Raw genomic sequence first — 139,578 nt, forward strand, 5'->3', positions numbered from 1 at the left:
GAAGGCGATGCATGGAGTCACTTTGGAAAAAAAGAGAAAAGCCAACCAGTTTGTTCAAAGCTATAGAGGACATCAACTCATTGAGTTTTCTTTGGATAAGAAATCGATCTTCCGTCATAAATCTTAGAGAAAATTACTGTTTTAGTCCCCGTGGTTTTTAAGTGAAGTCACTTTTAGTCCCTAAACAAAAACTTGAACTGTTTTACTCCATGTGGTTTTTAAGCGGGGGTCAGTTTTAGTCCCTCAATCAATTTCAAGTTATTTTTTTCATTCAAATATGCATGCATTTACAATTTTGCCTCTGTTCAATAAAGTATACCATGTTTAAGGAACATTACTGTGCTAATGATATATTGCATGTTTTTTGTATTTAGGCGGTAAAAGAAGTAAATTTTTTTGCAATTTTATTTTGTTCATGCATGTCCTAAAAGACGTAAAAAATTAATATTTTAATAAAATGTCATTTTTATCAATATAACTTTTATGTCCCCCACCAATCCATCACCATTTATGTCTTTTTTAAACTCATAAATAAGTATCCTGCCATTTTCTATGGATTCTATCATGGTACCACATGATCAGATAATGCCCTGGATGATTATGAAGATGATGAACAGTAGAAGACTATTGACGTTGACCATGTGTATAGTGATGAAGATATTCCACTGTCTTGTAAAAAATAACTTGAAGTTGACGGAGGGACTAAAAGTGACCCCGTCTAAAAACCACAGGGAGTAAAACAGTTCAAGTTTTTGTTCAGGGAATAAAAGTGACCCCACTTAAAAACCACAGGGAGTAAAACAATTCAAAGTTTTTGTTCAGGGACTAAAAGTGACTCTGCTTAAAAACCTCGGGGACTAAAACAGTAATTTTCTCTAAATCTTCCGTGGAAAGTTTGTAATTCGATTATCTAGTTGTTTTGTTTAGTTTCTAGCGCCTTGGTGTTGATCTAATGAATTTTTTTTCATAAAAATTAATTGCAATTCTTAACACTTTACATTATTTATTTTAGTATAACTTATTTGCATGACCTATATTTCTACTATATATAAAGGAGGAGTCAAGAACCTCTTAATTTTTAAGAAGTCCAATAAATAATGCATAAGGTACAACACTTAATTCATTAAAATTTAAGATTCTATGGATAATTTTGTCTTTACACAATTAACTAACCCATAACTTCTAATTTGTGAATTTATAATTACAATATATACCCCTAAAACTTACAATATATATCCCTTGAAACTTACAATATATATCTTTATACTTTAGTTTACTTTTGTAATATTTAAAAATATTTACATATTTTACCCCTCATCTTTATCAACAAATTTGACAAAAATACTTTTTTTTACTTTCGCCTATATTTTTAAATATATAATGTTCTTAAAAAGAACCGAACCAACCATTACGGCGTGCTAAATTTTGTCGACGTTTCGATATAAAAAAAATTCAAAACAGATTTGTAGATTAAAATGTACAAGTCAATAAAGCATTAAAGTACAAGTTAGATATGCAAATAAAAACCTACAAAATGTTTATAAACACCCCTTGTACTATTTTACATTATGAATTATAAAATTAAAAAATCCGCCCAACCAAAATACACATAATACTAATTCAGTTGTGGTATATGTTAAAATTAAAAAAAAAAACTTTGTATAAAATCAACTCAATGATCATATAAACTTAGACAACTATAAATTTATGATTCAGGAGAAACATTTTAGTTTTCTTTTGTTTACTTTTTTAATTTTTATTTTAATTTTGAGTTATCAATTTTTATAATTTTTTGAGGGGTTTGTTTTATGGCCATAAATCTTTTACATTTTTCTCATTCTTATCTCTATTTATAGAATAACCTGACAATGTATGGATAAGTATTATACACTATATTACGAGATGATTGATAAACTAAAATAAACAAGTATCGCATTGCAAATTGTTGATGCCGCAGCATCGCGCGGGTTTCATGCTAGTGTGTATTTTAAAGACCGGACATAATCAATTAACACTCTTAAAATTCATGTTGGGTAAACCACATGAATCTTTCCCTCAGTGGTATAACTTTATGATCTCAAACAAGCTCATTGATTGTGGTTTGGTCATTCTTGGTTTTTTTCGACTACAAGACCGACACCTCTTTGTTATCAATTACTATGCTAAAAATGATGAAATCTTTTAAGAAATATTGTTAGAATTTTAAAGTTTTACGAATTTCATGATAGAATAACGTAAAGCCTTTAAAACATCTGAGTTGGGACGGGAGGTGCTAAGGTCAAGTCTCTCAGATGATAAAATTAAAAAAGAAATTCGTCATAAAAAAAGAAAATAAAAAAACTAGAATTTTTATTTTTAATGTGTCACACCCCGCTTTAGGGCCTAGGCGTGTGACCAATATTTGGTACCTGTTTTGTAATTACATCAGAGTTGTGGGCTTTATTTCAACGAAAACCTTTAATAAAATATTATTACTTTGAAAACTTATTAAACTCTCGGGTTATTGTGACACCCGTCAAAATTCGGTTCTTAAAAATATCAAATTGTATTTTATTTTTGATCGAAATGGATCATTGGACATAGATACACAATGTAAACGTACGATTTGTCCGTCTACTCTATATAAATTAAATGTTTCAGTTTATATTTGAAAAATTGTAGCTCGAACGTTTAGCAGAAGATGCGATCGTTAAAGTTGTTAGATATACGGAGATCTAAACAATAAAATATCATATAAAGATTAAATAAACAATGATGATTGTTATAAGGCTGAGGGGTGTGGAGCGCTAGAAAGGGCGCAAGAGGCCAGACGATCGCGCCCCAGGGCGCGAGCACCACACCACCGAGGCGCGAGAGGGGCGCGAGAGCGGAAAAAAGAGGCAGGCGCCAGGGGGTTCGCGGGACAGGTTGAGCGCTAGGGTGCTTGGGGTTTTGTGAATATAGCCGTTTGAAAGATAAATGAGCCGTTGGCTCTTAATATTTAAAAAAAAAAAAATTTTCTACTACTATATATTACTCATTTTATACAACACTTTAACACAACTTCAAAAAACACCAAACTTACCCATTTCTTTATACAACACTTCCTATATATTACCCATTTCTTTCTAACTTTTTTAAAAAAAACCTTTACAAAATCCTATATAATACCCCTAAATCAACCCATTTTTACCATATCAAACACAACTTCAATCTCCAAACAACCCATCGTCCCATTTTTCTTTTTTAAAAATAATGTCGTCGTACTCGTCTGATTCCGACTCCTCCGAAGAGGATGATTTGCTTCTTCATGTAGGGGGAGTTTTGACCGCAGCCGTGGTAAATCTCTTGCAAAATCAAGCCCATCAACCCCGACTCCCGAGGGTTAGAGCACCACCTCGTGATCGTGATCGATCGGGTGCTAACGATACTTTGATGAGGCATTATTTTAGCCCTCAACCGGTATACGCGGAGTCGGATTTTCGAACTCGTTTTCGAATGAGCAGGCAATTGTTCACGCGTATAGCGAGTGATTTAGAGGCACGGTATCCCTTTTTCCAACAAAGGGAGGATGCTAGGGGTCTTCCCGGTTTTACCCCTCTTCAAAAATGCACGGCTGCTATCCGTCAACTAGCGTACGGCATCTCGTCGGACGCTTTGGATGAGTATTTACAGATGTCGAAAATGGTTGCACGTGAATCCCTTCATTTTTTCTGCCAAGGTAAAAAACATTAATTTTACTTTTTATTAAATATTTATTACATTTTTTAATATATATTGTACGTAGGAGTCATATCGACTTACGCTCGGAGATATCTGCGTAAACCTACAACGTATGACATCCAACGCATATATGAGGTGCACGCAGAAAAACATGGTTTTCCTGGGATGCTAGGTAGCATCGATTGTACGCATGTTGGATGGGCTATGTGTCCAACGGCCTGGCGAGGTCAGTTCCACCGTGGTGATCATGAAGGGCCGACCCTCATACTTGAGGCGGCGGTGTCACAGGATCTTTGGTTTTGGCATGCTTTTTTTGGTGTTGCTGGGTCAAATAACGACCTTAATGTTATCGATCAGTCACATTTGATCAACGACCTTATCGACGGGGTTGAACCACCTCAATCTTTTGTTGCAAATGAAGAACTCTTCAAGTACGGGTACTATCTGGTCGATGGTATTTACAACGAATGGGCTGTGTTAGTTCAAGCTTTTACAGATCCAGTCGCCGACAAACGGAAGTATTTTACGAAGAAGCAAGAGTCTGCTAGAAAAGATATTGAAAGAGCTTTTGGAGCTATAAAAAAACAATATTATGTTCTGGCGAACCCGATACGTTATTGGACTCGGGAGAGGATAATGGACGTCGTCTACACGTGTCTTATCCTACACAACATGACGTTAGAAGACGAGGGCAAAGCTATATGCCAAAACTACCAAGGTGACATTCCGCCACAACCGTCCACAATCAGTGATCAACAAAAACTTCATAACATAGCAAATATCAAGAGCCGTGAGATACACGGGGATCTTCGACATGAGTTGGTTGAACATTTGTGGGCGAGGCGACCAGAGGATCTTGTATTAGATTAGTTTTATTATTAAATATTATTGTTTGTTTAATTTTTAGTATGTTTTTTTTATTATATGAATTTTCAAAAAAATTTGTGTTTTTTTAAATAATTTCTTGTTTTTTTAATAATACGTTTTTTTAATACATTTATAAAAAAATAAAAAAATAAACCGCTCGCGCCCCCTCTCGCGCCCCTCCACACCATAGCCCGGGGCGCTATCACCACTACCAACACCCATCTTATCAAGTTTCTCTCTCTGCCACAAGTCACAATATTATTGGCTGGCGCCCCCACTCGCGCCCCCTCTCGCGCCCCCCACACCCCTCAGCCTAATGGAAGGTTGACATTATAATATGTATATCGAAATCAATTTTAATTAATAAAATTATGTATTGTGTCGTTTCTTAAAATTATTAAAAAATTAATTTGAAGGAATAATGTAAAACAATTAAAATGGATAACCCTCCTATTTGAATGCCACGTTTCATTTCTTTATAAAAAAAATGATTACTGATCTAAAAATGATGAAATTACAAATATAATAGAATTTTAATGGTGAAGGCACCAAAGTTGAATGACACACGTATTATACACCAAAAGTAATCAATTTGACTCACCCATTATAACACAACACCCTTACATATACTTAGAAAATCGTTAGAACTAGAAGAAATGTATCTAACAAAGTAACTTGGGAACAGTGAGAGAAAGAGTGCTGAAGAAACACCGATCCGTTCTTCGGGTATGGGTCCTGGATCCAATGAGTCCACTGGATACAATATGATAATTACAGCTAAGATATGAGTATAACTTCCCAAAGTCCAATAACCGGAATCTGCAAAACGGACACCGTGAGTCTCGTTACAGGAAGGGCAAGAGGGGGGGGGGGGGTCTTCCTGTAACCAACCTCCGGCGTTAGAAGTAACGTTCGTTATGAAGAAAGTACTGAAGTAAATAGACTAGAGTATCGTGGGAGTGAATAAATACCTCATACCATTTGACAAGGTATTTATAGTCGAAGGATGATGGAAGATGATTGTGACAGCTGTCCTCTTCTAGAAGATCTCTGATAACCGTCTGGACACGTGTCCTCTTGTGATAGGTTGAACTATATGTCTCATGTGCATGAGTATAACAACCTGGACACGTGTCACCAAATGATAGGACGGATCGCACCCTGGCCATGTGCACGGTTATAACAACCTGGCCAGGTGTTGTAAGGCCTCGTTCCCGGTAGCCCTACTTTAGCGTCGGATTTACTCATAAACACAGTTCTACAAATCAGAGTTCATTAAAACTTTCGCGGAAACGTTAACTAAAATCATTTGTTACAAAACATAAAATCTTTTCTTTAAAACCAACTTAAAACATCAAATTTTAAACACCATTTCTTCCGTCTTCAGATGTCAGCCGTTCAACCCATGTCATGTGTCATCCTCATGCCATCTCGATAAACATGTATACCTGCGTGCATACTAAAAGTCAGCTACGCTGAGTGAGTTGTAGTTAATCAGGCGACATACAATACATACACATATCATACATACATACATACATATCCGAAGATACATATCCATACTTAACCAATTACCCTACTACCATACATACATACATAACTACAATCACTAACCCTGGTCTACCGAGAGTACGATTATAGTCCGCTGTCTATACCTATACTCAAGGTTGTGAACACGTAAAAGGTTCGCAGTCCTTACCTATGTTCATCAGTTATGGTATGTGCAAGGTCCGCAGTCCTTCTCTATACCATCCTATATTGACAACATGTACAAGGTCCTCAGTCCTTCCCTATGTTGCAACCTAAACCATAGCACGTACGAAGTCCGCAGTCCTCCCTTATGCTACCACAACACAAATATAGCACGTATAAGGTCAGCAGTCCTTTCCTGTGCTGACGCCTATCTACATTACGTATAAGGTCCGCAGTCCTTATCTACGTTGGCGTCTATCTCCTATAACACGTATAAGGCCCACCGTCCCTATCTACGTTTACATCTATCATCTACATCACGTATAAGGCCTGCAGTCCTTAACTACGCCATCACCTGCCAAGTCTACGTCCAACAGAAGTTAGAGGGATTCACCATCCTAACTTACTATGTCGAACGTAGGACTCACATACCATTAGTGTACTTGTATACACATACTTCACATATACAATAATTACATTATAACATAAGAACACTCTAGGCATTCTTTACATCATTCATTTAACAACCATACCCCTTGTCGATACGTGCAATATCCGAAGATCGTTCACGCCCCGACAAGTGTTCATTTGTAATGTTCATACATCTTCCATATATAATATTCGTACCTTTATTTATAACCTAACAGTACGCGCAATATCCGAAGATCGTTCGTGTACCGACAAGCAATCATTCATATCTATCACATATATCACATATGACATACACTTATCACTTAGAATAAATGTATTAACAACACATCGAGTATGCACACAGCCCCGAAAACATCACAAGGAATGGGGCTAGAAACTCATCTGAACTCGGTTACTTCTTTTGCTAACGGTTACTCCTTCTTGAGTTGTGCGCGTCTAACTGTTTAATAATTACAGTATTAAGTACCGCTCTAGTCATCTCATTGCTACTTAATTAGTCTTACACGTCTAAGCTGTTTTACTTCATTATATCATTACCTGGTTAGTTAATCGTTACTCATTAACCTTTAAAGGTATCTTTCATAAATTGCCAAACTCCAAGGGTTGTTATGTAATTATATAATTCTTTTCTAAGTCCGGGGACCATTCTGTCTTTATATTAAACTCCTAGTTCGTTACTTTGCCCTTAACGAATTGGGTAAAGAATCATCCTCTGATTTGCTAAGCTCCCATAACGAACTAGCTAACGAATCACCATCTGATTCGCTAAGCTCCCATAACGAACTAGCTAACGAATCACCCTCTGATTCGCTAAGCTCCCATAACGAACTAGCTAACGAATCACCCTTTGATTCGCTAAGCTCCCATAACGAACTAGCTAAAGAATCACCCATAGTTCTTATCCAGACTTTGACACAAGGGTCAAAGTCAAAATCGTCAAGAACAGCAAATAGTCAACAGATCTTAGATCTGCAATTAAAACTTCGTTTCTTAACCAAATATCACGATTTTGGTATCAACGGAATCGTCTGACCAGCGCCTACAAACCCCAACCATCAAATCGGCCTAACATCGATGTTTAAGGGGTGCAATTTAGGCATATAGGTTACGGGTTCTTTTAGGTTAACAATTAACCTATCAAATGCTAATCAATTCCAGTAATATTTGTTGTTTTGGGTTCGTTTATAACAAACTAACACAGATCTATGATTTCCCAAATCAAACCGAACCTATACGAACGATTTCTAACTATAAACGTACATTGAACGAGTCTAACTACGAACACGGTTAAGCCTTGATGTTGTTTTGGTCCGTCACGACGTTCCAGCACCAACAAGCTCGGGTTTTCGCCTTCGGATCTTGGTTCGGGTTATAAGATGGTGTTGTGTGTGTTTTCTAAGGTATAGGCTAGTGTGTAGATTAGGATAAAAATGGAAAGGATTAGGATTTAAGGGGTATTTATACTCCCTTAAGCCCATGGACCTAAGGCCCATCTTTCCCTTTTGGTCTATAATTAAGTCCATCTAAAAGCCTACTTATCCTATCATATTTTATTTTTATTATTACTATCCGAACGAAAAATTGGGATGTTACAGGTGTCCTTTATTCACTGGTTAGTATGTCACGTATTCCCCAAGTTAGAATCGTAAACCTTCTTCTAGAGAGTACTTGAGTGATGACAGCTGTCCCGCTGGCACTGTCTTCCGGATGTTTAAGCGGACAAATGTCCTGTCCTGCGGATGACTTTTGAGGATGCCAGGATGTTTCCGCGTGTGTTATGGGGATGTTCCTCCTCAATCGTGATATGCGGGTGATCCATGTGTCCCGCGGGTGTCCTACAAGAGGATTCTCTATGACCCGCGGGGTGGTATTTAAGGGTATTTGGGTCTTTTTGGTACCCTACCTCTACAAGTGCCCCAGTCCAGTGTTTCTTCCGTGTGAAGTCTTTGTGCGGGTGAAATTCTGGACTTAATGTATGTTGGGGATTTTTGTTGTTCGGAAGTTAGGTAGAAAATATCCTCTGTTGGTATGGATAATCATGAAAAATGACAAGTTGACCACTCGCAGGCGCGTGAACAGATGATGGAACATTTTTTACGGCTGTCACTGTACTCGACTGTACAGCTTTTTCTCTTTTTCGAATTTCCCGCGTGACATGGCAAGTACTGGTTGGGTGGTGTTTTTCTCTCTCTACTGTTCATATCCCATCGCATTAATTGCGATGAGTATAAATAAGGAGAGACTCCTTCTTTTTGAAGTTTTATCACTTTTTTCTTCTGATTATCCTCATAGTTTCTCTGAATTTTTCATACGTCTTTTCTTCTCTCTATTATAATGTCGAACGTACAAACGGAAGTCGACAAAATAGAAATCTCGTGGGATTATGCAGAATACGAAAAACTGTTGGAAACTTATGGTATTCCACCTGAATGGGGACCGGAGTTCCCTTTTCCAGGTTCCATAGCCAGTTTCCCATTGCCTGGGAAAATGGCTGTGTATGCTGACTATTTCGTTCATGGAAATTTCCGTTTACCCATAACGAAATTTTTTGAGAGGTTTTTAACCGCCTATGGGATCCATTTATCTCAACTGCATCTGCGTGCTATGATGCGAATTCGTCATTATGAATTTGTATGTATAGCGCGAGACATGGTGCCTCATATTGATCGATTTCCTGTTTTTTACCGTCTTGCCAACCGGAACGGTTGGTATACGTGTCAAGGATTTTCCGACCAGAGCCTTGGGTATGAAGTTGAAAAGTTTTCCACTGACTGGCGTAATAAATTCTTTTGGGTATATGAGGATGTGGTGCCTCTTTCAATGGTTCGTCGCCCCGTGAATTCCTCCCTTCCGGAGGTTATCACAGCTGCTCATGAGGGTCAAGAGTGGTATCGTGTTCTTACTATGGAACCCTCACCTATGCGTGCGTTGCCGGAGGAAGCTTTAGTGTAGGCGGGCATGAGTCGTTTGTGGCCAACGGAATTCATGGAACCCATTTTTGTAGATTTGAATGAGCGTAGGTTGTCTTGTTTTGTCTCTTCTCTTTCTTGAACATTTTGATGATCCGGGTTCTATATTTTTCAGGCCGGAGCTCTATGTTCAATGCTCTTTTTGAAAACAGGGGTTGTGTCCGCAAGAGTATCCGCGAGGCGGGAGACCAACCTATTCTTGAGAAAACCAAGTCTCAATTTTTATTTTCAAAGAAAGTTCGCGCTGAACCTGTAACTTCGGATGCCACCTTTGAAACAGGTGCGTATGTTCTAAACCCTCTTCCCCTTACCGCCGTTTCTTCCGACGGAACGATTGCCATCTTATCATCAAGTGATGATGATGAAGATGTTTCTCAGTTTTCTGCTTCGGAAGAAGAGGGAGACTCTGATGAGGGTGCTTCTGAATTTTCCTCTGTCTCATCTTTATTAGCAGAACTGGAGAAAAAAAGAGCTTTCATAGCTTCTCAAACAGGTCCTTCGAACGTGAAGGCTGCGGATAATGAGGCGGGACCATCAAAGAAAAAACGAAAAGTGCACCGTCCTAAGAAGCCGCAATATAGCCTTGCTGACCGCATTGACATTATTGAAGGTATTCGTCAACCTTCAAATATTGTATTCTTTTTTATGAGTATTTGGCTAAGTATAACTTTGTTATGTAGATCCGTTGATCTTCAGTGAGGATATATCTAAGAAGCTGTCTACTCCAACTCCTCATTCTGAAAAACCAACATCTCCTTCTCTAAGGGAAGATGTTGAGACTAAGTTGTCTACTCCACCAAGTGACCTTAATATAGAAGGTCAGTCGAACCTTTTCCAACTGAGACTATTGTGGAAGATAGGGTGTCGACCCCGCCAGCTGATACTTCAACGGAGGGAGCTAATATCCAGCCTGAAACTGATACTCGTTTTGACTATCTTTTTCAGGCTGGAGGTGGTACTGGTGATCAGCAGGACAATCTACTATAAATGAAGAAAATGTTAGGAATGTGGAGTCTCCTCCTCCACAACAACCTTTTTCTACCCCAACTCGCTTCAAACCTTCGGGTTCTCGTTACTACGGGGATACGGGCCTGGGCGACAATCATGAACTGTTTGTTCCTCCATGGAATATTACCAATGGGTCCCGATTTTCTCATCCTAGGACCTGTATGGACTTTGTTGAGCATTGTACGCCTCCTGCCGAGATAACGTATCAACGTGACCTTTCCCGCCATGACCTTCATACGAATGTTGCTTATCATCTGGCTAATGCCTTAGCCGGTAACCAGGAGGTCTTAAGTGAGTGGCGTACTCTAGGAGGGAAGGTGGGGGGAAGCTCTTCGGGCAGCCGAAGTTGCCAAGAAAGAAGCTGAGAAGCATCGTATTGCTGCCCAAACCGCTAAATGGAAACAATCCGACGCGGAAATTGCTCTTAAGAGTGAGTAAGATTGCAACGCTGAGGCTGCTCGCCGATGGAAGGAAGCTTGTGAAAAGCAAAATTCTGTTCTTGAAGCTGCTCGAGCTGAAGCTCAGTGGGAAAGTGACGAGTTGACTCGTGCTCAAGAAGCTAACTCTTCATTAGAGAATCAAGTGGCCCTTCAAGGTGCACAGATCCACGATCTTGAGGCGGAGCTAAAGTTACAGAAGGAGCGGGTCGAACTTAAGGACCACAGTGCTGCTGAAATCCAGACTGTCTATGACTCTCTCCTTCAAGCTCATGAGGAAGCTACTGTGGAGTCCAAAGAGTTCCGAGCGCGATCAGAACGTGTGGAGCAGGACCGTTAGTGGTTCCTCACTCGGGGAGTTGACGCTGTAAGTTATCTTTTATCACTTGTTGTTTCATTCTCACTTTTGATAATGGGTACTTATGTTTTTGTCTCAACAGGTTGTCCGCCATATCAGGGGAAGTAAGGAGCTTACTGACATTTTCGCTAATGTGATGGCTGCTTCTTCTTCGGTTGGGCGTGTTATGGGCTTTCACGAAGGAGTAAACTATGCTCGAAGCAACCGCACATTTAAAGATCATCCGCTCTATGGTGTAAACGTCAAACAAGATCGTGCTAACCGGTTAAGGAGCATGACGCTCTAGTTTTTCCTTTGCAAGATATGCTTCCGGAGTTTGCCTCCATATACAACGGCGTACAACTTTTGAAGAGTTATCTTGGGGAGGAATCTGAGGATGACTCCTCGGGAGATACATCATTGAAGGCTCCGGAAGACCCATCAGCCCCGAACCCTTAGGATAGGCTTTAATGTTTTTGTATCTTGTAACTTTTCTTTTCCTTTTTGTAATTACTTTTTTGGATAATTAATGAGGAAGGTCTTTTTTGTCCTTTTGTGAATATTCTACTTGTTTGACGAAAATTTCTATAGAAGATGCTTATGATATTTTATAGTATTTGAAAGTTTTGGATAATTATGTTGACGTGGCGGAAAGAGAAATTTCTTGAGGGCAACTGACAAGACGTGTATGACGTTGTTGACAGTCTGTTTGCACTATCTTGAATTTCCCACCTGACGTGTCAGCCATCTGGCGGTTCGCGGTTTCTCTCTCTTTTGGCACTTTATGGATCGCATTAATTGCGATGTGTATAAATATAACTCTTGTGGTTTCCAGTTAACCTTTATCACTTTCAGATTTCTTTCAAACACTCGAGACTTTTCAACATTCTCTGAGATTTCTTCCCCTTTCTGATATTTCTTCATCTCTATGTTATTTAAATGGCTAAGGAAAAGAAGGGTACCCCTACCATCAATGAAGTTGTCGTAGCCCTCAAGGAAGAAGAATTTAATGATATTGTTCACGTATACGGATTGACGACCGAGTGGGAACCAGAACGTCCTGATGTGGTTCTATGGCCACTAAGCCTCCTCCGAAGAAAATGGTTGTCTACGTAGACCATTTTACAACGGGGAACTTCCGGATTCCGGTTACCAAGCTTGCCCAATAAGTCTTGACAACTTATGGGATTCATCTCTCACAGATCCATCCCTTCGGTATGCTGAGAATTCGCCATTTCGAATTTTGTTGTCAAACTCACAATTTTGATCCTTCCGTTGGCATGTTTGCCGTTTTCTATAGAATGACCTTTCGCAACGGGTGGTATAGTTTTGCATCTATTGAGAAAAGGACCATAGGCACGGAGTGGATCCGTAGCCTTCATGGCTGGAAGCCAAAGTTTTTTTGGATCCGACAGGATGTCATTCCCTTCTCAATGACCAAACGCAAGGCGGAGACTCCCATGCCTGTGGTGCCTGCCTCCGCTCATGAAGGCCTTGCATGGTTTAAAGTACTGACTTCTATCCCAACTCCCATGCGTCCCATTCACGAGGGAGCGATGGTGAGTGCGAAGATGAGCCGATTGTGGCCCTTTCCTGATTTGGAACCATACTATGAGAAGACTGACAAAAGTAAGTTTGTTCTTGACTTCTGTCTCTTTCTTAAAATGAACCGTTTCTGACTTTATTTATTTGTGTAGGTGAAGGTTCCGCCTTCAGCACTTTGTTGGAAAAAGGAGGGGGAATGATGGTATGTCGTCCGATTGATCCTAAAGATGGACCCTTTTTGGATCGCAATCGCACCAATTTTTTGTTCCCTACTGCCGTCCGTCCGGAACCAGTGGTCTCCGAACCAATGTATGCCAAATGTGAGAAGTATGTTGAAGAAGCTATACTCAAAGGTGAGGGTATTCTACAACCCCGGCCTGTAACTGCCATTACTTCTAGCGGAGTGATCGTACTCTTTCGTCTAGCGAGGAGTCATCACTTTGTGGAGAAGCTAGTTCAACTGATGCTAATAAAGCTATGGACTCAACTGCAGGTCTCACCCGTCAATGAGCCACTGCTAACCAAGAGGTGGGTTAATATGACGTTGAAACTGCAGCAGATGGGAAGGGTCCAGAAGGTGGTGATGTTGCCGCTGAGGGCAAACATCCGGTTGTTGACGCGGTCGCCTCCAAGGTGGCGGGTAAGCGCAAGGTTAATCCGGTAAAGATTGTTTCGAAGAATAAAAAATCCAAGAAAACCAATCCTTCCGCCTTGGAGGCCCGATTGGAACAACTCGATGCGGAAGACCCGTCTTAGGTCTGCAAAGTTTATCTAACTTTTTATCTGTTTTGAATTGGAATATTTCTAACCCACTGTTAATGTATTTTCAGTGAATCTGGATAGCCTTTCCGAAGGTATATCTGGTTTAAGGGATTCACCTCCTCGTCCGCCACCGCCGCCTCCCAATACTGTTACGGATCCGGTTGTTGTGGCGGATGATTCCCCTTTGAAAAATAAGGAGGCCGACACAACTGATCATGCCAAGAAGTTGCCTTCTTATTATGTTCATCACTTCAAGGATCAAGGGGGTGTGAGCATGTTTCCTCATGCTCCTCGAACTTCCTCAGATTTTCAGGAGGATGATCCCACTCCACATCAACCGGATTGGCTTTACGTCGGGATTTTACATTCCGTGACGTGGACCTTTGTTCAGAATTTCCGCGGGAATGTCTTCCACGTGGTGAGAAGGAAAGGCGTCGCCAGAGTATTCGCCAAGAGTTGCTGAACTCCCATTCTTACTATTTGGCGAATACCATTTCTACGAATCATGAAATAACCAGAGACTGGTTGGCGATGAACGATCAATGGGATGAACTGGAAGCCGCTGCCTCTAATGCCAAAGATGAAGCTCTTAAAGCTGTAAACGAAGCTAAAGAAACCAGCCAGGCCCTAGAGGCGGAAAAGGCTGCTCGGTCCGCTGCTGAGGAAGCCAAGGTTGTTCTTCAGAAGCAATTGGATGAACAATCCAAATTGATGGAGGACCTTCGAGCTGAATCGGCGGCCAAGGACAAGCGCTTGACTGATCTTAACACCAAAAACCGTGGTCAAGCCTTGGAATGCGCCAAACACAAAATGGAGCTTGTCCGGACCCAGGCGGACCAAAAATGGCTATTGGCGGAAGCTATTCCCAAGGTATGTACCATTTACTTGCTACGAATAATCTAAGTGTTTAGAGTTATGTATGCGTGATTGTTTCAACAAGACATCGCTGATGTGCGAGCTAGTGATGAGCTTGGGAATTGTGTTGCCATCCTCTTGAAAGCTTCTAAACAAGCTGGCCGTCAACTGGGTTTCCAAGAAGGCTACCAGTTTGGCTCAACTTCCAGGCTTCCTGAAGAATATGTCTTGGCTGGCCAGGATACTGCTGCCATCCTTATACAAAAATCAAAGGATTTTGATTCTTTGGAATTTTCCTTATCGGAGCAGATATCTGGTCTTGCTGACAAGGATGATAGCATTCAGCAATTAAAATCTCTTCTTGAACTTGACGAGGAAGAAGAATTAGATGAAGAACATGCTGAAGATGCGGGAGACAAAGGTGCGAAGCATCATGATGTTGCAACATAAATTTTTCTGTTCTTGTAACTGATCTTTTTTTATTGTAATCCCATTTGTGTAAATAAAGAAGGTTGAATTTTGTATCCGGTACACTTTTTTTATTTGTCATAATATAAGTGTTTGTAGGATCTTCTTTGTATGCCAATAAAGGATTATATAATAATACAAGTCTCAAATGACTGAAATAAAAATTTTCATAACTGAGGCATAAGCTGAATTACAAGAAACGAAATTACAAAAGGTTCTTAGCATCTAGTTAGGCGCGCATGCTAAAAGACAAACCCACTAAATGTAGCATTTCCTCAGTTGGGCCCCATTCCAAGTTCTAGTGATCTCCGTCCCGTCCAACCTTTCTAGTTTATAGGCACCTTTAGATAAAACTTTCTGGATTTTATAAGGTCCTTCCCAGGTAGAGGCCAGCTTGCCCAAGGGCTCTTGCCCTGAGGCTTCGTTGCTGCGGAAGACGAAGTCTCCTACGTCGAATTCACATTTTTGGATCCACGAGTTGTAACATTTTTGCAGCTGGCGTTTATAATTATGCTCGCGGATCGACGCCAATTCCCTTCTCTCCTCGAGGAGGTTAAGGTTCATCCGGAGTTCATGATCATTATCCTCGATCATGAGGACTCTGGCGGATGGGATTCCGATTTCGGCCGGAATCATGGCCTCTGTGCCATAAGTTAAACTAAAGGGGGTTTCGGAATTACGGGAATTCTTTTGAGTGCGGAAAGCCCAAAACACATGGGGTAATTTATCGACCCAACCCGTCCTTTTAGTTCCTAGTCTGGCCTTAATTCCTTCTTTGATGGTCCGATTGGTTCGTTCAACCTGACCATTCGCCTGCGAATGGGCTACCGAGGTGAAGATTTGAGAAATGTGTAATTCTTTTAACCATTCTTATAGCCCACTGTCCGCGAAATGAGTTCAGTTATCACTAATGAGTTCCAGATGAAGGCCAAACCAGCATATTATGAATTCCCATAGGAATTTCTTAACACTTGCTGCTGTTATGGAAGCCACCGGTTTAGCCTCTACCCACTTTATAAAGTAGTCGATGGCTACTATCAAGAATTTGACACGTCCGGGGGCTTTAGGGAAAGGTCCCATTATGTCCACTGCCCATTTCTGGAACGGCCAAGCTGAAGTGACTGGAACTAACTCGTTCTTTGGTCGTAGCGTGTTAGGAGCGTGACGTTGGCAGGAATCGCATTTTCTGATTTCGTTTACAGCGTCCAAGTGCATCCTTGGCCAATAGTATCCGGCATTCATTAATTTCGCCACAACCATGCACGGGCCAGCGTGAAGACCACAAATGCCTTCGTGAATCTCTCTGATTAAATAGTTCGCGTCCTCGGCATCCACACATCGAAGTAGTGGTCCGAGGAAGGAACGTCGGTACAAAACACCATCAAGAATCTGATAATTCAAGGTTTTGTGCTTTATCTTCCGGGCCACTGTTTTACCCTCAGGAAGTGTTCCTGATGACAAGTATCCCATAATGGGTGTCATCCAGGATTCCACTCCCGTTTGGATCAAACTTGATGTTGCGGAACAGACGGGCGATCTAAAATTTCGATGCGGATGTCCTTAGTAAAGTGTTCAAAGTTTGTTGAAGCCAACTTACTGAGAGCATCCGCTGATTTGTTCTCGCTTCTCTTTATATGAATGACCTTGCAAGAAGAGAACTGGAGCATCAAATCTTTTGCCTGTGGTACATATGAAGCCATGACATCGTTCTTAGCCTCATATGTACCGTTGATTTGTCCCGCAATCAACATGGAATCCACCCGAGATTCTAAATGTTTAACCCCAAGCTTTTTGGCTATCCGTAAGCCTGCCAAGAAAGCTTCGTATTCCGCCTCGTTGTTGGTACTTTTAAAATCCAACTTTATGGCATATGTAAACTCATGGCCTTCGGGATTAACTAGCCTGAGGCCTGCGCCACATCCCTCACTGCTTGAAGCTCCGTCCCTGAATAAAGACCAAATCTTTCTTGATTCCGGAGGTGCTTAGGTTGTTGCTCGGTCAAACATTCTCTTTGTTTGTGATGCGAGACTTCTGTGACGAAGTCCGTCAACACTTTCCCTTTGATTGCTGGCCTAGGTTTGTATTCTATGGCGTGCTCACCTAGTTCGATGGCCCATTTGGCCAAGCGCCCAAACAATTCTGGTTTACTGAGAACGTTTTTGAGCTTGTATCCGGTTAAGACATTGATGGGATGTCCTTGAAAGTACCTGCGGAGGCGTCGGGCAACATAGACCAGTGCCAACATAAGTTTTTCAAGCATGAAGTATCTTGTTTCCGGGTCCGATAATGTTCGGCTGACATAGTAAATCGGTGTTTGAACGCTCTTTCGATTTGTCAGAAGGACAACCCCGATAGCAATGTCTGAAGCCGATAGATACAACGTTAAAGGTTCTCCCGCGTGAGGTGCTGTTAACGTGGGGAGTTCCATCAAACACTTTTTAACCTCCAAGAAAGCTTGTTCCGCCTCCGCGGTCCATTTAAACTGTGCTTTCTTGAGGCAATTCCTCAGAGTTGAGATGAAAGGATGAGATTTGGCTGCATGATTTGCAAAAAATTATTCAAAGCAACCAGTCGGCCATTGAGTGTCTGAACTTCCTTGAGGGAAGATGGGGAAGGCATGCGGGCTATAGCTTGCACTTTATCTGGATTAGCTTTGAAGCCCGCATCCGTGACAATCACTCAGAAACTTTCCCTCTTTCATTCCGAATGAACACTTGGCTGGGTTCAACTTCATGTTAATACCTTTCAATGTTTCGAAGGTCTCTTCAATATCTCTCAACATCTGGTCCTCCTAAACACTTTTGATTACGAGATCGTCCATATACACCTCTAAGTTTCGACCAATTGGGTCTTTGAACGCTATATCCATTAATCGTTGATATGTGGCTCCCGCATTCTTTAGTCCGAAAGGCATCATTTTATAACAAAAAGTGCCCTGTTCTGTGCGAAATGCTGTCTTATCTTCATCACCTGCTACCATGCGGATTTGGTGATAACCCTTGGAGGCGTCCAGGAAACACTTGAATTTGAATGGTGCCAGAGCATCAACCTTGAGGTCAATCTCTGGTAAAGGATAACAATCCTTAGAACATGCTTTGTTTAGATCTTTGAAATCAATGCACATCCGCCACGCCCGTTGCTCTTGGGGACTATGACTGGGTTAGCAATCCATGTCTGATAGCGGATTGGACGGATGATCCCGGCCTGTAAGAGGTCCTGGACTTGCTCGTTCATTGCTTTTGTCTGTTCCGGACCCATCTTACGTTGTTTCTGAACAATCGGCGTAAACAACGGGTTTACACTTAATTTGTGTTCCGCAATGTTCCGCGGGACACCAGTCATGTCCGCGGGCTGCCATGCGAACACATCAACATTTTTTGATAGTAACTGTTTCAAGAAAGTCCGTACTATCTCAGAAATAGCAGGTCCAATTGTTACAGTTTGATCGGGGAAATCTTTGTTCAAGACCCATTTTTCTGGTTCGGCTCTCAAAGTTTTTTTTGGGATCTTGCTGGGTTTTGAGTTCTCGGTTGCAAAGCAATGTCAATTGACGTGAATTATTGCTATACCAGTGCAGGTCGGAACTCCTACTGCACCGTGTGCTGTGGACGGATGGGCATTTAAATCACCAATTGCTTCTCGTCCGAGAATAATGTCATGTTTCGATATTGCTGGCAAAACCAGAAACTCGACCTCCTCGGTCTTCAAATGAATTCCGTCACTCAAGGTAACTGGGAATGAAATTACCCCTCGCGGATGCATTATTTCCCCTCCAAATCCCGATACTGGAGCGTGGATGGGTTTCAATATTTCTTTATCTTCTTCGTCAAGCCGTTCAAAGCATTGTTCATACATGATGTCCGATGTGCTGCCAGTGTCGAAGAAGACGTAATGAGAACGATAATGCCCGAAAAGGGCAGTGATGATCAGGGGATTATTATTGTTCGGGCCCCCTTTAATTCGAGGGAAGATCACTGGCTCATTCTTCCACTTTTCATTATCAGATTCTTTCCTCTTATTCCCTATATGGGATTCGCCTTGTATCATATGAACGTTCAAATCTTTAATTTGCTTCTTACTCGTGCCTTGGATGTCCCGAACGGGCGCTTTACCATTATCAGGTTTCCCATTTTTCACCAGGTGCCCGAGTTTTCCAGATTTAACAGCCGCCTCAATTTCATTTCTCAATGATCTACATTCATTCGTATTATGACCGATGTCATCGTGATACGAACAATGCTTCTTAGCATCTAAGAATGACCTTCTTGTCAATGGTTGTGGTTTTCTAAAACTTATATTTTCTGTTGTGAAAATTTTGACGGGAGTCTTTGAAAGAGGAGTCCAACTGTTGGGACCTCGATTCGAGGGTCCCGCTTTGTTTTTGTTGCCTATGAGGGACCTTGCATCAAATGGTTTTGATATGTCCGAGCTTGGTTGAAGTCTCGACCAAATAGGGCCTTTCGCCTGCTTATTAGGTCTCGGAGTTTGAAATCCGACTTTAAATTTTTGCCTCAAATTACCATTCCTCAAAGTTTTTTCTGTGTTGGCATATACTTTCACCGCAGTCATAAGATCGTCCCATTCTTTTGGCATTCCATCTCTGCCAGTGAGTGTGCGGACTAGGTCATCACATTTAACATTTTTGCGGAAGGCACCACGAAGCATGTTCGTACTTATCCCGCCGATGTTCAGACTTTCATCGTTGAATCTGGTGATAAAATCTTCTATGGACTCGTTATCAGGTAGCTTTTCAAACCATTCTCTCGCTGCCCTTGTTAATGTCAATGCGAACATATGACACCAATAAGGGAGCGTCCAACCACTAACACCCCCTACTGCCACAAAGTTCTGGAGATGATCACTTGGATCAATCATATCATTGTATTTGCCTACTGATGTAGGTATTTTGGCATTAACAGGGAAGGGTGCAGTAGCAATACTTGCTATGAATTTCGATTTTTCGGCAAAGGCTGCCGGACGATATGGCTTGGTGAAGTCCCGTTCAGCATTGCTGTGATATTCAGTGTGACGTATGTCCTGCGGACAACTACTTCTTGCCTGTGAGCTCATCCTACTATCACCAGCGTACATACTGTATTCTCCCGGTTGGTAAGTTGAGTCGTAACTTAATTCTTCCAAGTAAGATGGTATCCGCATATTTATGCGAGGACGAGGACGTAACCTCGGTAATTCACCAAACTTTGGTTCCGTCGATTGACTGTAACGGAGCTGACTTCCTCTTACTGTTGGTGGAGGAGAAGGAGATCTCCTAGGAGATTCCTCATAATTAAAAGTGCGGGCATGAAATCGTTCATCACGTTTTCTGCGTTCATATTTAGCCACCAAACTTTGTTGTTGCATATGAAGCCACTCCTCGGGAGTTAGCTTTTCTCTTGATTGATGGGATCTCGTCATGTCAGATTTGCCTGAATCATTTTCCAGATCAAATTCTGACTGGTTTCGGCGAGTCTCATCCGTAATCCGTCTGAGATTACCCAAATTTGAATCTTCCGGTGCCGAGCCACGTCCCGCGTCTGTGGGAGTGGGACCGGTTGGTGTTGTAACATTTTCTAGGGTAAAACCCCCATGTGTTACATTGGTGATTCGTGACCCTGGAGTTGTGACACGTTCAAGAGTACGGCCACCTGGAGTCGTAATATGCGCAAAAACACTAAGACCCGGAGGTGCTTCTGTGTTAGTCACACGTGAATCGGATGCAGGGGTTCCCGTCGGCCATTCAGGAAGTTTACTCATATCAAACGAACTAAAAAACCAACGAAAACTATTGATGTTCTAACACAAAACACGGATGGCGCTAATGAAGAAACACGGATCCGTTCCCCGGGTATGGGTCCTGGATCCAATGAGTCCACAGGGTACAATATGATAATTACAGCCAATATATGAGTATAACTTCCCAAAGTTATACTCATGTGCATGAGTATAACAACCTGGATCCATAGCCGAAGGATGATGGAAGATGATTGGGACAGCTGTCCTCTTATAGAAGATCTCTGATAACCGTCTGGACACGTGTCCTCTTGTGATAGGTTGAACTATACGTCTCATGTGCATGAGTATAACAACCTGGACACGTGTCACCAAATGATAGGACGGATCGCACCCTGGCCATATGCACGGTTATAACCTGGCCAGGTATCCTTTATTCACTGGTTAGTATGTCACATATTCCCCAAGTTAGAATCGTAAACCTTCTTCTAGAGAGTACTTGAGTGATGACAGCTGTCCCGCTGGCACTGTCTTCCGGATGTTTAAGCGGACAGATGTCCTGTCCTGCGAATGACTTTTGAGGATGCCAGGATGTTTCCGCTTGTGTTATGGGGATGTTTCTCCTCAATCGTGATATGCGGGTGATCCATGTGTCCCGGGGGTGTCCTACAAGAGGATTCTCTATGACCAGCGGGTGGTATTTAAGGGTATTTGGGTCTTTTTGGTACCCTACCTCTACAAGTGCCGAGAGAAACAAAAAGAAAGAAGGGTGGTCTTGTGTGGTGCAATAAAGGGTCTTCAAAGCGGTTCACAGTGTAAATAACGAACCATAGCTTGAGAACATTCATAATCCTAACTCTCTCACACCTCACATCACACACGTTTAACCTCGAAGTACGCGCCACTACTCCGACGTTCGTGTCTTGAAATACGTACAAGGGGTAGAAGTGTTGTTCGTTCTTTCCCTCAATACCGACGATAAATAGAAGTATTGTCCGCGTCTAGCCTAGACATTTCTATAAATCAAGCCATACAAGGTAGGGGTTCTGCCAGAATATTTTATTATTATAAATGGCTTAGACCATAGTCGGAAGTATAGCCCAAGCCTTGAATACAAATTAAGTATTATATAACTTTTCTTAAGCAAAGGTTGTAGTCAAAATATAGTTTCTTCTTGATTAAGAAACATAAGCATTTATATACAAAGGGTATAGTCAAAATAATATTTCTTTATTATTAAGAAATATAAAAAGAATATAGTTTAATGTTTCTTCTTGAAGAAGAAACTCATTATATACGTTTCCTCCTGAAGAATAAACGTAGCATATAATTGGTAAATAAACAAGAGGACTAAAGGTCCAAATTTTTTATATAAACAAATGATTTAATCAAGGTTAAAGCTATACAAACAGACTAAAGGTCTGAAGCTAGATCGATGATCTAGTTATTTATACAAAATATTATTCTCGTACTATAGGTCCGAGGTAACAAAACAAGAAGCAGGAAACAGAAAACAGGAATCAGTAACAGAAACTGATTATAAACAGAATAACGTGAATACGCCCTAAACCTTTTATACTGAGTCAGAATGTTTGCATAGGATTTACGAATCCTTAAAACTTTGTGTTACAATAATAAGAAACGGACACTCTGATTAAGAGTATACATGTGTCTGGATCCAAACATAGATGGTGACTTGGAGTTCCCCGAGGCCATGCATATCATCAACATGCCTCTGAAGGTCTACGGGACTGTTTAGAGAAATGATATTGTGTATATAATTAATTGTACATGGTACTTAGGGTAATTTGATCCCAATTTAGTTGGGTGCCTAATGAGTAGTCACAAAGGTATTATTGTTGGTTTTACAAAGGTATTGAAAAGATATTTTTAGAGTCAGCGTTATTCACCAGCTTTGTGCTGACATATTTTTCCACCCATGTTACAGGGAAACAAGAAAGGTTAGAACAGACAAGCAAGAAGGAATAGAAGATTATTGTTATAGTCATTATATGCTATCTGGTGGCTCAGATATTTTATTTGAAAATATTATAAAAGAGTTATGTTTTATAAAGAAATGTATGTGAAATGGGCACCTTTTTCAACACCGTCGCGTACCGCGACGGTATCATTCTGACACGTGTCGCCACGTGGTCTGGCAGGTTCTGCCACGTGTCCTGGTGTGTTGCCACGTGTCGCCGAAGTGTGACATGTGTCTCTGAGTCATCATGGTCCATCGCGTACCGCGATGGCCATCTTCTTGGACTCATCGCGTACCGCGATGAGTTCTTAGATATTATTTTTCGTTTTTAGTCCTTTATCTTTTGTAGCTTGTCACTTCTAGTCTTGACAGCCCGTCTTTGTCTCAGTAGAGTCTTTCAGTGGCATGTTTCGGTCCTCTTCCCCATTACTTAGAAAAAGTGAGCCACCGGTAGTTCTCGTTGTCCAAAAATACTAAGTGCAAAGTGCGCCATCAAAGCGCCACATTGCGCCAACGCCCTTCGACGTCGCCATCGTCCTCGCCCGAGCGCGTGCGCGTGCGCGTCGGGCCCGTTAAGACCACTTGGTGCATGATATTCATAAAAGAATATCATGTGGGATGGATTCCATTTTCCTTATTTATACCTTAGTGGAATGCTTCCACTTTCTTACATCTTCCAATGTGGGATGGATTTTTCTTTCATATAAGTAAACTTTACTTCGGAAATATTTTTATTTCTTATTTTTCTTATATTTCCTTATTTAATATTTTTCCATGACTTGTCTTTAATATTATTTTTGATCCCTCAACTTTATTAAGTTGTCAAATTTGGATCAAAATTTTGAGGATGTTACAAAATGTAACACGGAAATAAGTATTCGCGCGTGGAGAACGAAATGTTGTGTCGAGCTTGTACCAAAACTTCATCAAAGACTCATCAAGTATACATTTTGGTGGGGATGCGCCCATAGAATCAAATGATAGTTTGTTTGCACGAATGGAAAATTCTCGCGGAATGAATTCATTCTTTGCTGGAAGATGCAGTGACACGTCTATTTATGGAGGATCTCTCCATAACTCTAAATGGGATGGAGAAATATTTTCTTCCGTCTACTGTGTTCCAAACCACGGCTCATGTTTGACATCTGGAATAACAAATGAAATTTAAAAGGTAGTAAAAAATGGAAGAAAATCAAAACATGTCAATACCAAGTACTTATTAGTTATACCGCCATCATTGTCTGATAACTAAGCCTGTAAACGAACCAAACAGTTCGTAAACCGTCTTTGTTCATTTAACAAGCAAACGAACATGACCACACTTTTTTGTTATCTGATTACACAAACAAACATGAACCCATGTCCCGTTTGTTAATGCCCATTCATTAAGAATGTTTGTTCATTTATATTCGCCCGTTTACTTCGTTTACTCAAATCTAACATTAATTTAAAACCAATTGTAGTAGAGTAGTTTAAACAATTTCCTTTCCTATATTAATATACTAGGTTATAAAACCGTGTGATACACGGGATTGCGTATAATAAATTATGAAATTAAGAAAAAAAAATATAATAATACATATACATTCATAAGTTTCTTACATATAAGTCTCGATCCAAATGAAAACTATATCATATTTAATGGCCCAAAGAAAATCAAATTACTTTTATAGCCATAACTCATCTCATTTATCCAGCCCATAATTGTTAATTATGCCTAACATATAATAATTGAACCATACCAGCAGTCTTTCAACATGGTCCATATCCATGCGATCAGTATATACCAGCCCAGCAATAATAGCATCCAAAGGTACAAAAATCGATTAGTGCTCTATATATGAATAAATGAACAAACAAATGAAACTTATCTGGTGAATGAACATTAATTTTGCATCATATTCAATCAGCCATATACACAAGTGTTATCCTTTCACGCTAAAAAAATGTATCAGATTGCGAGTGAAAACTCATCATTACAATCTGCTGTACAGTATCCATATTATAGTCTGAATATTGTTAGTCATATAATAATAGGCTTGCGAGCTTGTTTAAGTTTGAACTTGAGCTAGCATGAGCTTATATATCGACTTGAGCTAAGCTTGAGTTAGAACTAACATAGTATGCTAATTACATTCATTATTCATCCACGAACTGTCCCACCTCTGCAACACACATGCAGTGGCGGGCATGTTCAAACAACTTATATTCATCTATATAATTGAAATCTATACATATGTACATCATTAACTCATAAAATGCATATGTGGTTGGTAAAGCTTACAGGTTATTCAAAAAGCTTATATGGTAGTATAACAAATATTATTATCTACCTAATTATAGATTGAGATCGACAAACCAAGATACCATATATTAATCAAAATGTGACAACTTTAACTAATTTACTCAATCCTAGTAAAAGGATTTCTGTACATAATCTAAACAAATTATACTAAATGGAAATAACACCTTTTGATAAAGGATAACTATTAGGATTCGATGAAAGAAACCTGCAACAACAGGTATAACACAGCCGAGCGATTATGTAAGAGTGTGCGATCTTTTGTATCAAGTTTTGACATGATCTCCATTTATTCTTCCAGTACCAAGAAGGACCTACGTTGTTGACATACACTGTTAGGTTGCATAATGAGTAACAAAAAGGCAATAATGTGCAACCATAAATCAGAAATGCACCAATTATGTGTAAACATAAGAGTTTCAACCAAAACATTAGAAACTCCAAAAAATACACCAAACGAATAAAGAAAGAAAGAAAACATAAACATAACAATTTCAACCTAAACATTCCGAACTTCAAAAAAAACTCCAAACCCAAAAAGAAACATAAACATAACAGTTTCCGTATGCTGCATTATTAATTTATTACCGCAGCGATGCAAGGAAATGAAACAAAGTAAATGACATTATTACCCCGGTAAGCCTTAGCTTTAACGACACCAAAATTAAGCAAGTTAGATGGAAGAACCATCATTATTCTATCCAAGACATGTTTCAGTTGACCACAAACTATTAAACTATTGAAAATTTAAGAAAAGGCTAAACTTAATGCTACCTTACTAAAACACCAGACAATATCTTTCCATCTTACCCAACTGGAATTTGTTCAATTTGTTGGTAATTGTTAATTTCCAGAACCAAATACTAAATCTTTGATAAATACGTGATATAAAACAAACAAATCCAATCAAATGATCTCCATCACAAGTTTGAGATAACCGTAGACATTTTAAAAATGAAATTTAAGAAATAAAACCTTATCATCTCCTATGCCGGAAGGCGGAAGCATTTGGGGGTTGTGCATACTGAAGCCGCCTACCATGCTTCAAACTTTAATTGAGGAAGAAATTGATTGCCTCTGTATATTAATAGCAAAGTCGCTTTCATGAAGTCATCTCCATGGGTGAATGAGAGTAGAAATTTACTAATTTAGGGTTCTTGATTTACCATAAAGAGTCCAGCGATATCAATAAGGAGACAGTTTCTATCTAAACCATAGTTCATGTAATTCCAATCGGTTTCTTACAGTTTATTTGTGTCCATTTATGTTGAAAGTGTATTTTGATGTCAACCACAAAAAGCTGTTACCTCGTCTTAATCCGTGCCCCACTCACCCACGACCACCATCATCTTCCTCCTCACCGTTACATGTACATATACAACAAGAAGAAACTCTTATCACTCTATATATAGAAGTGTAGCAATAAATAAATAATATCATTATAATTTTCATATAGTCTTTTATATATGTATGCTTCACAACCTATGAAATACAAAAAATTATCTGGTATATAATTCGGTAAACGGGTATGTGTTTTCGGGTAATCGGGCCGGGTATCATCTAATCCCATATGAATCACAAACACCAAATCAATAATTACAATCACCAAACTATTGTTCTTGGACTCAAAATTCGCCTCTAGGTTGTTCTAAAATGTTGGATAGGTGAAAAGACACCAAAAAAACAGAATAAACACAAGGATTTTCGGCAGTTACAGCTTCGCACAGTGCCCCACGGTGCCCACCGTGGGCCATGGTGGCCTCCACGATGGCCAGGACTCACGGTACGGTGAGTTCTGGTCATTTTTGATCAATTGAACCGTGGCCCACGGTGGTCTTCAGCCACCATCTTCATTTTTCTCGTTTTCTTCATATCTTTCTCGTCTCAACTCCGTTTTCTTCGTCGTTTTCGCCCACTTTCTCGTGATTTCATCATCTATCTCCTTATACATGCAATTATACAAGTAACCATAGTCAACTAATTCCATGAAATTAATTGGTTAAGCATATGCATTTATATCTTTTAGCTCGCTTAACGGTTTTTCTACGGTTCACCCGTCATATACCCTTCCCATTTGTTTCGGGTTTCGATTATACCTGTCGGGCTCGTGCTTTTTTTTTCATCCCTAGTTACTTCGTCCTAATCCGTGCCCCCATTCATCTTCGTCCTCCTCACCGTTACATGTACAGATACAAAAAGAAACTCATATCAGTCTTCACCCATGGCGGACCAATCACTCCACACCACCATTATCACTCACCCATCACCACCTTCTTATCCTTCCAATCACCTCCACCCCACCACACACTCACCCAACACCACGCCCACATCATAACCACCGGCAACCACTCCACCAACCTCTTCATCTCCTCCAAACTCATCTCTCTCTACGCCACTCTCCACGACCCCACGTCCTCCCAACACGTCTTCCACCACCCCCACAAAGACCTCTTCCTCTGGAACTCCATCATCCAAGCCTTTTTCTCCAACCACATGTACTCTCACTCACTCCATTACTACCACTCCATGCGCCTTCAAACCCATCTCATACCCAACCAATTCACCATCCCCATGGTCGTTTCTGCTTGTTCCGAGGTTAAGGAGTTGGGTTATGGGATGACTGTACATGGGTTGGTCTTTAAAATTATGGGTTTTCGACAGAATCTGGCAATCGGGTTGTCTTTTGTTTGTATGTACTCTAAATGTGGCTGTGTTGAGAGTGCCCGCCAGGTGTTCGATGAAATGCCTGTGAGAGATGTCGTTGCCTGGACCGCGCTTGTCGTCAGTTATGTGCGGAACAGTGAGAGTGAGAAAGGATTGGAGTGTGTTTGCGAGATGGTGAGAGCGGACCAGAGGCCAAATTTTAGAACTTTAGAAGGCGGGTTTCAGGTAGGGGTGTTCTTCGGGTTCGTTTTTCGGGTTTCGGGTTCTTTGGGTTTCAAAGTTTTAAATCTTGACCCGAAACCAACCCAAATCTCTCACGAGTTTTTCGGGTTAATCGAGTTTCGAGTATCCTGGAAATAAAACACAAAACCAATTTTTTTTTAAACTACAATGCTAAAATTAAAACAACATATTCTTCTTTGCTTATAACACAAATAATCAAATAATATACGAACCTAACTCAATAAAACAATTCAAAAGAAGAGTAAAACTAACTCAAACCATAATCGTATACAATCGGGCGTGATTTGGTTGTTCGATTACGGTTGCTAGTAGTAATAAACGGAAAACATAAATTAATAAGTAATCGATCCATAATAGTTAGAATGACGACAGTCGATTAGAGCCGGATTCTGATAACTTTAGCGGCTAAGATTAAGCCTATAATACATAAAAATATATTTAATTTCAAAACTAAAAGTTTATTCGGGTTGACCCAAATTTTATAATCAAACCCGAGACCCAACCCGAATTACTTCAGTTCGGGTTCGGGTTACGAGTCGGGTTAGTTCGGGTTTGGGTACAGGTTTTTTCGGGTTTCGGTTAAAAGTGACAGCCCTACTTTCAGGGGTGTGGTGATTTGGGGGTCGCGTATGCTGGCAGATGCTTGCATGGAATGGCTGCAAAATCAGGACTTGAATGTTCGGTGCTTGTTAAATCTTCGATATTGAATATGTACTCGAAATGCGGGACTGTTGAGGAAGCAGATTCGTCGTTTTGTGAAGTTCGTGTTAAAGATTTGAAATCATGGACGGTGATAATCGACGTGTATGGAAAACGGGGTTGTGTTAGACAATGCGTAAGTGGATTTATGGAAATGATTGGTTCGGGGATTATTCCCGACCCAATGGCGGTTAGTTGTGTGGTGTCTGGTTTGGCTAACTCGACGTTCGTATATGCTGGAAAGACGTTTCACGCGTTTATGATTAGACGAAACTATGATCAGGATCAAATGGTTCACAATGCGTTGATTTCAATGTACTGTAAATTTGGACGGTTAACTTATGGGGAGAAATGTATAAACTTGTTTGCGAAAATGCTACGTTTAGGTCTCGATCCGGATCATTACAGTTTGGTATCGGTTATTTCTTCGTGTTCACATATGGGAAAACTGAATCTAGGAAAATGTGTTCATGGTTATGCTGTGAAGCGATTGATGAACGAGCATGTATCGGTTTCAAATTCACTTATAGACATGTATGGTAATTATATTGGGGACTTGAAAACCGGAAGAAAGTTGTTTAGTAAAACACGTAAAGATGTTATCACTTGGAACACGATGATTTCCGCTTACACGCGCCACGGTTGTTACACCGAGGCGTTTTCGTTATTTAATAATATGATTTCGGAAGGCGTGGAACCAACTCCTGTAACACTAATCAGCGTGCTTTCTGCGTGTGCTAATATGGCATCGGTTGAGAAAGGTGTTCAAATACACGAGTATATAGAACGGCATGATCAACAAGGAAGTTTTTTATCGAACGTACCCGTTACGACTGCGTTAATCGACATGTATGCGAAATGTGGACACCTTGAAAAGGCTAAAAACATATTCAACAAGATGGCCAAACGGGATATTATTTCATGGAACGTGATGATTTCTGGTTATGGAATGCATGGGGATGCCACGTCAGCGATAAGTATGTTTCAAGAGATGGAGTTGTCGAATGTTAAACCGAACAAGCGTAGTTTTCTTGCGGTTCTTTCGGCGTGTAATCATTCGGGGCTTGTTGAAGAAGGGAAATATTTGTATGGGAGAATGGTGGATTATTATTGTTTGAAACCTAGTCTTAAACATTATACATGTATGGTTGACCTTCTTGGTAGGTCGGGTTATCTGAGTGAGGCTGAGAATTTGGTTTTGTCTATGCCGGTTGGAATGGTTCCGGATGGAGGCTTGTGGGGTGCTTTGTTAAGTGCTTGTAAAACTCATAATAATCCTGAAATGGGTATCCGGATTGCAAAACAGGCTATGGAACGTGACCCGAGTAATGATGGATATTATGTAATTATTTCGAATTTGTATGATTCGAGAGGGATGTGGGAGGAGGCTGAAAGGGTGAGATCTTATATGAAGGAAAAGGGAGTTGAAAAGGCGGTCGGTTGGAGTGCAGTGTGAGCAGTTGGTTGTTTGTAATTCCTGTTATAGAAAAATAAAAACATTGTCAATTGCAGTGCAGTCGGTTGGGTTTACGCAGTCTGAACCGATCATTAAACATTGATAATCAACATTGTGCTAGTTAAATACCTGTTGGGGACAAAACTACAGAATACATAAGATGAAGAATGAAAAATATGCAGACAAATGCAAAATTTTAAAATTATTATTATATATATTAATTAGTAAAGTAGTGATGTGAGTAAGGATCATTGTTCAATTCTGTTGGGTGCTTTGATGCACAACTTACAACCTCTCGGTGCTTGCTTTATCATCTTTACCGTCTTCGTGCTTCTTAAGTCGAGAGAAAGAGGGAGAACGAAGAGGATCAGCGGCGACAACGACGATGATGATGGAGAGCCGGTAGTTGTGCATCAGGGCCGGCTATAAGGGAGGCTGGGTGGTCGATTGACATTGATTAACTTTTTTGTAGTTTATTTAGTTAGCCTCTTTTAAGATCGATTGTAAGAAAACTATGACGTGTTGAGACAGAAAACGTGCATAGTGTGTACCAACCGATGGAGGGTGTGTATCTGCTGTTTGTGACTAATAAGCAAAGCAATATCCTTGACGATCATTAATACGAATTTCGTGATAGAATAAAGTAAAGCCTTTAAAACACCTGAGTTGGGAGGGGAGGTGTTAAGTTCAAGTCTCTCAGATGACAAATGTTAAAAAAGAAATTCGTCATACGAAAAAGGAAAAATAAAAAACTAGATTCTTGGTTGCGCTAATTGGGCCTCAGCCAAATTAAAAATTCCATGTTTTTAATAGATATATATGGGTCAGTGCGTAATGACCCAATGCTTTAGCCCAAAATCCTAAAAGCCCATTATCCATACAATTTTGACTTGGCAAGCTGGCAGCAACATAAACATTTAATATTTTGGGGCAAGTTGGTTTATATAAATTTAAAAATTGGTGAAAGTTCAAAATACAATTACATTAGGTAAACTTAAAAACAAATTAAAAAACTCAACAATGCTGTTAAAAAAAATAAAAAAATATATTAAAAAAACTCCACAATATATAGAAGTGGCTTTTGTAATTGAAAAAGAAAGATTTAAATGACTTTAATATAACTCTAAAAAATTTGGTTACAAGTTAATAATATATTTGATGAAATGCAATTTTATGAAGTGAATGAAATGAGAGAAGAGAGAAATATAAATATACATGGTTGAAATGATTGTCTTTATTTCCAATTAAAGAAAAAAACGTCTACAACTTACTTTTGAGATAATTATACATCCTTAGTTATACCAAATAAATCTTGAATATGTTTCTTTAGTTTGGTATGGATCTTGGTGAGTAATTCATATTTCTTTTACATTTTTTAACATCTTCTAGCATTATAACAATGCATTAAAAAAAACAAAGTTATAGGGGTTGGGCCCACTTGTGCATCAAGAGGCAACACTTCTTGTGAGGTCAAAGAGTTGTAATGCATAGACATGTAAGTGATGTAACAATGTGCCCAAGCCTTAAGAAAAGTGTATCAAATATTACAAAGTTTATAGCAGTGTTGTAGTTGCTTTTCACGTACAAAAGTATATTGGGCGTCAACATTTATAATTGTGCATACAAACCCTTAGTACAATCAATCAAACATATACACTGGTTTTTTAGTTAAGCTATACGGGGTAACGACAAAAGAGCGTCAAAAAGATATCATGAGATTCATAGTAGACTAGCTGGCGATTATTGTTAATGAAAACAGTGTATCTGTCTTGTGAGCTTATAAACTATGTCATTGTATCGGTTCTATACTTATATGTCTAATGTGTTTTAAGTCTATAAAAGTGCCTTGTGCCCTTGTTCATCGACTCAAACGTCAACTACTATCAGAAACAGTTAGGGATGGCAATGGGTCGGGTTTGGGACGGGTTAAGGTATTCCCAAACCCATACCCGGTTATTAAACCCCATCCCAAACCCGTCGGGTTTTAATCGGGTAATTACCCGTCGGGTTTCGGGTTTTCCCATCGGGTTTCGGGTTTTCTATCGGGTTTTGATAAAATTTGACAAAATATAACTAATCCATTATAAAGATAGTTACCACAAAGATAAAATATCTCAAATAATTGACATAAACAAGTTTCGACAAATAATATATTTGGAATACAGTATATATATATCATATAAGGGGGTGTTTGGTAGAGGGAATTGAGTGGTGAGAAATGGAATTGGAAAGAATTCTCTTGTTTGTTTATGAAAGAAAGAGGTGAGAAATGAAAATAAACCATTTCCATTTCTCTGATTTTGTTTCTCTAAAAAAAGCGGAGAATTGGATTTCTAGGGTTTCATTTCTCAGCCTCACTCTCTCACGCCTCTCCCTGCTGTTCGATCTACAGCAGCAAACTCACGCCTCTCCCTGCTGTTCGATCGACTTGCAGCCTCTAATCACCCACAAATCATCTCCAATCCAAGAACCGAGTTCGTACTCGCGATCCTTGCTTCGATTCCAACGATCCTAGGTATGAAACTTTCATTTTTTCGACTTTCTTATGCTCGACCAGACCTAAACCTCGATCCAAACTCAGCTGCTGATGCCGATTGTTATCGTGGGATGTTTGTATGTTGTTGGTAATCGATTTAGATATGTTAGATTTTAATGGTTTATGTTTAATTCGACTCTTGATGAAATCTTTGATGTCTAGGTTGGGAATTGAACATTATATGGTATGAAATTTATGAGTTTGAATCATGAATTTTATGTTAGAATGATATTTAGATGCTAGGTTGAATGTTGGAACCGATAAATTGAATGTTTACATGAGTTGCTTGAATGTTGTTGCTGATGAAATCTGTAATGCTGTTTTGTTCAAACAATATTTTGATCATAACAGATGCAAATTGATCGTTTCTTGAGTCTAACATTAAGTTCAAAGAGTCTAGTTTCAAACCCCACTGGTTTCGTAATTTTTAGAGAAGTTTTGATTACCCAAACGTGAAAAATAAAACCGAAGGTCAAATCTGTTTTTGACTGACAGATTTTAGGTCCACTTCTAAAGAGCATAACTCTCTTGTTTTTGAAGTTTTAGACTTCATTCCTCTTTCTAATGAACATTTTAAGTGTCTAGAATATTTTCCAATTGGCCTTGTATGCAAATCCTGAGTAGTCAATTTTTGAGAAATTTTGACATTTACAAACTCTGAACAGTAAGTTTTAGATACCTTTGATAATTAGCATTTTAGTTGAAAACCTTATGCATACTTTAAAAATTTGAGAAAAATATATAAACACCTAGAGATGTTGAAGTTTCTGTGAAAATATTTTCATAATTTATTTCAATTGTTTTGTTGATAAATAAATCTATATTTACAAACTCAAATCTGACCAAAAAACTCAGATTTCTACATATCAACAAATCATCACTTTTTACACCATTTTTATCTAGAAATTGACTTGTAACTCACATGGAAACCTTAGGGATCTTGTATAACATTGACTTGTAACTCACATGGAAACTTGGATGTTTAATTTCATCCAAAATAACATATATATTGATGTAAACATTGGCAATTAAACAACATTCAGCAAGTCAGTGAATAAAGTAGCCTGTAATCATTTTTCTTGCTTTCATGATCACTTTGTTGCTACTATTTGGATTATATTTTGGAGTTATTTGCTTTTTCTTGAATTTTCTTATATTTTTATGTGTAGATGGCAAGATCACCTTCCAGACAAAGAATAGTTGCCATAGGTGCATTTTATGTCATTTATGTTACGATTCGTTGGTGGATGTTGTGTACTTATCATTTGCGTTGGTCGATTGAGTCAATGACTTTACGTACAAAATATTTAATGAGTTACCATAATAGGCGTGAAAACATGGTGAGGATGGTTTATGAAAGTGATGTTACGAGTGTTGTTAACATAAGAATGAATATACATGCGTTTACAACACTTTGTGATATGCTAGAAACTAGAGGGGGACTAAAGAATAGTAAAAACATGCTAGTCGATGAGCAAGTTGCTATGTTTTTACATACCCTTGCTCATAATGCAAAGAATAGGATACTAGTCAACAGATTTCATCGGTCCGGGGAAACTGTAAGTCGGTATTTCAAGTTAGTCTTAAATGCTATATGTCGATTACACAAAGAACTCTACAAGTCACCCGTGCCAGTGCCAGATAATGAAACTGATGAAAGATGGAAATGGTTTAAGGTTAGTCAAACACATTTTTTATTAAAGATATTTTTTGCTAACATAAATTAGTAAGTAATGTTTTCTTTTAACTCAGGGTTGCTTAGGAGCATTAGATGGAACATACGTTAAAGTTAAAGTCCCTGCTATTGATAGAAAACCTTATAGGAAAAGAAAAGGGCAGATTTGTACTAACGTACTCGTAGTATGTACGAGAGACCTTTTATTTACGTATGTCTTAGCGGGATGGGAGGGTTCTGCAGCTGATAGTAGAGTTTTGCGTGATGCAATCAGTAGACCCAATGGTCTTAAAATAACTCCGGGTATGTGATAGACAATTTTCAAAGAATATACATAGATTTAAGTATGATAATTAACATAGAGTTTATGGTTAATTGTAGGAACATACTACCTTTGTGATGCCAGTTATACAAATGGTGAAGGATTTTTAACTCCATATCGAGGTCAACGTTATCATCTTAACGATTGGTCTCGTCCTCCTACGAATGCTAAGGAGTTCTTTAATATGAGACATTCATCGGCCAGGAATGTTATAGAAAGATGTTTCGGAATGATTAAAGATAGATGGGCTATTTTGCGTGATAACTCATATCATCCCATAGAGTCCATGCCACGTATCATCATTGCTTGTTGTTTATTGCACAATTTCATACGAACAACAATGAGTGAAGACCCTCTTGATAACGAAATCCCAGTAAATCACACACAACCTGCAAATGACCATGATAATGTTATTTCTATGATCGAGCCCTCACAAGAATGGACCGATCGTAGAGACCTTCTTGCTAATGAAATGTTTAATAGTTGGACTGCGATGCGTGCGCAGCGTGCCAACAATGTTTCTTAATTATGTTTGACAATTATGTATTTTTTATTTGTAGAACCAAGGATGTTTCTTATTAATGTTTATTTATGCACTTTATTTGTTTCTTATTAATGTTTCTTGTTATATTTGTATTTGTAGTTACATGAATTATGATTTTTAATTGTATAATTATGCATTTGTACGTAGACATGGCAGATTCAAATATAGTGAGAGGAGTTACTCGGAGCAAGCATACCTGGACAAATGATGAAGATGCAAAGCTAATTGATGCATTAATGGAGATACATGCATCCGGAAAGTATGCTGGTGCTGACAATTGATTCAAACCAGGTTATTTAAATGGTGTTCAACAATTGCTAGATGTAAGTCTTCCTAACTCTGGCCTCAAAGCAGAACCACATATAAAGTCTAGGATGAAGACATGGAAGACACACTTTAGCATTGTATATGATATGGTGCATACAAGTGGGTTTGGTTGGGATGAACAAAAATGTTGTATTATTGCCGATGATAGTGTTTGGAATGAATACGTGAAGGTAAATTCTAAAAAATATATTTTTTAGATTTTAAAATTTTAGTCTAATTTATTTGTAATTGTCTTGTAGTCTCACAAAGGTGCTGTGAATTTTCGTGACAAGTCATTTCCTTTCTATGACAAATTGTGTACCATATTCGGTAAGGATAGAGCTACTGGTAGTAAAGCAGTTGACCTTGGAGAAGAAGATGTTGTTCTAGAGACGCAAAAAAGCTCACATGTTGATATTGAAGACTTTGATTTTGTTGATGAAGCCGTTCCAAATGTTGATAGATCTGAAGGACAAACAGGAAGTGTAACAAGCAAGCGCAAAAGAGGTAGAAGCACGGATGCAGATGAGATATATCGAGAGTCTTGCAAAGATATAAGGAAGTTTTGCTTCGATTTGGGGAGATGGTGGGTGAACAACTTAGCAAAGAAGGTATGGAGGCTCGTGAAATCTATGAAAAGGTTAGTGATGAGTTGAAAGCTTTACCAGGTATCACTACGAAAAAACGGTTCAAAGCAGCTCATTTGATTGGTAAAGATGTGGATCTAGGACGTTCTTTTCTTGCGTTGACAATAGAAGAGAAAATTGAGATGGTCGAGTTGTATACCGATGGTTCAATGGGATAGTTGTGTATGGTTGAAGTATGTTTTGTATGTGAATTGGTTTTAACTATGGTTGATGTCTTTTGCTTAAAAACTATGTTTTGTATGTGAATTGGTTTGATCAATGCATATTTTGGTTGGAATTTATACATCTTTTTATATGTTTTTTATTTTTTAATAAATATTTGTTATGAAAAAAATACTTGTGCTAATGATAAAGTTGATATAATTCTCTGTTTATTTCCTATGTACCAAACAAGAGAAATGATTCTCAACTATATTTCTCTACTGAAATCTCTGTACTACCAAACAGAACAGTCAATTCTCATTCTCTAGACCAATTCCCTTTCTCTGCAATTCCATTTCTCTACAATTCCATTCTCTGTACCAAACACCCCCTAATAAGCTATATTAGGTACATCGGGTATATGATCGGGTAAATGGGTTTATGTTAACTGGTAATCGGGTATATTATAAATCCCAAACCCGTCCCAAACCCACGAAAAATTTTAAAATTAATCCCAAACCCGTCCCAAACCCTAATGGGTCGGGTATTACCCATCCCATTTAAGTCGGGTTTCGGGTTTTCCCATCGGGTTCGGGTTTTATTGCCATTCCTAGAAACAGTGGTGAATACATAATTTACTACGGGTCAAATATAAACCAATTTAAAAGAACATGATCATATAGGATTAAATCGTTTAATATAACACCAATGATATAGCACACTAAATATAACGAAACAAATTAAATATTACAATTGTCCTCTACCATCTATCTATCTAACTATCTATATAATTGTCTACCATAAAATCCTAAGTGTCGCTCTCAGGTTGTCTCCCTCATTCTCTAAAGCCACCAGATTGCTTGAATTCTAAATGGAGGTTTCTCATGCATTTGACCCGAAATCATAGGTATGGGTCTTACCAAACCCATATAGTCTTTTAATGTGTTATAGCATCTCATTTATTTGTGAAACTAATCATAATCAAACAATAATTTCGCGGGTCATGGGTCTCACCAAACCCGGATAACCCTTAAACGGGTTATAGCATCTCATTTATTTATGCAATAACCCCTTAATCATCAAAGACTAATTTCCACGGGTTATGGGTCTTATCAAACCCTAATAGCTCTCAAATGAGTTATAAGATCTTATTTATTGGTAAATACTTTCATCTTCAAACCCTAATTTAATTTATCTTCTTTACATGTTCTCAATTGTTGGTCTATCATCCGTCGCCGGTTAAATTCCGATACTACCCGCTATCGTCAACTACATCAACGTCGCCGTTTTCATTAACAAATATTTGTGTTAATGTTTGTTCATTTAAAACAAAATCAACATGTTCGTGTTCGTGTATTTTTGTTCGTTAAAAATCTAAAAAACCTACACATCTCAATTGAAAATACCCAAAAGCCAAAAATTATAATAACAAACTAATATATATGTATTAAATTATAACATACTACGTTAAAAAATAAAATAAATTATCATAAAATAGCAAAACGATTAAAAACAAAAACTTAAATAAACTCTCGTAACACGGGAGGATCAAACTAGTAATATATATAAACGAAGACATAAAAATCATATGTGTCGCGATGTGGTCGCTTCCCATTTCTTTGGAGTTATCATATTTGCTTGATTTTTAAATGGAGGTTTGTCATGCATTTGAACCGAATTCATGGGTATGGGTCTTATCAAACCCAGATATTTTAAACGGGTTATAACATCTCAATAAATTAAAAACTAATCTCACCAAATATTTGATATAAAAATCCTATAAAGTAGGGATATACTAAAAATTATTATATGTTTTTTTAAATATATTATTTATAATTAAGAAACAACTTTATAGTAAAAAAAAATAAGCGGGTCTTGAATCTTACCGAACTCATATAATTTTTACACCGGGTTATAACATCTTATTTATTTGTGAAACCCTTTTATCATCAAACTCTAAGTATATTATTAATTTTCTTACAATAAATAAAGTTAAACTTCAAAAAAGTATATAAATATTATAAACGAATAATGAAAAACAGCCACCGTAATACGGGGGATAAAAAAAATATATCTTCATTCACTTGAAAATTACACTTTATTGTCTAAACACTTTTACATTAGAAAGTTAACAAAAAGTGATATACAAACAAAAAGTTAAAATAAACGCACAAACTAACATAAATAAACAAAATTAACATTATCAAACATTAAGAAAAAAAGTTATATGTCATTTTTATGCCACCTTTTCTTTAGGTCATGAGAACACAAACAAATGACACATATTAATTTGTAACTCGTTACGCCTGGAGATATTGAATTTAATTAGATATACACATTATAATGATGATATGTATCAGATTTAATATTTTTTTAGTAGAATATATAAATTAAAAAGACGATTTAATTTATTTTTCATTAAAAAAAATATAAATAAATACATGCTTTTAGCATAAGGAGCTTGGGGGTAGAGAAGGTTGTCATTGAGGAGCGTGTTTGATATTGTCCAAACCTTTCTTGGGTGTAACATTCTTTTGTCAAGTTATCTATGAAATTGTGTCCCGTAAATATAAAAAATTATCATAAATTATATGGTATGTGGGGAAATTTGTTTTATCATATTTTTGTCAACACACTTTTGTTATTTTTCTTTTATTTGTGACACCATGTTCTTTTGTTTTGTGTATTTTGTTCTCCTTTAGTTTAGTTTATTAGTGTTTTTTAAACACTTATCTTTTAACCTCTCAACTTTATTAATTAAACATTTAAACTTTTGATTTTTTAATTTTTGCCTCAATATTTTTACTCTATAAAACTTTTGTTACAAAACTTCAGCCTTTCAACTTATGCCATATTAATTTTACATTTTACAATAAAGCTTTTAGACTTTCAACATTAACCACAAAACTTTTACCTAAACTAATTTAACCGATGCTGACCAGTTCCCGCCGCGTCCCTGTCCCAAGGTGCAGTAGCTTTCGAACATTTAACACATTTAACGCACTATGTCACAATATGCGGGTAGAAATACTTGTTACAACTTAATATTTAAATATAGGAATATCACTATAATTAATTTTTTTGAAATATAATGATAAAGCAGAACAATTTTTTTTCCATTAAAAAAACAAAATAAAAATTAGATGTTCAAATTTTCCCTTTATATTTGAGTGATTTAGAATTCGAACATTATTTTGCTAATTTCATTTAAGTCTTAAAAACATTACAGTTAATTAAGTCTTTATTATTTAGAAAGTTGGTTTCTTATTCAAGTTGTATCTTATTGTTTATTGCATATATATTTTTGAAATTTCATATATAAACAATATTAGTATAGAGCAAGGCTATAATAAGAAGTAAATTTTTCATAAGAAGTGTCAAAAGTGTGTTCTCACCATTAAATCTAATGAAACACACCGCACAATAAACGCACCGCAACTAAAATAAAACACACCACACAATAAACACATTTTCCATATCCATCATCAGATCAACATGTTTAATGCACCAGATTACTTCTTACACTTTATAAATACATTCTACTTCTTATTATAACCCCACCCTATTAGTATAAACTCTTTTATACAAAGTAAAAAAAAATATAGGACAATGAGTAAATTAAAATGAGGGTGAGTTGGAAACGAGGCATGTGGTATACGATAAATATATGGTTAAAGCCAGGTTGTTATATTTAGGGGGGTAGCGTGGTCATGTCTACTTTCATTTTCTTTAATTCCATTTTGCTAATATTTATTCAGTTTATGCTGCTTTGCCCAACACCCTAAAGTTGTCCTGTTTTGAAATGTATTTTTTAAAATGAATACAATCATATTTAGAAGTTATTGAAGTATACATATTTATTATTCTCGCATAAATGTTAATTAAAAGTTAAAACACTCTTTTAATCATTAGTCGGTAGGATTTATGATTATAGAACAGGACAGACCATACCTTTATTGGACCAAATTTAGTAAACTGAAAATCACTAATCAGAATGCATCCAGTCACACACACGAACCACATCTTATTTAATAAACAAATTTTTTTCACATATGTAAATTACATCAATGAAAATAATTAAAAAAAATACGCGCATTGACAATTTACATAGTTGGAACAAATATGTAAGTGTTCATTACATCTATGCAAATTACACTCTCGTATATATGTAACATTCGTTACACTTATTTTTATAGTCGATTAACGTACTTTTTTTATGGATGTAACTTGAATATAATACATATTAAAACAATAATATTATTAAATGAAGTTCTTTTGATATCTAACAACTTAAGTGATTGTTCTGGAGTTGATGGCCGGGTGACATAGACAAAATCCTTCAAATATTCAAAGATCTTGGGTTCGAGACTTTAAAAAATATAAACTCAAGTTAATTTATATACACAAATAGATTAGGGGAAATCAGCATGCCATAGTGCTCGTTCACTTTAAGTGATGTGAAAGATAATGTCAGAAACGTTTGAACCTACAAACAATGGGCATGATCTTGTCACCCTTTCACATATATATGAGGTTTTGTTTGTGGGTAAAAGATTCCTCAATCTTTTCGTATACACATGTACGTTGTACAAAATATGTGCTAAACACTAAAGAATATTACATACTAAACCAAAAAGGAAATTAATTAAAGAAAACATAAGGAAACAGGTGGAGATAAAGAGCAGAAGTAAACCATAGCAAATAGTAGAAAAACATATTGTGGTTCGTGTTTGATATGATTCCTTTAAAACAAATTTTCTATACTCAAGTACAATGGTTGGAGCAGGTTTATAAGGTCGGATATCACCGAGCTTGTGTGAAAACAATTCTTGACTATGCTTGTGTTTAACGAATGAAGTAGGCATGTGTACAAATTAGTAGCGTGAAATCCAATTATGTATCGTTCATGAAAATGGAAAGCTCATAACTAGGCATATATAATTATGAAACATGCTTATTTTACTAGTTGTCAATGTGACGTCCTTGAAATAATATGTTTGTGTAGATGAGCATATACTTCACACGACTTTTCCATACCTTGTCAGATAACCGTTATGATCATGAATGTTGTCGTAATTCTATGAGAGCTCTTACGAACTGTGTCCACATAATTGACTTTTAAAACACCGATACTTTTTTCTCACATAGGAACGTTTTTAAGACTTACTAAAATTCATATGCTTAGCCTTCTTTCATTGTCACGGGTTATTACATGAACAAACCAAGCAAGTCTTTTTAACTCATCGTCTCGTTGTATAACAACCCCCCTTAAGTTTGCATGAGGCTGTACTTTTAAACCTCGAACTTGGGATCACTACTCATCTAAGTGAGGTTGCTTTGTACAATTTGTTTATTCAAGGGTATTAGTCCCAGTCTTCTTGTTTACTTCTTAACTAACGACTAGCAATGTTATCCTTGGGTTTCACATAGCCAATAGTGATAACTCATGTAAAAAAATGGTTCTCATACAATATTATGTCTATGTGACGTATCTAGACCTTTTGATATATATGTACCTTGTGTTATGAATCTTCCCGATTCCTGCTTGGCTACGAGGATGTATATATATCTAATATATGGCCAACATATAGTCATTTTGGTATGTCCTTTACAAATTGACATAACCACTTCGCCCTCTCCACGTTTATCTAAGGCGAGAAACTGATATTTCACAATAGACCTAACGATTTAGTAGAAGATTTATTAGAAACCATGCCTTGGTTTTTCTCAAAACCCATATATATATACTAAAATTTATGTAACACCTGACACGGTTAGGGACGATGTGTTACACTATAAAGTAGTTCACAATGATTGATAACGATTTCATTTCAGTCTTAAAACCCTCAAATGTATTAAGCCTTGCAACGATTTAGAATGTCCCGGATTCAAACGTATTTTACTTCATGTTTTCCATATTCTACACTTTGATTATAGGAATATGAATGCTTACATGTATATATCTACCTCACTCAGATTGTTAGTTAAATAGAATAACTTCTTCAATTTCTCAACATGATTAGCAACCGTTTTACACTTACATGCCGAACAATTATCACAACATGCAACTCACTTTAAAACAAAATTTGGAATATTGTATTTTTTCATCATTAGTAATTAGGGGTGAGGTTACCGCACAATAATTGTTGTACGATAGGTACGCGACACGCTCAAAGACAAAAACAAAAACGCTCAAAGGCAAAAATAATAAAACACTCAGCCAAAAACTAAAACGCTCATCCAAAAACTAAAACGCTCAAAAACGGTTTTCATTAAGAAAAGTAAAAAATTGATTAATTAACGATCCAAAACTGTTTATTTCAATAAACCAATGAGTAATTGGATATGTATTGACGATTTCGAGATCTTGTGATGTGATTTCATGAATCGATTTCATGAAATATAAGTATTCTTGTACCTAATGTACGTTAAATAATTATTGAATTATATCTTTTCTTTTGCACACCGGTGTATGGTTTATAATTTGAAATTCTGTTCATGGAAACATGATCTGATTATATCAAGTCAGTTTGCATTTACTTTTTAGTCCAACTAAGAATAATCTCCTCCAAATTCAATCCACTTGGAGGGCATAAACGGATTGACACTATTTTTATTGTATACTTGATTTGATTGATTGTTATATCGATTTGAATATGCACATGGTTACTTTCACCTAAGACTCATAATTGTTGTTCACGAATTATTGGATGACATTAATTGGATATACTATGCATAACTTATCAAAAACTTGTATGGTTATGTTCAGGATCGGAATCATTACATAGCTTTAGATAAAGTACTTTCTTTACTTGTATATAATTGACTAACTCATATGATCAACTATGATCAACTTGGATGATATTATAACATGTCGTACGTCCTTGTATTAGTCATTTAAGAAACAAAAGACTAGATATATCATAAATGTAAGACACATAAAGTATAGGAAAATTGGATTTAAAAAATCCCACATTTAATGGGTTGGCCAATAATAATTCCATCTCCAGTATTTCCCGCTGGCAGTCCCACCTTTTCAAGGTTTTTTGTTTTATGATCCCCACGTTAAAAATAATTAACGGGGTTAAGTTTTTGCTGATTTGGCTGGTGAGTTGGCAATGTCATTATCCTACATGGCTGGCATTGGAGCCAAGTATTCAACTGGTCAAATGAGTTGGTAGCCCATCCTAAATAGAAAAACTTAATCCATAAGCAATAATTTGATTTTATGTACTGTTGGTAGCCCATCTTCTTTCTCTCTCTCCTCCTCACCACCACCACCGCCACACCACCACCACCACCCCCCTTGACGTCACCTCCTCCGTCCAGAAAACCATCGACATCTTTAACCCCGCCTTCATCCACACACAATCCGACCAACAACAACAACAAACGTTAACACAAACTCAAACACAAACAACCTCGTCATCATTCACCGTACACCCTAGATCTTCAATCCGACACACCCAGCACGACAACCACGAGTCCTTAACCCGTGACCGACTCACTCGCGACACCCATCGAGTCAACTCACTCGTCACCAGCCTCAATTTCGCTCTCGCCGGAACCAACCTCTCAGATATGAAACCCTTAGTGGCCCCACAAGTTCGACGTACACAGTACAGGATTTATCAACCCCGGTGACGTCAGTCATCTCACAAGGCAACGGCCAAAGTCGGGTTAGGCACGCCGGCCAAGTCTTATTACATGGTCATCGACAGCGGAAGTGACATCAAGTGGCTCCAATGCAGCGGCTTCAAGTAGCTACAGGGTTTAGATGGACAACAATTTGCTAATCGTTTTCTTCGAATTGGGGATTTTGAACGAATTTGTTCTTCGAATTAGGGTTCAGTTAGGAAATGAATTGGGTTGATTGATTAAGTATCGTGGGTTCAATATTGATTAAGTATTAACAGTTTTTAAAAATAAGAGAAATGTTTTTAGTGTTCCACGTAATTAATCATAGAGGGGAAAAAAGGTTAAAGCCATGTAGGGTAATGACACTGCCAACTCACCAGCCACATCAGCAAAAACTTAACCCCGTTAATTATTTTTAATGGGGTATCATAAAACAAAAAAACCTTGAAAAGGTGGGACTGCAAGCCGGAAATACCGGAGGTGAGATTATTATTGGCCAACTCATTAAAGGTGAGATTATTTAAATCCGACTAAATAATCTAACTAATCAATTAGAGTAACACAATTTTGTTACATCTAACTAATCAATTAAAGTAACACAATTTTGTCGATATGACATTTAACTAGACACTTCATATAGGATACCAAGTATATTTCATGTCATTATTTTCTATTATATTATGATTCATGACCCGTTTTTCTATTATAACACATTACTCATAAGGCTTTTAAGAGCATTCCCAATGAGTTCTCTATACACATCTTCATTTATAAAATTTAGAAAAAAACATCTAAATAATCCTCCAACCCATTCTCTATCTTCAAACTATATCTCTATATTTTAGCGAAATGATATAAGAAGCCTCCAAATTTAGAGTGTTGTCACAATACTTCATTTTCAACTACCCTTCTATAAATATATATTACAAATCAATTTATATTGTAAATGATAATAACAAAAAATAGTTTGGAGTTAAGATTATTAATGAAAGAAAGAGAAAAAAAATATAGAGATGATAATGAAGAATGGGTTGAGGGAGGTTATTAGAAAATGATGTATAAATTAAAGAAATTATGTTTTTTAGTTAAATTTTAAAGATGAAGATAGAAACCCATTGGGAATGCTCTAAAATAAATTATTGTGTGATACGTGTTTCAAACCTAAGAGCTTATGTTTCAAACCAAAGTTGCTTATCAACTCAACTAAAGAGATAATTGTGTTTGATTTCTTGACTGAACATATATAAATGTGATTCCTCTTCAACTATAAAACCAAAATTATATTTAATTATTAGCATTTCTATAGTTCACAATATCACATTGTCTTCTCATATTTTTTTAACGCAACCATTTAAGATTGTTCGTTGTTTCTCTTTTTATTATAAAATATAATATATTTTTATTTATTTTTCTTTTATAACAAAACCTTAGTCTTTATAAATTAAGCTTATAAATCCATGACAACATTTGTTATAAATAGCATTTTTATATACATAATATTTAATATAACAATATTGGTATGAATATTTTATTTTAAAAAATAAAATACCAAAATTTGGTTTTCAACTTAAAATTAGAGTGCCTAATATATCAAAAACTTAATTAGAAAAAGTTATAAATAAAAATTATTATATGAAATAATTGAATTTACGTATTACATATAATAATTTTTTATTTTTATTATGTTTTCTACATGTGTGGAGCACGAGTTCTAACCTAGTACAATAATATTGTGTGTGTCAGGTTCGTTAAATTTTAGTACAATTAAACCTAGTTATAAAACTTCTGTTTTTATCACTTTCTTGCCAACGAAACAGATTTTATATATGTAGAGAATGCTGATAACAAGTAAACTAGTAAAGTATGGGTGTTTAACGAATTGAACTTAAAGTTGTCGTCCGAGTTAATTAGATACGGTTAATTATTTATATTTTATAAATCCGAGCTAATTTTAAACTACATTTAGGAAAACCGATTTGAATTTGAACTGGATTCCAAATTCGGTTCGAAATCGATAAGTTTGAATTTAGTTTGATTTGATTTTAAAAATTATACATATTAAATGTTAAATATATACAAAATAGAAATAAAAGTCACAAATAAAATTCCAAATCTAAAGTTGAATTGATTGCTAATTAGATTCGAAAATCCGAAATCCAAATTTAAATCGAATTTTGAGTTTTCCAATATATTTAGACACACAAAAAACATAAGAAACTGTTCCTAGTGAAATCTTGAGATAATGGAAGAAGAGTCTTGTAGTTAAAACAAGATATGCATTTGTGTCTTGATTATGAACTAACCCAATGCTCAAATATAAAATTTAGAAGTAAAAAAATATTTATAATTTATAATTACAACTTGGAACATGATATTACATGAACTCACTCACTCGGGGCATATTTCCTCTTGTTTCTTCATGTGACTTTCTCGGGGGCAAATTAGACATTTACCTCGTTTACATTAAAACCATAAACTCAGGCCATCAACTTTTAAAAAAATGTCTAATCTATCCACAAGAAACTTAAACAAGAAAAAAATAAATACACCCCACCAAAAAAAAACTTATATTTTTTTTTATATCTTATATAATAATATTATTATTCCTCAAATATGCTTTCAAGATGAGGCTTCCACTCTCCGGCCATCACCGTCCGGCGAGCTCTCCGGTGACCCACCTTCTTCTCCGCCACCACCACCACATCCGAGCACAGGTTATTTGACCCCGCCATGTCATCAACTGCCACGTCATCGACCGCCACGTCAGCAACTTTTTTAATATTATTTTTTTTCCTTTGCTTTAAATCCGGGTTTCGTTTATTTTCCGGCACGGAAGACGCCGGAATCAAGAAGTAAATACTCCCACGCTTTAACTCCGAGCCGTTTGATAATATTAATATCTTCCGTACAACGCCTTGAGAGCATGGTTTGCTTAGTACATGGTTAGGATAGTTCTTTAACACCTCACCGGCTGTGACTGGACGTGTGATCTCTTCCACGTGGCCGTTTAAATGCACGATTCTGATCAGATCGAGTGCTCCACAGGGAAGAACACAAGCTAAACAACACCTTAAGCTGTTGCCCATGATGAATGAATGATTGATTATTATTATTATTATTATTATTGTTGTTGTGAGAAGGTGATGAGGAGGTGATGGTATATATATAGATGGGAGACCGTACAGGATATTATTATGGTGGAATTGACGAAAATGCCCTTGGATTGGTGGTTTAGTGATTCTAGGATCTTACATTATTGATGCCCTTGAAATGGAATTTTGATATTTTTTTAATGTTTTAATGTTTTTATAAGTGTGGTTTGTGTGATTAGTCGTGGGTATGATTGGGTTGAATTATGTTAGGGACTTAGATTATACATATTTATGGTAAATTTTGTGGTGTTTATTGGGAATAATTCGTGTTTGTTTTTAAGTATTTAATACAATGGTTGGTGTCTTATTTTGTTTTTATTGAGCATGTTTGGAATTGAGTATGAAAAATGCTTATTATTGTTTTCAAAGGCCAATAAGTTAAAATGCGTTTGTCAATCATAAAAACCTTTTGTGTTTTAGTTTTTTGAGAAAGTTAAAAAACAGTTTTTCAAAAGCTTTAATTTCTAGCTTTTTAAAATGACTTTTGAAAAAGCCAATAAGAATTTTTAAACTCAATCCCAAACATGTCCTAAGTCGTCAAAATTTCAAATAAAAGTTTTACATGCAATTTTTTTAATGAACAACGAATTTTTTGTCATTTGGAAGGTTTTGTTTTTTGTTAATGAACAACCAGTTCATTAGTAATAGTTTTATATTGTTAGTTGATTCATGTAGTAGACTAGTATCTTGATTTTTATCACTTTTATGAAAAAAAGATTAACAAATTTGTTGTCATATTTTTTAAAAATCATATATGGAATAAATCAATGATTTATAAGAACTAATAACTTATTGTAGTTATATAAATATCAGTATAGTGATCAGATTTTGAAAGGTAGAAGATAATTCAGAATAACATAGTTCATGACCCCCCTGTTGGTTAAGTGGTTACTCAAGAATCCAAAAGTTTTGGAATATTCATAACTTTTACGTTGTTCCTATTATAATGTATTGTGATTATTCGATTGATAATCACATATTTTTAAAAAATATGTTACACTCAACTATTGTCTCTAAAAGTGTGTTTCAAAAGAGAAATATATCATGTGTTATGCCTAACTTTGGGCCATGAACAACTCATTGTATATTTCAAATTATCACATAGGGGAAATAATCATAGTTCAGATTAATATTATGACATTCATTTATGAATATAAAACGAAGTGTTAGATTTAAGCCAAAGGAACTCTTTTCATTTAATTGTATTCTTCACGATTGAGCATGTGCTCATTGTTTTTGGATACATGGACCAAGACAAGCTGTATAAGTGTTTATAAACCTCTATAACTAATAGTTATGGGAGATATTTGAACTTTTATAATGTTGTTAAATATTAGAAATATTTGTGTTACATCTTACCCTCGTATTAATCGAATTTACAAACCACTCTATCGAAGACATATCATCGAGTACAGTCACCTTTCAGATCTTTCAATGTGTCACCTCGTTCATGTATCTCCAAATCATCCACCATGTTCTTAAAGAAAATACCTCAAGCTGATTCTTTGCCTTTTAACCAAACGGCGTCAACCTTAGGGAATTGATCCAAACCAAGACCACATTAGGATAGATTAAGCTCCACGGTTACAACTCCAACCACCCTTAAACAACAGCTAAAATCCTATTAGTAATACCACAATCGCAATGATTTCGGTTTCTATGAAGACAAAGGACAAGGACTACAAGAGACATAAATACCTTTTTTATACTAAGAGAACTTTGCTTAAAAATCTGTTTTTTTTAATCAAAATATAGCATAAATTTATGGTAAGACTTGTAATTACATCTTATATGTTTTCTACCAAAAAATGATCAAATTAGGGCCCCAATATCAAACTAGACAAGACTTCTTCCAAAATTTGTGGCGTCAACCCGTTTCTTGTATTGACAAAGACAAACTCATGATATAAATTGGGTTCTACACTTCTTTATTTGGACTCGTCACATTTTCAAAACTCAGCTTGCACAATCAACTACTTGTTCTATATATGCTTCACCTTCTACAACAAAATCAATAAGTATTTTATGTTAACTTATATTTCTATAAGATAGGTTTACAAGAAAATTGTTTAAAATGATTAGAAGTAGAAGATTAACCGAGTTCTAAACTTTTTGAGAATTCTTTAGATAATGCTAAACATTTGTTTCAACAGGAGGCGTAGTGTAGTTGAATCACTAGGCGCTAGTGCGGTAGGGACCATCGATTAAACATGATTAACATGGATTAATTGAGATTGGTCGAATCAAAATTTATACATCATTTTTCAAATATACATATATACCAAAATTTAGGTATAAATTTCACAATTTTAATTGATTTTGACAAAATAACGATTAACCGATAGCTAATTGATGAAGTACCAACTAACGATTAATCAGGGATTAATTAACTTCTAGGCATGATCTTTACAACGATGACAAATTGACAAGGGGGTATTACAAGTACGCACTTGATTCAACACCACAAATTTAAACTTATAATATTTTATTATAAATGAATGATAACGGGAGTAAAGTAATATTAAATTCAAACTCATTAAATTAAATACATCATAGTATTTAAAAAAAATAAATAAAACTCTACAAATTTGATTTATGTACGGACTTGGTGTAAGTACCACTTGGTTGTCCTTGGAAAGTAATTACCAAGTAACGTTGGCTTCTACGTTTCTTTTTTCCATTTTGAAGCTAGAAACACGTGAAAGGTTCTTATATATTTGTGGCATTTTATTAAATTTCAAAAGGTACAATGCCAAAATGATTCGCCAAATGTACTTGTAGTTGCATGTCAATTTAAAAACATAAAAGACATTTAAAACCGTGTTCAATAGTTATATTCGATTTCTATTCATTTTCCAAAATCACTTAGAACATGTTTTGTTCATAAATCATTTAAAACCTTTTTCAGTAGTCGTATCCGATTTCTGTTCATTCTACAAACTCACTTAAAACATGTTTAGTTCATAAATTTATTTTGAAGGAATTGAAATTTATCAAAAGAACTTAGAATTTAAATGAATTGAAGTTTGCCCAAATTATTTGAATATAGAATAATTGAAATCCATCAAACTAATTTCACAATACTATTCGTTCTTTATTAAATACTTAGAATATTAGATCACTTCAGCGTCACATCATTCTCATCTCTTCATTATACAACCATGAAAAATCATCATCACTCAAACTATTGTATCCGTGACCATAATATTTTTGTGGTAATAAACCATAGCGTTAAATGACTCATGCTGAAAAGATTACTATTTTTTCAATAATAAACACGATATACTAACTATGGAAATCCAGTATTAGGAAATCTTTAGACGGTTTGAGAAACCAAAATCCAAATTAGCATAAAGAAAATCGAGAAATCAAACTGCATTGATATCAATCGCATGTTTCCTGACTTCCTCACCTTGGCAAGAATCGAGCTTTTCAGTTTGATTTGTAGTTTTGACAAAACCTAGTAAATCAATTCGAGCATAGTGCTACTTTACAAGATGTATATGTATAACCCATAACTCATTAACTCATGATAAAAATTAAGGTTGTTTGACTGTAATTTTATAAAAAAAATAAATACAATTGAATGGTTATTGTGGATAATTGTATGCTAAATGTCCAAATGTTGAAAAAAAAAGAGAATAATTTCCACATAATTATTTCACCTACACGCATGTAATTATTCTTATTCCATACTTTTTGATGTGCGCTCATAATTATTCATGTAGTTGTCTACAAGAGGATTGAAGAAAATATTGTGAACATAACAAAATATTGTTTATCAGGAGGATGTATTCTATACCCAAGGCTATGGTCTATGCGACCATACAACCCTACATAAACTTTATTTATATTAATAAAATAAAGAAAATATTACATAGTTAGTAATTACAGATTATTTAACAGTATTGAAGATGATGTATGAGTTGAAATTGTGGAAAAAACTTACTAACTTAAGTTTGATATATATTGGGTTCAAAATTGTGACACGCGACGCAACAATTATTTATTAGGTGCTATATTGCATAGGGTAAAGGTTTTATGCGCGCATAAGACAACTTTTTACGAGAATAAGAAAGATAAGATCTTAACCGTACCTTATATATAATCAGCGGTATTAATTGATAGTGGGTATTTTGTAAATATTTTAATTCGTTTCATTTTGCTTTTAATATGCATATGATGGTATAGTACGTTTTGGAACATTTGTTGTGTAGGAGACTTAAGTAAATAGAATACGTTACTAAATAAATGGTAAATACACCATATCACCATCACAAAGACGTAAACATCTGAGACATTGTGGAGGTGACAATGGCCGATTTACAATAGATTAACATATAGGTATTACAAACCGCATTGTGTCACAACCAAGATTTAAACATTTGATTATAAATAGCAATTTTTGCAAACCGTGAAAGGAAATTGGAGTTAACTCTAAAATAAAGTAGAAGACTAGAAGTGGTAGTTGTAATCTTTATTATTATTATTATTATTATTATTATTATTATTATTATTATTATTATTATTAATACATAGATTTAGTAACAACTAACAACTTTGAATAGCGTTTGACCTACGTATAAAACGATATTATTAAGTAAAAATATATATATATAATCTTCGGAACAATCATTTTTCTCTTGATATTTGTGTTGAATCTTTCAAAATATTCAATTGACCGTAATATAAAAGTAAATAAACAGCTGGCCAAGAAATTGTAAATTTATAATTGGACTACTACATTCATTCATTCATCCATCCATCCATCCATCCATCCATCTAGTACACTGAAATTAAGTTTAAAATAGAACCGGGTTCTCGGCACCCCGAATCCCTGGTCTGCCTCATTATATATGCTTTAACCAACTCAGTTAACTGTTTATTTTTATTTTGTATTCATTTTTATATCACAACTCGCCATTTGTCATATTATTGCACGTTTCTACTATAGCCATTAAGCTTTAGTTCTACTTTATTAGAGGGAAATGTATATTTGGGATAGAGGTCGTGAGGTCTAAAGTTTAAATCCGATCTCAACTTGGTTTTACTGGAACGAGCCTTCGGGCAGCGGGTTTCTCGGAATAGGAGATGGTGGGTTTGGGCTGTCCAGTGTTTTCCATGATCGCTGACATACGAGATTGTCTTTTGTCATTGAGTTAACACAGATAGACGAGCTTTATTCCTTGATCCTTGAAAAAAATATATAAAAATGCACGTTTGTATAGCTTATTCCTCTATTAAAGATATTTTCATTTAAAACATAACTAGATCAAAATCAAAATTCGCAAAAAGGATTATTTTATGGTTGTTACTTTGAGACTAACCTTACAATATATTGATGAAAACGTTTGTATTGTTTTATATTCTATTACTAGTTTAGAATCTCGTGTTTTATAACTGGTTAATCTCTAGACTCAAATCAAACTGATACTTTTCTAAAACATTATGTTTAGACTTTAATCAAATAGTACATTGTTTATATTTCCGCTTAATCACGAATAAAAATGACACAGCTTTTGTTCTATATGGTGTTTGGTAGTGTAAATGATAACATTTATAATTTAGTGTGACCAATGCAACGTAATGTTTATATATACGACTTGTCATTAATCACTTTAGGTGAATGATGTGTTATGTACATACATGACATTATTATTCGATTCTTTTTACTATAAAAACCATCGTATATGATTCCTTGTCGGATATTAGCGAATATCTTATCCAAGTCTAAAAAACCAAGATATCTTTTCATGTTTCCAACACATGATCTTAATTAAAGTGGCATCTTTCTATCTCTTTCTATTAGGTCACGGAAGCCTACTGACAAGCACTACCAAATGCTCTACTTACAATGAAACAACAATTCTTTTCCACTCAAAACCTTCATCACCACATGATAGTGAAACATTATATATATATATATATATATATATATATATATATATATATATATACACACACGTTATTATGATGAAAGTCCTGATAGCTACATGTCATTAGTAGCAATTCTTGTTTCAAATTACATAAGCAATATATTACTGGCATAAGAGATTTTTTTCGTTTTCCGTTCTTTTCATCCCAAAACTATGAAAATGAATATCCTTTTCATCTAATATTAGCAATCCAATTTTTTTAATAATTGATTAAAATAAATAAAAATGAAATTAGTTTTAAATTGTAGAAACTTATATTTAAATTAGTCCATTGATTAAAAAAATACAAGATCAAAACATAAAAAAATTAAACAACAACTGGTTATTTAGATATATTGGTGTTTGAAATATGTTCCACGTGGTGCGATTGAAGGGCGTGGTGTGTTTTTTGACAATGGTATGCCGTAAAGTCATATTGGTTGGAGAATCGATTTCATGTTATTTGTATATCATTGCATCATATCTTTTAATATTATAGTGTGTAATATGACGTAAGCGTACATCATATTTATAATTTTAGAAAAACTTTTGTTGGTGTGGGAGTCGAACTATAGCCCGCTGAGTTTTAAGAACCCCAAAAGCCCATTCCACATAACTATAGCCCGCTGAGTTTTAAGAACCCCAAAAGCCCATTCCACATCCTTTCTTGGCACTTCTTGTGCTACCTTGAAGCTTGTTTATTATTGTAGTCGTTTTGTGTAACATGTTTAGGTTAGTTTTCACCACATTTAAGGGTGTAATAAAATTATGTTCATTTTCATTGAAGTAATGTGAAAAAATGTATGTTACCATCATAGCTAATTTGGTACACATGCAGGGCTAGCCATAAGGTGTGGTCGGGTGGTTGATGGCCATAGGTCCGACACCCCGTAGGCCCGAATTTTTTTTATTTTTATTTTTGTAAATTATATATATTTTTATTAAAAATATATGTATATTTAATGTTTAAACTCAATTACATAACCATTAGTTTGGTCTAGTGACAAATGGGTAATTTGGGTATTACTCTCAACCCAAATGTTGGAGGTTCTACTCTCTTTTTATAACAAAATTTTTTACACAACCAAATTATAACCAAGTAAACCCATATAAATATTAAATTGTTTAAATCCAACAAAATACTTTTTTACTTAACACCCAAAAAAATTTTCGCATTCGGCTCAATTTTTTTTTTTTACTTTCTCCGAGCCGGCCCTGTACACGTGTAATATATTATTTAAGATTAATAGATCGCTGTCTAAATCATCATTGGTGATCCTGGGTGAAACTTAATAGAGACCCAAGCCGAAACATGATCCATACTTCGTTGCTGTTGATACTGTTAATAATTCGTGAAACTATATAACAGATGATTAAAGGAACCTAGCTTGAGTTTATATTGATTAAAAAGAGTACATTGTTTCTTGTTTGGCGTGTCTGTTTTTATTGATAACGGGAATATTACGTATAAAAGTTTTTAAGATATAAAAAATACGGTATATCCGTGTTGCTATTTTTTTTAATGTAAAAGACTGTTATCTAGAAAATTCTGAAACTCGTTAATATTATAAGCCATGAATATTAATAAAATTATAACTGGTAACTTGATTTAATTTTTTGTTCGATAGGTGTATCTACGATGATTATGCACATGGGAAGTACTTCATTAATTATACCATACAGTTTGTACATGTGTTTCAATTGTGTATTTAGGTTACGAGGAAGCTTCGTTGAGGGTACATTTTCTTTTCCCGCCACCGACCACATCGTGATATAAACCTATGCCTTTCTTCATCTTAGTTTAACTTTATTATTATTATTATTATTATTATTATTATTAATTCAATCTGATAAAAATATTATAATCCAATTAAAGTGGAACACTAAAGTTTGTTATATTAATCCAAATTTTGGATACATCAATATTTCTCTATTGAGATGGATCCGACACATGTTTTTATTTATCATCCATTGATCATTTAAATGCCAATATAATAAATTTTGTTTCTTTCTCGTCTTAAAATAATTTAATTGGACAGGGGCTTGCTACTGTTTCTTCTAAAAACTACTTCTAAAATTGAGGCTTGGAGCTAAGGGCGTCTCCAAAAATTTAAATACCTAGGCCGAACCGAAATAAAAAGGCCCGTAGGCGTTAACGAATAACGAAATACATAAGCTAATTTTTATAAACGACGATTAGATGATAGAATATGACAATTAATTATGTTTTAATGTTTTTAAACTAGTTAAGTTAGTAAAAAACTATATCTGAATCAACATCGTCTCTTAATTTATGAAGACACAATAATTATTTCCTTATAGCGTGGATTTATATGTATATACAGATCATAAATCTATATGAAAGTTGCCGTTCAAAAAAAAAATATGTTATTAGTTCCTATAAATCAAGTATAAGGGTTAGTTAGTATAGTTATAAAACTTAAAGGTTAAAAGTGTTTTTTGCTTAAACTAATATTGAAATAAGTCGGGGACCATTCTTGCCATATGTCAAAATTGATTTGAATTTCAGCACATGCGTGAGCTTCGTCTCCTTCCGTATCCGACTTTATTCCTTCCGAGTTCCGGCGGATGAACTTATGTTTCCGGCGAGTTAAACACCAAAATTAAAGACCAATTGACGGTGGCATTTGACTCGAGATCTTTTACCGATAAATATATACACATAAATAAGTTTTGGCCCTCGAAAATTACGTGCCCTGGCCGAAGGTGCGGCTCGCACACCCCTGGGGCCGGCCCTAGTTGGAGCGATTTTATACTAAAAATCACTTCTAAGTATTGTATGTTCAATTTTAGAAGAGGTTTCATTACTAATATTTATTAGGAGCATTAGGAGTGCGGGTTTTTTTTTGTCGGTGAAGCTAACTGATATTCACTTGGAATCACTTCGTACATATTTTGTATTGTACACAACAGTTCTTTGTAACATAGTGTGTAGTATTAACTTGCATTCTTACAACTATGGCATGAGCCATTCAAGCTAACTACAATAATAAAAAAATATATATACAGTAAAATATTTTAAATTTGTTATAACTGTTTATTATTTATTTAAGTTGTATTTCAAAGACACTAAGACACCACCGACGTACTAAATCACTAAAAATTTAGCAATGCAAATATGACTTTTATGTAATTGTTTTTCAACAAATCAACAACTGTAGATCGATAGACAGTTAATAATAAATGGTTTACTAGATCTTTAATTCTGTACAGATATTTATTTATCTACCAACTTTTCATGATAGTTTGTGCTACAAATAATAAAATTTTGTAATATAAAAAGACAAAAATAATAATCATCGAATTACGTGTGAAACTCTGTCTTGACTCTCATTCCAAGGTACGAATTTCTTTTATTTATTTATTTCCACCTAATTTGTAATAATTGTATTTTTGGAAGATTGTATATTTTATCATTTAATTTTTAATAAAATAGTAAGTCGTATGTGTAATAGATCGAGCACCCGTGAGCCTTATAGAACCGTACCTGTCATCCAGTACTTGCACGTTGGTGGTGTCGAATACAATCACTTTGAAGTGGCAATTAATGATAGATTTTTATTATATTATTTACGAGCTTACACATTACAATTAGGTTAAAGTTAAGAAAAGTTAATTAATAAAGAAATAATTAAGGGAAAATTTTCAAAATAGTCCAAACTAAGAGAGAGATTTTCAAAATAGTCTCAAACTGTTAAAAATTCTCAAAATAGTCCATCATCCACAGCCATCATACACCCCTTCTTGACACAAGCTGGCAACCAAAAATCTTTCATCACCCATATCAACCACCACCACCCACCGCCATCATCCACCACATTCTTAACACTTGCCATTTAACCCTGACATCGGATTTTTAAAACTTTTATGAAAATAATCTGAGGAGATTAAATTCATTGGGAAATAATCGTTTTTGTTTAAACTTTTTTGAAAATCATCGGACAAGACTAACTTCACTGAAAAGGTATCGTTTTTTCGCAATTTTTTTGAAATTTCATGTAGGAGACGAAATTCACCTGAAATGCGTCCGAGGAGATGAATTTAAAAAAAACGTGAATTTCATCTTTTTTTGAAAACTCATGGGCCCGATAAATTTCATTCGAAAACCATGGTTTCTGAGAAGATGATTTTAGCTTGAAAACTATCGGCGAAAACAGATTTTGTTGTAACTTTCACGTTACCTTTACACATGTCAAATTGTGACTGGATAATCAAATCTCACGTCACAAATACCAATGTGTCGCTGCAGATGAGTTTCCATGGACTATTTTGAGAATTTTCAAAAGTTTGGGACTATTGTAGGAATATCTATCCTAATTTGGACTATTTTAAGAATTTTCCCAATAATTAATATATAAAATTTATTCAAGTTATATTAATTTTTTTAAGTGTTCAGTTTCGCATATAACAAGTATCATAATCTTACATGAATAAAAGGAGAACACCACATTATATTATTAGTATTGCTCCCTCACACAATTTTATTGTTCAACATATACAAATAGGTTAAGCACAATGTGATACGTGCCACTAATCTCATACCCATGTTAATTTACCTACCTTGCTTTGCTAAGTTCATGTTGTTTTGCATGTTTACATTATTTCCTGTTTTCATGTTTGTGGTAGTTTGTTTATTTGTTACTTTAAATACCGTATACTTGCATTGAGAATGATTAAGAAGAAAATTATTTCTTTGGAGTTTAACCAGTTTAAAGGGTAACTATTTTGGGAGATTAGCCATCTCGAATCGGCTTCTATCACAATGTATAAGGCATCTACGTATGATTTTTAACTTGTAACCCCGGATAAATTTACAATATCACCCTCTCAAATTTAGCCTGTCTTGTCATTTGAACCTACATTTTTTTCATAATTTTTGGCTCAACTACATTATGAGTCACTAGTAATTTTTTACTTGTAACATTTAAAATGTGATGTTTTATATACCTCTGACTATATCATTGATGCATGTATATTTTTTTTTTACCTGTTACTTAAAAAAAAGAGCTATGTGTGATAATGTACAAGCCATCAAACCATATACGAAAAAGCCATCAAAATTTTTTTATAGTTATTTTTTTTCCTATTGAGACACCCGGATTCAACCCAATAGCACTAGAAAAATATACGATTTTCAAGAGCCCCAAGTGTATGATTAGATACAAACACTAAACAACTTGAATAATAACTAAAACCTTTAATAATTAGAAACATGTTGATTGAATTCATTCTTGTTTGAATTAATCAAACAAAGTAATGTAGTGGAAATTACAATTAACTAAACAAACTAAGAGTTCATGTGAAGAAGCATTTTCATTAATCATAACTGAATGATTACAACCATTTTAGATTTACTTCCTCTCACCCTTAACTCATCAAATTCTTCTGTTCTTAGCACAACAAACTTTTTATAGAGAATTTGGTGTGTCAAGTTTTAGTGGACATGAGCTCTCTTGTTCGTTATATACATGTGTAAAATGTTGATGAACTAAGGGATGAAAGCAACGGGCAACAAATGAGTTACAAACTATTGATAAAACGTAAAAACTCTAAACAAGTGATAAAATACAAAGAAACTAAACTGCTAATATTGTCTATGGTACTTTGGTCTTCATTGTTCTTCTTTAGAGTCTTCAGTTTGTTGATTCGTTGTTGGCATATCCGTACGTTGGGATTAGATGTGCTATTTCTTTATTGCTTTGAGTGGATAACAACTGATTTTATTTTAGATCGGTTGTTTGGTCTTTTGACTCGTCAGTTCTTTACAAGTTCAACACCAAGAAATCAAATCTAAACAAGACACTACGCTTCTTAATGCAAGACAAAAATTTGCATACCATAATTAAATTAATTGCATAAATAAACATATGATCCAAAGAGAAAGAGACCTAAAAAACAAGGGAGATGAAATGCATGAGCTTTTGAGTAAGTTGATGCCATAACTTTGCTACAAATGAGCAAAGCACATTCTTTCAAAATCGGAGTGTGGTTGAAGATGGGAAATCACGACATGAGAATATGCGTCTTTGTTATTAATAGTGTAGTTGAAGATGAGAAATCATTAGTTTCCCCCAAAAAAGTTATTACAATTTGCAATCCTTTGTTTCTCAAAAATCTTTCCAAAAACTTTGGTGCCATGCTTTAACAAATGCAAGTCGAACGACGGTGTTCAAGTGGATGGATGAGTAACGCGTAAAATCTTGCCCTTGTGAGGGGAACAAGGGCTATAAGCCTATAACCGGCTTATAACCCTTAGGCTCATGAGCAAATTTCAAATGACTTAAAACAGTTATTCATATCAACTCTGGATTGGTTGGCCTAACAACATCCCAGACAAATAACAAATACTATAGTATGAAGCATATACAAACATATTACATATAGAGTAACCAGATGTGCACAAATTGGATATTTTCAGGAACCAGAACGGGATAGGAAGCGGTTCTGGGTATGGTAAAAAAAAAGTCAAGAATCAGCTCGGGTAGGAACCGGTTTCGGATATGATAGGACATTTGACCGGGTTTGCTAGGTTTTTATTGGGTTTCGGGTCCATCGGACTGGGTTTTGACTGCGTAGAGGTGAAACCGGTTTTGGTTGGTCCAGATCGTATCCCGTTCCGGGTATGAGTTTACTATGGGATCGGGTACACTGCGTCGAGTTCGGAACCGTGTTTTTTGCCCACTTCTACCAAACAATGTCATTCTACCATCTAGATCTAAACTGACAACAAATATCAACCGGGCTAGAGATTAAGATACTGCGTCCACGGGAGGGCTTATAAGGCCTCATGGAGTGCCCAAACTACCCCTCAATTTTCTTGACAATGTAAGTGTAAATTGTTTTTTTTTTCTTCTTCGTTATCGGATACTCCTGAGCAAATATTATGATACCCTCAAGTCTAAAAAGTTGATTAGGATACCCGTAAGTTTTTCTTCTAGATCTTTCACTTAACTAAAATCAGGCATGCCCGAGTCCTACAAAAGGACATGATGATTTGAATCAATTCTTGTAACAGTACGTCGTCTAATTACCACCTGACACAATGCCGTCTAATTACTACCTGACACAATTGCCTCACTGCCTAAGTCATGAGTATTGTACTTGTTGCATTGCTTCTCATTGATGTTTCATCCAAAGCCATAAATAGTTGGTCCCTGGGGACATGTAAGCGCATCCAAACACCATAGTGAAATTTAAAAATCATTTGTGACATAAGAACAATTTAGAATTCATTTGGCGTCCTAAACTCATTTTGCGTATAACTCCTGACCCAAACCCGCTCTAACCCGTAATCCAAACCTACCCCGACTCTCGCAATTTGTCAGACCTAGAATCGACACAGTGGAAATGTTATACAATACCACTTGAACCATAAGAATCGACCCGAAATACCTATGACACGAAACCCATAAGAATAGTCGAATTGGTACGGGTTAGGTCCAACAAAATCTACTTGAAAACATCAAAAAAATAGCAGCCACTTAATACCAAAATTAAATGAGAATGGGAGGCAATCACAAAGGCAGTTGGACTTGCACAGTTCACAACAGCAGGCCCATGTGGATATCTTTGTTTAAAGTATCTTTAAACATACAAAAACCCAAGCAAGGTACAACTCATTATGGCATCATGGTCATATATTTGACCAAGGTACAAGTCAACAAAGCATCATCATTGATTCATTTCTATGAAGGAATTATTCCACTTTCTTTAAGGTTTTTCACTATTTTAGAGCATTCCCATCCCATCCCCCATAATTATGTGAGGGGATTGGTAAATTATAGGGATGAGTTTTGAATGATTGTGAGTGTAAATTATAGGGTGGAGAGAGAAATGTGGTGATTTTTTGTAAATTTGGGGAAACATTTAGGGAACATTGTTTGCCCCTATTTATTTTTTAATATTTTGTTGGATTGGTTGTGAGTAGGGGAGAGAGAAAACTGTAATGATAAAAGTATTATTTAATTAAACAGGAAAGAGAAATGTAGTGTAATTATAGAGATGGGGATGGAGAACGGAATGTGAATGCTCTTACTTCTACTCCAAAACATTAAATACCATCACTTAACAGCCAACCAAAAGACCCTATAAAAACCAATTCTTGAGCTTCATTCACAAATGAAAAGTTTCACAAATGCTTCATCTTTGTATTTTCTTCCTGTTATTACCGCAGGTCGAAAGTAATGTCAAACACACCACCATGTTTCCTTCTATTCTCATATTCGGCGATTCAACAGTCGACACGGGCAACAATAACTACATAGCCACCGCTGCTAAAGCTAACCACTACCCTTATGGAAAAGACTTCCCGACCCACGTTCCAACGGGCCGGTTTTCAAACGGGAAGTTGTCTATCGATTTCTTGGCGTCTATGCTAGGGGTAAAACAGTCAATTCCTCCATTCCTACACCCTGATCTTTCCGCCGATGACCTACTTACAGGTGTCAGTTTTGCATCAGCTGGAACCGGTTATGACACCCTCACTTCTGATATTACTAGAGTTTTACCGATGTCTAGGCAACTTGATTATTTCAAAAGCTATAGTGAAAGGCTGAAGAAGATTGTTGGTGAAGAAGAAGCACGGAGATTAATAAACCGTGCTTTGGTTATTGTTAGTGCGGGTACTAACGACTTTGTCATCAATTTTTATGGTATCCCGATAAGACGAGCCGAGTTTAATATTTACAATTACCAAGAATTTATCCTAGAAAGACTTCATGACTTTGTTAAGGTGCGTGCGAATGAATATATATATATATGTGCATTCATGTGTTTATAAGTGTGTGAAAACTGAAATTTGTATGACTGCAGGAGCTTTATAAACTTGGTTGCAGAAAAATAATAATAGCCGGGATTCCACCTATCGGTTGCCTACCAATACAAATTACAGCTAAGTTTAAAGAACAAAATAGAAGATGCATAGAGCAACAGAACGTTGAAGCTCGAGCTTATAATAAGAAGCTTCTAGAACTTTTGTTTCATACGCAGACATCTCTTAAAGAAAGCAAAGTCTTCTATGCAGACATATACAAGCCGATAATAGACATGATTAAAAGTCCAGAAACATACGGTACGTGTGTATAATGTATAATATCTTAAGCCCATTTTGGCACGTACTACACGGTTTCTGACTCGATATACGTTTCAGGTTTTAAGGAAACCATAATGGGCTGCTGCGGAACAGGGTTGTTGGAAGCGGGACCCATATGCAACCCGCTCACTCCGGTGTGTCATAACGCTTCTGAATACTTGTTTTTCGATAGCATTCATCCTAGTGAAAGAGCTTATCTTATTGTTACCGAATACCTTATGAAACAAATCCTTGGCAAGTTGTAATTTGTAAAAAGTACATAATTAATTTCTTAATGTCACAAAGCTAATAAGTCATTAACAAAACATAACGATTGTACTAGTTTCCATTACATTTGTATAACTCGGCATCGATGGATCAACATTAACCGCATACAAATGGCCAAAATTTAACAAATGCTACATGGCATACAACAACGTCCACATAAACTACGCTAGAAAAGTAAGCATACATAACATAACTTGTATTGATGAAACATGAAAACAAAGGAGGCTTACTTGATATCGTTTCATTTCCGACCACTTCCCGATACTGCAGTTCCTTGAAACAACCCATCAATCCGAGCCTCAACGTCTTCAACCTCAAATTTAACATGTTTCTCCGCATACTTCGTAATATCTTGAATATTATTAAACCTGTCGAGAAAACTTGTGTACGCAGGGACCAAAGCTGCAGCAATCGAGTTCTTCAATTCCTCTTTTAACTGCTCGTCAAATATAGCCCACGAGGATTGAGTTCTACAAATCTCGTCAAACTGAGAGTTGAATAGTTTAAGCTTTTCTTTCATGGCCTTTGAAGCAACATTCGGAGATAAGTTACTATTATCCAGTTTCAACGCGTTAAGTATCTTATTCCACGAACTTCTTTGGTACGTCACGTGATACTGTCTCACTTTCGTCGTGTGTTTTCTCACCCAATCGTCTCCTAAAAGCGAGCCCAATTCATCAAACCTTTTTAACGATATACCGTCCATTGTTCATCATAAACACAGACGACAAAGCAGGGTCACGGTAAATCTTGGATTTTGCCTCGAGATTACCCTCTAAAACCTCCATAATCCAAGCCATTTGGACCGCTAACGGAGACGACGGTGATAACGATCTATCGACAACCACCGGAGGCACAGCGTTTTCATCGAAAACCTGTTCTAGCGTCGGTCTAGAACACGCTGCACGAAGGTAATTCATAACATAATGAGTTATAGGATGCAGCCCGCCACCGGGAACCGCAGCTTTAACGGGATCACGACGGATTAAATTCTCTAATTCCATAAATATACCTCTAATCGACTCCCCTAATCGTTTCCAAACTCCTAACGCTTCGTTCCTAATAAACAAACAATACTGATCAGCAAACAGTACCTCAATCTCCGGCATCAAATCCTTAACCGCTTCATAAACGTCCAAAATCTTAAACAACCGATCCGGCGCACGGCTGCCCATCGCGACACCGTTAGCAAAACCAAGCAGCTCCATCGACGAAACCCGACACGCCTCCATAAACGAAAGATCCTCAGCCGCAGCCGTCACCGCGAGTACCCAAACACACGATCACATAACCATCTTTCGCTCGGGTAAAAGACTCTCACCGCCATATTAATCGCTTTAATCCACTTATCGATCTCCACCTCGTCATCGTCATCTCTAAGCGCCGAACTCGACTTCTGCAGCCCGAGAACCCCCAACCTCGACAAGCTCTCTTCCAAAAACTCCCTCCGGGATAAACTATACGCGAGCGAACACTCCTTCCCGTACCCGGCCCCCACCATCCGCTTCGAGATCTCGTGTAAATCATTAACCGTACCCGAAGGCAACGCATCGATAATAATATTATAATCCGATACAGGATGCGCCACGGGCACCTCCAATTCGTCACCATACCCGTCATTCTCCTCCTCCTAGTCATTCTCCTCATCATCATCATCCGAATTTAAATTATTATTAACCGAATCGATACCGCCGCGTTCCATCAGCAGCTTAAACTCCTCCTCAAGACGAAACATACATTGCTGAAGCAAATCCTTGGCTCGGTCAAGGCAAGCCGTGACGGCTTTATCGGCTGCTAACGGCGTCCAGTCACGAATGGCGGCAACGAGGTCGTCAACGGCGTCTAAGAACGTTGAAGCGTCGGCTGAGTTTGACCAGATGGGGTGGTCAACGGTGACGTATCTGGAGATCTTGCGGTCGAGTGATTTGAGGGTTTGATCTAGACCGGTTCGGGAGTCCGGTTCGTCGGGTAGGGTTTCGGTCAGCTTTTCGCGTAGACGGCCGTCGAAGTTGGAGAAGATTTGGAGGATGTCGTCGGCCATGGCGTTGTCGGTGTGGCCTAGGGTTTTGGCGATGTGACGGGCTACGGCGATTAGTTTTTCTTCACCGTTTTCTGCCATTGTTGTTTAGTGGGTTAGGGTTTGATTGAGATTGAGATTGAGATTGAGATGGGTTTGTTGTTGTTATTATTATTATTATTATTATTATTATTATTATTATTATTGTTATTCAGTTCACAGAAATGCAGAATCCGCGTCTTCTCTGCACTTTCCCGTGATCTCAACCAAACCATCTCATCTCTCTTCAATTCAATTCAATTCTCCACCCACATAATAATAATAATAATAATAATAATAATAATAAAGAAAGGAGATGAGGGAGGAAGAAGATCTGACAGTTAACTATATATTTATTATTATTTTATTATGAATTAGTAATGTTGTTGCTGGACTTTTAATTCAATGCAACTAACATCAAATAACGTCACATTTAATTTGATCCTTTGGTTATCCGTAGTGTGGTGAGTAAAAGGAAGATGAGGTGTGCGAACATTGTCTTCCGGGTGACAAAAGAGGCGGTAAAAGGTGGGCGACTAGTTTTTGTCGCCTGTTATGTTTATTATTATTATTATTATAATAGTGTGTGTGTGTGATACATATACATATATATGGAATACAACACCATTACAACCCTAAAACAAAACTCGCTCTTTGCTGACTGGGCGCTACATGACGCAAGTCGTCCCATTTGTAGCTCCTTCACTACACATAGCCTAAGAACGCGTAGCGATAACCAAATATAATCTGACGTTTTCTGATACGTGTCATTTTAGTCAGTAATGACTAAACCCAGTGCTAAACAAAAATCTTTGGAAGAATTTTTGACACATAATCACATCCACATCTTTTTCTTAACTCTATCTTCTTTAATATCACTATACTCACAAATATTTTTTTTGCTCTACCCACCAAGGGTAAAACTTCTTAACTCCATCTCTTTCTTTCATGTCATGAGCCGTCTCAACAAATGCATGCTAAATAGTACTAGTGATGGTCTAAATCCATTTCAATCATTACATAATTATTACTTTTTTAACGTTTTAATATAAATATAAATATAAATTAAAACTAACTATATAATATAAATTAAAATTAACTATATATTTATTATGTTATTAAATCAGTGATGTTGTTGCTGCACTTTTAATTCAATGTAACTAATCAAATAATGGTACAAATTATGTCACATTTGATATGAGCCCAATAATTGATTTGGTTGAAAAGTTTATTAAGAAATTGCTAGTTTTTTTTAAGCATGCATGTCTTCTTTCATGCTTCTTCTTCTCAATGATGCATAATCTTCTCAATGATCCATTGTCTTTTACAATCTAGGGTTTTGGTTGTGAGGAATTATACGAGAGTTTGTAGCAAAACAGACATGTTGACTCATTTGCGGGTTTTAATTGGTGGTTATGTCACTTATCATACACATTAACTAGAAACAAACTACTATTGCACATGTTGGGTAATATTAGCGTTCGACATTAGGTACGGGAAAAGACTGATCCGATTAAACTTATCTTGAAGTAGACTTAATATAGAGGGGACTTGTTAGTCTCATTTGCTAGATGGGCCTTAAACATTAGACTGTTGTGCCTTGAGCTTCTAACAACTTTGCTCCTTGTTGATTATACTTTATAGAAACAACTGTGGTTTTGATTATTGTGATTTGACCGAATATGCGGTTTTAGTCCAATAGTTTTAAATTTACAATTTACGTTCAATAATTTCGTTTTCAATTGCAATTAAACCCGACCCAACTAATGTAACAACGTGAAAATTTCGAGTTCAAAGTATCAACTTTTCAAAGTCTAGAGACTAAAATTGTCAAATTCCAAAGTTGATGGTTAAAAATGAAAATTTTGTTTTCCTTACACATCGCGCTACGCGATGAGTCAGAAGAGACACCCATCGTGTACCGCAATGGGGTGTCTGACAATGTGTGACACGTGTGCCACGTGGCACACAATGGCACTATGTGCTACCACGTGGAGCGACGCCTGCCACGTGTCAACACGTGGCAAGGCTAGGCAGTGACTCGACAGACCTATATCGCGGTACGGGATAGGTCTGTCCAGAGACCCATCGCGTACCGCGATGGGGTCCCAAAATTCGCCTATAAATAGCAGCCATGGGATCTCATTCCATGCATCCCAAAATCTGCTCTCACATCTCTCTACTCTCTCTCTAGAATACCTCGATATTAGTGCCTCATTTCCTCGATAAGCGTGCCTTGAATCTTTAGTTTGTGTAACCGACGTTTCCTTAGAGTTTGTACTACCCTCCACCCACATACCAAATTGGTGATGTTAAAATGGCAATGAATCTCGATAAGCGTGTTGTCGAGAGTTGAAGTTTGGCATTATCGTTTGACGACCAAAAGAAATCAAGCGGCGTTGGAGTGCTGCTCGAGTCTCTAGAGTTTCGATACGCCACTAAGGTTAGGCGTAATAATGAATACAATATAATTCAATATTATATTAAGGCTTAAGCCCTAAAGTCGAGGTTATACTCGATACCTCGATAAAAGAAAAGAAAAGAAAACATAACAAAGAAACGAATGAAAGTTTGATTATTGAATATTGTGATACATATATATGTGTGTAAGTATATATGATTATATTCTTTGTTATGAAAATATTATTTAATGAATAAATAGTACTCTTAAATAATAAAGAAAATGATTACGTTTCTTGGAGAAGAAGAAACGTCGGGTTTTGAATATAAACTAAAGGTTTATACTTTACTTTTAAACTAAAGGTTTTCAAATAAATAAGAATTGAACTAAAGGTCCAATCGAGGATTGAGATATAAGACTAAAGGTCTTAAAGTGTCACACCCCGACCAAAGGCGGCGGAACATGCCGGGGTGCAACGATCGCTCATAAGCGCATGACACTATTTAAAGCGACAATATTTAACAAACTCATTTCATTTCACAACATCGAAAATGTCACATAACCAAATATTCATAACTCAAATACAACAAAATATAACAAAATATAGCAAATCAAATATTGTTCATTTTTGCTAATATCCTAACGGTATTTGTGACGTTTTCTTCACCGAACTCCATAATCAACCTAGATGCAGACCTGTAACATTTCATAAAATAAAGTTTATCAACACAAAGGTTGGTGAGCAATTCATAAGTTTGAACAATAGATATATAGTATGAAAAGCCACAAAACTAGTATACAAAACCATAAATAATAGCTATAAACATGGATAAATAGTTATCGCTAACAAGTTAGCGACACCCAACTATAAGGGGTTGCCAAATAGTTTAGGATTTTATAGTTATCGTTAATTGCATTACGTTAACGACACCTTGCCATGAGGGGTTGCCAAATGGTCTAGGATTTATAGTTCCACCATCCAAAAGCGATAAACACATAGTCAAATAAGCATAGAACACCAAATCGAGCAATTATTCAAGTAAGGTATACAACAACGTTTGTGGTTTAAGACCCAAGTATAAAACATTTAGTTTAGATAAGTTGAAATGTCACCCCCAAACTAAAAGATAGAAAACGGGGTATGAAGTTACTCACATTCAAGTAATAAACTTGAAAGATTGATTATTTTGAGATCTTCCGGAACGACGAGTTTAACGTATAAAGCCTAAATAAAAGAAAGTCTTGGATTTAGAAAGGTTGTTTTGAAGATCTTTAAATAAAATAATTGTTGCAAAAACTAATCAATTAAAGTTCAAGGTTTAAAATGTAACTATTTAAGAATTTATAATAATAACTCTTTTAAAAAATGTAAGTTTGCTCAAAACCGGGTTAAAGTATCTAACCTTAATATTTACTTGACCAATGTTAAGTAATAAGGTGGGAAAATGCTAAAATGCAAGTTCCATTAGGCTAAAGATACTAAAACGGGTTTTTAACGAGTGTTCGGGTTGTCGGTTCGGGTATTGACAAATGGTCAAACCCAAAGTCAACTTTCCAAAATATTAATTGCTATGAGATAACTCATTAAAACATACTAACACTTAACCAAGTATGTAGATCTATTGTTTAGAACTAACAACGCACGTTAAGCGAGTGTTCGGTTTTGTCGGTCCAAACTATGTTATGAGATCAAGTTGGATCCAACTATTCCAAGTACTTAAGAAAATAATTAAAATCAGTTTGTAAACTATTTTTTAAAGAAATATACAAGTCTTGATAGCTAAAAACACACTTGTGTGTCTTAAGCGAGTAAAAGTCGGTATAGTTCGGTTTGGTTCGGTCTCCATCTCACAAATAGTTCATAGATGATTTCTACATGCCCAAATATCATAGAACTTGTATATTGGTTTATAAATGAAGAAAACTTAAATTTTACAACAAAAAAAGTTAACTACAAGTCTTTTAAGCAAAGTTTCGGTTTAGTTCGGTTTCCATCTCCCAACGAGTTCATAGATGGATTCTATATGCTTAATATCAAAGAACTTGTAAAAATGATTTTTGAAACTCAAATCTAGCAACAAACATGTTTAAACAACTATTTTAACAAAACTAGTAAACAAAAGTTCGGTTTCCGGTTTGGACTAGTTTCGGTTAAACCGAGGTTAGTCTTATACAAACCCACACCATGGAACTTGTAAATAAGATGAACAAACTAAAGGGTTAGAAGTTAGTCATAAGTGATATGTATAATAAGTTATGTGTGTGTAAATATATATCAAGAACACAAAGTCCTCCATGAAGCCTTGCCTTATGACATTCAAAACTTAACCAACCAGAGTCGGTGAAGTAACAAATAAAGGAAACAAGGGGTGTGTATTATATATATGTTGTACCACCATATTCAAGAGTTAGTAATGTTAGATGAACAAGTTAGAATGAAAGACTATAGTTAGTTTGACTTGAGAAGTCAAAACTTCAAGAATACATAAGAAATAACAACCTTGAATCTATGGAGTTTTGAGAGAGTTTTTGGAGATGTAGCAAGAGTAAAATGAAGAAGATGGGTGTGTATATATAGGGAAGGAGTGAAGGGTTGGGTATAAAGATTCTTTTATGGTTTGCATAAAAATGGGTATGTTTAAATGGTCAAACAATGCATAATATAAAAAAAACAATATTTTATATATTTTAAATGACAAGATCCAATATTTTATATATTTGAAATGTTCGGGTTACAAACGGGTCGGGTTTACATAACAAAAGTGACCCGAAATTGACGAATGTCACATAAAGCCGGATCGTGTATCTGACTAACAAATATTTATACTCGTAACTATAGGTTCGAGATAAAGAAAGGGAAAGACCCTTGGACGGTGAGTGAAGCTGATCCTAAAGAGATAAGGTGAATACGCCCCTAAACTTTTAAACTTGTTTTCAAATGAGTCAAACTTGTTATGTGAAATTGTTTACAAGGAACTATGTGTTCCTAAAAACCGTTATAACTATGGGTCTAAACATAGCACTCAGAATGTGGTATACATGTGTCTGGATCCTTACATAGGTGGTACTATGCGATGTATGGGCATGATCGCACCACCCTTGGTCGTAGGACGCTCTCCTGCAGGGAGTACGACCGTTGTGTATATTTACGGGTACTTAACTAAGTCGAACGCTGCGGTGTTTGTGAGGTGACCTAGTGTAGAGGCTCTAGTTTATAATGTGTTATTTGACTTTGTTATTCCTAAGCCACGTTGGGCCGAGGCAGGCGTAGTCTCGAGGGGTAATAAAGTAAAAGAAGTTATTTTGCGTCAGCGTGTTCACCAGCATTCGTTGCTGACGTATTTTCTTACATTTTGCAGGTGAACAAAGTTAGAGCTTGGAATGACGAAGTACTATGATATCCGATGGCTCGGATTTATTTTGTATAAACTTAATATGGTGGTTTGTAAACATAAACAAGTAATCTTTTGTTAACAATTTTAAACGGGTATTTTATAATCCCGTCTTTTGAATGTAAATATAATATTACATTTTCGATCCTTAAAGTTTTATAAGTCTTCCGCAAATTAACGTAACTCTGATTTATTTACAATCACAATACCAACTTATGAGTCACGCTCCTAGGCCTAAGATGGGGGGTGTGACAACTAACCACATTAACTCTGGTCGTTAAACCAATTCGTGTGTCCCTCGCGTGAAGGGCAACTTTGTCCTTAATTGATCGTGTAATCATTTGGTCTATTTATCTACCAAACGTGTTATGATTGAAGCCACCTAAGATGAATCATAATCCTCATTTGTTCATGTAGGGTTTGTGGAAGACGAAGGAAAGAACAACGAAGATGAAAATGGGATTTGAGAGTCAGGGTTGTGGTTTATTTGAGGAGAAAATGGACAAAATTGCCCCTCATGTAAAGAGCACGCTGATGGGTTTAACAATCAAAGTTTACGAGGTTAGTTGGGTTGTGATAGGTTGTGTTTAATTGCAAGTGACAACAAATCTATTGGACAAAAATCACAAATTTAAAACTATTTGATTAAAACTGTATCTTTGGTCAAACCACAAGAACCAAAACCAGAGTTCTCTATAGTTTATATTACAAGTAATTGTTTTACACCCTTACATAAGCTTGATTAGTCGTAAAAAACCAACCATGAGTGCATGTTGTCAACTAGTTGGACCACTTCATCATAGGGATAATGGTCCTATCGTTGGTTCAACTTTAAATTTTCTAACAACCTAAACATAAAGTCCAATATGATGTCAACACGATTATAGTTACTGTTTTTAGTAAATGACTACAACTCCTTTGACCATTAAATGTTATCAAACAACATTTCAAAATATCGTATATTACGACTTTTCAAATCAATCAATCAAGCAAAATCAATATGTAGTCATGACCATCACGACATCTCTAGAAAAAAAAACAGTGTTTATAATACCATGTGAGGTTTTTAGTTATGTATCGTGTCATCAAGATAATATTTGATGACTTGATGTTTTTAGCCTATCTAAATTTGTACTATTGTTAATTTTTTTAAAATGCTATAAATATGTGTTACAATGGTTGATAAAAATGCCTTGTAACAAGTAATGATGCATAAACAATTCATGTCAATAAAGTAAACAATTATCTCATATTACCGCGTGTATAAATAAAGGATTACCATAACATTGAAACGGGTGGGGTCATACTATGTTAAAACTTAAAATGTTTGACCGTTGTATTTATTTAGGGTGTATGGGTGTCGATGAATGAAGGCAAATGGTTTGATTTAAATGGAAAACGTTGGTTTTACGCTAGATGGGTTTAATATCACCAAGCTACTATCTAGGTTACGTTTAATAACAAAGATTTATTAGAGCATGTTGGTGATAATAAAGACTTTAAAGAATACATGGTCAGAGTATTCATAAATCATAACAAAGTTTTTCTCTTTATCTTTTTTTTTTTATTTTTTAGTTTTTAGTTTTGCAATGTTATCAAAACTTGTATCTCCAAATGTTTAAAAATTTATGAATAGTTATTATATATGCAACCTCTATTGATGATGCTTAACATAATTGACTTGTTATGAATGGTTGTTAGTAGTAATTGCTCATATGTCTCACACTAGCAATCCAAATACTCAAATAATCCGCCAACACAAGCAAGACGCAATACATTTGAAGAATCACACACAAGCATCAAAACAAATCAATTATAGCGAAAGTGAAATATATAAAGAATGAATGAGATCGAGTAAAAGCATTTTATAAAATCAATTAGATATTATAAAATAAAGCCATTTCCTTAAACCTTTTTTCTTTTCTTTGAAAAGCTCGACAAAGTTTATATAAGTTGGAAATCTTAAAAAAATTGTCAATACCACAATTTGATTATTAAATTCGATGTGGGTATGTAGAATATGCTAGATCCGTAGTCGACCGTTAAGCTTGTGCTTGGTAAAAAAAACTCTCTTCTAAAACTTGGCTATATATAGGGCATTTATACGACACTTAAGATCACATCTTGCAAAACTATATAAACTCTCTTTCTCTCTCTCTTTCTTTTGTATATTTTGCATATACGAAAAGGATTAAAAAGCCTAACAAGAGAATAACTTCAAAACTTGTACTTTTTTTTATAAAATATTGTATTGAGGTGATCGCTACTTAGTTAGTGAGACATGACTAGGTGGTCACTACTTTGGTGAGACGTTTGTAAGGTGACACTAACGTTTAGAGAGGCTAGTGAAGCAACTCTTGATTGATGAATCAACGAGATTGACATAACTGATTGGTTAACAATATCAACTTAAATCTCTATAAACTGGGTTATATCTTCTCGTCCTACACTTTGATATTTTTGCATATAGATAAAAGTCAAGAGTTATTTTATAATCAATAGAATGTTAAGAAACCTATTCACCATCTTCTAAATTCCTATATATGCTATATGATACCAACTATTGGATTGTGAGCATAACAACTTGACATTGGATTTGATTAGATTAATTGTTGTAACAATGAGAGTTTGAAAATTAACCAATCATTACTAACTATTTGGTTAAAACCAAGAATGCACAATTCTAATATCACACCGTAGGGGCTGTTTGGTTTATTAGATCTGAATGAATCATATCTGAATGAGTCTCTGTCCCATTCAGCAACATCAGTAAGTCTGAATGATTCAGACATAATTTTAACCATTCAGATGTTTTTCTGTTTGGAACCAAACAGTCTGAAGTCTGAATGAATAAGATGTTTACATCAGAATTGTTCCATTCAGATGTAAACAAACAGCCCCTTAGTTCGTTAACTTTATACTATTCCTAAGTACTAAATAACTAACTGATTTATTGACAAATTAAAATGATATTTGCAACAATTAAACAACATTTCAAAGGAGATTTCGTTTGAATAAATATTGCATCATCATAAAATATATGTTAGATCTTCAATAGAAAAACATGTTCTTCGTCAATAGTATTTATTATGATCAACAGACGACAGTTTTTAACAGCTATTAACTTTTTTATCAACACCAAATCACTTATCAATGGTAACTACGTTGCCAGTTCCAACTCATTATCAATAGTAATAAACTTCATTAATAGAGACTATTAGAAGTTAATCAACCAAGTTTTGTAACACTAGTTCTAGAATCGTGCTTTCCAAGTTGGTGCTGGAAAATAGAGAACTTAAAACCGATACACACTACATGCCGATAGTATCACTTACTTACAAAGAAAATATATGAAACTAAAGAGAAAATTTTATTACACAACCATAGCTTTACAAGCCAAAAGATCACACGATCAAAGTTCAACTACAACATAAAGTCCCAAAGTAAACAAACAAATAGTCACAACAAGCTGAAGTGTAAACATAATGAAGACAAATAATCATACGTGAACATAAAAAAATCATAAGAACGAGAATATAAGCACTAGCGACATGCTTGTTCTTACACGGAAAATTATCTTTAGTGAACCTACATATGCAATCATCGTCTTTAGTGAACCTACATATGCAGTAAAGATGGCACCCAACTAATACCGGAGTCGATTGACGAAGCAAGAGATGACAAATGACAATGGTTGACTTTGACTAAGTTTCTAAAGGGTTGCTTGGTAGTCTTTTATTGATGTCATTAAAAGATAGAGCGTGTTCAGTTCACTTAAAAGACACATCTAAATGGTTCATCAAGCCTCCTAAAATATAAGTTTTAAAAAACACGTTGACCAGTTCAGAGATTGCCAAACAATCAAACAACCTTTAAGACCAACTTTTTTAGACCATTCGTAGTCGGACATTTTGGGGCGGCGTTTCGGCCCAAAACGCCGGGGAACACCCCCCCCCCCCCCCCGCGTTTTGGGTGAACTTTGTGTACAAAACGCTAGACCGACTTGAATTTCGAGGCTTTTGTGATAGAGAGTTAGGGATGAACTTTTTTTTCCTGAATACCCGTACCTCTTCCGTACATATACCTGTACCCGTACTCGTCTACCCGTACCCATACCATAAGATTGGGTACGATTATGGGTACCAAGATTTACTAATTTTAAGTACGTGCACGGTCCCGATCTCATCCCTAGAGAGAGGTAGATAGATAGATAGGAAGGAGAGAAATGCGCGTTTTGGGGGCATTTTCCCGCTACAATTGTTTTATACAAAATGTTGAAATGCTGATTACGCATCACATGACGTAAAATGTCCGAACGTGTCTAGTTTTAACTACGCATGGCCGTCTAGTTTTAACTACGGATAGCCTAAGGATAAAAGTGTATTGATTAGCGTTTAGTTTAGGGTTATACATAAAACAAACGGTTTCCTTCCATCCCGTTTAACTCCGTTAACATCATCTTATTAGCAAAACAACATCTTCAATCACACCTCTCACAGTCGCCGTCGTCTAAAACAAACAAACCCTAACTTTTACAATGGCTTCAAAATTCGGACTGGCCGGCGGCATACCGGAACGCCGAGTCCGTCCGGTCTGGGACGCAATCGACTCTCGTCAGTTCAAAAATGCACTCAAACTCTCCACCGGTTTACTCTCCAAATATCCTAATTCTTCATACGCTCTCGTAAGTCCGTTAATTAGTTTCCGTTATTATTCAGTAGGCGATAATGTTTGTATAAAATTTAATATGCAAATTGTTTACGTGTTATGGTTGAACGATTCAATTGGATTTTGGTAGGGTTGAAATGTAGCTTAATAGTATTGAAGATAATATGAAGGATTAGGTGAATTAAAAGTGTAGATGTATAGTCATAATTAAGGTTTGATTTGCCCTAATTAGATGATAACTTTACAAATTTAATAAGTCTTCTGATAAGTTAGGATCTATGATGGTTACCTTTTCAAAGGCGGACCTTTGATCATAACGTAATCCGTCTTTATAAAGGGAACACTTATAAGGTCCTACATTCGTGCTTAGTTGCTGTGTTTACATGAATTCTAACAGAAGAGTTTTTGAATCTGTGTGGTTATCATTAAATTAGTTAACCTGAAATTTATCTCATTAGGTAAACTAGGATAGTGTTCATTTCTTATCCTAAAACTCTTTTGAGTTTTAATTTTTTCTTGAGTAATAGGCTTAGGCAGTCAAGGTTTAAAAAGGCGTAAACGAGCCTTGAGGCGTTTTCTGTTAGACTCTCGAGGCGTAAGCCTCGAGGCTTTAGTCTTGAAACATTATTAAAATATATATATATAATCTATAAAAATAACACTTATAAAAGAAACATTATGAATATTATAAAACCTAATTTAGTAATAAAACAAACGTCATAAAATAGTTCGACAAAACACAAACATTATGAAGTAGTTTTTGTTGTTGTGACTGCATCTGTGTTGCTTATTGTTGTGAAAGGAGACACACCAATTAAAAACTAACCATTATACAGTTACACGATGATGTTTTTTAAGTGCACTAACAGTAAATGTTGGGCTGGCTCACCAAATAAGTCCACTAAGCACTAAATGGGTAAAAAAAATCTGAAAATATTTGTTTTTTTTGGCATATTTCACAACTTTCAGTGAGGCTCAAGCCTCACCGCCTCGGACTGCCTCGCAAACAAAGGTTGAGGCTTAGGTTCAGTATTCTCTAATGAGGCTAACCTCTTATGCGTTTTTCCACTGAGGCTGACGAGGCGTAAGTCTCGAGGTGCGCCTCAGAACGCCTTTTTAAACCATGAGTTAGGCTTATTTCTAATTTTTTGGGTTTTGAGATCTACTTCTTTCATCTATACGAGACGCATAATCTACAATACTTTGAAAGCGTTGCACTTATCGTGAGTCTTGTCATTAGTCTAAAAACCTTGGCATTCTTGGTCTACCCAATCAGTATACTCTCAATTGAACCATGAAAAGTCATTTTTTAATACTGGCAAACATGTCGTAGCCTCGTAGGATCTACTAACTAAATAAGATGAATGATACGTTAAACCCAGCAATTTTAGTTAGAGCAACTACCAAGTGGTGAATAAATGACATTCTTAATCACCAATAATGGTTTTCAACTTCATTTCTTCAATTTTTGTTTTTTTCGTTTTAATAATAAGAACTGAACCATTCTGGTATATAAATATTTAACCTTTACTGTGCTTGTGAATGTATACGAAATTATAAGTTACTTTTTGTGACTTATAGGGTTGTTTATGATATCCATACACTTTCCACGTGTCGAAATATTGATATTCTTATACATTTTTCACAAAGTATTCTTTGCAGTCATTTTCAATCTTTTACAAAGGTATTAAAGCATTATTTTTTGCGAGAAAAAAACAAAAATGAATCTGTAGAAATGTGGGAGCGTCACCAAGATGTGAAAATTGTAGTCATGGATGACTACAATTTTCACATCTTGTTGTACGCTTCCACATTCCTACAGGCTCAACTCTGTCTCACATGAAAAAAAAGTGTCTAGATACGTCTAATTTCGTATACTTTCTTAAACAAACATAAATGCAAAATATACATTTATGTACCAGATTGGTTTCATTTTCTGTTATTGAAATGAAAGGAAATTGAATAAATGATGTAGACATATTATTGTGATTAGAAATGTCATTTGTTCACTTGGTGGTTGCATTAACTGAACTTGCTAGGTTTAAAGTATTGTTTGTCTTATTTAGTTACTGTATCCGACATCATGTTTGCTAGCATTAGAACATGACTTTATTTTGTTTCTTATTATGAAGTTTTACAATCAGTGGGCTGCAAAAATTGGAACTGGTAAAATTTGTAATCTTGTTTTAACGTAATGCAGGCACTTAAGGCTCTTATTTTGGAGAGAATGGGTAAAATGGAGGAAGCCTTATCTGTCTGCATCAATGCTAAAGATCTTTTGTATAAGAACGATTCATTCTTAATCGATGATCTCACATTAAGCACATTGCAGATCGTTTTCCAACGGCTAGATCATCGTTTGTATTCCTAACACACTCCATTTCATTTACTTAATTTCATATTTTTTTTCTAAGTTACATACTTATATTATATACAACCATACATCATCAGTGGACATGGCTACTAGTTGTTATGAGTATGCATGCGGAACGTTTCCAAACAATTTGGAACTTATGATGGGACTCTTCAACTGCTATGTTCGCGAATACTCTTTTGTGAAGCAGCAACAGGTAGATGTTTTGTTATCTTGAAGTATTTTCAGATTTATACATTCTTCCAATATTATGTAGCTTTAAATGATAGATTTTTGTTGTTGTAGATAGCTATTAAAATGTATAAAGTTGCTGGTGAAGAGCGGTTCTTGCTATGGGCAGTCTGTAGCATTCAGTTACAGGTTCATATTCTAAACTTTATGAAACGATATGGTTATACCATTATTATTCTATAAATTGTTTATGTTATAGTCTATTAGATATTTGGTTTTGAATGTTTGATAGGTGCTGTGTGGAAATGGAGATGAGAAACTTTTGCAGTTAGCTGAAGGTTTACTTAAAAAACACATTGCTTCTCATAGCTTGCATGAGCCTGAAGGTGCGGTTTGATTTAGTCATTTTGACTTATTATTATCTTTAGAAAATACATTTTGTTGATAGTATTAAATGAATGGCATTGGTTGCAGCTCTTAGTGTATATATTTCTCTATTGGAACAACAAGCCAAATATGGGGACGCTACAGAAATTCTATCTGGGAACTTAGGATCACTTATAATGATCGAAGTTGATAAACTACGAATACAGGTACTATCTGCTCCCTTATTGTTTTTATATTTGTTATTATATAGATGTCTTATTATCTTAATATGCATGTGCTCTTTAACTTACAAGTTGACAGGGGAGACTTCTTGCCCGGGCAGGTGATTTTGATGGAGCTGCAGATATATTTCAGAAAGTGTTAAAATTATGGTACATCATCATCATCATCTTCCATGGATGCATATGTTTATATAAATACAATAAAAAATGAAAAATCCAAAAGATTTAAGATATTTTTTAATCTGCAACTGCCACATTATCACTGATTCTCTTTTTTTCATTTGCAGCCCTGATGACTGGGAATGTTTCCATCATTATCTCGGTTGCTTGCTGGAAGACGATTGCAGTTTGAAGGTTTCAAAATCAACCGACTGCCAGCATGGACACTTGGCAGATGACAAGGCATGCTCTTATTACCTTCACCGGTCTCATATATTTATTTTTCTAACCAGTCCTTGAAGTTTATGTTGTTTTAATTATCTTATGTGCAGTTTGATTCTTGCATAGCAAAGGCCTCTGAGTTTGTAGAAAGTCTAATGACGGAAGCAGGTAATGATTCTATAAGAGGCCCGGGATTAGCAAATCTTGGAATTGAAAGGCGGAAAATAATGTATGGAAAGGGTAATGCTGAAAAACTCGTGGATGATCTAATTTTGTATTTCTCCAGGTATAATTTAATAATTGTGTTTATGAATTACAAATAAAACGAGTATAAATTTTCTGAATCTTTAGATTTCTTTACAACAGGTTTGGGCATTTAGCTAGCTTTACTGCTGATGTGGAGGCCTTTTTACAAATTCTACCTGGTGCCATGAAAAAACAGTTATTAGAAAAGCTGGTTAAATGCATTGACTCTTCCTCAACACCATCAAGAAATGTTCTTGGTCAACATATAACATTTTTTAAAATAAGAGAACTGATTGGTGATACGTTCTCTCTTCCTGTTGAAGGTAATCGTTTTACTTTAATTACAATTAATTACACGTATGGTCCATGTGGTAAGCACGGGCTATGACTTTGGTCCCCAAATTTGGAAATTACAGGCTTAGACCCATAGATTGCAGAAACATAAAACATTTGGTCCTTGAAATGGATGGAGATTTACTCTTCTGTTATATCAAAAAATCAAAACTAAACTTTTGGGGCCTATTAATAATAAAGCCAAAAAATTTAGTCAAAGGATATTGTTGTAATGTAAAAGTTTTGACAGAAAAGTTAATTCCTATACATTTTAGGAACCAAATGTGGTACGCTTGTGCAAATCACTGGTCTAAACTCTAAACTTGTATCCTTTTGAACGTACAGACCAAAACCATATTCTGTGCATACCACATAGACATCCATGTTGTTTATTGACTTATTCTTTAAATTACAATTTACCAGAGTTCCTTTATTTTTTTTACTACATTTTTATGTCTTTTCTAAAACTTATATGGCTACCCTTCTTTGCACAGATCTTGTGGGATTTGCAGTTAAAATGACTGAAATGTATTGTCAAAATCTCCCACTTTCAAAGGACTTGGATGTACAAGAGACTATGTATGGTGAAGAACTTCTATCTATGACATGCAATGTGCTTATTCAGGTATCAATTTGTTTTCAAATTTGTTAATTATTAATCCCATACATCCTATTTTCAATCTGCTATAACATAATTTCTTGATTACCTGTTGTAGTTGTTTTGGCGTACACAACATGTAGGTTATTTGTTGGAAGCTATAATGGTGTTGGAGCTTGGTTTAACTGTTAGAAGGTTCTAGTTTCTTCTAATATTTTGATTATTTTCATCTCCATATTAGAAACCTCCATACTCACTAAACATTTAATTTTTATTATGCAGATATGTTTGGCAGTACAAGATTCTGTTGTTACACCTGTATTCTTATTGGAATGCTCTTCCATTAGCGTATGAATGGTAACACAATTGTACTTCACTACTTGTATGATTATTTATTTGTTTGTTTATTTATTTATTTTTTGCTAATATATATAGGTACAAATCATTGGATGTCAAGAACATACTCCTCGAAACCGTGTCACATCATATATTCCCACAAATGCTAACATCTTCACTGTTGGCAGATACTAGTGACCTTTTTAAGGGTTACTTACGGTTCATGGATGATCACTTTAAGGAATCTGCAGACCTTACTTTTCTTGCATATCGTCATCGAAATTACTCTAAAGTAAAGATAATTACACATTTATATCTTAATGCCATTTATTTTCAAGATTAATGTAAGCTATAACATCTGTATAGGTAATTGAATTTGTTCAATTTAAAGAGAGATTGCAACAATCCAGTCAGTACGTAACAACAAAGATTGAAGGGTCGATTTTACAACTAAAGCGAAAATCGAATAGCTTTGAAGAAGCAGAGGTATTTAGTATTTACTATTTTACCCACAGTAAACGTGTTCTATTCCGCTTTTATGTAGCAATATTGAAATGACATTTGTTTATCTTTTCTAGTCTGTACTTGAAAGCCTAAATAATGGAAGTGACTTTCTTGACATTTCAAATGAGATTCGCTCCAAGAAGTTGACTTTTAATGAAGATTTAAAGCTACGACCTTGGTGGACCCCATCCTTAGACAAAAATTATCTCTCGGGACCGTATGAAGATGTTTCATGTTATCCTAGACAAAACCTGGTATAAGCGATGATCTCTATTGCTCTATGTTTATATATATTTTTAATTGTTTTTACATTTTGCGAATAATGGAAATTTAATTTTAATCTCAATTTAATCTGTTATAGCAGGATGAGGCTAAACAAACCGAAGCAAAGGTGACAAGTATTGAAAAGCGATCACTACTTCCACGCATGATTTATTTGTCAATACAATGTGCTTCATCATCAATAAAGGGAAATTCCAATATTAATGGTTTTGATTCGAAAGATTTCTCAGAACTCAAATCCTTGCTTGAATCATATGCTAAAATTTTAGGGTTCTCCCTCCCGGATGCAGTGGAGTTGGTTATTTCTGTTTCTAACAGTCAGAAATCTTTCGAGGTAAGAACTGAAAACGAACTAGTAGTTTAACTGCTCTTCTGTTAAACATTTATTCATAAATGCAGCTAAATCTTTTATATGAAACAGGTTTTTTCTTCTAATCTGATCGACTGGATGAACTTTGCTGTGTTTTTGAACGCCTGGAATTTGAACTCTCACGAAACAAACAGCACAGACCGACACGCGTTTCCCGTAAACTGGCAAGTCTTATGTTGTCTGTTAGAGCAATGCATTTCCGAAAAACTGAACTCCACAAAACCGCTATTATCTTCTCCGGGAACTGATCTTTCCATCTTAATCCAATTAGTAACCGAGCCGTTATCATGGCTCGGGCTCATAATCCAATCGTGTGTCCGGTCTTCTCTTCCATCTGGAAAAAAGAAGAAAAAAGGCGGCCCTTCCGACCAGTCAAATAGTCAACTGTCCAATGCGTTCAAGGATTCAATATCATCATTATTTAGCACAATCGATAAAGTAGCTAAATGGTTGAAAGAGCAAATCGATAGACCTGTGGATGTGGATGTTGACTTTTTGCTGTCTTCAGTTCACGGGGAAGAAAACAATGACAGGCCCGGGAAAGTAGTCAAGGTTCTTGAAACTTTGGTTGAATCAGTTGATGATTTGGAAGCTGGTGAGCGGGTTAATCGGGCAATTAGGTCTTGGAAGCCCGTCGATGTTGCACGGAAGATGGTAGCTGCACAAGGAACTGCTTTGACCGAGTTTTCTAATATCTGCGAGTCGAAAATGAAGGTTTTGCAAGCACTAAAAAGCCAAATACAAGTCTAGAAGATATGATTAGATAGATTCTATGGCTGGTTACTTTATGAGATTCTTGTACACTAGATGTTACATTTTGTTGAGTTTTGTTTTTTGAGAGGTTTAAATTTTAACTTTTCAAGGTTCTTTCACAGGTTTTTGTTTTGTATCAGGAAATTTTTGGGACACAAGATATTTTTGTTGTGGTGTTGTATATTGATTGCATTTCAAATCATGTTAGTTTCACTTTTAGATGAAAGCCGAGACGACTTTTGACTTTTGACCATGACCCTTAAACACAAAGTCAAACGGATCAGTGTTTAGCCGCTAAACGGGTTCAGGCTATCAATGGGTTGACATATCAATGTCATGATTAAAGATGCACCTAAACATGTTTTAACCTAGTTAAACCATTTATGACCAACATATACAGTAGATGTGCATAAACTGGGTTTTTTTTGTTTTTTGTTTGGTTTTTATCTTATGTAACCGAAACGGGTAGAGGCGGAACCGGTTTTGGTGGGTCTGATTCGGTTTTGGGTACGTTTTTCTGAGAAACTTAAACCTGATTTGTATCCGTGGGTCGGGTACACTTGGTCCGGCTCTGGGTCAGGTTTGTTACTGGGTTTTATGCTCTGTCGGCCTGCCCACTATACATGTATAAGTAATCATCCAACGCTACAATTTGCGTTACTAAACCAAAACCAGCTTTCTTATAGGTGTCATTGTCTGAAAATATAGAACGTCACTCGATTTTTCACACAAAATAACTTATAAGTACGACCACCTAGGTCCGACGCTTGGTGTTGTAGACAAAGTGTACATGTATAGTTTAAAATGGCAAAAGAAATGATATACTGTTAGTTGCTACACCAAACCCTCTTTTGGTTTGGTTGGACCAGGTTGCCTAATTAAGATTCTGTTTCTTTTTATTTTATTTTAAATTAGAATAATTAATAAATACACGTTTCAGTTTCACCATAGTTTTTGTATATTTCCACCTGTTGTAATAACGGTCTAACATTATTAACAATAACAAGACAGATTTTGTAGCTGAACAACATTGTTTGAAAACAAATCAATGATTACAATTTTATTGGATGATGTTGACTTTTTGTTTATATATAGTAAAAGATGACAGATTTTCCTCAAATGGTTGAGAAGGACAAGTAAACCAACCATAACTAAAACTTATTATTAACTAATTAGTGGTGGACCCTAAATAGATCAGTTTTACCTTGGGGGCTGACACATACCAAACACGACACGAATATAATCAGATTTTGGGTTGACTAGTATGACTTGTTTAACAAACGGGTCATGTTTAAGTTGACTCGTTTGAATAAATTGGTTGTGTTTGAGTTGACGCGTTTAAGAAATGGGTTGACCCGATGCTTTGATTTCCAAATTTTATTATTTTACTCATTCTATTCTTTCTAATAAAATTAATTTATTATCAAATCAAAGCTTTTACTTGACTTTGATTTCAAGATTTAGTTACTTCTCTATTTACCATAGATAACTTTGATTTGAATTTCATACTTAATTAGTTTCTTGACTTTGATTTCAAGATTTACATGGCTAGTTATATTATATTAACTTTCTTTTCTTTTTAAACACCCTATAAATTATTTGTCATGTTACCCTTAGCCAACTTACAACCAGTCAACCCATTTGAGTCATTTAAATAAAATGAGTTAAAACTGGTCATCTTCAGGTTGACTCAAATTTATATGCATTTTGGTGATAGTCGAAATCTTTGACATAAATAAAAATATGAGTCGTGTTTGGGTTACACAATTCAATATGTCAACCTAACACGATTGACATCCCTCTTACTCATATTACTGATCCATAACTTTATACATTTGACCCAAGCTCTTTTTAGCATGTTATCTATAGCTACTTTTGATAATATGTACCAGTTCCATGCATCACTAAAATAACTAAAATAAGTAGTGTCCTGCTTCACATTTAAAAAAATAATAAGACTAGTGGTTGCACCAAAATCAACCAAGTTTTCTCTCATTCTAACTTCACTATTGACTCAAAACCTAGCCCCAACACAAACTATGTCTATATAAACTACCCCATATCACATCATCTAAACACACAACAAACCTTCACACTTCCTTAACCAAAAGTGTTTAACAACAATATCTATTCGTCACGAAAAACGACACGCAAGATGTCAATCTCTCGGGCCCTATTCCTGAGCCTTCTCATTTCCTTTGCTTTTACTACATTCGCGGAAATACATAACTACGAGTTCAAAGTAAACCTGTCTCCTTTTGTACTTACAAATGTCACGTCACGTCACGCCACGCCACGCCATGACATATTATTAGTTATATGTTTTTATATGGTTTGTACATAATAATGAATTAATGATTAATGATTAATACTACTTGGTTTCTCATAGGTTCAAGAACAAGCAGCAACAAGACTATGCAAAAACCATAGAATCGTTAACGTTAACGGGCAATTCCCGGGCCCCACTCTAGACGTACGAAACGGGGATACCCTTTTCGTTAAAGTCACAAATGCTGCTCCTTACAATGTCACAATCCATTGGTAAAGTTTTATCATTATAAGTTAAAACACTGCATTGCCAACTTATTTAACAAGTTGTTGCTATTAACACTGCATTAATGCTATAACATGTTGTTGTATTATTTAGGCATGGATTACGCCAACTGCAAAACCCATGGGCCGATGGGCCTGAATTTGTGACCCAATGCCCAATCCGGCCCGGAGGAAGTTACACATACAGGTTCACCATAACAGACCAGGAGGGAACATTGTGGTGGCATGCTCATAGCCGTTGGCTACGGGCCACGGTCTATGGCGCACTCGTCATCCGTCCTAAGATCGGTACCACATACCCGTTCCCAAAGCCCACAATCGAGTTCCCAGTTATTCTAGGCGAGTGGTGGGACCGAAAAGTGATTAGTGTCCTAAGACAAGCCTTGTTCACCGGTGCAGCCCCGAATATATCCGATGCTATAACTATTAACGGGCAACCCGGTGATCTTTTTAGATGTTCGAGCCAAGGGACCACGAGACTTTCGGTTAATAAAGGCGATACGGTTCTGTTACGGGTCATCAATGCTGCACTCAATCAACAGCTCTTTTTCAGTGTGGCTAACCACAAACTAACCGTGGTCGCCACCGACGCTATCTACACCAAGCCGTTTACCACCAACGTCATCATGGTCGGGCCCGGTCAAACCACGGACGTCCTCCTGACCGCTGACCAGCAGCCCGGGCGGTACTACATGGCTGCACGCGCTTACGCAACCGCTCAAAACCCACCTTTCGACAACACCACCGCCACCGCTATCTTAGACTACAAAACCGCAACTTCACAGCCGATATTACCTCAACTTCCGTTCTACAACGACACAAACACGGTTACCGCGTTCTCAAACCGAATAAGGAGTCTCGGTAAAATAACTGTCCCGACTAAAATAGACGAGAACCTGTTTTTCACAATGGGGTTCGGGTTCTTTAACTGCACGCCCGGGCCTAGATGTCAAGGGCCCAACAACACGCGGTTTGGTGCTAGTATGAACAATGTGTCATTTGTGCTTCCAAACCGCGTGTCTTTACTTCAAGCTTACACTCAAAAGATTCCTAATATTTACACGACAGACTTTCCGCCTGTCCCGCCCGTGAAGTTTGATTACACGGGTAATGTTTCTCGCGGGCTGTGGCAGCCCGTTAAGGGGACAAAGCTGTATAAGCTAAAGTTTGGTTCAAGTGTGCAGATTGTGTTGCAAGATACATCCATCTTCTCGACAGAAGATCATCCGGTTCATCTTCATGGATACCATTTCTATATTGTTGGTCAGGGTTTCGGTAACTTTAACCCTTCAAGAGATGCTGCTAACTTCAATCTTGTTGATCCGCCACAACGGAATACAATTGATGTCCCGGTTGGAGGATGGGCAGCTATCAGATTTGTAGCAGATAATCCAGGTAAACCAACATTAATAGAAAAAAAAATAATCTACAAAACCTGCTATCCAGGTAAAAATATCTAGGATTAGAACAAAAAGAAAACTTTAGTAACCTGAATGGAACAAAAAATTTTATGAGTAACCTGATTGGAACAGTTTCAAAACTTGGTTAATATTCTATAGAGTAATGAGTAATCCCTTAATATAAAAATACAATCTTTAATATTAAATATACTTGAATGTGTGTGTGTATATATATATATCATACTAAACATGAAGTTGTTTCTTGAATCTTTACAGGAGTATGGTTGATGCATTGTCACATAGATACTCATCTTGCTTGGGGTTTCGCAATGGCGTTCATAGTTGAAAATGGAGTCAGGGAATCAGAGACGTTGCTACCGCCTCCTTCTGATCTTCCTCGATGTTAGGATCGTATCATCATGTGACGTCGGTCTATGTTTGTGTGACTTTGCTTGATTAGCTGAGCAAAGTACATTGTAGTGGTCATAGGTTTCAATTCATGATACTTGTTTGATTCGTGTATTCTTGTGTAGTTGTGTGCAAGTCATTTTGTTTTACGAAACCGTATAGAGTGATTCATCTGTTGATCTGGAAGTTAACAGTGTTCTTTGTACACTAATTGTTATAGTTATTTGAATTCTTGTTCTTTGCTGTTATGATTTGTGATCCTATGTATCAATTTGCTACATGATATGCAGCCTTATTGGATCATATTATGACTCTAATGAGTAATGAGTCATAAGATGTTATGTGATCAATTAAAACCGAATATGACCCATGAGTACCTTATATGATCTATTACAAGTTTACAACCCAATATGACAAATTAACCCCAATGTGACTATATAACATCAATCATGATTCATATTAGTTTGTAATGGACTGTAACATATTATATTGTGCTTTAATAACGAGTCATTAAGTTGTAACGGGTCATATCTGACCATGACTCAATAGGACCAGATATAAGATGCTGGCCTTAATTGTGTGATCAAGTTTGATAAAATGTTGCGGGACAATTTTGTAATTAGTACAAAGTATAGTTTAGGGTGCTTTATGCAACATTTGTAAGTTAAGGGGTCTTGATGTAAATATTAGGCGGTTATTGGCAGTTATAAAGTTAGTTATATAACTACCAGGTAGTTATATAATCGCCATGATGATGCCTATAAATAGATGTACGATATAAGTGTCTTGTAACAACGTTGTTCGTATAATAAAGATCGTAACCTGTTCGATCAATAAAGTTTGTGTTTCGGGTTTCGTCCCTTGTTATTTTTCTTCTTTTGTTATGTTCTTGATTGTTGATTGAATCGTGATCTTCTGGGTCCTACATAAGATTTAGTCCTAATTTTCAAAATCATACTTGCTTTAGTGGATTTGAATTGCAGACTGTATATGTTTAACTTTAACCCGTGTCGTGGGTCTGCTCCGAGATTTGAACTGTGGGTATGGCTGGACCTTTAACTGACCACATTGGTATGATTGAGTCTCATGACTTTATTCCATATATAAATTTTGGGTTCAAGATTAGCAAATAAATTCAGACAAACAAAATACTTCACAACTTTGACTCACAGCAACCGATCGAAGTGCTTGTATTTTGAAACGTTTTCTCTCGGATATGTGTCGTGGATTCGTGATTCTAACACTATGACTCACATGACATCAACTGATGTATCTTTTTTTAAGTATGTTCATATGTAAGCGTCAAAAAGTTATATACTAGATTTATTGTAGAGTATTAAAAGGACATTTTAAAGCTTACTTAGAAGATTTAAATTCCTATGTCTTTAGCCTTAAGACTATTACGCTCACCCTAGTATTACTTTCAGCTGCGTAAGAAATGGAAATGGTATTAATAGGTTACAAGCCAAGCCTTAAGGCGGGGTGTAACATTCTTCCTGCTAGTCCACCTACACTATGGTGTGACAATATTAGTACTACATATATTTTTTTGAAACGGCTAAAAATATTATAAAACCCCAATCAACAAGGAGCTAAAAGGGCAAACACACCAACATTACATCACCAATAATGAGTTTTTAACCGCTCTGCGAATCCTATATATTCTAGCTATTGAATATCTACTATAATACCATAAGAAATAAAAAATTACAACTCTAAGAGAATATTTTTTCAGTTCTAGAACTACATACTTAGGATCTGTTCTCGTGTTTTATCATTGTAAGAAACACTTTGAGATTAATCTGTCTTTCATTTGAGACATGATGCCAACGCAACGTACGCTTTATCATTTTGATACGGACCTACTAAAATTAAATTGCTGATACTTTGACCAAGGTTTATCATGTGCTCGATTTGACACTTTTCAGTTCAAGCTCGGCTCGAGTACATGTTAAAGTTATTGGATGGTTTGGACTCATCATTTCCTCTACTATATTTATCATGTCTTATTATTGCATTTAGGATGTACTCATGTCAAGAACTTCTTTGTAATGTGATAGAAACATAATACAAAACAAATAAGTGATTACATTTTGATAAGTTCTTTAATTAATAAAGAATAATTCAAACATTACATTGCTTCTTTAGCAAATAAAATTACACACTACAATACCCACTCCGGAGATCGACACCGTATATTTCAATAGTGCTACATATTTTTCTTTAGTAACCTAAGTGAAAACCGGAAAAAAAAACATAAATAATTGACCGAATCACACGAACATATATATCATTTGCTGAATACTGCTGGCTGCAGTATCTTAACATTGTGGCAGATCAGAAGGAGGAGGTAGTAATGTTTCGGATTCACCAACGCCATCTTCGACAATGAATGCCATTGCAAATCCCCAAGCCAAATGAGCATCAATGTGACAATGCATAAACCAAATACCTATAACATAACCCTTTGTTAGTTTCATGCTCATATATATATGTATACATTGGGTAAGGATCCTAAGAGAACCCTTTGGAAATTGAGAACTTTGAGAACCATTTTGGACCACTAAAAAAACTTTAAAAAAATTATAAAACAAAAATTTTTAAAAAGTAAAAAACCAAAATTCTTATAATTCATTCCGCTTTCATAAAGAAAACAAAAAAAAAAACTTCATATTATACACGTGTATAATTTCATTTAATCTCTAGTTACTTAATGTACACATATGTACATTATCATTTACCTTAAATTGTATATATGTGTATAAAAAATATGTATGTACATATTATACATATGTGTATAACTTAGCTAAACGGAGACGGTTTTTTATTTATTTTTTATTTTTTTTATGAAACCTGGATGATAAATAAGAATTTTGATTTTTTTACTTTTTTCATTTTTGCGTTTTTTTTATGTTTTATGATTTTTTTTTTAATTTTTGGTGTTTTTTGTGATCTAAAATGCTTGATCCTATATATATATATATATATATATATATATATATATTTTATACGAGTTTACTATTAGAGAATATTATAAAATATAATATTAGAGTTTGATTTTTAACTGATACCGTAATCAGGAGATTGTATTTATCTCTATAATGCTCGTATATATATATTTGATTACTAATACATTACATACTCACGCGGTTTTCATTATTCTACATTTACCTGGATTATCTGCTACAAATCTGATAGCTGCCCATCCTCCAACCGGGACATCAATTGTATTCCGTTGTGGCGGATCAACAAGATTGAAGTTAGCAGCATCTCTTGAAGGGTTAAAGTTACCGAAACCCTGACCAACAATATAGAAATGGTATCCATGAAGATGAACCGGATGATCTTCCGTCGAGAAGATGGATGTATCTTGCAACACAATCTGCACACTTGAACCAAACTTTAGCTTATACAGCTTTGTCCCCTTAACGGGCTGCCACAGCCCGCGAGGAACATTACCCGTGTAATCAAACTTCACGGGCGGGACAGGCGGAAAGTCTGTCGTGTAAATATTAGGAATCTTGAGCGTAAGCTTGAAGTAAAGACACGCGGTTTGGAAGCACAAATGACACATTGTTCATACTAGCACCAAACCGCGTGTTGTTGGGCCCTTGACATCTAGGCCCGGGAGTGCAGTTAAAGAACCCGAACCCCATTGTGAAAAACAGGTTCTCGTCTATTTTAGTCGGGACGGTTATTTTCCCGAGACTCTTTATTCGGTTTGAGAACATGGTGACCGTGTTTGTGTCGTTATAGAATGGAAGTTGAGGTAATATCGGTTGTGAAGTTGCGGTTTTGTAGTTTAAGATAGCTGTGGCGGTGGTGTTATCGAAAGGTGCATTTCTAGCACTTTCATAAGCACGTGCACCATGTAGTAGCGCCCGGGCTGCTGGTCAGCGGTCAGGAGGATGTCCGTGGTTTGACCGGGCCCCACCATGATGACATTGGTTGTAAACGGCTTGGTGTAGATAGCGTCGGTGGCGACCACGGTTAGTTTGTGGTTAGCCACACTGAAAAAGAGCTGTTGATTGAGTGCAGCATTGATGACCCGTAAAAGAACCGTGTCGCCTTTGTTCACTGTAAGTTTTGTAGTACCTGCATAACACATTTTGCATATTTGAACCGAGTATTTGTTGTGAATATAATTTAGGGTGGCAAATGTGACCCATGGGTTGTATTAAATTGTATATAATGGGTCAGAATGGGTCAAACTGAAAAAAGAAAATAATTATTTAATGGGTCGGAATGGGTCAAACTAAAAAAAGAAAATACTTTTACTTTTTTAGTTTTTGATTTATATTTCGAGTTATGATTTTTTAATTATTTTTTTTGAATTTTTTACTGAGGGGTTTTTGAAATGGGTCAAAATGGGTTAAGATTTCAAAAACCCATCATTAAATAATTCAAAAAAAATAATTAAAAAATTATAACTTGAAATATTAATCTTAAAACTAAAAAAGTAAAAATACTGAAAAGTTTTCTCCGTTTTTCTCGTTCCATAAAAAAAAACTCGAGAAATGTCAACCCGTTTTGACCCGTTTCAATCATTTTCTTTTTTTAGTTTGACCAATTCTGACCCATTATATACATTTTAATACAACCCATGGGTCACATTTGCCACCCCTAGAATATATAATTAAGATCATTTTTATTAATTAACCTTGGCTTGAACATCTCAAAAGATCACCAGGCTGCGCGTTAATGGTGATAGCATCTGATATATTTGGAGCTGCACCACTGAATAATGCTTGTCTTTGAACACTGATCACTTTTCTGTCCCACCATTCACCTGTTTCATAGTGAAAAATGAACATGTTGATTCATTAATATAAAAAAAGTTATTAAGAACATATTATTTCTAAAACAAAAATAGTTAATGTGTTGTAAAACAAAATTAACTAATACAATAACAGTATTTGTATTAAAAATTAAAAAGTTATTGGAGCAACAGATTTAATATATCCACATAGTAGTGGCTGACATATATAACATGTTATGAATGAGTAGGGTTGTTCACTAGTCGAGCCAGGGTGGTTTTGAGCTCAAGCTCAAGCTTGAAATTAGACGAGGCAACTCAGCTAGGCTTGAGCTTGATTTTGAAGTTATACGGGCTAAGATCGAGCCAACGAGCCGAGCCATGGTCGATTTTGGCTCGGTTTGGATTAAGTTTTTCTTTTATTGTTTTTTTTTACTTTACAAATTTTGGTTTTGTAAATTACTTTTTACATACATTAATTGTTTTATTTTAAAATAATGTATCTATGTTAAAGGTAAGGTTAAAATACAAAGTACAATTAAAATAAAGTTTTTTAGCTTGTTTTATTCGAGCGAGCCACGAGCCCGACCTATGAATGAGTGAACTATTTTCTTTAAAAAGAAGTCAAATGGTCAATTTTGGTAATTTGAAAAAGTCAAGGCCAGTAAGTCAATTTATTCGGTCAAAACGGCTATTTTCGTGAATTTTTCATTTTGTGTGTAATCACTTAAGTTTTATGTACCTAGAATAATAGGAAACTCAATTTTGGGCTTTGGAAAGGGGTATGAAGAACCCAACTTAGGACGAATAACAAACGCGCCATAAACTGTAGCGCGTAGCCATCGGCTATGTGCATGCCACCACAATGTTCCTTCCTGGTCTGTTATAGTGAACCTGTATGTGTAACTTCCTCCGGGCCAGATTGGGCATTGGGTCACATATTCAGGCCCGTCAGCCCACGGGTTTCGCAGTTGGCGTAATCCATGCCTTATAAAAAAAACATAAAACCATTATATCAATAGCAACATTTATTATATTATTAATGTGCAGCATAAAGGTTAAAGAGTTTATAAAGTACCAATGGATTGTGACATTATAAGGAGCAGCATTAGTGACTTTAACAACAAGACTATCCCCGTTTCGCACTTCTAGAGTCGGCCCTGGGAATTGCCCGTTAACCGCAACGATTCTATGGTTTCTACATAGCCTCCTTGCTGCTATTTCTTGAACCTTCAGCCACAATATATAGTAATACTCAATAACCTTATGACTAAACAAATACAATACACATAGAGTGAACTGCAGTTTCCGTTAATGTGGTTTGTCATAATCAGCGGTTTTAGTCCAATAGTTTCAGATTTGCGATTTTTGTCCATGTGATTTCATTTCACTTGCAATTAAACCCAAATTCATTAACCCCGTTAAGTCTGGTCGTTAAACCCAACAGCATGCCCCTCACTTGAGGGGCCTTTTTGTCCCTTTTCTCCCCAAATAAACCCTAGTCGTAACTCGTAAGCCCCCTCATGTGAGGGGTGGGGGAATAAAAATACCCTTCATATGAAGGGTACGCTGATGGATTTAACGATCAGACTTAACGGGGTTAATGAATTCGGGTTTAATTGCAGGTGAAATGAAACCACATGAACGTAAATCGCAAATTTGAAACTATTGGACTAAAACCGCAGATTTGGACAAACCACAGAGACGAAAACCGTTTATTACTCATATACACATATATGCATGATGATAGCAACATTTGACATACCTTAAACTCGTGATGGTGAGTTTTTGCGAACGTAGTAAATGCAACGGAAAGCAGAAGGCTTAGAAAGAGACCCCAACTGATGGTGTTTATCATGTTTGTTATATTAATGTGAAGGTTACTTTTGTTGTGTGTGTTTAGATATGGTGATAGTGAGTTGGTTTATATAGATAGTATATGCATAGGGGATTAGGTTATAAGTCAATAGTGTATTAAGTTATAAGAATGAATGCAAGAAACATAAACCAACTACAAAGATGATTTTGGTGCAACTGTTATAAGTACTAATGGTGCATGTAAACCACTTTGGAGGCTTATTTTTGTAGTCATGCATATGAACCGCTGACCAAAATATTTACAAAAGAAAATGGCCATTTTGTTTGACTAGTTGACTTTGTTAAAACACCAAGTTAAATACGTTTTCATGATAATAATTATTTAAAGTTTACAAATAATTTTTTTTAATTACTAATTTATTTTACAAGTTATTTTTTTATATTAGTTGTTTTTATTTTACAGACAGTGTGTATTTTTATATTAACTATTTTCACTTTACAAATAACGGTTTTATATTAATAATTTGAATTTACAAATGACCCATATATTAGTTTTTTTTTACAAATAACATTTTTATATTAATTATATTATTTTTATTTTATGAGTAACGTTTTATATCAAGTTCTTTTTTATTTTACAAATCATGGTTTTGTAATTACTTTTTACAATAATACTTTTAAACTAATTACTATTACTATTAATATTAATACTATATATAAATTAGAACTTTGGTGCCGCAAGTGTCCTATCGGGCTATTTGGCAGAACATATTGGTCTGTAAATTTTGCTGTTTATTTTCAGTTTAGTTAACATAACAAACGTAATGCAAACCGGTCGAACGTCATTTTTTGTTTTAGTTCCAGTACCATAACAACCTTAAAGAAACCGACCGAATTCGCATAGACTCGTCGCCTCAACGCTCGGGGATTACCAACGCGCAGGTTTATTGACCGCCTCCACCCAATTGCCCATTGGTCCATCTCAATTTTTATATATTTTTTTTCCGTTTTTAGCTCCGCTACCGTAACAAACGTAATCAAAACTGATCGAATTTGTTGAATACCTCCTCAATGGCTGTGTTTGTCGACCAAACGGACATCGTTTTATATATTTTGTTTTTTTATATGTTTATCTTTTTCTATTTTAATTTGACGAATTAATTTTTTGGGTTTTGACGTTCAAATTTTACCGATGGTGTCTCTAGTGTAACAAATGTAACCGATACTGACCCAATTCGACTCGACTCACCGTCGTAACGCTCAGGTTTCAACGCTAGGGTTTTGCTAGCTGCCCTGGGTAAAAAAAAACTAGTTATATTTATATTACGCATAACGTTTTTACATAAATTGTTCTTATTTTAATGTGTTGAGTTCAAGAAGGATCACTCGGTTTCTTATGGTTCAAGAATAGGTCCAAATGAAAGTCTTTAGTTTGGTTCAAGTCGTGCAAATTCAGTTTTTAAGTCATTGTCGGTGCCCGAGCTTCACTCCGGCTTGGGGAGAGGGGTGCTATTTTTTTTGTAGCTTGTTGGCTGTTTGTTTATAACGTATACAATTCGAAAACAAAAGAAGAATTACTCGGTTATCGTGGATAGTTCTAACTTTCTAAATGTTATTAAAAAAACTATCTAGAAAATTTCGCCTACTCAATAAAGCTTTTTTTCAACTGTGATGACCATCCCCTGATGTCTTAGATGATAATCCGACCTACATTATGTATGTGGTTTTAAGTAATTATTAAAGTTAGTTTAAGTAGATTGGACTATGCATAATATTATATATTATTTTCTTAAATCCACGTGAGCAGGTGGGCCGTGGGTGCACCAAATATATTTTTGGTTAGACCATTTATAGCAAGTTACAGTTAATCTTACCTATATATCAAGACTTATGAACACTCACAATGAGTTTGGAACCTATGGGTACAACCTTATTAGCTCTTCTCACTAGCATTCTTTATGTTCTATCTTTAATTGCAAATGCAGAAACTCAATATCATGATTTTATTGTAAGTAATATCCTACTTTATCATCTTTGTAATGGTTTTCGCCTTTTCGGTCTTGTTTTCGTAATATACATTTGCGTAAACTAGCAAGGACGGATCCAGTATTGGGTCAGGGGAGGATGGGAGCGTAGGCACCCCCTCAAATTTCTAGTTTATGACTTTATGTTATAAAGTTCTTATATATTAAGCATAACGACCCATGTGTCCCATCTAATATATTAAGTATAACGACTCATATGCCCCAAGTACTTGCAGGTGTTACGAATGAGACTATAATTGACCGTTTTGAAAATATAAAATCACGTAAATGTCAATGTAATATGAATTTTGTTTATTATGTTTAATGAAATTTGTTGCTTAGATTTTTATACGTAGTTTTTTACCTGACCCATTTTGGTTTGACCCGACCCATTTTGGGTTGACCATAATATGACTAGAACTGTTCTAGGTTAACCTTTTTTGCCACCCACTATCTAAAATTCCTGGGTCCGCCAATGTAAACAGGTACAAGAAACGCCCGTAAAGAGACTTTGTAGAACGAATAACATTATAACAGTTAACGGGCAGTTTCCAGGACCGACATTAGAGGTTCGGAATGGAGACACACTTGTTATTAAAGTCTTGAACAGTGGTCGTTACAATGTCACGATACATTGGTGAGTGATTTCTACAAGATGCTTTACGTTTTGCTAGTTGTGAACTTGTGACTAAACTGTTTATTAATTAGGCATGGGATTCGGCAGCTTGGGACGCCATGGGCGGATGGTCCGGACCAGGTTACTCAATGTTCAATCCAACCAGGGAATAGTTATACGTACCGGTTTACTATAATAAATATGCAATTATGTTATAAAAATTCTAACTAGAGTTAGACCGAAAGAACTTCTATTTGTAGTCGGGAACCATTACAAAATTTTGTTGAAACGGTACAACTCTTCATGAAAGAGTGTCAGTTGACAGTTACAACTTTCAGTAATTACGACAGCAAGAAAACGACAGAAGAAACTTAATCAACAACAACCAAGTTACTATGATTAGTTAGCATTAATGATCGCGACTTCGACTAGGGGCACTTCCCCTAGTACCCCGCCAAAGGAACATCTTTTTCCTTGGTGCGAGAAATCAAAATATTTTTGAACGAGTGTTAATTTAAATTTTTTCTTTGGTCTTGAGTAAATCGTGATTAACCAAAATAGCTTAATTAACACCAAAATAGCTTTGCTATATTTTTTTCCCGGGATTTACTGAGTACAATGATGATGAGCTTGATAACACCAAATTCCTCAAACGCATTTCATACTATATATTACCTTATATGCTTAAATTATATATGGCATTGCTCGTTTTCCCTTGTTCGGTTAGAATTCGAAAATCAAAAGTGAAAACTATGGCTACTAGCAGAGGCGAAGGTTGCTTAGGGCCCGGGTGGGCCCGGCCCTCCATGTTCTTTTTCGCAATAGTGTAAATTTACCAATTTTCGACCGGAATTTTTTATACGTAGTGTAAATTTAGCCGTTTTCGACCGAAAAAGCCCCGCCCCCCCCCCCCCCCCCCGGTTCGTGATTTTTTATATACATTTTATCTCGGCTCTCCCGATATCTTAGTCCAAGCCTCGCCATTGCCTACTAGCTAAGACATGATGTCACTGAAGTATGTCAACAAGCCCACAACACGAAAACATGTTATAAGAAACACAATTATGTAGTGTACAATTCTAAAATGTTGCTTATTGATGTACAGGCCAATGGTGGAATGGAAATATTATCAACATCATGAACCAGGCATTGTTTTCTGGCGGGGCTCCGAACTTTTCTGATGCATATACCATCAACGGGCAACCAGGCGACCTCTACAGATGCTCGAGCAAAGGTTAAATTGTTCGAGTCTTGATATTAATCAAACATAATATTTGTTATTACTTATTGGTCTAACCAAAGACTACATAATATTTATGATCACAGATACAATGAAATTCTATGTCGAAAGCGGCGACAGGATTCTCTTGAGGGTAATCAACTCGGCCCTCCTTCAGCAACTTTTCTTCACGGTCGTGAACCACAAACTAATCGTGGTTGCAGTCGACACACTCTACACGAAGCCATTCACCACCACAACACTAATGTTTGGCCCGGGCCAAACAACCGATGTTATTTTAGTGGCGGACCAGGCTCCAGGCTACTACTACATTGCAGCCCGTGCATACGAAAGCGCCCAAAATGCACCATTCGACAACACCACAACGACCGCAATCCTCGCATATAAATATGCACCGTGCAGTGGCCAAACCGGGCTGCGGTTAAAACCAATATTACCACCGTTACCAAACTACAACGATACAGCTACTGTAACCGCCTTCACAAGTCAACTAAGAAGTCCTAGTAAAGTCTCGGTTCCAACTGATATAACCGATGACTTGTTTTTTACTATCGGGTTAGGTCTAATAAACTGCAGCCCGGGACCAAATTGTCAAGGCCCGAATAACACACGCTTCACGGCTAGCATGAACAACGTATCGTTCGTGTTACCACTAACTACTTCATTATTACAAGCTTATTACCAAAACATACCAAATGTTTACACCACCGACTTCCCCGCGGTTCCATTAACGCCATTCGACTAAACTGGGAACGTTCCTCGTGCACTTTGCAGCCGATTTCCGGGACTAAACTGTATAAACTAAAATTTGGTGCTCAAGTACAAATCGTGTTACAAGATACCGCGATCGTGTCAACTGAAAACCACCCGGTTCATCTTCACGGGTACCAATTCTACATTGTTGGTGAGGGTTTTGGTAACTTTGATCCAAAAACAGACACTAGCGCGTTTAACCTCTATGATCCGCCACGAAGAAACACGGTTAATGTGCCTGTTGGTGGATGGTCTGTGCTTCGATTCGTTGCGGATAATCCAGGTATTATGTGCGTTTGATACTTTTGGTTTTCTAGCGCCTGCTGTTGTAGAGCTATTTAATTAGTCGTGTCCAACAGGTCATGAATAGTAATGTCATGACCCACATGGGCGAAGCTTCATTGAGGCCCGGGGTGGGCCTGGCCCCCCCTGTTTTTTTGCGCAGTAGTGTAAATTTACCCGTTTTCGGACGAAAATTTTTATACGTAGTGTAACTTCATCTTTTTTTGCCGAAATTTTGAGTCTGGCCCCCCTTCGTTTGTGAAATTCTATATGCATTTTGAGCTCCCCCCCCCCCGGAGCCTCAGTCCAAGCTTCGCCACTGACCCACCTGACGTCTATTAATGTTATTTTTAAACGACTAGCGGCGCAACTTGCTGCCTGTTTGACTTCTGTATCGATGTAAAGGTTACTTTTTAATGAGATAGTGTCTACATATATTATTATTTAAAAAAAATACATTATATTTTAACTCAATGGTATATAATCTGGATTATTTCTAAGTTAAGTTATCTGGTTTACAACAGGTGTGTGGTTAATGCATTGTCACATAGATTCACATCTCACTTGGGGTTTTGCTATGAGCTTCTTGGTAGAGAATGGACCTGAACTACAACAGTCAGTCCGAGCTCCACCGTTAGATCTACCTCCATGTTGATGCATATGAGACCGAAAACTGATCAACGGTTAATATACATCTTAAGTATAGTGATCTCAGATTCATAATGATTAGATGACTTTATTCAATCTAAACATACATTAATTTTTTGGTTGTGTTAAGCTCAAGATTTTAGGCTGAAGTCAAATCCAAACTCATTTTTTATGGTGTTTAGTCCCAAACAACTTCATTTTATGATCAACTTTATAAAGCAACAAACTTCTAAAGGAACACAACCCGGACATGTACCGATTGTACCCGTACAAAAAATCAATAAAAACATGTACCAATACTCGTACCAAATTTTTCGGTACGGTACGGGTACGGGTATTTCGGTACGGTACCCGTTTTTGTACCACTTTGCTTTATTATTTTCAAATCTTTGACGATCTTGAAACCTGTTCCATTACGAGTAACAAACAACCTGAATTAGTCCGGGTATCGGTACTTGCACAAGTATGTGGCGGGTACCTAATTCGGTCACCGAATTTAAGTGGTTTGTTTGTTGGTTCGAGATTTAGATGTTATATTATTTAATATTGAAGAAGCGTTAGGTAACTGTTCAATAAAAACATGGTTGGAGAACCGAGAATTTATTTATATATAAAATATGAAGAATCCCAATTAAACTCCTATATATTCCATTCAGGTACAAAATATCCGACGTACCCGTACCTATACCCGATTGTACCTGTACCGAAATTCACCAAAAATATGTACCGACACCCGTATCGAATAGGCTAAATCGGTACGGGTATTTGAGACAAAATGTTCATCTCTATCTGCCACTGCGTTCAACCATTCATGCACTAGTACTAACACTTATTGTTCAGTTCCAGAATTGCTTAATATTATAGTTTTTGTATGAGTTAATTTATGTATTACACAATGTAAACCCAAAATCTTTCCAAACCCAAAAAAAAACAAACAAATATATACAGAAACCCATAAAAATAATTACCATAACACAACAAAAAATGTTAAAAATCATCAGAAATCCATATATATGTTGATTGCTATATACATAAGTTATATACATAAGTGTTAGTTAATGTGAGTACATATGTATAAAAATCATCATCACCCGCCCATATTTGATATAAATTGATTAATTAGAAGTAAATGAAAGTCAGCTGTATAGTAGCCGGCAAGTGACAGTACGTGTACTCAGCCAGCCTCTGAGATCAAGTTTATTACTGCATTAAACACCCACACCACATATACATATATAATTAAGTAGCATCTGACTATTCCAACTCACCACTTTTATGGCGTAATGATTGATTGGGTCCATTTCAGGCCCAACCATCTCCATCTCTTTTATTAAATTATATACTAATGTTTTAACTTTTAACTCTCTAACCAAGATGCATAATATTATTATTGTATGTTTGCATAGTTACATAACATCTTTCATGATCGAAGAAAAATGTAATCGATTGGAATGGTTAGGTGTAAATTTGATATACCATGTACGTACGTAAGCTTCTTGTTTTTGTTGTTGGGGACTAGTAGTTGCTAGTTCGCCTTTGTTAATATAATACCACCATTCGAAATATAAAACAAAAACATAACATCTACTCAACTAAATTTTTACCCAATACGTCCGATTAGTGCAAATCGTACTTATGTACGTACTTGTAGCACGCGAGTATTACATTGCACATGCTACTAGCGCAAACCATTGTCTACTTTATCTCGTGTTTTACAAATTTTGGTTTTGACTAAGCGAAAAGATAGCTTAGGTTGCCCACAAGGTTTTTTAGTTTTTTTTAGAAACGTACCGACCTCTATTGGTTACCAATCGAATGAATTTTTCGTCGACATCTTAAGAGGACTAGCTCTCATGGCTTAACGATTTATAGCTCGTTTGCCACTTTATTTTCATGGTCGTACTCAGGCACATCTCAACGTTTTCGGAGGCCTAAAACTAACTAAAATGTTGAGGCCTTTTTATTTTCTTTTTTTATGTGTATAGCGCTAGAGAGTATACAAGAATTTTAGAATATGGATGATATGCCGTGAGAATGGATATGAAGGAATCATGCATGCATATCCTTAGCTTGTGGCCTATCATTGAGTTACTAATTCAAAAGATCTCTACTTTCAAAATCTCATAATACATAACTCTTATTTAAGATGGAGGCCCTATAAATCTGGAGACCTAAAGCCATTGCCTCATTTAGCTTACCCACGTGACGGCCCTGGTCGTACTGATACTGATACCGTCTGACATGTTATTCTGATTACCATCCCTAGCTCAACCAATCGTTACTAGGTTTTTCGTGGCTCTAATCTCATCAGTTGAAGTATCAAGAAAATAACACACAATTGCTCGATCTAGTAGCAAGCTAGTTGAATACCATGCCCTAGGCCTAAACCCCATGTTGTTACTTAATAACGTTGGATCAAGTCACTCGTGCACACGTCACAACTATATATCTTCCTCTAGATCATTTAAATTATGTTGTGATAATCTTGGAGCTAGCTAGCTACTTACTTACCTATCAATCTAGTATTTTATCAACACAAGCTTGACATAAATCACATTTTATTCGAGATATGTTTTTCACTCGCATATTCTTATAATCTGTTATGTTGCGCAGTTTAGCTAATCAAGCATCAAGTCAATGCCGCCTTTTAGCTTGTGATCGATGTTAGAATTGTTACATGTTAAATGGTCAGGTTAGTTAGTCAAAGTCACTAACTGATTCAGGTAGTTTACACTATACAGTTACTTTTTTAATATGCAATAAGTCTACACATAACAATCATGTAACACTTTTTTACTAGGAAACAGTAGCCAAAAAGTACATAAACTCTCTTTTTTTTCTTACTTTTATAACTTTTACATTTCATCATAATCTAACTTATGCTAACATGAGAAAAAGATTGATGTTACATGTGACGGTCCCATTACGATCGCGAATATATTCCTACTGTCCAGATTCGTAGATACACGTCATTTAGTGTGGTACCGTAGAACACTTTACGACAAACTTGAAATATTTTGATGAAGATGTAGAGGGAGTAAAATATATAGGAGTAATATAAAGAAGACGTGATCCAAACGAAGTTATGAAAGGAGTCAACATCTACATTACAATATACATTAAAGACACCCTGCAACTAAAACATGGACATTAATATATAGAAATTAGTAATTACACCATTGATTATAAATAGACATTTATTTCTGTTTAAATATTTTCAAATCATGTAGCAGGCGGGTTAGGTGGATTTAGAAGTACAGAATATTGGTTGTTAAAGAAAAAGAATAATAGCCAACGGCCAACATACATGATACATCGGTAGTTTAAAAAACGTACTGTGTATGCTGGCGTATATTGTCTGAAAATACGAAACTTATAATTCATATGACAGTTATTTGATTATGAAATAAGGTCCGGTGCGATCTTAATCGGGTCTTAAGTTAAACTTAAAAGAACAAGATTTTTAGAGCATCAAAAACCATTTGTTGGCAAATGAAACACATATAAACTATTGAGGTGATGCATATATGAATTTAAGATTCCAACACATGCCCAAATAATTTATGCTCAGTAACTCATTTATAAAAACTCCTATGTTACTAGTACTAAAGATCAATAAGTGAAAGTACATTTTAGAACTTACAAATAAACAAATATATGTATATGCATGTATAACTATATTTTACCTTGTCACAGTAACACCAACGGTAACATACTAGGTCCGTCTTAGTTATACACTAAATACTGTGAGAACAATCATAACAAGATTATCAATTATTTTTCTTAATTGTAAAAATTTCTAGAATAAAAATAAATAAATAATAAAAAGTATATTAATTATTTATCTAGAAATTAAAAAATCAGTATGAACATATTTCATTTCACCATTTTGTGTATATAACTTCAAGTCTTCACACGTGTAAGTCATTTATAGGTTGTCAAATCTAGTAATCTATACATATATAAGATTTGTAAATAAGCACTTAAAAACTTAATAACATATAAAAAATAGTTTGATGGTTTTTTATGTATATAACATACGTAAATGTACAAAACTTTAGCATGCATGTGTCAGTTAAAAAGGATGTTACATTTTACAAGATCAAAATTCTGAAATATGTTGTGTTTCTTACTCGGTTTTAGACAATTAAAAGAAAATAACATATATTTATAAATTAAATTTGGATTTAATTTCAAAATATATTCAGGGGTGGGTGGGTGGGTGAGGTTGAATGTATTTGATGAGGTCAAAGGATCAAATAGGACGACCAGATCCTCAATTCTGGCTATCAAGAAACTATTTTTATATAAATACAAGGACATTTTACGTTAGCTGGAAATTTGTTCAAAAATAATATATAAAAAAAGTTTAGCCTCTACATAATACAATCAGATGATACTAATCCTAAAACAGCTGTTACGTACTTGAAAAAATCTCTTGTGAATCTAAGAAAAACATTTCTCAATGAAAAGCAGAGTTCGCGATATATGTTTAGAAAAAAAGATAGGAATCAAAGGAAAACACGAGATATACTGAGATATACCAGGATATCGACATACTTGAAGGTGGTGCCAACATTATTGGCAGAGATGAAGTAAAAGGAAGCCGTGAGGCTCAGGATAGACAACGCCTTGATTGATATCATATGTAAAAAGTATACATGCATAGATATATATAGGCGCTATCCCTCCTGAGCTTTACAGATTCTTTTCTACTGATATGCATGTCTCGTCAACATCCACAACAAAACACATGTTATTTCAAACCTTCTTATAGACGTATGTGATCGTCGCTTCGTACACGCATACACATATAATATATGCATATACATGTATATGTGTATATGTGTGGGTAGTGGAGAGAAAGCGAAGGGGTATGGTCGTATTTATAAAGGGTAGGGGTGTATATGGGGGCCAATTTTCTGGCAAATTGAATTTGATGAATGAGAATATTTAATGGTAGGTTTAGACTTTAGGGCCAACAATTTATGGGGTCTCTATTTGTTTATATATGTGAGTTTTGTCTTATATACCGTCAAATGTATAAAAAATAGTATATATTATATGGGTATAGTTAATGTTATTATATATATAAAGTTATGGACTTGATCTCTAATATTACAAATAGTGGTCAAAACGTTATAAACCGTCAAACAAAGGCCGCTAAACTAGACGTTCAGTTTATAACAGGCGTGTTGACTTTTTTTTTTTTTTAATATTCATTTTGTCTTTTTTATTGTACTAATATATCCTAAATCCTTGTAAATAATATTATAACGAAAATATGTTTTTTAAATTGCCGACGGGTCACCAATGAATTTTATTAAAATTAAATTATTATTATTATTATTATTATTATTATTATTATTATTATTATAATAAAATATTAGTTTAGTGGTCAGTATACCCAATTCATGAAATTGAGATTATTACCAACGGATTAATGACAACCACCAATGTAGTTGATATGGTTATTGCTTTTCGGTGGACCATCCACCAAGTAATTAATCCGCTGGTAATAATGAAGATAAGATGTTGTTTCATTTGAGACTCTTGTCCAAGCTTTTAGTCATTTTTTGAGTAGAAAAGCGCATCGATGAACTATCTGCCAGTCTCTGTTGAGAATATTACCCACTAGGATTTTCAGTTGTTGTTGTTGGGGCTCAGTTTGTGATAACTTTTTTTGTCGCTAAATCTATCGGTTAATGATCTATATAGCAACGAACACCTACCATTAATAGCAACCAAACATTACCTAATTCAAAAAAGAAAAATGAATTATTCATTTTTGTTCGACGCCTATAACTACAAATCTACAAATTTTTTCTTTCATCTCCCCATACCTCCCTAATTTTCACATATACGTTAACCGTTTTTAACTATTTAATGGTAATTAAAATGCTAGAATTAGAGATCTTGAGATTAAAATCCGCCATAAATGATCTTTGAATCATTGTGCGTGCTAGTCCAAATGACCTATATTTTGAGAAGTGCATATCATTAGCATGAGTTTCTGTATATCTCTAATTTTGCGAGTGAAATCGAGCTTAAAAATACACATAGTAATGGATTAGTCTCTCGATGCACGAGCCAGGAAACACTCAAGGTAGTGTATGTGTTATGAAAATATAACTTAGCACAAATGATAACCGTTGGCCTTGTATATCCATTATCCAGACATGTAGTAATCGTACTAGCGAGTAGTGACACAAAAATATTTGTATTTAACGGTGGTAAAACTTAAGCGTTGTCGGTCTCAGTCGTTGAAGCGGTACATTGAAGCGAATTCGTTTATTTTCGGTTACGTGTATTAAAAAACAAAAAAATGTATAAAATTTGAGATGGACCAATGAGGGTGGCGTCGGTCGGTAAAATTCAAGTGCTGGTAAAACCGACCATTGTTGATTCCGGGCGGTGAGTCTTCGTAAATTCGGTCGGTTTCCATCACGTTCGTTACAATATCATAACTAAAAAAAATGGGCATCCGGTCAGTTTTTGCTACGGTATCGGAACTAAAACAAAATGTGGCGAGTCTATGCGAATTCGGTCGGTTTCGATTACATTTGTGACTGTACCGAAACTAAAACAAAAAGGTCGGTAAAACCTGAACGTTGTTTGCCCCGGACGTTGCAATGACGAGTCGACGTGAATAACCGTTTAATTATCAAATTTAAAAAAACACTATATTACTTGATCCAATCAAAACGCGCAAAATAAACCAATCATGATAATGCAGCGTCAAACTTCTCATCTATAATATACAATAGTATCTAAAAATGTAATTTATTTTACGAAGAATAACATTATCTTTATTATTATTATTATTTTTTAATGTTTATAACACATAGTGACTTGTCATGATATAATGTGTCTTTTCGTAATCTATACCGATCCACTAACACATGACAACGCACACCAAGGCGTACCATACTCCATAGTACGTATTTTATACAAATAAAATAACACCAAAACATATGCAAACCCATAATCTAGATCGGCCTGATAAGTTTCCCCAAAGCCCAAAATAATACTTCTTTCTGGGCCGTGTAGGTCTGCATTTGACAGCTTAAGGATTTAAATATAAGTTTTTATATGGGCTTTAGTTTATGAGTTGGGCCTTATTTTATGAGGATACTCATTGTACTTTTGTAACGTACATATAAGAGCGTTTTACACAGGACAAACCTGTTGATTACCAGAGTCAAATGTTTCAAACTAACCTTTTTAGTGTTGTCTTGTAATCAAAACTCGTGCATATGTGATACATACATATGAAGGGTGAGCCCGATTCATCACACATATTCTATTCTAAAAGTGACATCACTATATTGTATGAACCCTTGAACTAAAGTAAACATTCAAAGACAGGTAACAAGACGGATATTTGGGTATGAGATTAGATTTAAAGTTTAACGAATGAGATGTTTATAGTATTAGGTGATTCCCGACTTGGTTATTGAACCATACCTATAGACATGTTCCTTTTATTTTTAGTTTTATATTTCTAATTATAATTTGGGTAATATAATTATATAAAAATTAAAATAGTATAAGAAATGTATTTCAAAATCAAACTGGTAATTTTTAATGACAAACTCGTATACATGATTTCCGACTGCTAATTATCCAACAAATGGCTAACGTATTGAGTCTGTTGACACGAGGTTACAATAATATAAGATTAAGATTATGAATACAAATTACAAATCTTAGTCACATTGCTATCGATCCCTAAACTACATAGACCAGCACTGACAGTTAAAGAAAATTCTAGTTAAATAAAGAAAGATTTGTTTTTTATGTTTTTGTATATACAAGCAAAAGAGATAGTGACATTCACTAAGCATGTCCATGTGAAAAATACCAACCAATTTGTGAAGATATTTTGCCCATCACCTTTTAGTATCTTCTCATGATTATTCCCTTTTCACAAATCTTCCCTACAAAGAAATATCTATGGTCATGCTATGAAACTATCAAATAATTATTGAATAACATTTAAACTATGTGTTATATATTTACAAGTATTTTAAAAATGACTTAACATCATTTGTAAGACATATTATTGAATTTTGGCAACTTGAATATTTATTATCAAAACTATGATATATTGACCTATAAATAATTCATATTGACAATTTAAAGCGTTTTCAATTAGGATAAAAGTCAGTGATTGTTCTTTAGGGTATACGTGGTTGACTGGATTGGATTGAGATTGAGATTGTCATTAATAAAGAAAGTGAAAGTTAAGAATGCCATAAATTAGATTATCAGTATGAATTATTATTATCAACTATCATGCCATAATCTGGATTACCAAAACCAACACGTCAAATTGTAACCTTGAGTCTTGGTCTTTTGTCCGCATTGAGTTTTCGAACTTGATATCTTATCTTTCTAGAGAAGAGCCGGTTTTGACGTTTCTTTTTGTATTTGAGAACACTTGCTTCCCTTTTGGTTTTGGCTTCATCCATCACAGGCACTTCTCCCATCTAAAACATTCAAAACCATCATAAATCTTTAAAAGTAGGTATATATTAGTATGACATTATGTGAATTGAACCAATTCGGAAAGTTAATCCCAAAATAAAATACTAACATATCCGTTGTCGTTTGAATGAGTGAATTCATTGGCTCGACAAGAACCACGGTCAGACCATGCATCGATAACCTCTTGGTAATTTAAGCTCAAATTCAAACACCTTTTCTTCTCCTCATCTTCTTCGTCTCCTTCCCAAAGCGCGCAAACTTCTCCTTTAATGTTTCCAATAAAATCGAACAAAATACCCTCCTCATTTTCGGCCTTGTCTTGATCACAAAACCCCGAAGTTTGATATTCGTTCATCGAGAACTCATCCCATTCTATCAAATGATCCCAACTCATCAACTCTTCATATGTGCATCTCATAACACCTTCTCCTTGAACTCCTTCCTCTTTAATACCCAAATTGCCCTTGAAATCCGAAGGATTGTCGTTGTCGGTTTCAAAGAACTCGTGGATGACCGAATCGGGGACAAGTTGTTCTTCTTTCTTTGGAGATTTTAACAAAGAATTTGTCCGCATTTTTTCTAAATGTTTGTGTGCATGAGAAGGGGATGTGGGTCAATATTATGGGGTTTGAGTTGCCTGGCTAGTGGTTGGTCTTTTTGGTTGGGTGGCAATGTCTTATCTTCATCGGATTAATAGGATATGATCCAACGTGGCAACTATGAATAATATAAGGTCAATATATTTCATATTTTAAAAGTAGCCTAAAGTATGGGTTTAAAAGATGGATAAAAGGCTTTAGTAATTCACTCTCATTAATCACACTTACATGATTATATTTTGAAAATTTGTTAAGTGTATGGATTTATATTAATTAGGTTGTGAAATATTTGTACCAAAAGCATGGAATAAGTAATTTAGCGCAAATTAAGCTCCTATACAATGAATAATCGATGGATTAAACACGCATGATTAGGCCCTCATTACATTGTTGCATAGCCCTAAATTTTAACTTTAATCTCCGTAAAAATATACATCGATAATTAGTGAATTGTTGATGCATGCAGATGGGTTTATAGTAAAAATTAAACTTCGAATTTGAATTAAAACATGTACAAACAATTTGTTAAAAAGGAAAAAAGAAAAAGAAAGCTGTTGGCCCACTTATAAGCCCACCATGAACATACACTTAAGATATTTCTTCTCTAGGGAAGAATGGGCCCGAGGCGGATGGCAACTTGACAGCTTCTGGAGTGATGTTTGCATTGAATTCTTTTTTCTTTGGACACATAGTATTCAATTATTCATATATAGGAATAAGGTCGGTACTGAACCGGTACAGATCTAGAAAATTCTGATTCTGATTTTTTTAAAATCTTGGTATCGTTATCGAAACTGCTCAGTGCTGGTACCGTATACAAAAATTCAATAAATACCGATTCCGATTTTCTCCAAAACTTGATACCAATATTGAAATGCTGGTTTTGGTACTAGTACAATACCGGTTTGGTACCGATGCCCGGTGTCATTTGCTCATATGATACATAATAAATAACGTGTTTTTATTTGTTGGAAAATAATAATAAAAAGGATTTTTTTTAGTAATTTTGGATACAAATAGTTATATGTAATTGCGTTCTATTATTTGAGAGTTTCGCATGAATCAAAGCAGACCAAAATAATTCAAAGATAAATGAGATATTGATGTTGGTGTGCATTTGTGGCTTATAAAGTTGGAAAAAAATGTTATGAAATTGTCTCAAGAGGCAAACTTTGAAGTGGTTTATAAGGAGAAACACGTGTAAGGAAATACAAGTGGTATCCTAAAAGGTCCGTTGCACCCCAACTCACACATGCGTGCGTGATGTGGGTATTAGCGTTTTGATGACCCAGTTTGCACTTAGCAATGTTGCTTGAGAGTCGTCTTTGTATTTTATTTTAAGGCGTTCCTCACTTAATGTGGTTGCGACTCAACTTAGTTATGATTGAGCTAGAAGGGTGCGACTGCCACTCGTGCGTGATCAATCACATATATTATCAACGGTCACATACGTCGAACATGTAGGCATGTACGTATAACTGTATAAGCATATTGGTACATATATTATAGGTGTTATGTTTAATTTCTGGCTTTAAGATAAAACATATACTATTTATTGTTGTTGAAAAATCATTTAATGACTTTGAAAGGAACTAGAATCAATTAGTTTAGTTGACGATGCAAGAAACTATTGACTTAGTAAATTGTTTATAACATTTAAAAATTATATAAAAGATGTTCATCTGACGAAAATTGATTCACCACGTAAAAAGTCAAAAAAATACTAGAGATTATGTTTTCTTGCATTTCTCCAACCTAGACTTTTGTATATATGATTAAATCAATAAAGAAAAACAAGAAACAAACTTGTGTTTTAAGTCAATTTGATACTCATTTTACAAGAAACTTACACATAAGGGAGTAATATATATTTCCAACTATTGACCACTAGCCTTGGTGCTCGGTCGGTTAGTTATTAATTCATTTATAAACATGACTGACCCATGAAAATTTTCTAATAGTCCTAATTTTTTCGGTTTTCAGATTTTTCACTAACAATTAAACATTATAAATTTTTAAACAGGTCATCGTTTAGGTCAGGTCGAGGCTAGTTTCAACTTCTATTCAAGATTTCAAGTATTCCGTCATGTTTAAAACTAAAAGAATTAGTCACAAATTCCAAATTGCTTATGCCGGCCACTCCACATTGGGTGAAAAGGTGGTTCATTGCTGTAACCCGAACCCGGAACCGGGCCCGAAATAAATACCCGGAACCGGTTTTTCTAATACCCGGGTTTTTAATACCCGACCCTACCCGTAGGGTACGGATAGGGTATGCATTTTGGCACTAAAACCCGAACCCGAACCGAACCCGATTTGTACCCGGTAATACCCGAAAACCCGATTTGTACCCGGCAATACCCGAACCCGGAACCGAGGTTTTCCAATACCCGAAACCGGGTATTTCAAATACCCGATGTATACCCGAAAAATACCTTAAAAATACCCTAATAATACCCCTAAAAAGTGTAAACTTTTAAAAAATCCAATCTATATAAAAAAATACCGGAAAAAAAACCCGAAAAAACCCGTAAATAGAGTTTTTTCAATACCCGATAATAGGGTATTCAAATACCCGGTTCTATACCCGACCCGAACCCGATGCATAGGGTATGATTTTTAGAGATAATACCCGACCCGAACCCTACCCGATTATTACCAATACCCGGTCATACCCGAACCCGGTTCTATACCCAAACCCGGGTATTTAGAAAACCCGATTTGTGCACCTCTAGCTGTATCTCATTTCTTGTTACATTGGTTGAAAAGGTGGTTCACACATTTCTCGTTTAATTTGTAATGACTAGAAATTTTATTTATATATCTGTTACAAATGCTACGAGTTTGTCATAGCGCGAAGTAAAAGTTTTTGCCTACTATGAGCACATGCACGGATTGGGCGAGTTTCCATGACTTGTTTTGGATTACTTAAATAGAACATAAATAGCGCAAGTCAGTTGATGTTGTGATGAATTCTGAATATTATCACAGCTGCAAATACAATGTAATATATATATCTATAGTTAACATTTTCAAATTCAGTGTGTTATTAATTTGATATAACGGTAATGTATATTTATGTGAGCTTGTGCTATATAAAAATATATATACACATATCAGATACATACATACATACATACATGCAGAAAAGGGTTCAAATAAGAATAAGGAGTTTCCTAGAAATGGTAAGAACCAATCAATTTTTGACATTTGGCATTACAAATGATGATAAACGAATAATTCTAAGAAACTATGTCGGTTATAATGATTAAAGAGTAATTCTAGGAAACTATGTCGGTTATTGGTGATTTTAAATCTCAACCATTGATTAACATGATCCAATGACTATAATTTATTCTTAGTATTCCTAAGAAACTATCTCTTTTTATTTTAACCTACCCCCATACATACATACAAACACTAAGACACCTATAGACACGCTAACACACATACTGACATACACACATATAGGCACCTAATATTAATAAAATTCTTAAATTTACAAATTTATAGATATAAATAGAGATTTTAATGAAGTTGCAAAACAAAAGAAATCTCTAAACTTTAAAGATAGAGATAAAGATTAATGCGAATGTTAGCTTCAAGATGCATTATTTGAAAGATCTTTCTGGATGTAAAATACTTTATAAAATAAACTATTACACACGCTTATGATCATAAAAAAGTTTATGTTTTACATCTTTTATAAATATATTACATATTACAGAATAATTTCTTGGTGTGTATCAAATCATAATATATATGATATTAAACAAAAAAGTCAACAACACACACATTAAGAAGCAAGTAATCGAGGAATTAAGAAGAAATAAAGCACCAAAAGCAATATACTAATAACCAAAAGCAGTTGATAAAAACTGAAATTCATAATAAAACTAGCTAGAAATTAACTGAGACCTAACACAAGTACACAAAGTGGGAACTGAAACACAAGATTTATGTCCAAAGAGACTCTCTTTTTAGAGGATCTTGGATTACATTAATGTTGTTAGATGAACTGTAGCTCAAGAACTGTGGCATCTGGTCACCAAAGTCGCCTGTATTACTGCCCGATAACAGCATCGATTTTGTTCCACAATCCACCATTGATGGATGAATTGCTGGCAGCTCAGGCTCTGGCTGCATCATGCACAAGATCTCAGTTTGAGCCATTGCTAGCTGCATTTGTAGCTGAGAGACTTGGTTTTGTAAGTAGGATATCGCACCCACACATCCGTATACTGGATCTCGCATTCTTGCGGTTGCTTCATACACTAGGCTGCTAACTGCATCTGCTCTCTGGTGAACCGGTAGCTCCTATATGTTATAAACATTAAGTAAAAGAATATTATGCCATAATCCATTTCAAATAAAAGGATCTAATTACAATGGAGAGGCAGGTAAGCCAGCAACAAGCTGCGCCGCCACCCCTTTTGAATAACAAAACCGATCCTACTAAAAACAAAGTTATCGTTCTTTGGCGTCGTTGAGTTACTGTGCACGACCCGCTGAACTCTTTTTAGAAACGTAGTAGCATCGGGGGCAAGAGACCCAAATGTATCAAAAGCAAAAGAATATTAATATTTTGTAATATATGAACATTTTTAAAACTATAGGTTAAATTGTTCCCTTTGCAAGTTCTTGAAACTTTCATGATTTTTGTGATATATAAACATTTTTAAAAAATAATAACTTTTGAAACCATGACACAATAAGTGTTTCTTTGTGACATAATAATTAAGGCTACATGTTTAATCTAATAAAAATGTCATCTTTAGTTACAAAAACCTTAGGGAAAAAGAACCCTAATTTAAAATATTTTGTTTCTTGATCGATCACATATATATAGACATACAAACATATATAGATAGATATATAGAGAATGAACTAGAGAGAAAAATACCTGCAACATCTTACTGACATTGCTAGCACCAAAGACCTTGTGAACAATGGCAAACTTATGAGGATCATCAGGTGGGAAATAAGGAGCAAAGATGCAGTCTTTCGCACACCGACGCCTCAACAATTTGCAAGATGCACATGGTGAACTTCCTGATCCCATTTGTTCTTTTGGTAAATTAGTTAACCTCTGGAAGTAATTAATTAAATATTAATTTGAAACTTGGCTGCAAGATGGAAGATGTTGATGAAAAAGAAAGAACACCAAAAGTAGAATAAAGTATAAAAGGTGTAGTTTGGAAGAGAATGAGCTTCGCCACTACCCTATTTATAATAATACCCTTTTAATGAATTAATACATCTATATATTAATTAATTGATTATAATACTCAATTTCTCCTTAAACCAGTTAAGAATTTATGTATACACTTAGTTAGCATATTTAACTATAATATATTTTTTTCAAGCACCGCCCATATATATAATGATATATCATGTATACACATGCATGTGTAACAATCAACACATGTGTATGTACATTACATGTAATAACATTATTCTTATTGAATCCAGTCATGTAAATTATCAATGAATGTTTAAGTAGTTATGTTAACATTAAGTAATTATTATTACATCATAATTTTTGAACTAAAGTAAATTATTATTACTTTAGTTTATCTTTTTAATGTATTTATTTTAATTTAAATCTGTAAAATAATATTATTTATATGTTTAATAAAGAGGTAGGTCTCAGCAGAGCCTAGTTGGACCCGCAAGACTCACCTTGAAGAGGGACGTCTGCGCAGAAACCAACTGGATCCGCAGGACCAACCATGCTCAGAGACGTGACGTCCTTACGCGCAGTACGCAAGCTGGTCCCGCAGGATATGCCTCCCGATGGTGAAGGACTCCGCCTGTCCCCGCAGCCTCGGATACAAGCCATCAGGGAAGGCCACCCGCGCAGCAGGGCTACACGCACAAGGCACTTAGCTCTCACTCAGTGTCACCTGAAGGAATGAGCGAAGCCGGGAACTATCCCGCACAAGGGCGGGAGGGGGAATACTCCCGCCCAAATAAGCCAGTCCGTACGATACAGGAAGATCTTCTGTACTGTACCTGACGAGGTATGGGAAAAAGATCTGACTAAATATACGACAGCTTATTGACAACAGTATGGCGAGCAGCATGCTCCTGCACTGTATGTCACTATTAGCCGCTGCCTACTCACCAACTACTGCCATACCACGTGCGTAGCCGTCAGTTGGTGGAACAGGAATAGTATACAGCAGGCCTGGTCACTATCAGCCGCTACCTACCCACCAACTACCAGCAGGGCACGTGCGTAGGCTACTGTTGGTGGAACAGGAACACTGTTGCAGCCGGCCATACCTCTTTGGAAACCTACTTTCGGCTATAAATACCACGAATGGTATGACCATCTCATCTTATCATATCTTACTACATTATCATCATAATATACCTGATATCTGCTCTAGCAATCTCTTAATATACTTTTATATTTAAAGAGCAATCTAGTCTGATTCTCACGCCGGAGGGTGGTCACAAGGAGGAACCCCCCCTTCTCAGTGACGAGCTCACGGTGTCTGTTTTGCAGGTTATCAGAAGAACCATCTTCCAAGGGTCTAACCCCTCGTGGGAAACATCTCTCCAACCCCCAGGTTACCAGTAATCTGTCGTGGGTCCGGTTAGTGTTTCTTCATTGGCGCCATCCGTGCATAAAGCTAGAACTTTATCTCCAGTTTTTTCAAACTTTCTACAAAAGATGGTTAGAGAAATTCCGGTAACCACAACCCCAGCTACTGGGATGAACACCGGTAACACAGTTTTTACAAACACTACCCCGGTTACCCAAGCCGGGGCAAGTGAAGTAAATTTTACGAACACTACCCCAGTTACTCAGGCTGGGGCAAGTGCAGTAAATGATCGCCTACTGGGATTCACTGATACCCAGGTTGAGAAACGAAGACTCCCCCGCCAAACTCTCGATGAAGTCAAGGCATGGGCGGAGGCACGACAAAAGGAATTCCAGGCTGAGTTGGACGAACGCTTGCGTTCCGTCCAACAGGCTGACGAATTCGAAGATTACTTGGATGACTCGGAGGAATCCGACTCCGACGCGAACCCTCGCCATAGGGCAAAAGGGAAGCGTAAGGAAATGGAATCCCAACCAAAAAGGCATTTTGGACAAGCCTTCAAACCAAAAAGCACAGGTGGAAGTCCACGAGACTTCTCCAAAACGTTCAGACCAAACATTGCAAATGCAGGAACGTCCAAGTTTGCAAGGGACATTGCGGAAGCAATCGCCCCAAAGAGTGCCAAACAAATGCCTAACATAGGCACATATGACGGTATATCCGATCCAGACGATCATTTGAACAGGTTCATAGCGGGGGCAACCGTCAGCAATTGGACGGAACCCACGTGGTGCTACATGTTCCAAATGACGCTTGTTGGGGCTGCTAGAGCTTGGTTTGATCGTCTACCGGTCAACCACATCTACGACTGGGCAGACTTCCAGCAGAAGTTTAGCCAACACTTCAGCCAGCAACGGAAGTATACCGAGGAGCAATGGACAATCCTCAAATGCATACGAGAAGAAGATGAATCTCTGCCAAACTTCATCACTCGCTTCAACTCAAAGAAGCTAAGTTTGGGCAATATCAGCGAAGATCTTGTTCGCGCTGCCTTCATCCAGGGCGCGCACGACCCAGAGCTCATCCGCACCCTAACGGGTAAAGATGGCATGCCATCCACATGGGATGCCATCATGACAGCAGCAAAACGCTATGCGGAAACGGAGAAGCAACTGGGTAGAGATCTGCCACAGAGCACAAACCTCTACACTCAGAAGACGAGAGAAGACAACGTCCTCACCGCCCGACTAAATAAAAAGCGGAAGCAAGGCATTTGGCAGTCAAGGGTAAACTTTGACACCTCATCCGGCTTGCAACATCGATTGGGCGGAAGGGATAATGCACAGCCGCACCGGAACTCCAGATGGACGCCGCTCAGCAAAAGCGTCACTGAGATATTCGCCACTGAAGAGCTCCCGTGGCCAAAACCTCCAATAATCCGACATCGTCACGATGCTGATCGGAGCAAATACTGTGACTTTCACAAGACAAAAGGCCACAACACTGAAGAATGCACAGACGTAAAAGACATGGTCGAAGCATTTGTCAAAGATGGGACGCTCGCGCACCTCGTGGCGCAATAAAGGCTGAGCAGGCGGGTGCGTGTAGAACCCCAGCTGGGGAAAACACGAATCAAAATTCCAGCTTCAATATCGAGACTACATGCTGCGTAAAGAACGAGATCCCGAACCAGGTGCGTATCGGCTCGATGGCACTCCCATCCCAACATCATGGAAGGGAGCTCATTTACACAATTTGCATGTAAATCAATTCCAATTTGTAAAGAAAAGGCCAAGAGCCACTTCTAATGGAAATGATTCTCTTTAAGAACATCGAAGCTGATGATTTTACATTTATACTTTTCTGAACACTAATATGCCGGTTTTCACCGCATAATTACGTGAAGTCATTGCGTGGGAAGGCGGTCCTACCCGCACGAACCCAATAACGTGACAAACCTTCACGCAGGTCAGTTGAAGAGGAAAAAGTTCAGCACCCAAAAATGAAAGTGACGGTTCTACCCGCACAATCACGAAAGAGGAAGCAAAACTTCACACCTATTATCAACCACGTTCAAAGGTTAACTTATCCTCAAAGGATGAAGAAAACCTACACGCAGGTCAGATAAGGGTAAAGTTTTGCCATCCTACTAAGTGCAAGTGACGGTTCTACCCGCACAATCACGAAAGAGGAAGCAAAACATCACACCTATTATCAACCACGTTCAAAGGTTAACTTATCCTCAAAGGATGAAGAAAACCTACACGCAGGTCAGATAAGGGTAAAGTTTTGCCATCATACTAAGTGCAAGTGACGGTTCTACCCGCACAATCACGAAAGAGGAAGCAAAACTTCACACCTATTATCAACCACGTTCAAAGGTTAACTTATCCTCAAAGGATGAGGAAAACCTACACGCAGGTCAGATAAGGGTAAAGTTTTGCCATCCTACTAAGTGCAAGTGACGGTTCTACCCGCACAATCACGAAAGAGGAAGCAAAACTTCACACCTATTATCAACCACGTTCAAAGGTTAACTTATCCTCAAAAGATGAGGAAAACCTACACGCAGGTCAGATGAAGGTTAAAGTATAGCTATCCTACTAAGTGCAACTGACGGTTCTAACCGCACAATCACGAAAGAGGAAGCAAAACTTTAACCCATTAACCACGTTCAACAGGTTAACTTATTCTAAACACTTGGAAAATTGCTAATTTAAACTAAATATGCAAGTCATAAGTTTATAAAGCAAGGAACCCAAAGAAGGAAATAACGATCTTATAGGCAAAAAGATTAATATTTCACATGAATTATTACAAGAATGGCCGGGTAACTACCCGCCTACGAAAAGAAAACAAATACATCCGTACAAGACTATCCTAGCAATGGGAAGGGATCTTCGGATCAAGCCTCAGGGCCGCCTCCACTTGGACCCGCTCCATCAGAAGATCGGGGCGGTTCGAGGAAGGCTTTAAGGACGGCTAACCCATCATCAGCAGCAGCTACTTGGTTCACCTTCTCCACCACTGGATGCGGGAAGGCAGCATATTGATTTACTGCTTGGTCATATATGGCTTCAGTGTCAACATTGTACAAAGGGAAGTTGGAAGGCGGGAAGCCTTTCTCAACGAACCCTAGACCAAGCAGGAAGCCAGCCCGTTCCCCATCCTCGTGAGAAGCGTTGAGGGCTGCGCTCATAGCATCGTCGTAGGATGTCTCTGAGAAGACCCGATGCACAACCTACAAAGAAAATACAAGTGTCAGACACCTTTTCTATGTACAAAGGAAAGCGTGAAGACGTAAAGATAAAATACCTGAGGCAACGCTTCTCGAAGAAGCCATTCCTTGGCAACCAGGGCTTGGGTGCAGGCGCGTTCGGCTTCGCTTTTATTGAGGTTGGCAAGTTGCACTTCCTTTGCAGCAGCCTCTTCAACGCCCTTAAGCTTCCGCTCTGTGTGGTCAAGCACGCCCCTCTGGTCCAGGATCTCTTGGAGCTTCTTGGCATCTTCCATGGCCAAGGCATCATGAGCACGTTGGAGAGCCTCTAATTGGGCCTTGAGCTCCTCGTTCTCCATGCGTAAAGGCTCAGCAACGGCTTCAGCCTTGGTAGCCCTCTCAGTCGCGTTCCTCGCAGTCTCCTTAGCCAGCCGAAGCTGTTCGTTAACAGCTTGGGCAGCCTTGGAGCGGGCCTCGAGTCGCGCTTGAACTTCAACCTCGAGGGCCTTGAAAGCCTTCTCCTTCTCCGCAGCAGCTGCGGTCAACCGTTGGTTCTCCTCCCGAAGAGCACGCGCCTGAGATACATCCTTGGCGCGAGCTGCTTTCAACTTGTCGTTTTCACGACAAAGCAGCTCGACGCGCGGCTGCATCTGGGCTTGGAGAACCCGAAGCTCATTGGTTAGCCTACCCTCCTGGTAGCTAGCCATGGCTTCCCCCAACGCATCATGGGGAGCAGCGTGGCGAGCCCATTCCACGCACTCCACAGGGGTGCGAAGGGTTGTTCCTCGGCGTATGTTCCATCGCGGAACATACACTTCATTGGAATCCGACACTGCAAAAAACAAAAAAGCAGTTAGGAAAAGATGATAAAAATAAGTTAAAAAGGGCCAAAGGAACCCTACGCACCTGTAGGGTCTATAACAGGCCGATAACCGCCGAACCCATCACCTGAACCCAAAGGAAACCCATCCAAAAGGTCAGGCAGATGGGAAGGTGGCAAGGACGGGCGAGTACTCCCATGCGTACCTGATGGGCCGGCCATCGGTGCCGGTGGCGGGGGCATGGTGGCAGCCGCCGCAGTCGCTGCCGCAGAATCCGCAGCAATCGTAACCGCCGGCTCGGTGAAGGACGCCGTAAAAATCGCACTCACGGCCGGCGGTGGCGTAAACTCGGCTGGAACAGTCGGCTCAGAATGAGCAACTGAACCGGCGGTGGCGCAGGCGCCTGGGTCGACGCCTCAGGTAGGCTGACCAATCCTACCGTCATCGGCGGAGAGGTACTACTCGGTACTTCACCCTGGAATGCGTCAACATCCACGCCTGCACAAGAAGATAAGTGTTAATAAATTTATGAAGTGATAAATCTACAAAAAGAATGTTTGTACTTACGGGTTTTCTTGAGCCTGAACGTACGGAGGGGCGGGGACAAGCCCGATGAGGCCGGTCTCTTGACGCCGGTCACCGTCGTCGTCATTGGTTCTCCGGAGGTAACAGTCGTAGCCTCCGGAGCAGTGGTCTTCTCACCACCGGGGTTCCCCGCCACCTCTTCACTATCTGACTCGGTGTCAGATAGAAGCACCGGATCAGCCGTGGAGGCCACCTTCTCCTTTCCCTTCCCTCCGGCAGCCTTCTTCTTCCGCACAAGGGGAGGACCATCTGCGGATTCCTCAGAAGAAGACAGGATGTAAGGATTTCCACAGCGGGTACAGCATTGAGGGGTTCAGGATAGAATATCGCCTTACCTGGCCGCCGGTGGCTCAGGATCTCTTGGCCCGGCGGATAGACCTCCACAAACCGATCCGCCGTTTGCTCCAGGATGGGCAACTCATTGTCGTCCAGAGCACGAGTGCCCACCCGCACGGGACCGTCAGCTTCCCGCGGGAACAGGAGCGACTCCAAATTATTCCCCTCTAAAAGAAAAGAAACAGTTAGAAGACAAACTAATATCAGCAAGAAAGACAAGACATACCATAAGGAATAGAGTTCAAACCGTATTCGAGAAGGATAGGAAACCGAGACGCCACTTTCCATACCCGGCTCATCCCCAGCAGCACCATCCCGGACTCCGCAAACCGGTAAACCGGAGATTGGACCCGGGATATCTTCGCGAACCATTCCGCCTCCTGGTAGCTGGAAGCGTGAAGGCTCGGAAGCGCTTGACCCTTCTTGAACTTCATGGCAATGGGGATGGCGCGGGCAGAGATGTAGAAGAACTCCCGCTTCCACGATCGGAGACTGCGCTCGGTCACGCAGATCTTCAAACCCTTAATACGGGTTGTCAGGGTGTACCACCCCTGGACGCACCTCCAAGTATAGAAGGTCATCAGGCGGTCCACATAGGGCTCAATACCCAGAATCCGGCACACCCACTCGAAGTGCCGGACCTTGGCAATCGCCATCGGATGCACCTCGGTCAGGTGCACACCGTGCCTCTCCAGGACACGGTACACAAACTTTGTCAATGGGAACCTAAGGTTCCCATAAACAAAGAATGCAGCATATACCCCGATCTTGCCACTGGGGGCATCGTACACAGTCTGGTGGGATTCAGGAAACTCAGGCTCAAGAGACTCAAGCATGAACTTCCTGACGATGTACTGGTACTGATCGACAGGTAGAGCACACTGGCACTCGCCAGCAGTACTCCTATCGTCGGCTACAGCTTCAGCATCATGAGAAGACATTTTGCAGAAAGAAGAAAGTGATTTCGGGAAAATGCTTGCCTGAAAAGGGGAGTATTTGCCGGAAATCACTAAGAAGAAGAAGAAAGGTGAAAGTGTGGATTACAAAGAGGCCTCTCCCCCTTTATATACTAATCGCAATTAATGCGGTGAATTTAATGCGGAGGAGAGAGAAATCGAAGGTGCAATGAAACTATGACACGTGGCAAAAAGCAGGCTGGCAACAGCTGTTGACAGGACGTGTGCCAGTAATTTCGCGGCCACGCGCCCGAAAAATCGCGCCCACGCGCCGTAAAAAGCGTCTGGAATGACCATATAATGTCACGTCACCATAACTTCCTGCACGTCCTGACACAGTCAGAAGAAACTGTCGCACGACGTTTCAGAGGTTTGGACTGTTCCTACCTTTCCACCAACCTTTCGAATTTCAAAATTCAAAATTTAAAAATATTAAAAAGTAAGCGGGAAAATACCCCTTACCTTGGCAAACAAGTAACCGTAAGACGGATGCGGGTACAGTGTAAAGGCAAAACCCTTCACATACCTAGCACCCGCAGGGAATTGAAGCCAAGAAAACCTGGGCGAACAAGTAACCGTAAGACGGATGCGGGTACAGTGTAAAGGCAAAACCCTTCACATACCTAGCACCCGCAGGGAATTGAAGCCAAGAAAACCTTGGCGAACAAGTTACCGTAAGACGGATGCGGGTACAGTGTTAAGGCAAAACCCTTCACATACCTAGCACCCGCAGGGAATTGAAGCCAAGTACCTCGGCAGCCAAGTAACTATAAGACGGATGCGGGTACAGTGTTAAGACAAAACCCTTCACATACCTAGCACCCGCGGGGAATTGACGCCAGGAATACCTTGGAAGTAAAGTAACCGTAAGACGAGCGCAGGTACAGTGTTAAGGCAAAGCCCTTCACATACCTAGCGCTCCGCTGGGAATTGAAACCAAGAAGGATCTTCTGGGCAATGCTTGCGGAAACGGAAATAACATCCCCGCATAGCGGGAACGTCGAGAACTACGTTGTTTGAAGCTCCAGGATGGAATTGGTGGTTTTAACATAATTGATCACTATGTTCAAAACTACCAAAACCTCATGGAGAATCCACACAAGTGGGACTCAACGCTCCTGACTTGCGAGGAGGTTACAGCCTACCCGCATCATACCCAAAGACCAAGCAGGAAACTCGGGAATTTCTGCAAGTGACAAGGACTTCCGCGGGAAGAATCCCCATGGAAAACCTTAAAAAACCCTTTTCAAAACCCTCTGCTTAAAGTCCAAAAGTTCACCTCACTTTATTAAACACTCATGAGAAGAACATTGGACTGGGGGGACTTGAAGAGGTAGGTCCCAGCAGAGCCTAGTTGGACCCGCAAGACTCACCTTGAAGAGGGACGTCTGCGCAGAAACCAACTGGATCCGCAGGACCAACCATGCTCAGAGACGTGACGTCCTTACGCGCAGTACGCAAGCTGGTCCCGCAGGATATGCCTCCCGATGGTGAAGGACTCCGCTTGTCCCCGCAGCCTCGGATACAAGCCATCAGGGAAGGCCACCCGCGCAGCAGGGCTACACGCACAAGGCACTTAGCTCTCACTCAGTGTCACCTGAAGGAATGAGCGAAGCCGGGAACTATCCCGCACAAGGGCGGGAGGGGGAATACTCCCGCCCAAATAAGCCAGTCCGTACGATACAGGAAGATCTTCTGTACTGTACCTGACGAGGTATGGGAAAAAGATCTGACTAAAGATACGACAGCTTATTGACAACAGTATGGCGAGCAGCATGCTCCTGCACTGTATGTCAATATTAGCCGCTGCCTACTCACCAACTACTGCCATACCACGTGCGTAGCCGTCAGTTGGTGGAACATGAATAGTATACAGCAGGCCTGGTCACTATCAGCCGCTACCTACCCACCAACTACCAGCAGGGCACGTGCGTAGGCTACTGTTGGTGGAACAGGAACACTGTTGCAGCCGGCCATACCTCTTTGGAAACCTACTTTCGGCTATAAATACCACGAATGGTATGACCATCTCATCTTATCATATCTTACTACATTATCATCATAATATACCTGATATCTGCTCTAGCAATCTCTTAATATACTTTTATATTTAAAGAGCAATCTAGTCTGATTCTCACGCCGGAGGGTGGTCACAAGGAGGAACCCCCCCCCCCCCCCCCTTCTCAGTGACGAGCTCACGGTGTCTGTTTTGCAGGTTATCAGAAGAACCATCTTCCAAGGGTCTAACCCCTCGTGGGAAACATCTCTCCAACCCCCAGGTTACCAGTAATCTGTCGTGGGTCCGGTTAGTGTTTCTTCAATTACTTTAGTTTATCTTTTTAATGTATTTATTTTAATTTAAATCTGTAAAATAATATTATTTATATGTTTAATAAAGTTATTCTTATTTGTATAATATATCACCTCTATATTATATATATTAAAATGTAAAGAATTAAACGTCAACACAAAATCAAGTGTGAAAACCAAACCCAACTCATTTTATTAAAACCATGATAATTTAATGATAATAAGATTGAAAACCAGCTAACAACAGTGTGAGGAAAAAGGGGATTTACTTCAGTTTGAAAAAGTTTGATAATTGTCTCTTTTATACACTGAATTTACATTTGTATCCTTCGTTACATGCATGTGAAATATGATCTCTTGTTGTCTACGAAATATAACATTTGACTAATATGAATATATTATTTTGATCATAGTTAATAGTTAATTATATCTTTAAAAAATAAAAATTTAGATGTGCTCATTTTATTTTTATATATTTAATTGTGATTTTTCTAAACATCTCAAGGGTAGTTTGGTAAATAGGATTCCTATGGCATTGACCACCGCCTCGGCGCGTGATAGGTTGGCCATGTCCATGCATTATTTTATAATCATGATTTTTAGTTTCCACGTCATGTTTAAACTCTTATTAAAATTTTCACTTGCACTTTTGAATTTTCTTTTTTTTTCTGTTAGCTCTAATAACCGAATCCTGTATTATTGTGCAATACTTTTTCTAAAAGTTTATGAAAAATGTAGTTTAATGCCATAAGGTAAATGCTTGATGGACGAATATTTCTATCAAGATTAATTGCAAGATTTTATCGTAAAATGAAAGTGTTTTTTAGTGTATTACATGTTTAACGTACAAAAATTGTTTATTATTTCTTACATTGTCACAAAACTGTCCATTTGTGAGCGCTAACACGATAGTTGAAGATAAATGAAGATCCTTTATCTGTTGAAAATAGTTTGCAACTGATTCTGACTACCAAATAAACATTTATATGTTTGTCACCAAGATGGATTTGCAACCATTTTACATACGTGAATATTATATATGCCGGGGAGGCTTATTATATGACATCATTGATTCTCATAAGAACCAAATCAAGAAGAGTATTGTTAATTATCTATCTAGACATGTGTCAGCAAATTAACTGGTTTTAGTTATTAGTTAATTATTTCTGGTAAGGACGATATTAGGTTTAATTATTGTCATCAACCCTGTTGGTTTTCCCCAATTTAAAACAAGTTATGGTGGTAATTAATTGAAGCATATAGATGGTGTTAATTTCATTAGCTTTGAGGGTCAAATTGTGAGCGTATATATACTTATATGCTGGATATATACGCCCTTGTATGCCTGTCTATATATATTATTTCTTATTTTTGCAACTTTTCATTTTAAGATAATAAAAATTTTCCTTCTCCGCTTTATATCTTCTTTTATTTTCATGTCATCGTTCTTCAATGATAACATAAATACACGTGGTGTAACAATGTGGTCGACAGTCAAGTCATGCGTCCTTATGATCTATAGCCATCTAGCTATATAGGCTATATATATATTAATTTCCTGGGTGATCTTTTAATCATGTTGGGTCACTCAAAATCTCAACTGGATAATTCAAAAAATTAAAGAACTAGCAATTTAGCATGTATGTTTCCGTTTTATCATAATTTGGTCTTATAAGTAGATCTTAAATATATACGGCCTGAACGGTCGAATTGATGAAAAGTAATTAACACCAAGAAGTTATCGATCATCTTTTAAATGTTATACTTATGTCAACTTTGTTCTTGTTGATTTGGTTTAAGTTTACATGTTTCCGTTTAAGCATTGACGTGAGGACGAAGGCTCACTAAAAATTAAACCGATTATAACTAATTAGATAGTGATAAGCGGACGTCGAACATAAGGAGTTTGTGGAAAATGCGTTACTAAGTAGCTATGTAATTACTCTATATTAAACTAAGTGCACAAATTAAATTCAATGATTTGGTCGTTTGATTTGAATATCAAAAAGAACTAAAGCAAGTAAACGAGTTTTAAACAATATGAAGAAGTATGCCTTCTCTCGGTTTCAGGTTTCTACAAAAGCCAACATGAATGTTTAATTGAGATGAACGATAATTATATAGTTCGTGATTATGCAACAATTGTGATAATTGAGGACTAAGTACTTGGATTATAAATGCAAGATAATCACTCAAATATCAATTAGATTATCTAATCCCGAGTCCCTCTCAATTAATCTCGATTACATACAAAACCAAGATTTGACGGCTTAGAACACGAACTCAATAAACTAACAATTAACAATCAATCCATAACACCATAATAATGAAATTAATAAAATTAAACTATTATCTCAGAAATTCATAAACATTCAATTAACATTCATAAAGAAACCTTACAATCCGAGGGAAAACATAAAGAGAATTAGTCACGCATCGTTTGATTCATCACCATATCAATTAGCTAGGTTGTAGGAATGAATTAGAAACATCAAACTAATGATCACAATCACCACAATATTGTTCTTGGACTCCAAATTCGTCTCTAGGGTGTTTTAGAATGAAGGATATCCCAAAAGACAGCCAAAAAACGAATATAATATGCCAAAAACGACAGTTACAAATGCCGTACCGTGGCCCACGGTTCACACCGTGGGTCACAGTGTGATCCTGGAAATATTGGACCGTGGCCCATGGTCTCCACTGTGGGCCACGATACGGTGGCCTCTGTCCACTTTTGACATGTTGGACCGTGGCCCACGGTCTCAACCGTGGGTCATGGTGGACTTCATTCTTGAATTCCCGTTTCCACCTCTTTTGACCTATCTTGCGTCTCCGGTTCCTTAGGTTTCTCGTTACACATCATGATAGCCCCGGAACCTCCTTTGTACCTACAATTCACCGAACACACCGTAGTTATCTAATTCCGCAAGATAAACCAATTCAATACCTGATTATTACGGTCTTAAGTCACTTAAGGATTGTCCAATGGACCACCCATCAAGCATCACTACAGATAATAATCCAAACTTAATTACTAGCATGATTGTTAATACATTGCCTTGTTCACCATGTTCTAAATGTCACAAAGCTAGAAACAAGTTATAACAGTACCATTTGTTGCGAATATGAAATTTAATTTCCTAAACGTATACTAGACTAAGGCGAAATACAAAATATCAAAAGGTTCAAACACGGTAGATTGACTAGTTCGTCGTGTTGCAAGATTCACGAGAAAATAAATACGAGGCCAATTAACGTTCATTGGTAACTAATACATTGTAATTCTTTTAATATATGCCAACATCCTTTCTTTTAACATTTGATGGCATATTGTACATTAATTATTAAATTTGTCGTGTTTCATTAATCACAAGTTAATTAGAAGCAATGGAAGCAATGGAGTCAACGTTCACTAGCATTACTGAAGATGTAGGTCCCAACAGAGCCCAGTTGGACCCACAGACTCACCTTGAAAAGGGACGTCTGCGCAGTTCAACCCGCAAGACTCCTTAACGGACGTCTGCGCGGTTGAACCCGCAAGACTAAACTAAAGGAACGTCTGCGCAGAAACCAACTGGATCAGCAGGACCCACCACGCTCAGAGACGTGACGTCCTCACGTGCGGTACGCAAGCTGTCCCCGCAGGAAACGCCTCCCAATGGTTTCCAGGTACTCCGCCTGTTCCCGCAGTTACGGATACCGGCCATCAGGGAAGGCCACCCGCGCAGCATGGCTACACGCACAAGGCTTAACTCTCATAATAATTCAGCAGTCACCTGAAGAAGGAATGAGCAAGCCGGGAACTGTCCCGCACAAAGGCGGGAGGGGGAATACTCCCGCCCAAATGAGCCAGTCCGTACGATACTGAGGATCTTTTACTGTACCTGACGAGGTATGGGCAAAAGATCTGTCCAAAGATACGACAGCTCATTGACAACAGTATGGCGAGCAGCATGCTCTTGTACTGTATGTCACTATTAGCCGCTACCTACTCACCAACTCCTGACATACCACGTGCATAGCCTGTAGTTGGTGAAAAAGGAATAGTACACAGCAGGCCTGGTCACTATCAGCCGCTGCCTACCCACCAACTACCAGCATGGCACGTGCGTAGGCCACTGTTGGTGGAACAGGAATACTATTCAGCAGGCCACACCTCCTTGGAAACCTACCTTCGGCTATAAATACCACAAATGGTATGATCATCTCATCTTAACATATCTTATCATATTATACCTGATATCTGCTCTAGCAATCTCTTAATATACATTTATATTTAAAGAGCAATCTAGTCTGATTCTCACGCCGGAGGGTGGTCACAAGGAGGAACCCCCCCCCCCCCCTTCTCAGTGACAAGCTCACGGTGTCTGTTTTGCAGGTTATCAAAAGAACCATCTTTGCCGGGTCTAACCCCTCGTGGGAAACATCTATCTAACCCCCAGGTTACCCGTAATCTGCCCGGGGTTCGGTTAGTGTTTCTTCATTGGCGCCATCCGTGGGACTACATCAATATATTGTACATAGTCAATCAAAGTCCATATACAGCGAGCCACAAAAGTTAAAACACGGTAGATTGTCTAGTTCGTCGTGTTTCGTAAAGTCACGAGAAAATAAGTATCAAGCCTACGTTCATTGTTAACTAACACAGTGTGATTATTTTAATGTCAACATCTATTAATCTTTCAACGCCTGTTAGTAGAATTATGATATATTTTATTATATTGCGAGTTTTTTAAAGGTCTGCATCAATTTTTTTTACTTAGTCATTCCAAGTCTATATACAACGAACCAAAAAATTGATGCATGGTAATACATTGTCTAATTTAACAAGTTTCATGATTCATGAGGAGATGAGTTATGAAGTCAATATTCATTATATTCGTAGGAATTTATGTCATTTTCTTGGTTAATTCAAGTTATAAAAGAAAATGAAAAAAAAAACACAATGAAATATGACACGATTTAAGAGTTGCATTTATTCTTTCATGCATATGTGTGTAATTGTAGTTACACATATTTATATATATACACACATATATAGATATGTGTATGAGGTATGTTTTAACACATAACTAAATAAACATACTATAAAGTTAATGTTAATTAAACCACAAAGTTACGAGAAAACTATTACCGACCAATTAATTTGTAAATGTTGGCTTTTAAAACCTCATATTTCTCTTATATTTTTAGTTTTTCATGATCTATTCAATATTTCTTGAAAAATACAAAGAAATGGAACTAGGGTTTTGCAAAGCCCAAACCCGGACCCCACGTATCACAAAGATGAGTTCAACGTGAATGTTGGTTGGCAAGACATTCACAAGGATACATGGAAAAAGTTTGGAATTAAATGCATTTTCATTAAAATTTTGTTGTTTATTGATTTTATTTGTTTGATGAAAAGGGGAATTGGTGCGAAATTCCTATAATAACCCTACGAGTCTTCCCCACACCCTCATTTCATGGACCAAGATAATGTTTATATTTTTAATTTTTTGTCACTTGAAATATATCCATGAATTTATGGAAGTTTGTGCTTAGAATCTCATCATGCATATCATTAAGAAATAAGAATATGGAAGGGTGGAGTTTGGGATTTAGGGTTTGATTTGAGAGGAAGACAATGCTTTTGCAACACATAATACATTTTGTAATTGCATGTAACTTGTGTTTGAAGTTGAGTAATTTTTTAAATACGTTTTCTAGTATCTATTTATATATTTGGATTCCATATGTAGTTGTATATTATATTCTATAAGTTATGATTATTTGGCTCGAGCTAGTTTTGAATATGAAAACCCTCTAGTTGTGTTTGAGCTGAATGTATGTTACTAGTACTCCATGGTTCAATTAAATATATTTTCATACTTGTTTTTATTTGTATATCGATAGTTTCATATTCTAATATTTAAAAATGCATGATTTGAGATTGTCATTAACTTATCATTCGAGAATTTAAATTTCTATATATTTTGTTGAAATAAAAAAATTGTTAATAAAATGAAACATGTGATAATGTGACATCAGTTTTGAATGTTTTTGGTTTTCTGATTGTGTAGGTTTTGAATGTTTATATAGAATGAGTGTTTTTCGGATGTGTACAATTGACTAGGCACAAATTTGAAAGCTTTTAGGTCTCTAGCCTTGTAGTGGATAGTTTTATTAGATCACCTGAGTTTAATTTAGACATCGTAACGTATAGAATAATTTATTGAGACATTCGGTTAGTCATTTTAAACAGATGTAATAAGCCCAAAAACATATTTTTTTTTTAAATTTAAAATGATTTAAGATCAAGTTTTGGTAGTAGATATAATATTGACGGGCAGTTTATAAGATTATAAATGGGTGTCTACCTAACTACAATTCTAGCAAATCAACATCTTTAACAAATTCAAAAAGCTTAATATACTCACGTCCAATGCATAGTAAACAACTATTTATCAGTGTTAAGATAAAAGTTTAAGATGAGAGAATATATTCGTGCATATTCTCAATTAATATTCTTAAAAAGAATTCTACTACTTGTCCCAAAATAAAACAAAACCATAACGCTGTCATTTTTTAACATACCATGAGTTTCAATTTAAAGATTAAAAAATATGTATATAGCTGATTGAAAGACAACTAACATAACAGTGGTACCATTTTATTTATGAGAGTCAAATGGCAATTAAGGAGTCACATGACCTTGGCTTGCAAACATCCTCATAATTAAACTTCAGTAGACTTAAGGGAATCTAAATTCTAACCCACCACTACCTTAAGAACATGTCACAATTAATGCAAACCAGTTAACGAGATCCGACATCAGCCTCAACTCTCATACAATTTAAAACACAAAGATTTCAACCTAGCTACATATATTCGGATCAAGTAGCTAGCTATACATACACATATATTTATATGAGAAAATTCTCAAAATAGTCATTTACTTTTGGGAGATTCAAAATTTGTCCTCCCCAAAATCGTTTTTCAGATTTGTCCATTTTTTAACACATCGTTGGCGATGTGTTAGGTAGTTTTGCCGACGAGTTAGCTAATACATGGTAAACGATATGTTAGGCTTCCAAAAACATGATCAACGATGTGTTAGTCCTCCAAATTAACACAAGGTCAAAGATGTGTGGATGGATGTCTTAATTCATATTTGACCATATGTCTGGATGTCTAACACATCTTTGACTATGTGTTTGGAGGCCTAACTTGTCGGAGGGACTACCTAACACATCGCCGGAGATGCGTTAGAAGATGAACAAATCTGGAAACGATTTGAGGGGGGGGGGGTAAATTTGTAATTTCTCACCATTAATTGGCTATTTTTCGTATTTACATACATACGTACATACACACACGTCTCTCTCTTTATTTATATATATTTCTCTCTCTCTCTATCTATATATATATATGTGTGTGTGTATATATATAATTATATGAGTTTCTGACGAGGGTTCTGAAAATATATAAATTTAGTGGTACTCAGGAATCGTTGAAGGCTAAAAACGATTCTCTAGAGAGAGTGCATTTAATGAGTTCCACATGATTCCAAGCTTCTAATCTTCTATTCCGAGAAAAAACAGTTCCCTAGTTGTCTAATTTAGCTTTGGATAATCCAACCTTTTGGATTTTAGATACCACAAAATTCGTCTTAGAACCAATGCAACTGTCTATGTTCTTTTTTATTGAAAATGGGAAAACAACAAAACAAACAAAACCATTTGGTTCCGTTCCGGTTTCAACCATTACCTCAACTCAAACTTTGGGCTAGCTACTAATTTAATTATCCAAATGAAGTCATTTAACTTTAAGAAAAAAGAATAATAAGAACAGAAAACGGTTTTGATCCTAGTAAAATGTGACACAAATAGCATGGTTTATCTTGTGTATATTGTACAATGGGACACAAGTATAATGGGCATGGCAACTTCTTGGTGACGGCCATGAAGCAACTTTTGTTTAACACTTATAACAGTCTCGTTTATATATCTTGAAGTGGAATACTTGGGTTATGATAAGATAATTGTGCATGCTTGGAAGGCCGGAATAGATAGACTCTTGACTCGAGTGGGACTTTCTAAAAGGAATATATATAGATGTTGGTTCGTTTTGTTGTTTTTTGTGGAGAGTACGAAGAGACTAGCGAGCATCTTCACTTAATGCTATTTTGCCTTGTTTATTTGTCAATTTGTTAGTAATTGGTGTTGTATTCCTCCCATATTCACTCTCTACGTACGAGACTTGTAATTTGGGGCGCAAGAAAAACAAGGTGCTTTATGGGATCATCTTTACGACATGTTGGTGTATTTGGAAGAGTAGAAACGGAGTTATCTTCCATAACATGCCGACTAGCTAGCTACTCCAAAACGGTAGCAAACATAAGATCTTTGAGCTATGTTTGGATAGAGAATCGCTCTTCTTGTAAAATTTCGTTATAGAAAGATTGGTGCAATTTTTCTTTGTAATTTCCCGTTATTGTTTGGTCATAGACTCATAGCGTCTTATTAAGTGTTTAATGAAATTTGCCTTTGTTCTAAAGAGAAAAAAACAAAAAAACAAAATGGTTTATCTTTGTAATATAAAACGGTGACAAAAGTTAAGTAAAATGTTGTATTTCCTAGTAAAAGAAATAAAGTCAAAGACTACCTAACCACCCACAAATTTAGTGTTGATTCAATTGGTAGCTAGGAACCTAATTAAGTTAGTGAGTGAGTGAGTGAGTGTGTTTTTATGAAAATTGATGTAATAAAGAATGAAGAAAAACAGACATCTTTCCCTGTCTTGAAGAAATATAAAACGTGAGACCATCGATGCAACATTTAATGCTTCTTTGATGATTTGGAAGATTCGGTTATGGGGATGTACAGCATGCCTGGTTAATCTTATATTAATTCATTAATTAATTAACCTATACAAATGAAACAAATATTTATCACTCTTCTATTCTCAAAAGAAAACGAGTAAACTCCGGTTTTCATCTATGTGATTTGTCGAAATCTGCTGTTTTAGTCCAATAGTTTCAAATTTATGATTTTCGTCCTTGTGGTTTCATTTCACTTGCAATTAAACCTGACCTCAATAACCTCGTTAAATCTGGTCGTTAAACCCATCAGTGTGCACGTCACGTGAGAGGCAATTTTGTCCTTTCTCTCCCCAAATAAACCCCAGCCTTAAATCGTAAATTTGAAACTATTGGACTAAAACCGTAGTTTCAACAAACCACGAGTACGAAAACCGCAATTTACTCAACGAAAACCCTTATTTACCTAGTTAAAAAGCAAAACCATTTTACTAAATAATAGATGAAATCTAGATGATTTTATCCTTATCTTGTTATTTCTAAATTTTTTATACGGAAAATATTTATGTCAATTGTATCACTTACTGACTAAAACTATTGGAAACAAAAGCCAAAAAAATAATAGTTAAGAACCACCCTACAGCATTATGTGAGCAGCAAAAGACAGACCTGAATTCCAAATTGCCGGAACAGAAGGAGGTTGGAATTTCCAATGAGAAGACATGGTTCTATTCAAAGTTTCCAAAACTGCAAAATGTCTTCTTTACAATTTATCAAGACAAGTAAATAATACCAACTAGTAGCAGTAATAATAATATTATTATATATAATAATGGTGGTAATAATTTAAATAAAAACGGTGTAATAAAAGTTGACAGAAGTGGCAGAAGCAACAGGCATGTGATATTGTGAATTGTGATTCCATGGGACCATACTATCTTGTTGCTGCATGTTTACTCTTTTAATCTTACAATTATCATATATAAGAGGATCATAAATTATAGTTTACATGTTATATTCATTCATGTGTAGCTAAGGTTGATGATAACCCAAAATCGAATGGCTAAGATGTGTTTCGTCTTCTAAGTTTCAACGCCAGATGGCATAGCACAAGTTACGGTTTACATGATATCATTGTTAGTAGAGCTATTAACTGGGTCCGAGAGTTTTCCGGTGACAGGTTCTCATATTTACCAATTATAAAAGAAACTAGCTGAAAGCCCTAGCATGCCTTGCTTTTAAAATCGCTCCTGATCGCAAACAGTTGTTACTTCCAGTAAAGAAACGAAATGCAATGAGTTAATAACTTATTTATTGAGATATGAAGTTGATATAATAACAAACTGAGAAAACAAAATCTTATCATCGTAGCCAAATTAACAGACTTTCTAACATATGTTTCTTGGATTAGTTAAGATGTTGATTCGTACGTGCTGTGTCATTCTTTCCAATCAACGTGTGGGTCAGATAACAGGTCAAAAACAATTTTTTTGATGAAATTACCACGTCAAAGATAATTGCTAGCATTATATAATTTTTGAGACAGTTCATTTGTTTATAAAGCATTTTGGAAGATTTTTTGGATAAAAATACACATAAGACTATAAGAGCCACATTTGAGTATTTGACATCTTGACTCACTAACCATTTTCTGTTGACCTGTCATTTGGCTTACTCGTTTTTTCGCTCGATTGTAAACGAGCCGCTCTGGTCGGTTTGGTTTGTAAACGAGTCAAGCAACGAGAAAAGGTCTTCTCGCTTCGGTTCTGTTCGAATAGTTGTAATTTTTATTTTATATATAATTATATATGAAAAAATATATTAATATATAGACAACACGCATAAAATATAAGTATACAATTTTTTAAACCCTTTAAAATTGTCCCAATTCCGTCAATTTTATAGTTTTATTTGTTCACTTCAAGTTTTTATGATACATGAGGTTTGCTTACATATTCATTATATCTCTGTTTAAATTTATTTCTCATAAAAATTTACAACCTATTACACGCTTGTTTAAAAACTACTAATTTGTTTACAAAGTATATTATTTACATCCTTCAAACTTTATTCTTATTGAAAAATTTAAAGTGAAAAAGAAATAAATAACGCTCGAAATCTCTCGATGTTCGATCGAAAAATGCTCGATTCGATTTTGGATTGTTTCGTTTTTTGCTTGGTTCAAATTTCAGCCGTTCAGTTCGGTTCGGTTGTAAACGAGCCAAACAACAAGCAAGCCTCCGCTCAGTTCGGCTCGACTCATAAACAGCCCTAATTTGGCATGTAAAAAAAATACAAGTTGGGCTGCATTCCCCTCACTAGGCCCACTTAGCTGTGATGTATCATTTGGCCTGTTAGAGAAAAAAGGATATGCACATTGATTTAACTATTTATCTTAAATTCTTAATACATCATTGTAATCTTCACTTGTATTCAGGTTGAATTTATCTTCCTTATTATTTGCTATATATAAACTAGGAAACTTGCTTAATCTTTTAATCACTAACCGACTTGTCGATGAAGTCAGCCAACCCAAACCGCCGTGTTTGAGTCGGGAACTAAGCCCAACACAGAGCAAAGTAAATAACAGTATTAATGGGCCATAATCTACTAATCTGGTAAGCTTTGCAATGAAACTTATTATCCTTTTTTAACACTATTAAGTATGAAATACAGCATGATACTTCACTGGGCTTTTTGTTACAAACATGGTAGTTTATAGAGAGATAAACAGCATTAAAAAAGTTCATAAACCTTAGACGCGTGCGGGCTGCCTTTGCAGTTCTTGCAGCTTTCGCATGTTATGCTTCTTGATTCCGTTCCTGAACAGATAACTGGCTGAATGTTGTTTTTCTTTTATGGCAAGTGTGGAACCTTCGTCATGCTCGGTTATTTTCCTTTTCAAGTATTCAACTGTTTGTGCCTGAACTGATCTCTCACAAATAATAAATTGAATACAAATTCAGTAAAAAAAAACACTCAAACACCACCAAGTTATTAACTGCTATAATGGAAAAATAACCAAAGTAATTTAATAATATAAAAGCATACCAGATTGTGAAGAAGCTTTGACTGTAGCTAGATCCTTCAGTTTCTTGACTTTTCTAATTGCTTCCATGTGTTCAGATAATGCATCTGCATCTTTTGTTTTAAGAACATCATTTGTTTCAAAGCACGCGAGGGCTTTCTCACATGCCTAAAGAATAAATGGAGATTCAAATTAGATAAGTGAGTTGATGTTACAAAAATTTAGTAATGATTTGAATAAGTATTAATTATTACTGTTAATGTGAAAGACCTAGTTGTAAATGCCTCACAAATAGGGGTGCAAATGAGCCGAGCCGCTCGCGAGCTACTTGAGATCGGATCGATAAAAAACTTGAGCTGAACCTTATCGAGCCAGGGCCGAGCCTCAAATAAAGCTTGTTTAGTTACCGAGCCCGAGCTCGAGCCTTGTGTATTTTCAAATTTTAACTCTTTTGGACTTCAATGTATTAATTTCACACTGCACAACCAAGCTCGAGCCGAGCTTTGGTTCGTTTCAGGTAATGCACACTAGCTCGAGCCGAGCTTAGGCTTGTTTAAGGTGTCTTAACATATATAAAGTAATTAAAAATATATATAAATTAATACTAAATGATATTAAATGATATTTTTAAATAAATTAATTGATAAATAATAGACTAGCCGGTCTCGAGTTTGAACAAATGAATCACGATCCGAGCTTAAACTTTAGAGAAAGAGCTCAAAAAGAGCCAAGGTTGGGCTCTCATAAGTCAAAACGAGCCAAGCTCGAGCTTTAGAGAAAGAAATCGAAAAGAGCCAAACGAGAGCTCGAGCTCTCCTAAGTCAAACCGAGCCAAGCTTGAGCCTAGTCGAGCTTGGATTTGTCTCTGCTCATTTGTACACCAACTCACAAACATATATATACACTGTATTATTGTAAGAAAAACTTAATAGCTACTTCAGATTCCCAAATCTGGTTAAATTTGAGCATAAATTGTGTGCTGCACTGCTGTCTGCAGATATTACAATCAAATGCATTACATGACAATCTGACATATAGTAATACTGAACAACAGGACATGTCAGTCACATATATTTTTAAACTGGTTTAGTTATCAAGCCCGAGCTCAAGCCTTGTATTTTTTTAAAAATTTTAAACTCTTTTGGACTTTTATATATTAATTTCACACCACACAACCGAGCTCGATCCGAGCTTTGGCTCGTTTAAGGTACTGCACACAAGCTCGATCCAAGCTTAGGCTCGTTTAAGGTTTTCTCAAAAGATATAAAAATAATAAAAAATATATAAATTAATTGATAAGCAATAGACAAGCCAAACTCAAACTTAAAAAAAATGAGTCAAGAGCCGAGCTCAAGCTTTAGAAAAACAACTCGAAACGAGTCAAACTCAAGCTCGAGCTCTCGTAAGTCAAAACAAGCCTGAAGTGTGGAAATATTAAACAAAAGGACATGTCAGTTCACACTGTACAACCGAGCTCGATCCGAGCTTTGGCTCATTTAAGGTTTTCTCAAAATGCATAAAAACAATAAAAAATATATATAAATTAATTGATAAGCAATAAACGAGCCGAACTAGAACTTAAAAAAGGAGTCAAGAGCCGAGCTCAAGCTTTAGAAAAACAACTCGAAACGAGCCAAACTCAAGCTCGAGCTCTCGTAAATCGTAAGTCAAAACAAAGCCTATAGTATGGAAATATTAAACAAAAGGACATGGCAGTCACATATATTGGCACTAATCTGCAGTCAATTACTCCAAGCAACAAAACCTAATATCATTTCAATATTTCATAACTATTAACTACTACTGTGTTCATACGAATTCAAACATTTAGAAAAGAGTATTATTCACCTTTCTAGCAATGGCATAAAACCTGTTATCCATCGCTTGCTCAGCAAACGCGATCCACTCGCCGTAACAAACACTTAACCGCACATCCACAGCCGAATTCACATCTCGCAACACAAACGCCTCGTATCTCAACGCCAAACAGCTCTGAAAACAATGGCATTACCAATTCACACAAAATTAACAAACTAAAAAGTTCTTAATTAACAATAAGGACTCGCCTCCAGATCGCCGATGATTGCGAACGCGCGAACGAAGAATTCGAGGATCAGAAGCTTGCGATCGACAGGTAACGCGTTGAGTTGACGTAGAACGGATGTGGATTGGTGCCTGATGAAGTGTTGAAGGCTGCGTTGGACGTGGAGGAGTGATTTGATGTCTTTGGTTATTAGAAGTGATTCGAAAATGCGTAAGGTTCCGTCGTCGAATCTGGAGTTTCGATCGGAAATTGTGTGGTTAGATGATGATGATGATGATGATTATTATTATTATTATTATTATTATTATTAGAGTTAGTTGGAGCGAATGTAGAGTGTTTACCTTTTGGCTTGTATGAGGGAGCGAAACAGAGAGATTTGATCGGAGATGGTGATTTCGCTTTGGGGCATTTTCGCAATGAATTTGGCGGAAGTTTTTGAAACTGAATTAGAAGACTATTATATATTTAACACTTGCTGGCTCACATAACAGTTTATGGGCATTTGGTTATTAAGAGTTCACTATGGTAATATAATCTTAATCAAAAGATACTGGCAGTGACGAAGCTTGGACGAGTTCGTGGTATTGGGGACTCAAAATGTATTATAAAAAATATAAACTAGGGGGTGGGCTCAAATTTTCGGTCCAAAACGGGTACATTTACAATACGTATACAAAATTTCAGACGAAAAAATGGTCAATTTACACTACCGCGCAAAAAAACTGGGGGCTGAGCCACAGGGGAGGCTCGGAGGGTGTGTGAGCCGCACCATCGGCCGGGACACGTAAGTTTTGAGGGCACAAACTTTTTTATACATATTACATATATATGTTTTTAGTGTTAAAAAATAAGGTTATTTGCAATGGTTTATGAGATAATTACATGCTTAGAATGGGATATGCTTATAATAAATCGGTCGATAATATTTTTATCCATGTACATTAGCGAATAAAAAATTTTCGTTAAGGCCTACGGGCCCTCTTATTTTGGCTCGGCCGAGGTATTTAAATTCTCGAAGACGACCCTGCTGAGCCACCCCGACCCTAAGTAAGCTTCGTCCCTGGATACTGGGTAATAAAAGATAATTTGAAATTGAATTTGGAATAGATTACGACAATACTGTTGATGATTTTAGTGTGATCGAATATTGTTTTGGTATATTTAGATTTACTTAAAATTAAAGTGAAAAGTATACATTGATGCACAGATAAACTGGTGTGAGAAACATGCTTATTCCAAACTAGTAATTTTTGGATCAATACTTCCTCTTGGTAAAGGTCTAGGTGGCTAGGTGCAACAACCAAGGCGGTGGTACAATGGCAGCACCCTAGACGGGTTTCAAGAGGTAGATCTCTAGTTGGGGTCTTGTTGCTTGTTCAGCGGGTGGAATACTGGCATCGTTGGTTTTAAGTTACCATCGATCATCAACAACTTGGTTGTCGGTGGTAACTTGTGTCAATGACAACTTGGTCACCGGTGGTAAGTGTTTGTAACTTGGCCAATTAGTAACGATTTAGGATATTGAGCTTGGATGATTGAATTTTGATATTTTGTTTTACCACCACCATTTTGTTTTATCGATATTTTGGTGATGGGCTAAACAAACCAATTCGATAAAGCACATATTGGGATATTGAACTTTGATTATTAAATTTTGATGAAATAGCAGCACGGAGATTAGGACATACGAAATTCAAAGGTATAATTATCAGTTCAATTTAAAACTAATGAGCAAATTGCTTTGGGTTAAAAAGAAAATGACGACTTTCCTTTTCATGTGAGGCGCACGTGCAGATCCTAACGAGAGATAAGGATGGAGATAAATATTGGGGTTCATCCGATCAAAAGTTCCATTTCAAATTTAAAAAAAACTACGAGACGTAAATTACGGGGAAAACACGATTATCTATTTATTTATATAGAATAAAGATGAATGTTGGTGCCGCAAGACCCTGATTGGGCCAAGCGGTGGCACCACCTTCATCAAACCATTTTGTTTGTTTTTTTAGTTATGATACTTTAATAAATGCAACAGCTACTCACCGAATACCAACATTGTTTATATTGTAACAAGCATAACTAATACCGTCCAAATTCACGTCGACTCACCGTCGTAACGTTCGGGTTTTACCAACGTCCATGCACCAACAGCCAAGTTTCACTGACTTAACAATACGTTAATATATTTTATAATACGTTATATGTCACACCCTCACTTAGGGCCCAGGCGTGTGACCAATAGTTGGTACCTGTTTTGAAAATATATCAGAGTTTTAGCGGAAGTCTTTAGTTTATAATAAAATATTAATTTATGTTTTGAAACATTAATTTATTCGTAAAATATAACAAAATATTTGATTTAATATAAAGCTTCTCGAATAATAATTATTCAAGAGTTTGATTTTAAAACCTTTGTTTTATTTATAAAACTTTGTTTAAATATTGTTTCCAATATTTTAATAATTTAAAATATTGAGTTAACTCTACCTTGCGAGCATTTATCTCCATGAGTTGTGATGTACATATAAATATACATCTTTTCGGCATCAAATAATCTCTAAAAACTGCAATTTCTATCTAATAACATAGCATAAAAGACTACTTATCATAATAAAACATAATTTCAGGTGAAACCAAGCCCCAAACAAAGAAACAAGCGAAAAGACGAAGAAAAACAGAAGAAAACACAAGAAAACGAATAAACACGCCCTCATGCCTCAAGAAACACGCCCCCATGCTTCTAACATAAGAAAAGACAAAATCTGTAAGCAAAAGCACGGGGCCGTGCTTATCACGCACGGGGCCGTGGACAAGGATACAGAAAAGACAAAAAGAATTGAGCACATGTCACTAAAAAAGCACGGGGCCGTGCTTATCACGCACGGGCCGTGGACAAGAATACAGAAAAGAAAAAAAGAATTGAGCACATGTCACTAAAAAACACGGGGTCGTGCCTACCAGCTACGGGGCCGTTGCCACCTCACACAAAAGACAAAACAAATCTGGCACATGTCATAAAGATACACGGGGCCGTGCTCATCATGCACGGGGCCGTGCCTCACCATCCAGATTGCCTATAAATAGTGGCTCATGTTGCATTCATTAAGTGTGCCTTGAAAAGAATTCTCTCCGGTTTTCACTTATAAAAACACACACTAACACTCACTTTGAAGATCTAGTGAAGAGTTTGAAGGTTTGGATGTCATCACCACTAATCATCATCATCAAACATCATTAAGAAGAAAGATTCATCTACATTTGGTTAGATTGTTCCAAGTTTAATCATGTTTGTTATTATCAATCATCTTAATGTCTACCATCATGCTCATTAAGAGCTAAACTCCTTTTACCATCTAAAATCTATGAAGAAGCTTTGTTTTACTTGATAATTAATCAAGACATGTGATGTAGTCTAGTAAAGTACATGGTTATATTACAAGTATCTTTTGATGAGAAATGT

At 36.4% G+C, this 139,578-nt stretch overlaps 7 protein-coding genes and 4 pseudogenes across 9 annotated transcripts; 5 read left to right on the forward strand and 6 right to left on the reverse strand.

The window, feature by feature from the left end:
- The first annotated feature begins 27,268 nt into the window (after window positions 1–27,268).
- On the forward strand, window positions 27,269–30,149 carry LOC143595837 (pentatricopeptide repeat-containing protein At4g39952, mitochondrial pseudogene; annotated as a pseudogene).
- A 16,404-nt stretch (window positions 30,150–46,553) lies between these two features.
- On the reverse strand, window positions 46,554–47,355 carry LOC143595838 (uncharacterized). The gene has a single exon (XM_077074759.1). The coding sequence runs from the start codon at window positions 47,042–47,044 to the stop codon at window positions 46,559–46,561; it is 486 nt and encodes a 161-aa protein (XP_076930874.1). The 5' UTR covers window positions 47,045–47,355; the 3' UTR covers window positions 46,554–46,558.
- Window positions 47,356–61,180: 13,825 nt separating this feature from the next.
- Window positions 61,181–62,382, forward strand: LOC143595847 (GDSL esterase/lipase At1g06990-like). The gene is made up of 3 exons (XM_077074764.1): window positions 61,181–61,777; window positions 61,858–62,116; window positions 62,195–62,382. Exons 1-3 carry the CDS (start codon window positions 61,181–61,183, stop codon window positions 62,380–62,382), a joined length of 1,044 nt encoding a protein of 347 aa, XP_076930879.1.
- Window positions 62,383–62,414: 32 nt separating this feature from the next.
- Window positions 62,415–64,596, reverse strand: LOC143595845 (exocyst complex component EXO70B1 pseudogene; annotated as a pseudogene).
- A 10,067-nt stretch (window positions 64,597–74,663) lies between these two features.
- Window positions 74,664–82,081, forward strand: LOC143595848 (N-terminal acetyltransferase B complex auxiliary subunit NAA25-like). Its single transcript, XM_077074765.1, has 18 exons — window positions 74,664–74,937; window positions 77,122–77,278; window positions 77,373–77,491; window positions 77,581–77,655; window positions 77,759–77,852; window positions 77,941–78,059; window positions 78,154–78,224; window positions 78,362–78,476; window positions 78,566–78,741; window positions 78,822–79,024; window positions 79,529–79,659; window positions 79,751–79,827; window positions 79,915–79,989; window positions 80,068–80,260; window positions 80,335–80,454; window positions 80,547–80,726; window positions 80,837–81,088; window positions 81,176–82,081. The coding sequence occupies exons 1-18, from the start codon at window positions 74,791–74,793 to the stop codon at window positions 81,872–81,874; spliced, it is 3,003 nt and encodes a 1,000-aa protein (XP_076930880.1). The 5' UTR covers window positions 74,664–74,790; the 3' UTR covers window positions 81,875–82,081.
- Window positions 82,082–83,807: 1,726 nt separating this feature from the next.
- LOC143595839 (laccase-3-like) lies at window positions 83,808–86,502 on the forward strand. Its single transcript, XM_077074760.1, has 4 exons — window positions 83,808–84,119; window positions 84,267–84,418; window positions 84,525–85,825; window positions 86,107–86,502. Exons 1-4 carry the CDS (start codon window positions 84,033–84,035, stop codon window positions 86,235–86,237), a joined length of 1,671 nt encoding a protein of 556 aa, XP_076930875.1. The 5' UTR covers window positions 83,808–84,032; the 3' UTR covers window positions 86,238–86,502.
- Window positions 86,503–88,493: 1,991 nt separating this feature from the next.
- Window positions 88,494–93,023, reverse strand: LOC143595840 (laccase-3-like; annotated as a pseudogene). The gene is made up of 6 exons (XR_013146600.1): window positions 92,760–93,023; window positions 92,073–92,224; window positions 91,737–91,981; window positions 90,899–91,027; window positions 89,410–90,333; window positions 88,494–88,690 (listed from the first exon to the last, which is right to left on the reverse strand). The product of XR_013146600.1 is annotated as a laccase-3-like (transcript).
- Window positions 93,024–96,637: 3,614 nt separating this feature from the next.
- LOC143595841 (laccase-13-like) lies at window positions 96,638–98,449 on the forward strand (annotated as a pseudogene). Its single transcript, XR_013146601.1, has 2 exons — window positions 96,638–97,728; window positions 98,252–98,449. The product of XR_013146601.1 is annotated as a laccase-13-like (transcript).
- Window positions 98,450–105,934: 7,485 nt separating this feature from the next.
- On the reverse strand, window positions 105,935–107,694 carry LOC143595842 (zinc finger protein CONSTANS-LIKE 8-like). Its single transcript, XM_077074761.1, has 3 exons — window positions 106,975–107,694; window positions 106,718–106,867; window positions 105,935–106,315 (listed from the first exon to the last, which is right to left on the reverse strand). The coding sequence occupies exons 1-3, from the start codon at window positions 107,437–107,439 to the stop codon at window positions 106,292–106,294; spliced, it is 639 nt and encodes a 212-aa protein (XP_076930876.1). The 5' UTR covers window positions 107,440–107,694; the 3' UTR covers window positions 105,935–106,291.
- A 3,680-nt stretch (window positions 107,695–111,374) lies between these two features.
- LOC143595843 (LOB domain-containing protein 12-like) lies at window positions 111,375–112,796 on the reverse strand. Its single transcript, XM_077074762.1, has 2 exons — window positions 112,368–112,796; window positions 111,375–111,781 (listed from the first exon to the last, which is right to left on the reverse strand). Exons 1-2 carry the CDS (start codon window positions 112,524–112,526, stop codon window positions 111,422–111,424), a joined length of 519 nt encoding a protein of 172 aa, XP_076930877.1. The 5' UTR covers window positions 112,527–112,796; the 3' UTR covers window positions 111,375–111,421.
- Window positions 112,797–133,521: 20,725 nt separating this feature from the next.
- On the reverse strand, window positions 133,522–136,086 carry LOC143595844 (uncharacterized). The gene is made up of 3 exons (XM_077074763.1): window positions 135,923–136,086; window positions 134,098–134,242; window positions 133,522–133,974 (listed from the first exon to the last, which is right to left on the reverse strand). Exons 1-3 carry the CDS (start codon window positions 135,953–135,955, stop codon window positions 133,802–133,804), a joined length of 351 nt encoding a protein of 116 aa, XP_076930878.1. The 5' UTR covers window positions 135,956–136,086; the 3' UTR covers window positions 133,522–133,801.
- Between the last annotated feature and the right edge of the window lie 3,492 nt (window positions 136,087–139,578).

This window comes from Bidens hawaiensis, unplaced genomic scaffold, assembly GCF_021521415.1.
Source record: "Bidens hawaiensis isolate Kalapana, Puna unplaced genomic scaffold, B.hawaiensis_p1.1 tig00045561_1, whole genome shotgun sequence".
In the NCBI taxonomy this organism is placed as follows: Eukaryota; Viridiplantae; Streptophyta; class Magnoliopsida; order Asterales; family Asteraceae; genus Bidens; species Bidens hawaiensis.

What these genes read in the sequence shown, in the direction of transcription:
- LOC143595838 (XM_077074759.1), bottom strand. Translation starts at nt 47,044, where the DNA reads ATGGGCAACAGCTTAAGGTGTTGTTTAGCTTGTGTTCTTCCCTGTGGA.
- LOC143595847 (XM_077074764.1), top strand. Translation starts at nt 61,181, where the DNA reads ATGCTTCATCTTTGTATTTTCTTCCTGTTATTACCGCAGGTCGAAAGT. An exon ending in GACTTCATGACTTTGTTAAG is followed by an intron (nt 61,778 to 61,857) that starts GTGCGTGCGAAT and finishes GTATGACTGCAG; the next exon opens with GAGCTTTATAAACTTGGTTG. An exon ending in TAAAAGTCCAGAAACATACG is followed by an intron (nt 62,117 to 62,194) that starts GTACGTGTGTAT and finishes TATACGTTTCAG; the next exon opens with GTTTTAAGGAAACCATAATG.
- LOC143595848 (XM_077074765.1), top strand. Translation starts at nt 74,791, where the DNA reads ATGGCTTCAAAATTCGGACTGGCCGGCGGCATACCGGAACGCCGAGTC. An exon ending in CTAATTCTTCATACGCTCTC is followed by an intron (nt 74,938 to 77,121) that starts GTAAGTCCGTTA and finishes AACGTAATGCAG; the next exon opens with GCACTTAAGGCTCTTATTTT. An exon ending in CTTGGTTTAACTGTTAGAAG is followed by an intron (nt 79,828 to 79,914) that starts GTTCTAGTTTCT and finishes TTTATTATGCAG; the next exon opens with ATATGTTTGGCAGTACAAGA.
- LOC143595839 (XM_077074760.1), top strand. Translation starts at nt 84,033, where the DNA reads ATGTCAATCTCTCGGGCCCTATTCCTGAGCCTTCTCATTTCCTTTGCT. An exon ending in TACAATGTCACAATCCATTG is followed by an intron (nt 84,419 to 84,524) that starts GTAAAGTTTTAT and finishes TGTATTATTTAG; the next exon opens with GCATGGATTACGCCAACTGC. An exon ending in ATTTGTAGCAGATAATCCAG is followed by an intron (nt 85,826 to 86,106) that starts GTAAACCAACAT and finishes GAATCTTTACAG; the next exon opens with GAGTATGGTTGATGCATTGT.
- LOC143595842 (XM_077074761.1), bottom strand. Translation starts at nt 107,439, where the DNA reads ATGCGGACAAATTCTTTGTTAAAATCTCCAAAGAAAGAAGAACAACTT. An exon ending in ATTCAAACGACAACGGATAT is followed by an intron (nt 106,868 to 106,974) that starts GTTAGTATTTTA and finishes TGAATGTTTTAG; the next exon opens with ATGGGAGAAGTGCCTGTGAT. An exon ending in ACAAAAGACCAAGACTCAAG is followed by an intron (nt 106,316 to 106,717) that starts GTTACAATTTGA and finishes ATTTCTTTGTAG; the next exon opens with GGAAGATTTGTGAAAAGGGA.
- LOC143595843 (XM_077074762.1), bottom strand. Translation starts at nt 112,526, where the DNA reads ATGGGATCAGGAAGTTCACCATGTGCATCTTGCAAATTGTTGAGGCGT. An exon ending in ATGTCAGTAAGATGTTGCAG is followed by an intron (nt 111,782 to 112,367) that starts GTATTTTTCTCT and finishes TATAACATATAG; the next exon opens with GAGCTACCGGTTCACCAGAG.
- LOC143595844 (XM_077074763.1), bottom strand. Translation starts at nt 135,955, where the DNA reads ATGGATAACAGGTTTTATGCCATTGCTAGAAAG. An exon ending in TTTATGCCATTGCTAGAAAG is followed by an intron (nt 134,243 to 135,922) that starts GTGAATAATACT and finishes TTTATTCTTTAG; the next exon opens with GCATGTGAGAAAGCCCTCGC. An exon ending in CAAAGCTTCTTCACAATCTG is followed by an intron (nt 133,975 to 134,097) that starts GTATGCTTTTAT and finishes GTGAGAGATCAG; the next exon opens with TTCAGGCACAAACAGTTGAA.